This window comes from Fragaria vesca, linkage group LG7, assembly GCF_000184155.1.
Source record: "Fragaria vesca subsp. vesca linkage group LG7, FraVesHawaii_1.0, whole genome shotgun sequence".
Lineage (NCBI taxonomy): Eukaryota > Viridiplantae > Streptophyta > Magnoliopsida > Rosales > Rosaceae > Fragaria > Fragaria vesca.
In genome coordinates, this window is record NC_020497.1 from 7,665,818 (window position 1) to 7,805,184 (window position 139,367).

Genomic DNA, 139,367 nt, shown 5'->3' on the forward strand with positions numbered 1-139,367 from the left:
TACTACTACTACTACTACTACTACTACTACTACTACTACTACTACTACTACTCTCTCTCTCTCTCTCTCTCTCTCTCTCTCTCTCTCTCTCTCTCTCTCTCTCTCTCTCTCTCTCTCTCTCTCTCTCTCTCCATTCTTCATCGAAAGACGACGTCACTTCATGAATCCATGAAGATCACGTCGATGGATTCTGATCGAGAAGAATCAGATTTGGTCGACGACGGAGGTTTCTCTCTCTGAAGATCAGATCAGCGCCAGCAACCTGTACTATTCCTCTTCCAGATTTTGATTCCAAGGCCTATGTTTCCGGCGTCGATCTGCTTCACCAAAAGATTTTGTTTAGGATGACGTCGACGGATCAACGACGAAGTGATCCTCATCTGAAGACTAGATCGGTGCCAGCAACCCGTACTCTTCCTCTCCGGCTTCGATTTTGCTTCACAAGTGTCGACCTGCTTCTCCGGCGTCAATCTACAACACGACATGGATTGAACACAAGTGATAGTATCTTCTGTGGTTTTTTTTTTTTTTGATTTCTAGTACCTTTTGTGGTTGGTGATAGTATTTATTGGTACATGTGATAATAGTTGTTGGTTCAAGTAGTTTAGACTACTTTCATTCTTGTTTCGATGGTTAAACAAGAAGTGAAGTAATTATGTAAGAGCAGTAGCATTCTATAACGTCTATAGTACTTTTCTGTTCTTCTGATCGTATCTTTATGTAACTGTGATAGTATTTTTAGCATACTATTGTTAAATTCACATTTTTGTGGCATTTTAAACTTCGTGTCTTTGCTGCTTTACTTTATGGGAATATTGTTGAATATTGCGGTGAATTTCAGTGGCAGAGAGTGGCCTCTGATATGGTATTACTGATGGTTTTGGTTTTTTTTTTTTGACGCCTTTGTTGGTAGTAGTTTTATATGTTAGGGATAATATCTTTCTGTCAGTGATAGTATCTTTCTATGTTAGTATTTATAACATAAAATCAGTAGATTTCTTATTGTGTGTGTTGATACCCGAAAAATCATGTACTTTGCCACGCGACAATTAGTTATGCAATTCATGTAAAATCCTATAATCTTAGGATGTTAACACGCCAAGCAAATATGCCCATTAATGTGGACCCAAGCCACATCCACGCATCTTTGGGGCTTGTAGAAAGTGGGTGTGGTGTGGAAGGTTACGGAGGCACATGACACTCGTTCGTCAGTTTAACGTTGTTGATAACTTCGGTCTTGGGCCCGAAATTCAAGCTCAACGACCTAAATCGATGACGAATCGGTGAATACAAGAGAATTGGACTATCCATTCCCAAAACCATTTATCCAAAAGCCCAATATCCACTCCCCTAAAAGCCCAAACTTCTTTATGTATAGAGAAAAGGCCCAAATGTTCACTTTTTCTTCTTCTTGATCTTTTCTCTAACTTACTCTCCCCGCAGCAGTCTAATAGCAGAGACTGGCAGCTTTACACAACGGAGAAACTCCTTTTCATTCCCAATCCGAGGAAGAAGAAGGTCAGTGACTGGTTCCAAGGCAGCTCTTTCATCCTTGGATGACGAAATCGTGGGATTCAAGTTACTTGGTCCGCCTCGTTCCAAGATTTCCGTCTCTGCAGCCGCCCTCGCAGCGCCCCTGTAGTGAGTCATCTCTCCCATCTCTCAAGGTCAGCCTCTCTTTGCCAGCTTTTGAGGCTAAGATCATGTGATTGAGAAGAATAATCCTTTTACACAGTGGATTAGACATCGCGACCCATCGCAAAACCCACATTGAACTTTATAAGAAGAGAGGTTTAGGAGCTGCAAAGGGGGGAGGCAATCAACCCAGAAAAATCCCTAATCACTCAAAACTCTCATGCCTTCAAGCCAAAACCCCACCAGCCATCCTTCAATCCCTATTCTTGAAACCCAGATTCTTCCCAGAAATCTAATCCTAAAACCCAGTCCAATTCTCGTCATTGCGGTGTGCCTTTAGCTCCCATGCTGGCTCATGCTACAAGCTTCTTTCGTCTTTGAATCACGCACAAGATTAACTCAGTAATCCAAATCTCTGGGTTAATTTTGGCCTAGTTACCTTTCAATCAAAAAGACCCCTCATAGTGTGATAGTAGCTCAATATGGTAGTAGTATCATTTTAATATATAGGTAGTTTCTTTCTATCTCTATGGTAGTATTTTTTCAACATGATGTTAGTAGCTTCTATTTTCATGTCAAATGCTAATGTCATGTTGTGTTTTTGTAGAATTCTTCACTTTGCAATTGCTGTAGTAGATTTTAAAAATCATGTGAATTACGATATTGAAGCCTCCATAGAGATCATTCGGCCAACGAAGAAAATCGTGCTCAAGGTGAAAAATTATGCCTATGAGTTTTGAGCATCACCATTGAAGACTGATAGTAGCTTTCTACAACTGTTGTAGTAGACTTTCAAATCTACAATAGTAGTTTTATGTAACTATGGAAGTAGCTTTGTACAGAATTATCATTGTAGAAGGCTTCATACTTTTTGTACCACTGAATTTGTTACATTCTCTCAATTGCGGTAACATTTTACATTTCGTAGTTTTGTATGTCTCTATAAATAGCTTTTATAACATTTATGAGTAGCTTTTGTTCTGCTGATAATTATAGTTTTTATTGCAGGTAACAATAGATTTGACTGTTGGTAGCAGTAGCTTTTCCTGTTGGTAACAGTTGTTTTTGTTTTGTTTGGTAGTAGTTTTTGTTGCTAGCAACAGTAGCTTTTGTGACCTCGCGGAAGATGATCGAAATCTCACTTTAGTAGTTTTTGTCGTTAATGGTAGTGACTTTTGTTGCTGACAGTACTAGTTTTTGGTGTTTGTGGCAGTAGCTTTTATGGTCGCCGAAAAACTTGTCGGAGGTTAGCCGGAACCATCGCCGGAGGTCGGCCGGAGACCCACCGAAGTTGGCCAGAGACCTAGCCGGAAGTCGGCCAGAGATTTTTTAGAGAATTGTTGACTTTTTATACTAGTGGCATTCTCTCAAGTATACGGGAGATAATCTAATTTTTTTTATTAGATGACAGACTATAATTTTGTTGAATTTTAATACCTAATAATATAAAACTCTATTTAGGCCGAATAAAAATGTCTAGGCGGATCTGTAAAAGAAAATGTTTGAAAGTGGACTAATTGACCCTAAACGATTTTGAGTTTCTGCTACCCTCGGACGCCACACAATATAAAATCATCGGCCTTTACTGGGCAGTAGAATTTGGAAAGCAAATGATGCAGAGGCTCAGACACGGCGGCCTTGACAGTTGTCGTTTCCTCAGCCATTGCAGCAGAAGAAGAGGCCTCTGCTCTCTCCCGGACACTGCTCTAATCGATGATCTTGATCACCAAGTCAATTCCTCACTACCCTTTTCTTCAATATTCGTATGTATAGTTTTATCTAAGCTCAATTTATGTGAGAGACTCAATCTTTTTATTCTCTGTGTCAGGTATTGGTTGAAGGCAAAGCTTGGTCCAGAACTGCAGTTCTCAACAGGCCTTCAGTGCTCAATTCTCTCACTACTGCAATGGTCTGTGTGTGTTTTTCTTTTCATTTTTTTGATACACTTGTTACATAATGTAATGCTTTGTTGGGTTTTGTGGGTATATGTTGTTTTGGCTTATTGGCGAATTCCCAATTGCTAGAACTGAGTATTTTTGTTGTTATCTGATTCCAATATGTTTCGTTTCGATATTTGATTATCCAGGTGATTAATTGTTTGCTGCATTTAGCTTCTGTTATTTGGTTTGGGATTTTGGATAACACCCATTACTGAGTAGGCAGTTGTGTTTTTATAGGGGCTTAGATTGCAGAAGCTGTACAGAAGTTGGGAAGATAATCCGGATGTGGGTTTTATTGCATTGAAGGTAATTGTGTTTCTTTTCTGCCCCATTGCCACTAATTTGATTCTTTTAACATGAGCTACTATTCTTTTGACCAATGCTGTAGCTGATATTGGTTGGTTTTGATTACACAAATGGTGTGACTTATATAGATTGGTTTGAATTGTTGAAGGGCAGTGGCAAGGCATTTTGTGCGGGTGGAGATGTAGTGTCTCTATATCATTTGATAAATCAAGGTAGAACTGTCATCTGAATGACTTTGTTAAGACCCGGATAGTCAATTTCTTCCCATCCAATATGCTAGTTCATAAACATATTTCTATGACATGCATGGTTTTATTAAGAAAAATTGATTTATGCAGTTAACTGAGTTAACTGAGAATGGATACAAAAAGATTATGACATAATGCTGTTACTTGAATTCAAATTTTATGTTGTACACCAAAGATATACTTATTTTTGATAATAGGCTACACTCTTTTATTGTTAAGTCTGTTTCTTTTTTTGTGACAGCTCTGCATTTGCTTTACTGTTTGCAGGGAGAATGGACGATTGTAAGGAGTTTTTTCGGGCATTATATCCTTTTATATATCTCCTCGGCACATGTTTAAAGCCACATGTGAGTACTCATTGTTCCCGTGTGTTACTCACAGTGCTGTGAGCATGTTTTGTACTGTTTTTCTCAAAGTCTTCTATAGAATTAGTGCATCTGTGGCTCCATATTATTGTGCTTTTTCACTTAATCTCTTATATGGTGTTGTGTTTCACACCTGATGGTTGAGGGAAGTTAAAAGGGCTTTTAATGAGCGAGTTCTTTCTGTCTGCATACATGGTCTTAAGATTTAGTTGAGTTCTGTTCTGTGAAAGGATGAATTACTTTACTTAAAGTAAGAGTTGAGGAAGGTTATTCTGAAAGGAATAATAAATTCAAGTGAATTGCTATGGTATAACAAAGGGCAGTCTAAATTTACTGCTGGTTTTCTCGACAATGTCACTGATGATCTCCATGCAGGTGGCTATCTTGAATGGTGTTACCATGGGTGGTGGTGCTGGTGTCTCAATCCCTGGAACATTCCGCATTGCAACTGATAAAACGGTATGTAACAGGGGTCCTTGTACATATATTATATAGGTTCACTAGCTTTCAAGCTATTAGCATCAAAAGGTCCATCTTATCCTTGATCACGGAATCTGATTACGAGGAAATCATCATTACTCTGCAAAATCTTCTTAATGTTTTGAATTGTAAGTCATCACTCACAAATTTGTTTTATACCCTATAGCATTTGTATGACTATACTATTGTAGTTAAGACATTGTTAAGGTGTTTCGGAATAACCCTGGAACCTAAAAGCTCAAGTATTCTTCAGGAAATCTTTACATAAAGTTTCAGATATGGATGAATATAAAAACTGGTTTTTATAGTCAATGAGAAGGGAAACAAATTGATCAATAGCATAGCTTAGCTAATGAAGAATGACGACGAGTGTAGGTTATGGCTTATGTTACGGTGTTGTATTGATTATTATTATTGTTACTTATAGATATTTCTTTGGACAGTCTAGTTAGGGGTTCATGCTTTATTAGAATTACAGAATACATAGGATGCTTCCCTTTATCCACAATTTGCATAACGGGCCATGTCATGTACTGTAAGTCTGTAACTCTGCATGTTATGCTAAAACAATATTGTAATTATGAATGAAACAAACTAAAATTGTCTATACTATTTTGTTTTCATTTAATACATTTGTACTCCAAATAGACATTGAACGTGTCCTTTTCTCCCTGTGATTATGGTAAATCAGTTAATGTTATTGATATACTTCTCATTTTTGCTTGCTCACGTGCTGGCTTTGTACTTATGACATTTTTATGCATAGTGAAAGTCTAGTTTTCTCTGCATTATGTTCGAATATCAAACCATAATTGTCGCTGCAGTAGGATGTCCACTATTTATTCAACATACATATAGAGAAATCTGGCCAGGCATTTGATATTTCTGCTGCTTTATGTATTATTCATTAGGGAGAAAAGTGTATTAGATTGGTGATTTGATATTATGTCATTCAATTTGCAGGTCTTTGCTACCCCTGAAACTTTAATTGGTTTCCATCCAGACGCTGGGGCATCCTTTTACCTTTCACATCTACCAGGTCACGTAGGTACGCTTGCATTTTTTGATCATGTATGTCTAACTTGAACTTTAGAGTATTCATTTGTAGGTGAAGTAAAAAGGAAAGGAGATAATGTGTTATATGACAGAGTCGTTTCCAATGTAAAGGTCTGGGATAACAAAATCATTGGACCGTTAGTACATATGTTGGGTATATGTTTTACAAACTTCAAGATTATCATGGACATTCTTTGCAGATTCTCGCAAGCATGTTAAGTACTAACAACCATGCTTCCCTTTTGTGAAAATGACTGATGTTGCCTCGAGTCTTCTGAGTTTTGAGAATGCATATAGAAAGTATTTTTGGAAACAAGTGATCTTAAAAAGCTGTTAGAATTGACATTATTTTACCTCTTTATATAAGAAGACTCTGAATGTGCTTCAGATTCTGCAGGACATCCTTCTCTTCTGACCTTTAAGTTGGTTGATCTCTAGTTATCTTGCTTATCTTGGATCTAGTAGTCTTCTTTCGCTATTCGTCTCTTGGTTGACATAAACTTTCTGCAGTACTCTGTATTTAATTGCATAACATTCTTGAAGAAAAGCTGACGAAGATTGCACTAAGCATTGTAGTTAACAACTCACAACTGTTCCGAGCAAATTGGTCATTAATCATTTAATTTTTTTGACATCTAAATTCTAAACACATTACAGACTGCTAGTGGGTACTTATATGAGGAATTGAGAGAATTGTGCTGCACTTGGTTTTTAGGCCACTGTAGTGTAGTGTTAAACTTTTAAATACTATTAAATGTTGTTTTTTGTTAGAGGTAGAAATCTGATTTGCTTACATCAGTAAATATTTCAAGGCTCCTGATTGTTGGTCCTTCCAAATTTTGTTACTTATGTTTTCTCTTGTTTGTAGGGGAGTTCTTGGCTCTTACAAGTGAAAAGCTCAATGGACCTGAGATGGTTGCTTGTGGGCTTGCAACACACTATTTGCATAGTTCAGTTAATTTCAGAACCTTTTCTGCAAAATTTTGTATAATTAGATTGGCCTATATTTCTATATAACTGTGGTGTAATTTGTTTCTTTTCTGATAGAGGATTCCATTAATCGAAGAAGATCTTGGAAAGTTAGTTACTGATGATCCGTCTGTCATTGAAGCTTGTTTTGACAAATATGGGGAACTTGTCCAACCAGATAAGTCAAGTGTGCTTCACAGGTTTGTTCTAATGAAAGCTATCAGATATAAATTCTAGTTCCAAGGACATATACTTGTTCTAAAATTTTATATCTTGGAATAAATCTTTAAGGTTTAGTGTTCATTCCAGAAAGAACTTCATTCTTGCTATTTAATCTAATCGAGGATATTAACTTGTATTTTCATGTCTTGGCTTCTTTAGGATTGAATTACTTGATGAATGTTTCAGCCATGATACAGTTGAAGAGATTATAGATGCCTTGGTAAGCATATTTTGGTTCTGCTTCTTTCTCTAGCTTTTATCTGATTTTTAGGAAGTCACAGTGTCGTTTCTCCAATTTTTATAGTGTTTTTCTTAATTGTAGTATATTCTTAAGATGTGTGAATGCTCTATAGAATTAAGAGAGAAATGAGGTAATGTAATCTATTTCGAGAAAGATTATGATCAGGGATCAATTTTCTAATGAGCCAATCTAAGTTCCTACATCTGAGATGTGCCTGCATGGAAAGTATCCCAAAATTTGTAGGTGACATAGTGATGTCAAGTACATCATTCCTTTGCTATATTTGGTGCAATCAAGCTCAAATTGTTTAGATTGAGCTGGTAGTCTGGTACTAGTATTTGTTTGAAAAAGGACTTTAAGTGAATGAACAAGCTGTAAGTGCTGAGCTTATTTGGGCATAAACTCAAACTCCTTCACCAACTATTTAGCTACCTTCCAGAATTTGAAAATACCTTCATTGAGTCTCATTTTCTGTAATAACGTACAAAGTAGCAAAGTTCTTTTTGAAAAGATTCTTCTGACCTTGAACCTAGAAGGGACAGTTAATAATCAATATCACTTTACGCCTCTTGGGTGGAATCTAATTGCTTGCCTTAATTTATACCCAGGAAAGGGAGGCAGGCAGAACAAAGGACCCATGGTGCATTTCTACTCTAAAGAGACTTAAAGACGTCTCGCCGTTGAGCTTAAAGGTTTCCCTTAGATCTGTGAGTTCCTGTCATGTCTCTGAGGCTACGTTAAACCTAAACTGTTATACATATGAGCTGACACGATGTTATCAATTGACTCAGATAAGAGAAGGAAGATATCAGACCCTTGATCAGTGCTTGGTCCGTGAGTACCGAATGTCCCTACAGGGGAGTTATAAGCAGATCAGTGGTGACTTTTGTGAGGTATGGTATTCTTTAACTCTTTTGAATCAAATAAACTTTCTTGTATTTTTGACTATATGTTGGTTGGGGTCATCATCAGGGGGTTCGGGCGAGACTAGTCGAAAAGGACTCAGCACCAAAGGTATAATCTTTTACCATTGAGTTGAAGTAGGCTAGTCTTTTTTTGGTCAAGTCGTGGTTGCATTAATTTAACTGGAGTTTTATCACAACAAGTAAATCAGGAAAGGAATGGGAACAGGATCTGCAGTCCATGTATATATAGTGGCGATAATATAACCCGATAATATAACCCACTGTATTATCTTTGTATTAGTTATCTACGTTGTATGACAGGCCTGTTTTCAAAATATGCAGTGGGATCCTTCAAGTGTTGAAAAAGTAACCAAAGACATGGTCGATCAATATTTTCTCCCACTTAGTGAATTTGAGCCTGACTTAGAATTACCAACAGAGTTGCGAGAAGCGTTTATCTGATATCATTTGTCCTCCATAATTTCATATTGGAGAAAGGTGGGTAGACTCCAAAGTCACATGAGAAGCATTTGCCCAAAATGATATCCTTTCATGTTGGGAGCTAGACCTGATAAAATTTGGAGTTCGACAGAGCTGCTGGACTATTGCAAAGTTGATTCTCACTTCTTTCAGTTCTTTCCTCGTTCGTCCCACCTCAACCACAACACAAGAAATGGTGGATGACCAAGACTATTGAAACTATAGAAGTAGGGAGAGTTTGATCACTTATAAATATTTATTTCAAGCACTATTGAAGCTCCCGCATATATGGATGAACAGCTTACCATCCAGTAAATAAAATGCTTGTAGTGCCAAAGAAAACTGTTGATCACATGTCCATGTAGTCGTTAAGCCACCTGAAACTCTTTGTTTTGACTCAACAGTTTACCACTCCAGTTATATGTTCTGGGATGGAGATCAAAAACTGTGAAGACAACAAAGCAAATACATATTTTGCCTCATTTTTTTCTTTTACCTCTTGATCTTTATCAAAGGATAATCAAGCACCAGTAAGTAATAAATACATGGGAAACAAGGTGTCCATTTTGAGAAAGCACTTCCACACACTTTACTCATTAGATGTGATGATCACTCGTTAAACCCTAAATTGGGTGTCCATTTTCTGCAAAACTAAAAAGAGAACACAATAGACTTGAGCATATATTGTAGGTTACATCACCAATGGAAGCTCAACTAATGGATCTATTCTCGCTAAAATGGTCCATCAATATCTAATTATTGTCGAAAACTTACTCCAAGAAAATAATTGTTCGTCTAATCAGTGAAAAATTTTACACAACAACTCTTAGCTGTGAATCAAACCCTGAACACCAATGATCCCATGACTAGACGATCATTCTATTATCCTCATTTCCTACCTAAATCAAAAATAAATCTTTTTTTTTGTTTCACTAGAAATGGAATTCAAAATTGTCGGGTCGGGTCAGGTCGGATATCCGGTTATATATACCCAAAACCAGACCAAAGATTTTTTAAAGCTCTGAGAGCATCTAATATTAGGGCTTCAAAAACCCCCAAACCCTCAGCTCTACATTCTCCTTCGTCGCTTGCTCCCAATCCAAATCTCGAATTGCTTAGTTTGCTTTGGTCAAGTAAACAAATGACGACTCGAATTGCGCCGGGAGTCGGTGCCAACTTGCTCGGTCAACACTCCGCCGAGCGGAACCAAGACGCCACTGCTTACGTCGGCAATCTCGACCCTCAGGTTCCTCTTTCTTCTCCTTCCACTTCAATTTTCTTGATTTTCCGTTCACAATTCAGCTAGGGTTTTGGCATTGATGTTCTTGTTTTGATTGCTAATTCAGGTTAGTGAAGAGTTGCTGTGGGAGCTCTTTGTTCAAGCCGGCCCCGTCGGTATGTATCCGATTGATAAAGCCTGCTAGCTGCATTTGGATTTGTTCTTTATCAATAGATGGAATTGAATTGATTACGATCTGGTTAAACATGCTAATTGAAATGTGTGCTTGTTTTCCGTGCAGTTAATGTGTATGTTCCCAAGGATAGAGTGACAAACCTACATCAAGGATACGGATTCGTGGAGTTCCGAAGCGAAGAGGATGCCGATTATGTAAGTTATTATTTTTTTCTCAAGTTGTTCTATAGGTTCCGGTTCTCTGGTAGAGTTTCATGTTGCTGACTATGAAGTTTGTTGTTTTAACTGCTGTGCAGGCAATCAAGGTGCTTAACATGATCAAGCTATACGGCAAGCCTATTCGTGTAAATAAGGTAATGTAATTATGTTTTCTGTAGCTGTTGTTATCTATGTGTTCTGTGACATATAGAAGGCAGAATAATAGTGTAACAGGGATCGGGAAAAGCATTGTGCTTCGTCTCTGTATGCTACTTATCCTTAGATGTGATGAAACTCTGATCGGTTGTGTGAATTCTTTGTTTGCAGGCATCCCAAGATAAAAAGAGCTTGGATGTAGGCGCTAACCTTTTCGTCGGAAATCTTGATCCTGTAAGTTGTTCAGCCTGTCTCAAAACACAATTGATATTACTATTATGAGATCAGTTTTAATCTTCTATGTTTTCTTATATTTATTTTGCAGGATGTGGATGAGAAACTTCTCTATGATACTTTCAGTGCATTTGGAGTCATAGTTACAAACCCAAAGGTAAAGACTCAGCCTCTTCATTCACTTACCTAACCAAATACTTTTCTTTTAGGGATGCTGTTTTGTTCATTCTTGCTTTTATATTTCAACAAAAGGAAAGAATTGAGTTTCACAATCTTCTAGTCTAGTTCAACATAGTTGAGATTTGAGTGGTTTGAAATTCTTTATGCCCATAAGCACACTTTTGTTAGGTATATGAAATTCTCTGCTCTCTTTTTACCATGGTGTATCTTTAGTATAGGAAGATACTTGCATACTTCTGATTTTATTGGAGGGCAAAACATGCAGGATGGGTATTGTTGCCAGTTTCTTTTGTTTTCTATGCCATCTTAGTTGTTGACACTCATATGGAATTTATACTGACATATTGTTATTTCTCTTTTGTAGATAATGAGAGATCCTGACACTGGAAACTCGCGGGGATTTGGCTTCATTAGCTATGATTCCTTTGAGGCATCTGATGCAGCTATTGAGGTATGTCCTTCCGTGCCCTTTATATTGGATATATAGCTGAAAAGGTGCAATAATATGGATGAATAAGTGCATCTAGTCATCATTTTGAAAAAAATACATATAGTTATATACTCTTAACAAATTTTAAGATTAGTATTAACTATTACTAGGGTTCTACTCATTGTAAAACTTTGATTTCTATTATTCCTGAGGCTTGAGGCAATTATATTTTGTTTTGGTTTTAAAGCCTGAATTTGAACTGTACGTGCATCTACTGATATATCTTTCACTGTGTTATGCTATGCTATCTGAAATGGTGGCTTTTTCATACAGAGTTGAGTTAATGCTTGATTTCTTCTCCTTGTTTCCAGGCAATGAATGGCCAGTATTTATGCAATCGTCAAATAACAGTGTCATATGCATATAAGAAAGACACGAAAGGGGAGCGTCATGGTACTCCTGCAGGTGAGGCCTCTTGTTTACTGAGCTCCTGCTTTTCTGTTTGTCTGATGTTGTTATAGATGGTCAATCATTACTCATTATTCAAATACTATTGTTATTACATTGCAGAGAGAGTTTTGGCTGCTAGCAATCCTACCTCAAAGAGCCGGCCTCACACACTCTTTGCTAGTGGGCCTCCAACACTCCCCAACGGTGCTCAGGCCAATGGTGCCATGGGTGCTCCAGTGCCTCCACGTCCCTTTGCAAATGGTGGTGTTGGTCCAGGTCTGATTCCCCCGCTTCGGCCACAACCCCCTCAAGGTATGGGTTTCCCGCCAATGCAGATGGCTGTACAACCAACTTGGCAAGGTCAGCCTCAACAACAGGGTCAACCAATGATGCCCCCACCGCCAATGCAGCAGTTCAGACCTGCTCCCCCGAACATGCCGCCACCCCCTCCACAGGCCGCTCCAGCTCCTCCACGGTCTCTTCCACCTCCTATGGCGATGGGAAACCAACAACAGATGTGGCATCCACCGCCTCCCCCTCAAATGAGGCCTCCAAACATGCAACACCCATCAATGCCGCCACCTCCTCCACTTAACAACCCACCCCTACCGCCTCCCATGAGTTGAATGACCTGAACTAGAGCAGTTAACGATGGTATGGGATGCTTGTTTCAATTTTTTTGCCTGTTAGGAATTTGTAATGTCTAAATTAGTTGAAACATGTCAACAGGATTGCCTAGAGGCAGTTTCTTTGTCAATGCATGCCAATCTCTACAATGGGGTTTTCGAGAATAGAAATTCTAGTTTACTTGAATTCAGACTCGAACTTTGTTTTTTTGTTAGTTCATGATAACTCTCAACGGTACTTAAAAAGTTTTGGATGGAGAGTTTTTCTGTATGCCATAGAAAACCCCAAATTCCTGTCTTTCATGTAATGACGATATAGCAGTATATTTTACCCAATGGAGTCCTCTAACTATACTACTAGGTTTTTGCATTTAAACCAATTGTGCATTAGTACTATTACGTATCAACCTGGGGATCATATTGCATCTGGTATGGTTGAGATCAGATAGGGTTAACAATTTTGGGATCTCAATATGTTCGCTTTGCTCAAGTTTTCTTGGTGTGGGCTACCTATTGTCACCATATATAAGGATTAAACTAACAAATGTTAGTTTTGTGGAGATTAAAATTCGTAGTTGTGATGAATACATGAGCATTCAAATCGACACAGCCTAATGATAATTTGTTACAGAGAAGCCCAAGTCAGAGAGGCCTCTTTCCGAGATCAGAGATAGAGACGAATAGAGCATCGGCGACAATGAGAATTTTGCAGCCTCTGCCTCTCCCACCACCGAATTTATCACTGCGGTCACTCTCTTCATCAGCTTCTGCTTCTGCAAGGGTCTACTCAGACCACCTTCTCACCTTCTTGGTCTGCTTTTAAAAGCATACATATTAGCTCCAGTACATCTACATATAGTTAAGTTGTGATGCTGATAATGAATTGCATAGATGGACTCAGTCACCTGTTTCTTCATCATCAGGACTCTCCAATCCCGGTCCAATGAGCATAGTATCCTATTTGTTTGCTGTTGGAGTCCATCGGAGAGGAAGTACGTGCCCGGCATGACCTCATAGAACTCGGATCTCTCCACCAGTATTAACTGTTACCAATCACCTCCCGCGAACATGATCTTTCTTGACCATTATTAGCATCTGTTCTAAAACTCTTGTAATCGTCGTGCACAATGTGGATCCCCCTCTGCTTCATGTCAAACTCGGGGGATCTCGTGGATAGACTGGATACTGCAATAGTTATATGTTGGTCAACTTGCTTAGTTGCAGTCGATTCCCAAACTTCTAATGGTTTAATTATATTATCCCTTTTTATAGCGTGACGGGGAATAGCCTTATCTCAAACCCTTGCTCTTATTCTGAACTTTGGTTATTAGCGGTTCAGTACAACTTGTCTTTGCATAGACAGAGCTGTTTAAGCCTCTTGGATGTTCTGATTGGAAAGTGGAGGCACAGTGAAGGATATTGAGGACTCTCTACTGCTTGTATGGCTGAACTAATCCCCGAGCCTCGATTAGATTTGCTGGAAGAAATGTACCGAATATGCAATATTCACAGAGTCCCTGCAGCATATGTCAAACAGACCTGGATATCATGGGAAGCACTTCCTCCAATCTAACGAATATATGCTAATGCTAATTAGGCTTCCTTGAGATCTAAGTTAGAGGCAAAACCAAAAGGTTGAGAATGAGTACGTCAACCCTTTGGTCTATCCCAATGGGTTCTAACTAGCACCGCTACTGTATCTCAACAAGTTTGAACTTTGGAGCGGCCACGAGTATGCATCATCCTATCCTGTTTGAGACTTTGGTAAGCACGTAAGTAACTGAAATGTTACCTTCTCCGAATGAGTAACATTCAACTGCAATTATGTTACTCTTGGTAGACCTATAAGGGACTTGCGACGTGCAAAAAGCCGAAATCCAAGGTGAGTCAGCCCTGTAACTCTTATGCACTTCGGAATGCTGCAGCTCGGGTTGAAGCTTAGATTAAATATCAATGAGGGTAATCACCATTCAACAGTATCTGTAGGAAAACTATTATCAGACAGATTGAATTGTAGGGGAAACAATCCTGTAACGTATTTAGACTTTTCCAGGCCTGGTGCAGTGATCGATTTATTGAAAATCTTTTACTCATCACCATTGGAAACTTTATTAAAACTAGGACGATCAATATACTAAGAGTTTCATGTTTCTTTAGCATATCAATGTTATTTATTTGGAAGCATTCTGAGTACTACAGTCTTCCAGATTCCAGTGAACGAGTTTCTAATAGCATGTATTGGAATTTGGAAGCAATGAAGAACACTCATGAATTACTATAGCATGTCCCGCCTCCCGACGACAAACACTAGCTGACGATATCAATACTTCTAACCAGAAGAGCAGCTGGAAATATATGCTTGTATATAAACAGCTGGTGGACATGGATGCAAACTTCCATTATATTCCTAACGTAATACAACCAGATATGATAAGGCCATAAGGGTTTCAAGTAATTTTAACCTAGAAAGGTTCTTTGGCAGCTTCCTGATATTTTTGCAATCTCTCATATTCAGGTAAATAAGTAATCTCAAGCTTGCAAATGGGTTCATGGACATCAACCAGGCTAGCACAATCTAGGCAACTAGAATGGCTCAAATCAAGGGTCTACATTGATGGAAGACATTGGGGAAAAAAATATAGAAAGAAGCAAGGGAAATCTATTTTTGTAAGTTGTTTATTTATAATGTAATAAGTACGTAATTACATTCAATAATATAGAGACAGTTTGTAAGTACGTAATTACATTCAATAATATAGAGACAGTTTGTAAAAACCCTTGTTGATGAAATTGGTGATATGTTAAAGGTTAAAGAGTTTAACTACCATATGGGTCCATATATTACTCCAAATAATCATTGAGTTTAACAGTGTAGTCCCCTTAAGGCCTATGCTCTGTCTCTTTCGGAGTACCCTGGCAATAGGAAACCTAGGTTTCTTTGACGCGGCGGCGGGCCCCGTGCTTCGTCGTTCCAACAGTGGTAAGATGGCGGCATTGCCGGCAAAGCTTTTCATAAAGTTTCAGCAGAGGCGCTCTCTGGGAGTTGAGGGTGTTGTAGGCGGACGTGTTTCGACGACCTTTGTCGAAGCTTCGTGAACCTCCTTGTCGGCCTGAATCTATGGCAACTGCGATGGAGGCTGAAGACTTAGATGCTGGTTACGAGTTAGATCTGGCTGTGGTGGTGGCTGTTATGGTGCAGGCCTACATGTCAGAGATTGGATTGGAGCTTCAAGCGTGGCAGGGTCTCATGGTGGCCGGGGAAGCCGTCAAAGAGGCTGACTTAGCTTCTACGGCAAGATACCCTAACCTAGGGTTGACCACGGCTGAGTTGACTGGGCTGGATTTGGTGTTTGGACTCCCACATGTGGGATCAGATGGGTGTGATTTTGGGCCCACTAAGGTGCATTCGGCTGCGGTTGGTGTTAAGGCTTGCCCTACTACTATGGGCACGGGCAAGACGTAGGTCTTGGGTTGTTCTCAGCCCGAACATCAGAGTTAGTCTTACTACTTATTTCTTAAGTTTATTAGGTGTACACCAATTGAGGTCTTAGACAGCTATGGGCACAGGCAAGACGTAGGTCTTGGGTTGTTCTCAGCCCAAACATCAGAGTTAGTCTTACTACTTATTTCTTAAGTTTATTAGGTGTACACCAATTGAGGTCTTAGACAGCTAATCTATTCTAGAGATTTAGGTAGTGAGACTGTGTTCTATTGTTTCGGGTTCTTTTTAGCCTATGTGTAATCAGTAAAGGTATCTGTCTTGGTGCTTGTAAGCCTCCCTTAACATACTTTGTAGAGAACGGCATTTTGATGTACGTGTCTTTTGGCCATTGATTAAGCAATATAAGTCATCATTTTCACAAAAAAAAAAAAAACTACCATATGGGTCCATGATGCAGAGGTATTGTATGGTTGTGTCTACAGAACAATGTGTGAAGAGATTGAAGTCTTTAACGGTGCTTTTTACTATATATCAACGACGATTAATACAAATTTCAGGTTTAAGATTTTCGGATGTTAAAAGAGAGATTCGTGAGCAGAGGGATATCTGTTAATAGTTATCTATGAATGAATGAAGACTTTGTACGAGCTGTAGGCTGTAGTTAAACTTATGTTACGCAACACGAGAGCGTATTCAGTGCACCCGGGTGCGCCGCTCACCCGTCCATCTCCGCCTTCCATTTGACGCGGACTTTTGACTTTTTCAAAATGGACGGCGAAGATGGACGGGTGCGCGGCGCACCCGGATGCGCTGTATAATTTTCAACGCAACACATGAAAAGTTCGCCTTTTGCCTTAAACATCACGGCGCTTTTTAGTCCAAGTTAATTAAGGTAATATTGTTGAAAGAATGTTTAACTTTGTGTGTGAACTGGTCTAATGAGGAATCCTGATTAGACCAAGTTACCAAGTAATGATAGGTTACCAAGTTAGTATAGAACTATGTTTCCTTCTATATACCTAAAATGTACCTTATAATTCTCTATATAAAGGCTCCTATATAGTAGTTGATACATATAAAACACCATGTTTTCATCATATGACGACGACATGAGAAGGAAGAGAGGTCCTATACGATCAAGGTGGTCCGACCTCCCTCCTGAACTACTCGAGTTGATCATGAAAAAGCTTGCTTCAGTAGACATCCTTCGCTTCGAAGCTGTCTGTTCTCGTTGGTGTAAGACTGCAAAGTCTTATATCTCATCCCCATATTTCACACTCGACATGCCTCAAACCCCATGGCTTATGATTCCTGGTGGTGAAGGAAACCACATCCACACTCGTCGCTTTTTCAACCTCTCAGAGTTCAAGTACTACACTATCAAAAACACGTTTGGATATATGCCTGATGCATGTTGTATCGGTTCATCACACGGGTGGCTGGTCCTTACGGATGAGAAAGCGAGACCTGCTCGTCTTTTGAATCCGTTTTCTGGAGATAGGATTGACCTTCCCTCAATAGGGTGGAGGAGCACAATTTTTCTAGGCATGAGCAGAGATGATGTCGTTAAAGTTGTCACCTCCTCCAAGCCACCATCGGAAGAGGACTTTGGTGTTGTTGTTGTTGTTGTAATATTAAACTCTACGACTATCGGGTTATCACAACTTGCTTGCTATAGGCATGGACACGATGAGGGATGGACTAACATAAGTACGGTAGTATCCTATGCCTATCACGACGGTATATTCCACAGTACAAATGGTAATTTGTATGCATTGGCAACCGATGGCTCAGTTGAGGTTTGGGACATGAGGCAGTGTTCTCCCATAACAACACTTCATCTGCAACCTTTGTCACACCAACTAGACATTGATCTCAAATTATTAATACCGTGTACGGATTCCATGTTTTATTTGGTGGAGTCCTTGGGTGAACTTTTGTTGGTGAGACGATTTATAAGGAAGACGACGGACCATCCCGGTTACCCCTATAGAACCGTACACTTCAGTATCTATAGGCTTAAGTCCATTAGCAAAGGGTTCGAGTGGGAGAAGGTGGAAAGTTTGCACAATCAGTCTCTCTTTCTGGGAGGAAATCATTCAATCTCTTTGTCTTGCCACAGCTTGCCAGAGTGTGAAGAGAACTCAATTTACTTCACGGATGATAGGTGGTGGGAAATGAACAAGAATGGTAAGTATGGAGTTGGCAATATCGGGGGTCATGATCTTGGAGTATACAACATAAAAGATGATATTGTGAAGCCAATGCCGTGTTATATGAGATTTGATCGCTCTAGTATCAATCCACCGCCCTTTTGGATTGTTCCTGACATAATCCATGGAAGCTATAGTTTAAGAAACGAGATTATCCAATTCACAAGATGTGCTTCACTGGGGAAACGAGATTATTGGCGCAATTGCTAATTCACTGCAGTACCATAAGTACATTTCTAGAATTCATCCTCTTCCAAATAGTTGTACGTACGTTGTAAAGATTTGTCAGAATATTAGAGACCCGGAGGCCATATTAGGGTTTGTATTTGTATGTCATATAAGACTGAAACATATGATGCAGACGCTAAAACCATCATCCAATAACAGATCTTTTCATACTAACGTAAACACATGATCAACATCCTAACATATATGCGTTCATAAACAGAAGAACATACATTGATCAGCAGAAAGGAGTCAATAACACAAAGACAAGTCTTCTGCGTTTCAATATCAAGCTACAGAATGGGGCTGCAAAAACTTAATGCTTAAAACCGATATTGAACACAGGGACTTGGCCTCTTTTATATAGTAATCACAAACCGGATTCAATCCCATAACCAAATCCTTATTGTACTCAATGTTAACAACTGTAAAGGTATGATCCTATCACAATACTAATCCTATCAGAATTGGTCTTTTATGTCATCTGATAGTGTTTCAGTCCAATTCAGTTCCAACAATCTCCCACTTGGACTAACACTCTCTGTAAACTAACCAATGAACATTTCAATTTATAAACAACAACTAAAGTGTGCACTTGAAGCAAAAGAAAACTCCTATATAGTTTATTCAGCTTTTGTCAATATGCAGCATCTGCAACAGAATTAATCAACATGGCTAGAGATCACTTACAGCAAGTACTGCACTCACATAAGCTCATGAGTGATATAGTGATATATAGATGTCAATACTCACATTCCAAACTTCATGATTTTAAAAACTTAATAAAATCCTGTATCAGCAAATACCAGAAACTTTACAAAAACAATATCTTGCTTAACCGTAATAACAATATGATATAACTGTAGTAATCAAATTCCAAAAACGAAACCACAAAATTATGACTAAAACCTTTAGCTACCACTGCAGCTAACAAAGTCTTATGAGATTCTGAATCTTAACATTGTCTTAAAGCTTAAAGACAGTATACACAAGTCACAACAATAATAATCATTAGGCATGACTTAATCTAGTTAAAAACAACCAACCTTACTGGCATACAATTCACTTAAATTCCATGGAAAACAAAATGTATTTGTATTGAAAATGCATTAACAATAGAATCAGTCAAGTAACCATAATATATACAGAATTATCCAGCAGAAAACCATACAGTCCATACTGTATAGTTTTACTAAAGATTATTTCTGATGAAACAAAAACCTGCAAATAACAGAATAATCTACAGCAGTACAAGACTAAAAGGTTACTGAGAGAATAAATCGTAATCCACCAAGGAAAATACTCCCACTGACCATAAGGATTCCTGTAACTTCCAGAATGCAAATGCATATAATACAAGAATCAAAAGTCGTTCAGTTTTTCAGCTGTTTACAAATCATATATCACCAATATTGAGAATTAACCTTATCATAATGCTTAAAGATCTTCCCTGAGCCACAACAACATCATTTATTCAAGATACACGTAAAAACTTTATTGGCTGAAAAACCATAATTCAAAATTTCCTTAATCTCTCACCAACAAGAGGATATCCATATTCCTTCCTTATCAGTAAACCGAAAAGTGTCAAACTGTCAATATATAGAAGACAAATAGAATATTTTACTCCCACTGTTTGTTACTCTTAACCTTTTGTAATTAACTCTGAAAATAAGAGAATCCATATAACAGTGACAATAATATATAAGAAGACAGTTGCAGATTTTCAGAAGACTGAATTCACATGTGTGAGGATCAATTCAAGTTCAAAATAAAACAGCTTTGGATCAATTCAAGTTCAAAATAAAAACAGCTTTAATAATAAAAACACATGGAATCCTTCCTCCCTGTTTTTATTATTTATTCATGCAACATATAGAGATTAGTAGTCAAAAAGTCAGCTTGCTTATGCATAAACATTTCACAATACATGTTTGTCTTTTGAAAATGCAAAAATCTGCAACCAATTAAGATTTTTTTTTTTTATGAAAATTTTGAGTAGAACCTGTAATACTACTTGAAATTTATAAGCAGTATAAGTAGCCAAAAATATATGTATCAAGGAATTGAAAGTTACTCATGAAAAGTGACATAACTATATATCAGAAGAAAACTGAACCTTTATAAAAAATTGACGGAAATAGGAAAACACAGTCTGCTGTATTTTTCCCAAAACGTGTATATTACTAGTTACTCAAATGTAGTACCAAGAATATGAAAATTAGCACCCAAAGATTCATTTAAAACAATATATTCGTAATTATATTGATACAGAATAATGTAATTTATTTATTATACGAGTCCAGCATGTTATCATGACAAATTCATGTGTATATAACCATATATAGTATCATGCTATAACAAAAACATGTCCAACTAAGTATAATGTACATAATCTCATACACTGAGAACAGCCTATTACTATAGGTTTAGTTGCTTTCTGCACATAAGAAGAAACTGATATTCTTATTACTAGCTCCCCACAGATAAAGCTGAAATCATAACTAAAAGAAATTTTGCTAACCTGGAGATCATAATCCCTTTTTTCAACATAAGACGAAATTACAATAACACTAGAAATTAATACAGTTTACAAGCATCAACAACACAAGCACAAACAGAATAAAAATCACATATCTGAAGGTAATACTATGCAACATCTTTGTGGCAGAAGACATAGCATTCTAAACTTCTTTATCATTACTCGGTATCAGTAGATTCTAGTTATTCAAAAGAAACAGTCAACACCTTGGATAGAGAAAAGTTTCAATTGAATCCAAATAAAAATCTAGAGACTACATGGAATGTTGTTCAGCATCTAAAATTAGACAATGAACAACACGATTTCCAGAATATCACAAAACAGTGTTAATAACTATATGTTCCAGTTTTACCTTTTGAACTTTATTAAAATGGCATCTTAATTGTCAAAAACATAACAAGACTGAAGTTCAAATTATAGGAGATTTGCTTATTCTGAATTATAGCTCCACATCTCTACTGCAGCAACATATGATTATCCTTTTTTTAATTCTTGTTAACAGCCCACATCCATCACAAGCAAAAGGAGTGTTCATTATATCATACAAGCCACATGAACACAATTCTTAACCTCATGAATCAAAACGCACAAACCGAAAAGTCAAACAAAATCCACACAAGAACCCAAATATATGCAGATTTCATATGAAAATAAGTTAGATACGATTAAGTACGACAATCCTTCCAAATGCAAAATTGAATTGCAAGTGGTCAAAATTTAAAGAGCATACCTCTGCCATATTGCTGCCTCAAAAGTTAGCGGAAGCAAATAGAAGGCAGCAATCTGATCCCTTCAAAATTGGGCGCCTGAATGGGGCTTGGATCCCTTTGAGATGTTGAGTCTCTTTGCGCTCGTATAACCCCAAACTCCAAACCAGAACACATTGAAGAGACAACTTCATCCGCAGTTAAATGCAATTGGGTTTGTAGCTGATCATTGACATGCAACAGCTCTTCATTGCCTAGCTGCTAAGATTAATTGACAATGATGTCAGGCAATATAGTAGTCATTATTTGAGATAAGAATACTCAATTCTATTGTAGGATGTAATTTCAGGAGGAACCAAAAACCTGAGAAACAAAGCTAGAAATTGGCCCTGACAACATAACTATGTGATCTTGATCAAGCAAGTATTCTAGGCTTGCAGCTAAGAGCATGACCAACACCAAATAACAAACACAGTAGATGAACTTATGACTCTGACCAACTGAAGTGCATTTGAAATGAACTTAACCAATTGTTCCTTTTGATTTGTTAAATTAAAGTCTAACAGCTGACCTTGAAGTTTCAGCTGGAGATAACTGTCTTCCTATGTCTCTCTGTAACCAAATCCTTCTCTTACTTGTTTACCTGCATTGTCAAAAATTCGACACCAACTTCAGTATGATCCACTTTCAGAAAAATATATCCAGCAACTGCACACCAACTTATACATGACCAACCATGGTAACAATATTTAAACCATACCTTGCTTACTTCCTTTACGGCAAACAATAGCTTTTCCCCAATGAAATCTTTGAAGAGGTCATCTTCCTTCAAAGCTTGAAATGACTCTAAGAGTAACCATTGTATTACTGGAAAATTTGACAACTGCATCACTGGCAGTAATCTAGTTCAGTGCAGATGACACACAGATTTTATCCAAAGGCAACAGCGAACAACAGAACATGATAAAAGCCTTAAACTCTGGATTGTCATATACTGTATATATAGATCAATCCAACATGTGCATGAAACTACACATAATTCAGCTCCATGCCAGATCAAATATGTATACCAAGATAGATTCCGGAGCTTCATTCTACATCTGTCACTTGAATGAAGTAGATGTTCGATAAAAATTAACAGAACAATAATCAATGTCCGATTTTAAGAAGAACAACAATCAGCCACACATATTATCAAAAAGCTCAACAGATGCACCATATGAATAACCCATGTCATCTAGAGACAACAATAAACAGGAAGATGAGGAATTAACTTGATCCATAACTCCAATAATTAATATCCAACAACATTTGAAACAAACTGTTCTCTAATTGAACTCATTAACTAACACTTAAATAGGAACCAAAAGCAAATTCTGAGGAGGACACATTCACCACTTCAAACACCAAATCTTCTCAAGCAGGAAGGCCTTCGAATCATCCTGGATGGTGTCAACGGTTTCTTCACGGCAAGCAATTGGGAACATCTTGACTTGTTTAGACAGCAATTCGACTTGAAGCTTGAAATTTGTCAGATAATTATCAATGGCAGATGAGTCGAACGATGGAACTGGGATGTTTGAAAGTGAAATTCGCTGCAGCCCCCAAATCAACTTCTCAAATTCATTGAGAATCAGTTGGATATCATTCTCATTAGCAGCAGAGTTGTCAGATGCATCAGGAAGCCGAGACATGGCCCAATCCATAACAGAGTAAATTTTTCTGACCACCCGCAGTTGTTCATTCCCAGACACAGCCTTGCCGAGAAAGTTGCGAGAGAACCTGGTTGGTTAGACTGGATCAAGATCAGTGTTTGAGGGAAAGCCGGCTCGTACGGTGGTAGCCGTGGCTCGTTTGGTGGAGGAACAGAAAGGCTGAGCTGAATAGAGCGGTCGTCTTCGTCTTTCAGCTCCGCCAAGCTTCGAAGGGCCCTCTTGCGACGGTCCGTCGGAGACGCCGTCAGGGGAAACAGGTTGAGAGCGACCCGGTTGTTCCTGAAAGAGAAATTGTTAGAACTATTACTTGGTTTGAAAAAGCCCAATAAAAACTGAGCCAAAGCCCAATAACAAGCCCAACCCAATAGCAACAACTGAAACCCGAAATCTTCTTCGGCGAGAGAAAGACGAGATCTTTGAAACCAAGAACAGTGTAATAGCAGAAAAGCAAGAAACTTTCCTTCCAGATTAGACTAACAGAGGAAAGCTCAGACCTTTGAAACCAAAAAAACACTGTAAAACCAAAGATTGAAACTTTCATGTAGAAAGTTGAGACCTTTGAACGAAACAACAGTGTAATAGCAGAAAAGCATGAAACTTTCCTTTCAGATTAGACTAACAAAGGAAAGCTCAGACCTTTGAACGAAAAACACAGTAAATGAAAAAAAAGCATGAATTTTTCATGTAGAAAGCTGAGACCTTTGAACCAAGCAAAAGACAGTGTAAATGCAGAAATAGCCTAAAACTTTACCTGGATGATGAAGCCATTGCAGAGAGTAGAGATGTTGCTCCTTACTCGGTGGACAGGGTAAAGAGAAAGAGAATGGGAGACAAGAGAGACTGAGCTTTTAAACGAGGCAGTGGAACCGTCTGTTTTGTCTGTATTCAGCTCGTACGGAACAGACTGCAGAGCTGTTTTTTCTTTTTTCAATAGCAAGTCAAATTTTAAGGGTCGGGTCGGGTCAGTTCCGAAACCATATGGTTCCAAAGATTTTACAAAAGCCCCCAAAACCCAGCCACCTCATCATCATCTCCTACTCCAATCCTCTCTACCTCTCAGCTCTACATTATCTTAGTTAGCTTCGCTAGAGTAAACAAATGACGACTCGAATCGCTCTGGGAGTCGGAGCCAACAATCAACACTCTGCTTACGTCGGCAATCTCGACTCTCGAGCAGCTTGGGTTTTGCTTGTTTCATTGCTTGTCAGGTTAGTGAAGAACTGCACTGGGAGCTCTTTGTTCCAGCCGGCCCTGCCGGTATGTATCCGATTAAGCCCTGCTTCTGCATTTAGATTAGTTCTATATCCATGGAAGTGGATGGAACTGAATTGATGAAGATCGGATTAAACATGCTAAAGAAAATGTGTGCTTATTTTCCGTGCATTTAATGTGTATGTTCCCAAGGATAGAGTGACAAACCTGCATCAAGGATACGGATTCGTGGAGTTCCAAAGCGAAAAGGATGCCGATCATGTAAGTTTCTTCGTTTTCTCAACTTGTTCTGTGGCTTCCTGTTCTCTGGTAGAGTTTTATGTTGTTGACTATGAAGTTTCTTGTTTCGACTGCTGTGCAGGCAATCAAGGTGCTTAATATGATCTAGCTTTACGGCAAGCCTATTCGTGTAAATAAGGTGATGTAATTCTATTTCCCGTAGCTGTTGTTATCTGTGTGTTTTGTGACACATAGGAAGGCAGAATAATAGTGTAACAGGGCTCTGGGAAAGCATTCTGCTTTGTCTCTGTATGCCCTACTTATCCTTTGATGTGATGAAATTCTGATTGCTCGGGGAAAACATGCAGGATGGGTCTTGTTGCCAGTTTCTTTTGTTTTCTATGCCATCTTAATTGTTGACACTCATATGGAATTTATACAGACATATTGTTATTTCTCTTTTGTAGATAATGAGAGACCCTGACACTGGAAACTCGTGGGGATTTGGCTTCATTAGCTATATGATTCCTTTGAGGCATCTGATGCAGCTATTGAGGTATGCCTTTCCCTGCCCTTTATATTGGTCACTTAGCTGAAAAGGTACAATTATATGGATGAAAAAGTCTAGTCATCTAGTTTTTTTTTTTTTTTAAAGTGCATTTAGCTATAAACTCCTAACAAACAAATTTTAAGATTAATATTAACTATTACTAGGGTTCTACTCATTTGTAAACTTTGATTGCTATTATTCTTGAGGCAATTATTTTTAGTTTTGGTTTTGAAGCCTGAATTTGAACTGTACATGCATCTACTGATATATCTTCACTGTGTTATGCTATGCTTGCTGAAATGGTGGCTTTTTCATACAAAGTTGAGTTAGTGCTTGATATCTTCTCCTTGTTTCCAGGCAATGAATGGCCAGTATATGTGCAATCGTCAAATAACAATGTCATATGCATATAAGAAAGACATGAAAGGGGAGTGTCATGGTACTCCTGCAGGTGAGGCCTCTTGTTTACTGAGCACCTGCTTTTCTGTTTGTCTGATGTCATTATAGATGGTCAATCATTACTGATTAATCAGATACTGTTATTGTAATTACATTGCAGAGAGAGGTTTGGCTGTTAGCAATCCTACATCAAAAGAGCCGGCTTCACACACTCTTTGCTAGTGGGCCTCCAACACTCCCCAATGGGGCTCAGGCCAACGGTGCCATGGGTGCTCCAAGGCCTCCGCGTCCCTTTGCAAGTGGTGGTGTTGGTCCAGGTCTGATTCCCCCACTTCGGCCACAACCCCCTCAAGGTATGGGTTTCCCGCCAATGCAGATGGCAAGGTCAGCCTCAACAACAGGGTCAACCAATGATGCCTCCACCGCCAATGCAGCAGTTCAGACCTGCTCCCCCGAACATGACACCACCCCTAACACAGGCCGCTCCTGCTCCTCCACGGTCTCTTCCACCTCCTATGGCGATGGGAAACCAACAACAGATGTGGCACCCACCGCCTCCCTCTCAAATGAGGCCTCCTAACATGCAACACCCATCAATGCCACCACCTCCTCCACTTAACAACCCACCCCTACCGCCTCCATGAGTTGAATGACCTGGACTAGAGCGATAACAATGGTATGGGATGCTTAATTCAATTTTTTTGCTGGTTAGGAATTTGTAATGTCTAAATTAGTTCAAACATGTCAACAGGATTGCCTACTAGGCTACTAGAGGCAGTTTCTTTGTCAATGCATGTCAATCTCTACAATGGGGTTTTCGAGATAGAAATTCTAGTTTACTTGAATTCAGACTCAAACTTTGTTTTTGTTAGTTCATGATAACTCTCAACGGTACTTAAAAAGATTTGGATGGAGAGTTTTTCTGCATGCCAGAGAAAACCCCAAATTCCTGTCTTTCATGTAATGAACTATATTTTACCCAATGGAGTCCTCTAACTATACTACAAGGCTTTTGCATTTAAACCAATTGTGCATTAATACTATTACGTATCAACCTGGGGATCATATTGCATCTGGTATGGTTGAGATCAGATAGGGTTAACAATTTTGGGATCTCAGTAACATGTTCCCTTTGCTCATGTTTTCTTTGTGTGGGCTACCTATTTTGTCACCATATATAAGGATTAAACTAACAAATGTTAGTTTTGTGGAGATTAAAATTCATAGTTGTGATGAATACATGAGCATTCAAATCGACACAGCCTAATGATAATTTGTTACAGAGAAGCCAAAGTCAGAGAGGCCTCTATGCGAGATCAGAGAAAGAGAAGAATAGAGCATCGGTGTTAATGAGAATTTTGCAGCCTCTGCCTCTCCCACCACCGGAGTTATCACTGCGGTCACTCTCTTCATCAGCTTCTGCTTCTGCTTCTGCAAGGGTCTACTCAGACCACCTTCTCGCCACCTTCTTGGTCTGCTATTAAAAGCATACATATTAGCTCCAGTACATCTACATATAGTTAAGTTGTGATGCTGATAATGAATTGCATACAGTCACCTGTTTCTTCATCATCAAGACTCTCCAATCCTGTTGTTCAAAATATATGTCCAATGAGCATAGTATCCTATTCGTTTGCTGCTGGAGTCCATCGGAAAGTACGTCGCCCGGCATTACCTTATACAACTCGGATCTCTCCACCAGTATTAACTATTACCAATCACTTCCCGCTAACATGATCTAGACCATTATTAGCATCTGTTGTCTTAGTTGCAGTCGATTCCCAAACTTCTATTGGTTTAACCATATTACCTTTTATTATCACTTGGAACCCCATAGCATGACGGGGAATAGCCCTACCTCAAATCCTTGCTCTTATTCTGAACTTTGGTTATTAGGACAAGTTACTTGTCCTTGCATAGACAGAGCTGTCTAAGCCTCGGATGTTCTGATTGGAAAGTGAAGGCACAGTTAAGGATATTGATGACTTTCTACTTCTTGTATGGCTGAGTTCTCCGGGAGCGGGGATCCTCGATTAGTTTTCTTGGAAGAAATGTACTGAATATGTCATATTCACAGAGTCCCTGCAGCATATGTCGAACAGACCTGGATTTGCATGGGAAGCACTTCCTCCAAGGCTCCAATCTAACGAATACATGCTAATGCTAATTAGGCTTCCTTGAAATCTAAGTTAGAGGCAAAAACAAAAGGTTGAGAATGCGTACGTCAACCCTTCGGTCCCTCCCAATGGATTCTAACTCGCACCAGTACTGCTCTCAACAAGGTTGGAGTGGCCACGAGTATGCATCATCCTATCCTCTTTGAGTCTTTGGTAAGCACGGAAGTGACTGAAATGTTACCTTCTCCGAATGAGTAACATTCAGCTGCAATCATGTTACTCTTCGTGAACCTACAAGTGACTTGCGACGTGCGCAAAGGGTGACAAAGCCGAAATCTAAGGTGACTCATCCCTGTAACTCTTATGCTATTTGGAAAGCTGCAGCTCGGGTTGAAGAGAAGCTTACCATTCATCAGTATCTGTAGGGAAACTATTATCAGGCAGATTGAATGGTGTAAGTCTTGATTCGATTAAACTTGGGGAAACAATCTTGAAACGTATTTAGACTTTTTCCAGACCTGGTGAGTGGTGGCAGTGATCTGTTATCGATTTATTGAAATTCTTTCTACTTGAAGACTTTGTAAAGATTCCATCTTGCTCATCACCTTTGGAAACGCATTAAACCTTGAACAATCAGATATACTAAGAATTTCAAGTTTCTTTAGCATAGCAATGTTATTTTGGAAGCTTTCTTGGTACTACGAAGTCTTCCAGATTCTAGTAAACGAGCCCAATAGCACGTATTGGAAGCAATGAAGAACACTCATGAATTCCTATAGCATGTCCCGACTGCCGATAGCAAGCACTCGCTGACGATATCGAAACTTCTAACCAGAAGAGAAGCTGGAAATATATGCTTGAATCTAAATAGCTGGTGGACATGGATGCAAACTTCCACTATATTCCTAATGTCTTACAGTTTAGTGGGATTATAAACTCTTAGGCAACGAAGGCAAGTTCTCCATTTACCCGTGTAGGATCTATAATCTCAACACAATTAATCACTTGATTATTTCACAGTACACTTCCGTTAGTCGAAGAAAAGAACATGTGCGGAGTACGGGGGCAATAGCAATTCATTCATCTCCGTCCTCATCTTTTCCGATAATGACAGCAGTGTATTTCCCATTTGAATGGTTGGTAATTGGACCTTATATACTTCATAAAGGCAGTGAAAAAACTAACTTGTTAATATCACCAGCAACACTGCCCGGAAGCTCTGCGAGTACTTTCAACGCTCCATTATACAGGGTCCAATGTAGCTGCCTGCAGCACTGTTTCAAAGTTTCAGAATTAAAAATTAAATCAGACGAGGCCAGGTTCAAAAATGCTACTGAGATTCAACGTTTTTAACACTATGTTGCAAATAAGTAGATAGTTACCAGAGTATATATATGCATTCTGCTGTAATGTGCAATGGTATAGCTTGTCCTGCAATGATGTTTTCCTATTTAAATTTAGATGTGATAGTCAGTGGATCAACATATATCCGATTCAAAAATAGAAGAAATAAACTACAAACAAGGGAGAGGCCAATAATAGGTTTACCAAGTAAATTGAATAAGTGTATGTGTACAACCAAGTTATGAACACCATTCACATAAATCTGCACTTACCTACATACCAGCATATTGGCCTCCCAGCATATTCGCCTTGTCTTCCATAATGACCATGCTGAATAACAGTTTCTATGATAGAAAAAATTCACGCAGGCCTTCGAGGCCTGCCATATCTTCACTTGGAGATAGAAAAGGGAGTGACCAGAGGATAAAAATAGAAGACAGTGACCAAACATGCGAGCGAGTACACAAATACACCTTGCACGTTTGGCAACAAAAGCTATGGCTGCCCTTTTCCAAAAATTTCATAGAATATTGACAAACTTGTGATGCTGAGAAGACCTACCAGTCTCCAATGATGACAGTTAACGCAGAGGTAGTTCTTACTATCAGCAGATATTTTGACAAATCTCAACTAATGACATAAGCACATGGATAGCAAGCACCTGGTAGGAAAACATTTATAAGAGGATCAGATCAATAGAATGCTTAGTTGTTGTATGATTTTAGAGATAGAAAAAGAAAGAAGACAGCAGCCACAATGAGAACCTTGCAACCGAAGAATTTGTTGACGACTCTTTCTGCTTCAGCTGATTCTTCTGTTGATGCTAGTGTCCCATCCCCCCTTTTCCTTTCTTTCTCTATAAACAGAAATAATCCATATAGAATATATCTTGATCAGTTAAAAAGAATTATGTGTTAATTATCAACAAAATAAATTTGTGATCCTAATTATCAACAGAATGAGATCAGTACTGCAAGCAGTATATATAAGTCAAACTATTTATGCAATTAGTTTCTAACCAAATCATGAATAGCAGAAGACTGTTTCGGAAACCATGCTACTACCACTTCAGAAAATGTACTTCAACTTAGTAACATGAAAAAATTAACGCCTATAAGAACATTTGTCTTAAGTTTGTTGAAGAAATAGGGCCTATGGTACACTTATAGGTATAAAGAAATAACTTATGCAAACAAATATTAAGCTAAAATATCAATACTCAGAAATATAATATAAAAATATCAACAAATTACGTTTGATACAGCAATAATAACACACCTGTTTCTTCATCAAACTCTCCTATGATGCCATTGAGGCAACGATCCTTTTTCCATCTGTTATAAGTGTGCCTATTATTTTGTAAGAAGGGTCCACCGCAGAGGAAGTATGTTCCTGGCCTGACCTCATATAACTCTGACAACTCTCCACCACTGTTACCAATCACCTCATTAACACCACAAGCATCGGGATCCTCATAAGCAGGTTCTCTACTACTGCTGCTGTGCTCTTGCTTACTCATCCTCATCCCTTCCTCAGTTACCACTTCGACACCAAACTCTTTTACCTGAAGCCAGTTATTCGGAGTAAATACTGAGACAGTGACTACATCACCACCTTCGAATTGATTCCCCAAATTCCAATGGCTTAACCATATCATGTCGTTTCCAGCAGTTGGAATGCCGTAACATGACGGCACATAGATCCACTTCAGACCCGTGCTCGTATTGTTGACTTTAATGATTAGTGGTGGCAATGGAGTAGTAACATATGTCGTCCATGCAAACACAGAAAATATGTTGAAGCCTCGGATCTTGCTATTAAGAAGTATAGGCACAGGAAAAGATATTGAGGAACACCCTTTACTTGTATGGCTGAACTGTCCTGGAACCTTATTTCCATTTCCCGGAAAGAATGTGCTGAAGATACCATATTCATGCAGTCCCTATAAATACAAACAAATTTATGATTAATATGCCAGGTATATGATGAGGGAGGGATAGAAACAGAGACAGATACCTGGATGCGTATGGGTTTCATGGATTCCACTTCTGATGGGGAGTTTGCATCTGGGGTGTGCATTAAAATGGGTTCCATGGATTCCAAGTGGGACAAACCCAAAAGCTCGATCATTTTTACATCAACTGTTTCAATGGGTTCTAACTTGTACCAGTGCTGAATCTCTACTAGTTTTGAGTCACCGTATATGGATACTCTCTTTGGCATGCACGAAGGTGACTGAAATGTTATTCTTTCCAACGATACACAATGGTCTGTGCTCAGTAGATCTCTTACTCGTGGTAGACCTCTAATTGATCTAAGAAGTGTACATGAATCAAGATTAAGCTCTTCGAGATTAGAAAGGCTTCTGATGCAATCCGGCAAGGTAGAAATTGGATTGTAGCTGATATTTAAGCTCCTCAATGAAGATAAATTACCAAAATCACTAGGAAAAGCAACATCAGAAAGATTGCAATCGCTAAGATTTAACTTAGCTAAAGAGCTAGGCAAGGAACCCCAAAAATCATCTATACTTGACCTTGGCCGTGAATTTACCTGCCCGGGGTTACTGATTAGCTGATCTATTGGAACTCCATATGCTTGAAACACTTTGAGAGATTTCATGTTCCTAATCTCTGTTGGAAACTCGGAAAGATTTAAACAACCCGATATATTAAGTGTTTCAAGTGAGTTTAGCATATGAATGTTCTCTGGAAGCTTCATAAGATTTACGCAATCTTTCAAATTCAAGTAAACAAGTTTCTGTAGCTTCCCTATGGAATCATGGACATGAACCAAGCTTAAACAATGTTTAAGAATAAGTCTCTCCAGGTTCTGAACCAATGAGAAGTCACCAGTTTCAGTAAGGTTTGAGGAATGGCTGAGATCAAAGATCTTCAATGATGGAAGACTCTGTATTTAAAAGAGGTATAGGAATAGAAGGTGGGAATTAGAACTCAGACGACGCTCACATGGTTATAAAAAAACCCTTAAAAAAAGAGAGAAAGAAATGTAAGCCAACATACCTTTGCTCCATTCCACACTTGTCTCAATCTACTACAGGGCATTTCAATAACAACAAGCATCTCCATAGGAAAGTCAATCGGGATTGAATCCAAAGGACATTCACGCCAACACAACCATCTCAATCCTTTAGGAAACATTTCATAACTACCATTGAGCTGTACATGACCAAGATGGAGGAATCTGAGTTTGTTCATCATTGAAAATGCATCGGTATCCAAGACCTCCATATCTGAATTTCTTGAAGGAACATGTGCAGGGTACACAGGCATGTTCAGGACAAGGCCTTCAATTGCATTTGTACCCTAAAAGAATAATGATAAATATATACATAAATAAATCAGCTGAATACAAATGCAGAAAACAGAAAAGGGAGGAAACGAAAAAGGAAGAGCAAGAAGTATTGTTTCTTACAGTCTTTTCTCTCAGTACATTAAGAGAGTCCTTGTAATTCCATAGCCTACTACGTTCCTCGGGATCTTTTGATTCTAGACGAACAATTTCTCTCCCCATATCACGAATCATGTGATGCATCTTCACCTTATTACATTCTTCTATTCTAACCAGATATCTATCAATGAGATTTTGAATGCCAACGGTTGTGTAGAAACCACATGCATCTAAGATTCTGACAATGGTATCCTTCTCCTTTCCGATAAAAAAACATGCAATATGGAGGAATAATCTCTGATCATGCTCATCTTGTAAAGAGTTGTAGCTCGTCCTGAGTTTACTCATCACAACACTGTTTGGTATAGTTTTGGATTTCTTTAATGCACTTACCCATACATCTATAGTCTGCCCTGAGAGAGAAGAACCCAATGTTTGAAGAGCTAATGGAAGCCCTTCGCAGTATTTCACAACCCTATCTGAAAGTTCCAAGTAACTTTTAATAGGGTGGTTGTGTCCAAAAGCATGCCTACTGAAGAGGTCTGATGATTCGATATGGTTCAAAGTTTCAACATTATGCACCTTGATATCTCGATGACGCTTGAGCAATCCTGCATTCCGTGTTGTTATTATAATTTTACTTCCAGAACAAAAGCAGCCTTTCATCTCAAGTATTGCGTCAACTAGGCCCTTGTGATCCACATCATCCAGAACCAGAAGAACTCTTTTATAGCTCAAGGCTTCTTTAATTTTACTCATTCCCTCACTAGGACTACTTATTTTCACTTTTCTCCGATTCAATATATCCGAAAGAAGTTGTTTCTGTATTTGAACAAAGCCATTTGGCCGTTCTATAATCTCTCTGATATTTTCAACAAAGCAGCTTCTTTCAAATCTCTCAAAGTTTAGATTATAAACAACTTGTGCAATAGTTGTCTTTCCTACACCACCAATCCCACAAATTCCAAATATACCAATATCAGATGATCCATCCTGTAACCATGCATTGATGTTTTTTACTCGGGAATCAATTCCAACCAGGTAAGGGGACACACACAAGGGAACTCGATTTAACTTTGCTTCAATCTCCTTAACAATTTTCTCGATAAATTTTGCCTCGTGCCTAGAATATAACAATCAAAATGAAAACTAATTATGCAATGACTTCGATTATGTAATCTAGATTAAGTTATTAATGTAGATTGATCTCTAACTACTTCAAAATACAACAATATCACTTGTAAGGTTGAAATGGAATTACTTACCCGTCAGCTTTATCTTTTAACGCCATGCCCGATAGAGATGCAACTTCAGTAAGTGCTGTCTTCCATCGAATCAACTTCTCCCTTGTCTGATTCTTTTGGTGTGTGATGAATGCCTTTGCAAGGCTCCCTGTCTGCTTCCTCACATGTGACGGGTTGACGTCGTAGAAGATCGGCAAAATGAACTGATCAGAGCTCTTCTTGCATTCAAGTATCGTCGCCAGCTCGTCCAGACACCAACTGGACGACGCGTAGTCTTTTGAAAACACGATGACTGAACATCGAGAGTGTTGGATGGCGCTCTCTAGTTCTGGCCTGATCTCTGCTCCTCTCGGAAGTTCATCGTCGTCTCGGAAAGTGCAGATGCCTGCATTGGTCAGGGCAGTGAAGAGATGATCGGTGAAACTCTTGCGAGTGTCTTTACCTCTGAAACTGAGGAAGACTTGGTAACTCAAGTGACAAGGAGAAATACTGGAGGAGGAAGCTTGTTGAGACGATGAGCTGACAAGATCCATGGATCAACAAACAGTAGTACTAAGAATGATAAGGAGTTTCAGGACTCAGGAGGAGACTTTACTCAGGTTTCTGAGCTGACTATAAATTTTGGGGTCAAGTGGATGAGAGGAAAGTCTTTGAATCAATCATCATTATCAAAAGATTTAACTTTTGGAAGTTAATAATGCAGCTTTCATCATGGTCCCGAAAAGAGCGGACCCCATCTTCGTCCGAGAAATTTTTAAAAACCAATGCAGTCTGACTGACGTAGTCCTTGTTTGTTAATTAAATTCTAACACTTAAAAATGTATTATAACTAAAATATAAATTAAAGATTTTTTATATTTTATGAAATTACCGTTTTAAGAGCAAGTCCAACGTATTCCCTAAATTCTAAATTCTTTGATTTTATCTATTTTAGGGAATATGGAGTCATTTTTCATTCCAACAGCTTTCCTATCTCATTCCCTAAAATAAGGAAAGAGATGAAAGAGAAGTTTTGTTTCCCTATATTTACAGATTTCCTAAAATTATTTAGGGAAAGAAGAATTGAATGTTGCACATTCTTTAAGACTCAAAGATAAGAAAGAAAATATAATTTATTCTAAAAAATAAACTTTTAAATTTTTATATTTATTATTATATTGTAATAAATGAGGATTGTTGTTATAATAAATATTTGAATCTTTAAAATAGAAAAACTGTTGGATTTGGTATACAAAATTTTTAGAGATTTTGAGCCGGATCCTCTCCTCATAACTCTCTGCTAATATTGCCTCACAAGATGATCTTGGCCGTCCAGTCTTAATCAACGGTCAAGATGTCTCTGAGTTTAGTTTTTTGGTTTAGTTTTCGTGATATTTTCATCTCCTCTCGTCTCTTCCCGAATTCTCGTCAGATATCTCATCTGTTTTATCGCACTTCTTCTTTTCAGTCTTCTCTGAGCTCTCAAAATCACTCTTGCTGCAGTTGCCCGTGCATTATGCCCTTTCCTTTGTATGTTTGTTGTTTAATATTGTTGTTGAACTTAAAGTATACAAGAATAGAGCAGCGAGAGAACTTTGGGATTTTGATTGAAACTAAGCTTTACCAATTTGACTGCAATCTGCAAACCAAGTTTTGCAGAATGATCCTCAGTAATTTGCTAAGAACATGATCAATAGCCTTCAGAACTTGCTTCACAATCACAAATTTAAAGTTCCAAGGAAAGGGATTTAATCTCGTCAGATAAATCATGAACAAAGAGAAAAAAAGCAAAACTTTGAGAAACAGAAAACGTGAAGGCACTTCCATAGTTCCATTATCATATCTCTCTCCATTATCATATCATGATTTATTCATCTCTCTCTCATCTACCCTTTTCTCCATAATTAAACCAAACCCCTTGCAAATCAACCCCATATATCCCCAAAGCTCCAATTTCTTCCCTGTAATTTCCATCTCCGGCGAATGGTGGGTTATGCGTCCCGATATTGATCTCTAACACCCAGAACCGGAATCCCATTCCTTCCACAATTTGATCGAATTTGCGACGAATTCGGGTTTCTTCTTAGCAGGGGCAAAGCTGGCAGTGGCCCATGCTCAGATCGGCCTGCCGGGCTTTCGATGCTTCAGATTCTGGGAGTGTATGCAAAAAGGGGGAGAGAGAGATGAGACTGAATGAGAAATCTTGAGGAGATGAAATATCTCAAAAACTAAACTCAGAAAAATCTTGACCATTGATTAAGATTGAACGGTCAAGATTGTCTTATGAGGCAATATTAGCAGAGAGTTATGAGGAGAGGATCCGGATTCAGTTTTGCTTCCCTATTATGTAGAAAATATAAGAAAGCTGTTGGACTTGCTCTAAGTCTTTTATAAGTTTGATCTACGGTTTAAGGTATAAGATTTAAAGATTAGAGTATAAGGTATATGGTAAAAAATCAACAAGAAACCTAAAATAGTTTTTGATAAAATCGTTAAAATAATTTTTCATTATAAAAATACATATGTCAAAATTTGAATGAAATAGATGAAACTGTTACATAGTCTTTCGGGAGCACTAAAAAGTTTCTCATTGAATACCTCCCTGACCCGGCACCATCTACGTCTCGAAAAGAGCCATGTGTATTGAATTTAATCTACAGATAATGCAGAGGCCTAGCCTCCAAGTACCACCCGAACCTAAGTTGAAAGAACCCAAAAACATAAACATGGGAGTACTCGAGCAAGAATTAAGAGGAGCAAATATGAGGCTAGCATATTCCTTTTACGAGGCCACAAAGAAATGTTGAAATGTTGAAGTCGTAAATAGTACCTCCATCATGTTTCAATCGATTATGCTCGAACCATATCCACCACAAGGTGATACGCCACAAGTCCACAACAACACCATGGTGAGTCTAGACGTGATGGCATCGAAGAACAATTCATGCAAATTTGTGGGAGACTATGAATCTGGAACAAATTAACTCAAGTATAGGAAGCAACTACTCAATCCCAAAAAGAAGAGGCGAGTTCCACTTTCACAACCAACAATTACAAACACTTAAACAAGTGAAGGGGGCTGTATGTCTAGTGCCTCACTTAAAACATCAACCAAGCCTAAGTATGAAAAAGTGTCACTCTCCTATCCTCCATCTTCAAGAAACTAAGTTATGTTTTGAATAAATTAACTATGAATGCCTACAACACTCCATGCATGTAAAGTGCGCCAGCCAATTCTTAATCTTTATCGCAACGAGAAATGAATCGTGCGAAGACTATTGCTTCTTCTTTTGCATAGTATGGCACTACTAATCAGCAAACTGATAACATTCTAAAAAAAAAAAAAAAAAAAAAAAGAAAAAAGGGAAGAAGAATAAGAACAAGACAGCAAACTGATCTAAAATCGATCAAGTTCCTTTCATGCAGCAATGTTGCGTACGGAGGAGAGAATGTCTTTATTCCAAAGGCATGAATATAAGATCGAAGAGAAGAATGTACTGTTGTGGCAAAAGAACGGCCAGAGCTTGGAAGCTATTCCGGTAGCCAAAACGTACAGTGGAGACAACACTGACCTATAAGCAGCTTTTTTGAGTAAAAAAGAAATTTCATGTATCCTAGGTTTTTTTTTTTTTTTTCAAATGGGACATTATTTGAGAACAGTAGTTGTAAACTTGTGATACTGGCATTACATTCCGATTAATTCTGCTGTCTCTAATCTAACGCGAGTAACTACTAACTTGTACTATTTTTTTATTTTTAGGCTTTCAATGCAAACCTTTTTTATTTTATTTTTCTTTATAACCTGAACCCAGGAGCAAGTGGTTCAACATATATATCTGCAATTTAAAAATATAGAGAAGAGGGAACCACTACAGAAATAGCGAAAAGAGCACAGCGGCCACAATACAAGCCACTCACTAGCAGCAGCAGGTCTCTCTCTCTCTCTCTCTCGCAGGTTCTCTCTCTCTCTCTCTCCTGATAATCTACTCAGAATATTGATAATATTGTAATGCCAATGCTAATTACGTACAGTAAGAGACCTTCAATCTCCAATGATATTATCTAACACGCTCGGTGATCACATACTAATTTCCTTACCTATTTTTACGTACAAACTACAAAGATGCATGAATATCCCTATGGACACAACTTATGAAACCGACGGTGCCATTTTACAGTGTGATGTTGTTACATATATGATCAATAATGAGCAACAAGGGAAACACATATATTTATACACTTACAGAATTTGACACTTAGAATTCATTTAACATCTAACTCCCATCATCAAGACCTGTCATTTCCTTCACATGGAGAGAATAGAGCAACTGACCATTCGATAATGGCTATAATGAAAAACTTGCAGCCGATGCAAACCCTCCCTGCATCTACTTCTGATGCAGGCATCATGTCAGACTCACCATAATGCTGCTCTTGCTGCCTTTCTTCTATAAAACATTAAAAAAAAAATTTATACCAGAAAATCCACATATACAGAACATGATATCTATCAGAGGCAAGATAAACTATAAACATGTGATAACACACCTGTTTCTTCAGCAGAGTCTTCAATCATGTTATTCAACCAAACAGACTTATCGATCCAACTATTATACAGTTCTCTATTTTCTTCTACAGGTCCACCGCTAAGCAAGTATGTTCCTGGCATCACCTGATACTCTAACAAATCTCCACCAATGACATCATTGACATCTTGATCTGAATAACATGAATTTATGTTGCTGCTGCTATCGGGGGTACTGATAATCTGGTCTTCTTGTTCTTCCACAATTTGGATGCCCCATTCTTTAACTTGGAAATGTTGCTGGGGTGTATACACTGAAATAGAGACTTCATCGCCACCTTCCAATCGATTCCCCAACTTCCAATGGCTCAACCATATTATGTTTTTCTCCTTACTTGGAATGCCATAGAATGACGGCCCATAGATCCACTTCAGGGACTTGCTCTTATTAATGAATCTTATCATTACAGGATGATTAGGTAGAAGACCAGAACGAACACCTTCGGAGTCCGCATAGACAGAGAAAAAGTTGAAGCCTCGAATCCTGAGGTTAGGAGGAAGTAAAGGCACAGTAAAAGACATTGAGGAGGCACCACTACTTCTACGGTTGAACTCCCCCGGAACCTCATTTCCAAGAAGAAATGTGTTGAATATACCATATTCAGACACTCCCTGTAATATCAATGTATCCCAAGTCATATAGTAACTTTGTATATAAAATGACTACATGTGTGTGTGTGTGTGTGTGTGTGTGTGTGTGTGTGTGTGTGTGTGAGAGAGAGAGAGAGAGAGAGAGAGAGAGAGAGAGAGAGAGAGAGAGAGAGACAGACCTGAATGGGATGCATTTTGTTTGATAGATAAAGACAGGCATTGTACATGTTAATAAGTTCCCTAGGATTCAAGTTGTGCAAGCCTAAAACGTTGATCAATTTTACATCAACCTTCTCAATAGGTTCCAACTTGAACCAGTGCTCAATCTCAGACAGTTTGGAGCGTGTAGCCAGATATATCTCTATTTTATTTGGTATGCATGATATTGACTGAAATGTTATTTTTTCCACTGACTCACAATCCCACATATCCAGTACTTTCACTTTTGGTAGTCTTACAAGAGATTTAAGACCTGTACACTTTTGAAACTTAAGGAGATCAATCCCTCTGAGGCCTCTGATGCAATCCGGTAAGCCAGCAATTGGATTCATGCTTAGATCCAATGTCTGCAGTGAACACAAGTTACTAAAACTCATAGGAAAAGCATCATCAAAAAGTCCGCAGTTTCTAAGACTCAAGTCAACTAGAGTTGAGGGGAATGAAGCCCAAAAATTATCTATACTTTTCCTTGGCCATGATATGACCTCCCCTGTGGTAGTGAGAAATTGGTTTATGGGAACTTCATCTACTTCAAGCACTTTCAGAGATTTCATCTTTCTCATCTGCACTGGAAACTCATTCAGATTTGAGCAACCAGATATGACAAGCGTCTCCAGTGATTTTAGAACAGAAAAATTCTCAGGAAGCTTGGTAATAGTTTTGCAATCTTTCATACTCATATAAACAAGACTCTCTAGGATTCCAATGGACTCATGGATTTCAACCAATCTTGGACAATGTTCAAGAATCAATTTCTCTAGATTGGGCACTAACGAGAAATCACTAACTTCAGTAAGGTAAAGGGAATTGCTGAGATCAAGCATCTTCAATGATGGAAGCTGGTTCTGTGAAACAAAAAATGAAAGGTAGGGAGTTAACTCTTACAAGTTACAACTGTATACCTAATCATCAACAAGCTCAAATGAAAAAGGAAAAAGACATAAAACTGTGTTGTAGCATACGGCATACCTTCATTCCCTTCCACACCTGTCTCAAGTTACTACTAGGCATTTCAAGAACAACAAGACTCTCAAAACGAAAATCACTCGGAACAGAGTCCAAGGGGAATTCAACCCAGCACAACCATCTTAGTCCTTGAGGAAACTCTTCATAACTTCCATTCAGTTGTACATTACAAAGGTCGAGTAATCTTAATTTGCGCATACTTGTAAATGAAATTGTTTCCAAGACTACCTCCTTTGAGTTTCTTGTAGGATTGTCTGCTAGGTACATATGCATGTTCAGGACGAGGCCTTCAATTTTTTTTGTACCCTAATGAAGAATAGGAAAGAAAAAAAAATATGAGTAATAAGTAACAACAGAATTGCAAAGAAAAAGAAAAAAAAAAAGTGAGAGAAACAAATACATTGAAGGAGCAAGGTTTTCCTTACAATTTTCTCTCTCAGTACATTGAAAGAATCTTTATGATGCCATAATCTACTACGTTTCTCAGGATACTTTGTTTCCTGGCGAACAATTTCTCTCCCCATGTCTCTAATCATGTGATGCATCCTCATTTTATTGTTACCATCACAAAACACCAAACATCTGTCAATGAGGTTTTGAATGCCAACAATGGTGTAGAAATCACATCCATCTAGTATTTTGACAATGATATCCTTGTCCTTTCCAATAAAGAAACATGCAAGATGAAGGAACAAATTTTGGTCATGGTCATCTTGTAAAGAATCATAGCTTATTCTAAGTTTACTCAAGACTTCACTGTTTGGAATAGCCTTCAATTTCTGTAGTGCACTCTCCCATACATCTAAACTTTTCCCTGATAGAGAAGAACCCAGAGTCTGAAGAGCTAACGGAAGTCCTGCACAGTGGTTGACTAACCTTTATGAAATTTCCATGTAACCTTCAATGGGATGGTCCTGTCGGAAACAATGCCAGCTAAAGAGTTCCACAGAATGAACATCATTTAGAAATTCAACCATTTGCGTCTTATCAACTGGACGAGTCTCTTACAACCCTGCATGCCTAGTTGTTATGATAATTTTACTTCCTGGACAGAAACAATCTCTCATACTAAGTATTGCATCTAATTGGCCTGTACGATCAATATCGTCTAGAACAACAAGTACTCTTTTAGATCCTATGACATCCTTAATCTTCATTATCCCCTCACTAACACTCAGTATTTTCACTTTTCTGCCACTCAAAATATCAGAACGGAGTTGCTTCTGTATCTGAACTAAGCCATTGTGTTGTTCTGAAATTTCTCTCACATTTTCAATGAAACTGCTTGCTTCAAATTTTTTAAAATTAGAATTGTAAACAAGTCGTGCAATGGTTGTTTTTCCTATTCCACCAATACCACAGATTTTCCATATGCCAACATCTGGTGATCCATCTTGTAACCATAAGTTAAGGTTTTCAACCTGATATTGAATTCCGACCAGGTAAGGTGTAACACTTAAGGGCACACGACACAGTTTGTCTTCAATCACTTTAACAATTTTCTTGATAAACTTTGACTCATGCCTAGAAAAGTTGCAACCAAAATAGGGAAAAAAAAAAAAAATCAATCAGCAAAGCCAATTGCCAAGACTTGGAATAATGACATGGACAAGTTAATAATCTTGACAGTAGAGATGAATAGATGATTGATTAGTGAAAGCTTCATAACAAATGAACTAGCAGTGATGGAAAGTTGGAGTTACCCATCAGCTTGATTTTGTAGCACCATTCCTGCTAGATCTGCAATGGTCCAGGAGGAGGAGTTTTCTTTCCTCTTTACAATGCCGCTTGGACGACATTTTTTAGCTTCACAAGTATTACAAAGTACTGTTAAAAAGAGAGAGACTCAATAGTAAGATGATACTAACAGAATTAGACCCTTCTGATAGAAAGCTCCTCATTTTTGTGGACTTGTGCTATTCTGTGGTAATTGCTTGAAGGCGTTGAAGCATACAAGATCTTGAAGCCAGTATATATAGCAATTTGGTGGTACCAAAATATCCTTACTTTTGGAGTTGGGCAAAGCGACAAAATCAATATATGATTTGCTACGCAATTACGTACAACACTGCAACAACGTAACACCATCTAGTTCCTAATCTTCATTGCAAAGACAAATGAATTGTGCCAAGAGAATTGATTCTACCTTTTGTATAGCATGGTATTACTAATCAGCAAAACTGGTGTAGAAGACTTCAACTACATGATACACAGTTCAAGAGAGTACAGTTTAATACATTTTCATCTCAGCCTGAAAGGGTTGAATTAGACTTTATTGGCGCTTTTCAAAATTATAGATCATGTTAAATACATGACCCTTCTTCCTATGAAGAATTTAACAACCGTGAAGTCCAGAAGAATATGATATGACAAATACATTAGAATCAGGCGAGACAAAAAAGAGCAATGCTTTTGACGAAGCATATAGCCAGACTATTCAGTGGCATTAGGTCCCTTGTAGTTGTTTACTAACTGCGCCTGCACATCATGAGAAACGGGAGAATGCTCTTTGTACTCCATTGTGAATTCACCTTTTCCCTGTAACAATAGATTGAAGAAGAATTGTAAAGAAAAAATGGCATACAGAAACGCAAATGAAACTCAGAAGGAATGCTCATTACCTGTGTCATCGATCGAAGAGATGTGGAATAGCCAAACATATTGTTCAAAGGGACCTGAAACGGTTGATCATATAAGTTTCATTTCAAGGACTTGTCATTACAACAAATAATAAGAAACAATAAAAAGATAAAATAAAAAACATTCCATTTAAAAATCAAGTTGGGTAAATCGTTGTAACAATCACAAATACAATAGAATTTTTAATTATTTGTTACTTAAGCCAGGAAGGTATGTGAAGTGGAATTAAATGAAAGAAAAGTCACTTACTTGGGCTGTAATAACAGAGTCATCCCCCTCCTGATCGTTTCCAATAATAACACCTTTCCTCCTATCAAATGAGAACAGTGATATTTTCAGTTAGATTGGTTGGTAATAGAACCTTACACTTTAGATTTAAAAAAAGATAGAAAAACACAGCCAAAAACTAGTGGAAAACACTCACTTGTTAATATCACCAGCAACAGTACCCTGAAATTCTGTAGGTACTTTCAACTCCACCAACATAACAGGCTCCAGTATCACCGGCTTTGCTACCGTATAGCACTGTTTAAAAAACGTATGACATAAATCTTATGCATTTTAAGTCCCAAAATAGAACAAGAAGGAAAAAGAAAATTCCAGGATATGGTCACAATCAAGTTACAGGTATTCACTTCAAACCAAGATAGGAACAGACCTTTCTAAAGGCATATATTGCAGCTAATTTGAAGGCAAGTTCACTAGAATCCACAGCATGGGAAGCACCATCAGTTAAAACAATGCGAACATTTTCAACTGGATGGCCAATTAATGAGCCCCTGCACAATAATAGCATTACCATCAAACTCAATAGCCAGGGCACCATATTATGACAGCATTACCGTTGAAATGCACTTGAGAGTAAGAAACCCAACTATACTATAAATTTTTTTCTCCATGTTTCAATAACTTCCAAAACAGGACAAGGGAACTCACGAATTGGCTGCTTCTTTGAAACCCTTCTCAATGGCTGGGATAAAATTTGATGGTATAGCTTGTCCCACAATACTGTTTTCAAATTCAAACTTTGTGATTGATCCTGCAGGCAGTGGTTCGATAAATCTGCCATACAAAATAGGCAAATAAGTTAAAGAAAAGAGAGCACCAAGTTGCATTCACAAAACTTTAAGGTGTACCAAATAACTAAAGTACTTGTAATTTGTAAATAGTCATATACAGTAACTACTGCACTCAAGCAAGTAGGGTATGGACAAACTAACAAGCAGGTATGAGCATTGTGCATATTATCTGCACTTACCCAGTTACTCGCCCATATTGACCCTGTCCTCCAGATTGCTTTTTATGTAAATAATCAAAGTCGGCACGTTGAGTAACAGTCTCTCTGAAGTTTACACGAGGCTTTCCAACAGTTGCATCAACCTGTTACACCAAAATGTGATATTAAAGTAAAATGGTAATAAAGGGTGAAAACTTTAAATTCAATATAACAACCATTCCTGACATCATCAATTCATTATCACATATTACGGAGAGACGGAGAGAGAGAGAGAGAGAGAGAGAGAGAGAGAGAAGGGGGGAGGGTAGGCACCTTATATTCTCTCCGAATGCGTTCAACATAAACTTCCAAATGCAGCTCTCCCATTCCCGATATGATTGTCTAGTCAAGGAAATAACAATGCTCAGGTAAGATAAATATTTCTCAAAATGTAGGAAAAAACAATACACATGAAATCATTTTGTTAATCAGACCTGTCCACTCTCACGGTCCAAGCCAACTCGGAAGGTAGGATCTTCTTTCTGAAAACGATTTAAAGCCTTTGAAAACTAGAAGAAGAAGAAGAAGGAAAAAAAAAACACAATAACAATCAATACCATTGAAAACTATTGCACATCTACAAAATCAAATCAAATGGAACCCGCCTACTTGGCCTCCTGAATCTTTTGAAACTGGCTGAACTGCTAATGACATCACTGGCTCAGGGACATTCATAGAAGTCATGGTATATTTAACTGAACCATCAGTAAATGTATCTCCTGAAGAAAACACAAAACTGATCAGGTTATTGATCTATCTATCTACACTACGAAGCCAAGAACTCAGGTTTCACCAAATTATAAATTGCCCAAAATATTCTTTATTCTATAAAAAAAATCATAATAAAATAATATGATTAGTTATTATAGTGAAACAAAAAAGTAGAAAAACATAAATAAATAAAAATTAAAGACGTCGTAATAATTGAACAGCCTTCACCAATCACATGCATTCAATAGGTATGAGGATAGCAAGGAATAATCCCAACTGCTTGTCATGCAAAAAAATAAGAAAGCTATGATTAACGTGACAGTGGAAATCTATATATTATCTAAGTGACTGTCTAACATCCAACTTTTAACATATATCTCGTTTTTTCAGATGCTTCAACAATATCAAACATCTTAGTCTTATTCTCCAACCAATATAACTAGGAAAACATAAATTGGTAATACAAGTTTACATGTACCCTTGGTCTATGCGTGTGCACACAAGAAGCATATATCAAAACATAGGAGCCAAACCTGATGCACAATCCACACCAAATACAGCAACTATTTGCCCAGCATGCGCCTCTTGAATATCCTGTTGATGAATACCCACAAAAAATAGAAAAGTAAAGTATCCGTAAACACAGCCTTTATCTACTAAAGACAAAATTGTTTACATACATCTAGGACCAAACAAATACCATGTACCCATCCACTACCAGAGAGAACACCAACCATCAAAACATTTTAGTAATAATTTACTGTAGTAATTATTTTCACATGTTGATCAATCCACCAATGTCATTAGGAAACTTTAAAGCAATAAACAAACCTCCATCTCATCGGAATGCATCCGGACCAAGCGAGGAACCTGTTCCGAGAGGAAAGAAGATTGAGTAAGAGTACAAAACGATATAATCATAGCCTCACAACTGCTATGAAATAGGACATATTCTGGACAACAATCAAAAACTAATATTTCAGCACTTGTAACAGAAACAGACAAGGTATGGTATACATAACATAAATGAGAATTTCATGTTTAGATAGACTCGACCTCAATGCCAACAGATGTGAGAGCAATACAAATCCTATATGAAAATTTAATCCACCACATAAATTCGCCATTCCACCCCATAAGAGATATCTCCTCCATGACATCTGGTTTTGGAATGTCTTTCCTAAAAACTTTTAACCACTTCTCCAGTTTCTACTTTGAATCACCCTTGCTCATACATAGAAATGTACTTGTGAGGCTCATCAATTTATGGGTTAATTTTATTACTGTTCTAACCAAGTAAGACAAAACCCAACAGAACCATGCCAACTGAAGACCAACAATCAAAGCCTTCCTAAGAGCAAAATGAGCAATCAAACGTAATGCAAGCAGCCATGCAGATAAGATTTGGTCAGAGACTCGCACTAAAGGGAATACATCCTTAAACTGACCTCTAAATATAATGAGCCTTGCATGTCGCAAGCATACCAACAATTGTCGTTAAAAAGATAATAAATTAATAACAAATAAATAAAAACGTGCTTTCTAAAATTAGGGATAACCATCTGCAGTCCTACACCCCAAAGGAACCAAAAACTACAAGGGGATAGACATCTACTTGCTGCTCACATATACCAATACTCATAAATACATAAATCAGATCATTCCACATAATTATAAGCTACTGCTTGCTTGCTAAAGATAATTACTTAGATCTCAGTATACTATGGAAGAACTGAAGTACTAAACAAATATTGCAGCACAAATCTTGTAACGCATAAACAGTTAACTTGAACCGAAAACTTGGAGCTGAAACATAAAATTCCTCCTCGTACGTACCTTAAGCTTCTTGCCAGTGTTAATGTTAAAAATGAAATCACCCTTCCGTATAACACCTTCATAGATTCTTCATCAACAAAAAAAAAAAGTTAGCAGAGCTATTATAATGTAGAGAAATTCTTAGGTGCAACAACCGCACCACCTGGCACATGCGCACCCAACCACCCCTTTTGACACGTGTTTTTTTTTTTTTTTTTTCACACCTGCCCTTCTTCTTCTTCCTCCTTTCTCCGGCGGATCTTCTTCTTCCTTTCTCCGGCAAAGCTTCTTCTTCCTTCCTTTTCGACGCCGCCGAAGGTCCCTGCGGCTTCTCTAAAGGTCATGTAGCCCCTGCGGCTTCTCCGGCATGGCGGAGAGCATGGACCGGACCACCACCTTGAGCTTCGGCGAGCGGCCGGGACCTTCAGATTGTCATAGATGATCGCCATAGATGAAATATGAGAGAGAGGGTTTCTGGTTTGCATTTTCATGGTGGTCGACGGCGGCGTCAAAGAGGGGAAGGAAGGAAGGAGATCCGCCGGAGAAAGGAAGAAGAAGAAGGAGGCAGGTGTGAAAAGAAAAAAAAACACGTGTCATGTTGTGAGTGGTGGGTCGCATAGATGAGGTGGTTCGGTTGTTGCACCTAAGAATTTCTCTATAATGTAATATATTAACGCAATAAAATAAGCTGCACTGAGTTAAAATGGAAACATAAATGTCCATGGCATACCTTAGAAAGGTTAACTGACCAAAACGCCCTTCCTCCAATTTAAAGGCTAATGCTACAAGAGGTCCATCTGGAGTTCCACCTAATATAACCTGTAATATTACTGAATTTTGTAATTGTCCACATGGATTTGGAGAATGAAACAAAAGAAAGAATATAGAATGAGTCTCATCTGCTTAATACCTTCTCTTCATCCTTAGTCTGGTCAAGAGCATAGTTACTGACTTCAGTTGGACAAGGCAAATAACCAAGTACGCCATTCAAAAGTGGTTGTACACCCTGTTGGGAAAAGATGAATAAATTATTGACATCAGAGTATTCAACAAGCAAGTAGCAAATGTAAAATCATCTTCTGTATAAAGAGGACAATTACTTTGTATAACTGAAAATGCCAGAATTGATAAAATAGTATATCTGAGACTCTGAGAGACACAAGAAAAGAAGCTACCGGAACCTACAGCTTAAGCAAATTCTAACAATGTAATAACATAGAAGTGCATCACCACATCTGCAAAGCCAACTGTAGGGATGGCAGCAAAGTCCCAAAAACTCATTTTCTAAAGTAGAATCAAAGCGAAACTTTTGGAAGTACATAGTCTAAACTACATGCAGTTAAATATGTCTATACCCACTGTGGAGTTACTAATTTGGCTGTGCGCAAGACATTTTAGGTGGCAATCATAAACACCATAATTTTATGATTTTCAGTCAGGAGTACAATTACGTGAAATTTAATGCACCAGCATAGAAGAAGTTTGAAGGTTGATGAGAAAGGTAACATACAGCCAAATATACCTATCATCCAAATGAACAAAAATTAAACATATATTAATAATACCTTGTTTTTAAATGCACTGCCCATGAACACAGGTATAAATTTCCTTGCAATGGTAGCCCTTCGTATAGCTTCCTACTCAAAAAGAAAAAAGAGAGAGAAAGCTCAATACAATGCCCAAATTAAGTTCTCTTGCTGGTCTTCAGAAATAGCAATAACTTTGTGACTTTCATGTAACATCTAACCACAAAAGCAAACACAAAATGGAAAATAAAATCAACTTTTTTAGCTCAAATCACATACAACAAGTCAAGACAAAATACTTTTGCTTTCATCCTCTCACAACTTTAGCAGATGCTAAGGGGAAAAAACAGACAAAAGGAGAAACAGAGTCCAATGTACCTCCAGATCAGTAGATGTAATAGGCACATCTTCAAGAAATGCTTCAGCAAGTTGGTCATCAACTTCGGATACAATTTCAATTAGCTCACGCCTTTTTTCTGCGACTAACACCTCCATATCAGAAGGAATATCTTCAATGACAATTTCCTGACTAAAATATGCGACAATAAAATACATAAGTACAATGCATACTGCAAAGGAAACATGAAAATTCGTTAGTGTCAAAAACATACCCGCTAGACCCGTGAAAATACAACGCTTTTAACTGCACAAGATCAATGAGACCCTTAAAATCATCTTCCAACCCAATAGGAAGTTGCAATGCAGCAGCATGATGCCGGAGCTTCGACCTCATCTACAAGAGAACCAACTACATTGTCACATAACTACTGAAGGTTCAAAAAACCAGCATCCCCTTAGAAAGGAAATATCAATTTAACTGACTAGGGCACTCTTGCTTCCACAATAAAAAAAAGTTTGTGCTATCTGGATCATATCGAAGTAACAAAGTTGTATGCTTCACTGAATCAGGTTTTACAGTAGGTAAAATCATACTAAAGGTATTTGAAAATATGCAAGGAAACAATAAGACGTAACGCACCTGATTCAAAACTTTCCATGGATCTGCTCCCATTCGATCAAGTTTGTTTATAAATGCTATTCTTGGAACCTCATATCTTTTCATTTGCCGATCAACAGTAATTGACTGACTCTGTACACCACCAACGCTACAAAGGACAAGGATGGCTCCATCAAGAACACGCAAAGCTCTCTCAACCTCAATGGTGAAATCAACGTGACCAGGGGTGTCAATTATGTTAATCTGCAATAGCAAACTTCCAGTTGCATAAGAGATATCTAATCATATGAAAGGAGTACAATAACAATTTTTCCCTTCCATTCTGGAACTCCACAACTTTAAAACTCAAGTCTAATTTATCAGTGGAAAGTGCAGACACAGGATGAAATGTAAAGACTCCAACCTTACTTTATCTTTTCAGGAAGCAAAAACGTTACCCAGAGAAAAGGCAGAGGGAGAGCATGCAAGAGAACCACAATGTACTTGGGTAGCTGCCTAGATATCTCTTTTCTTTCAAACAGTAGACACTCTACACCAACATCTCTGATTCAAACTACAATAATATTACTACAGTTTTGCTTTCTTCTAAATTAGTGTGATGTAACAATCTAACTAGTTCTTCCCTCCTTCTGGTGCTCCAGGTTTCAGTTGAGAATACAAGTAGCAACAAAATAATATCCACGTCCATTTTTCCACAACTCTTTCAATATAAACAAAAACCTCTAAAACATTCCAAGTATAACTGAAACTCTGTCATTCCATCATTTTGCAAATCTTAATCGCAAAACCCCAACCCCATTTTTGCGTTTCTTACTACTCAAAACTCACATTTAGCTTTCTTCACCGTGCAGTTGTACACAACTTAAAACAAATGATGCAAGTAGCTTCCAGCTTCCTATAAGTACAAATTTATCAAAGTGGATCACCACTTCAAATCCAACAAGTTCCAAACTTTAACGACCCAACCAAACCAATGCCACTACCAAGCTCAAGGGCACTTCTAAACTCGCCAATTGATGGTGTCGAAAAGAAGTAAGAAAAATCATCCTCATTTTCATGAAATAACAATTTTAACTTTTCTGCATTTCGAAACTACTTAATTGAATATTAATCAAATGGAGCTAGAAATTTGATCATCATTTTAACAATCCAATAGCTAAAGGGGCACCTCACCATTTCTGTGAAATTACAATTATACCTGATAACCATTCCAAGTACAGTAAGTCGCCGCAGACTGAATGGTAATTCCCTTCTCCCGCTCCAAATCCATGGAGTCCATTTTAGCGCCGACGCCGTCGCGTCCCCGGACCTCGTGAATCTCGTGGATCTTTCCGGTGTAGTATAGAATCCTCTCGGTGAGAGTCGTCTTGCCGGAGTCGATATGCGCCGAGATTCCGATGTTGCGGAGCTTCGCCATGACCTCCGTCCACCATACGTCCTTGTCGTCCTTGGCGCGCGCGAGGCTGTTGCCGGCGGAGAATTGGCGGAGGTGGAACGAGCCGAGGAGGAGCGAGGAGGAGGAAGGGGAAGGGGACGGCGTCGTTTTGGAGGCGTGGAGGGAGTAGAGGAGGCGTGTGGTGGCGAAGCGCGGGAAGCGCGGCATGGCGGTTGTGGCGGTGGTGGTTCTAGGGTTTTGGTGGTGCGCGGTGGTCAGGTTTAAACCCTGAACCCTTTTGCAGTTTTGCGCACAAGATCACTCTCTGTGTTGGTGATTGGTTTTTGGGAGTCAAAAATGCTCACTAGTTTGAGGAGACTGGTACAGAAATGGGTCGGGTTTGGATCGGGCCATGGGTCGGATAATCGGTAAATTGGTCATTTTTAGTGTATGGTCATTTTGGTTGTTAGAAAAGAAAAGTACATTTACATTGTGTTTTACTGGAATCTAAAATGTTTTGGTTGTATGATATGAGCTCACCCTAAGGGTCTTTCAGCAGTATAGTAAATTGAGTTATTTGCTTAGGTTGCTTAGTATGATTCAATTTTTATGTAACTCGCAGGGTGAATTGTGTTTATGGTGTTACCTATTTTTAATTAATACAAGGTTTAATATCTTTTTCTTTATCGGATAGTCATTGTGAGTTTGTGAGTCTGTGACTCATCATCCATTTGAACTTCCATAGTTATATATTGTCGAACTGTACATTTCTTAAGAATCCAACTGCAAATAACTCATCGGTACTTAGAAGAAGCGGAAAGGTGCCCTTGCTTGTTCTAGTAAAAGGCCCTCAATTGTTTGGAGTGTCACCATTAAGTTCATTGATATCATCATCACCTGAGCATCAACTGATTGATTTTGTAAGAGTGATCTTTAAAGGCAGAGACAGTTAGATTACAAAACTATAATTTGGTGAAAATTTACAAAACACAATACGGGGTGAATGAACTTATTCACTCAAGAGATGAACCGGTAAATAGTTCAGTGAGGTCTACAAAAGGAGACCAATTCCAAAGAAAATATTTTTGGGAATTTCATTTCCATGTGAAAACTGAAAAAGAAAAATGTACTTTGATTCGGAATAAACTATATATGATATGTCGAAGAAGAGATTATTACAAGTATATATGTCAGAGATGTGACAGCATCATTTGTCCAAGTATACTACTGCAACTACAAGGCAAAATCAGGGGTTGATGAAATTGGTGTAAACTCGTGAGAAATGAGTTGATGCCAATTGCAAGCCACACTGTTCCGTTTTGTCTCAAAAGTAACAGATATTGTGTCCTGTTAGATCTCCTCATAAGTCTGCACAGGTTGATCTGCTGAAACTCCAGATGTATGAAAAAGAGGGATCTTATCTAGTACATAGCAGAATTGCTAATCTTACATAGGCTGCAGCGCCAGCTCCTTATTGGTGTTTTCTTCACCGGAAGACTCTGCAGATGGTGCTGCAGCGTCGTCCTTCTTCTCACTGGAGTTCATCTCTTGAACTGGCGGTGGGTTAACAACAGTCATTGCCATGCTTGTTGTATTGTCAGATAAGTGACCCTTCATCTCCCTGTGCTCTTGACACAAAGCACACCAGTGCAGGCAGCAGTGCACCATGCATGGATCACATGGTGAATCCTGCAGAAAAGTATAACTCAAGAAGCTCTCTTTTTTTAACAAAATCCAAGCTCAATACATATTGAGTTTTTCAAAGCATTTGTGGCAAGCTTAGTATATTCTTTTTAGTATACAGACAGGGTTGTATGTGCAATGGAAAGAGTGCATCTAAACATTAACATAGAATATATCATGTCTTTCGGAAACCATAGTAACTCTCAAAATTGGAGTCTTAACTATTTCATAGGTCTTCTTAGTTGCACAGTATATAGGCTTTAGAAATTTTCAGCATGAAAATAGTGTTCCAAGAACATATACCCCAAATACTTGACTTCACCCTTTCACATGTCATGGTTTTAACTTTTAAATCAATAACGAAGATATGTGAAAAGGGTTAAGTGAAGTCATCAGACTTCAGTACATACGTTCTTGGAGACATTTATCTAGCAACCAAGTAGACGTTCTTGGAGACATCTTAGTTTCACAATATAAAGTAGCCTGAATGCCTGATCTATGCTACCGGAAACAAAAGAACAATGCGGCAAAATTGATGCGGTCAGGGTCTTACATGCAAACTTATGTCAAAAAACAGAAGATCAGCACCAGGCCAAAATAAAACTGAACACATGCATACAGAAAAGGACATTCTACATCAACTGGAGGCACAAAATACTCAAGCACACCGAATGCACATATAGAAGTACATAAAAATCTTAGCTTTCAAGCGTAGAAAACTGTCCACTATATGAAATAATGTGTTACATGTCCTAGTTTTCCATCACGCGCGAGATATACATTATATGTTGTGCAGGATCATTTTCTTTCTAAATGTAGTGACCAAAAGCCATTGGCATACTAGGTGCAGAAAAGATTAACAAAATACCTCAAAAAAAATTGCAAAAAGTTTAGGAGAGGGAAGAAATATGGCTATCTAAGAGACTAAGACGCATCTTACAATTCAGAAATTAACCTTTCTTCTTCTTTCCTTATCCTATTTTTCAACATTATCTCATGAAATTAGCATGTAATCCAAGTTCAGGAAAGAATACATATTGAAATTCACCTTGAGATGGTATTTCTTTTGCAATGACTGCCTAAATAGACCAGTGTAGATTGCACACATCCACCAGGCAAATAGCAATGTCTCACAGATGAGAACTGACGTCTTAGGATCAATACCATGAAAGAATGCACTTGCTGTTGCAACAACAATTCCTCCTTCAACACACATGGCATGGCAAACACAGGCATTATTCCAGGGAATTTCTTCTCGTATTGTTTCAACGTTACGCCCAAACAACACACATGGGCAAAAAAGTCCAGTCCAGCCTGCAACATAAACACAATTAATAGATGATTAGGATGGTGCAATAAACATGAAATACAGCACTAAAGTAAGGATTCAATATCCCACTAGACTCCATATTTTGAAATAGGAAACATTTGTGATTATTGTAACAATTTCTAAGACAATGTAGATGAGTAAATTGGGCTGACTATCCTCCTTGTCTGTCTTAAACTAAAAATTAGGATAATCTGAAAAGCTTGGTTCCTAAAAAATTAGGCCACATAAAATATGTTTTTCTTCACCTCATTCAGCATCCTAGCTGACAAATTACGCTTTGAAATTCCAAAACATTGAGAAAGCAAATGAACTCTTACAACTCTCAGGATCTTGAGTGCAACCAAATATCCCAGTTGTCCAATCTTCATCAGCTGGGGGCTGGTATCTTTCAGGCAAGGGTTGCCCACATTCCACACACCTCTCAACAATTAACTGTCCATCACCACCAAACAAAGAGTGCCAAAGTAATTAAAAAAGCAGATACATCTCACAAAGAGAAATCCAAAACCGGTGGATGCTTAACCCTCAAACACTAAACTCATCAGCTCAATGCCAGAAATTCTATTGTTTTCATGATCTAAAGACACACAAAAAGGGTTTTCAATAAACACCAATTACAAGCACACTATGATCTAACATTTTCATCCTCAATATAGCATGAACATAAATTTCAGATTTGGGACCCCAAAAACAAACACAACAAATTCTAATATGTACTGAAAGAAGGACCTGTGGAACTTCAATGGGTTGGTTAAGCTCTCCAGGGTTGATATCCTCAGTTGGGGCCTCTTGTTCCTTGGTCAGCTTCACATACCTGGATTGCGCACTCCCTTCAGCCATCTGCTTCAACACAATCACAAGCTCACATCACACATTCTTCTTCATGCAAAATTATGGGATCCAAAATCAAAATAAAAAAAGAGAAAATGTACCTTCAAATTGAAAAGAACTCAAGCCAGTGAAATTGTAGATGAGATTTCTGGGAAAAGGGTCTCCAAATCTACTGACTTTTTTGTGTGGCTTTGTTTCTCAACGTAATGCGTCGTCTTCGGCTCTTCATTGAGGCCCAAACGCCATTTTCTAGTAGCAGCATTGAATGTTTACATTGGTTGGAACAAAATAAGCAGGTTGACACGTTTCTACATAACATCTATAATTCATTTTTATTTCCTTAATAATATTATGCACATTTTAGTTTTTACCAACTTCCTAATATTGCAAATGATATTTCTATAAATCTCAAATGAACACTACCATAATGTGACATGCGATAATGTTTACCAATTAATCACTAATTAACCAAGAAATTTATGCGGTAAGTAATCAACATTACATAAGATTACATAATTAACTCCTACGTTTTACCTATTATTGATGTAACAAAAACTATGAAAGATGACCGAACCCAAGATTATCTAGCTAGCATTGGCCCTCTTTGGCAAAGGTGGAGATCTTTTAGTATGTACAACCTCGTTTGTTTCGTCCTTTTGGTCAAAACCTTAGTGTCCAACTGATTCCAAAATTTTCAGACCAAAAAAAAAAAAAACTGATTCCAAAATATTAGGTGCTGAAGCTTTGACGTGTAGAAATGGTAACCAACACAAAAGAATAGGCTTTATTTTCCAGTTTACAGTTTCAACTCATAAGATTACAAGAAATATAGAGCCTACTCAGCAGAAGAAATCAAAGCCATGGGAGGAGGCACCGTGCGTATTGATTTTCCGATCATCAACATCAAACCCTCTTCTTCTAGTACTGATACTAATAAAATTATTAGTAATATTCTTAATTTTCCAGTTTCAAACAGTTATGTTGGAGCTGTTAAACCCTCTCCTTGTTCAGCTTCACAGTGCTACTGTGGAAATGAAACTTGCAGGAAGAAATCAAAGCTTGTCTATGGAAACGAAGAGAAAAGAGCAAGTGGGTCTTTGATAAGCAGCTCTGTTTTTGGGTCTGTTCCTTCCCAATTTGAAGTCCAAACTGCAATTGCTTCACTTCTCAAGTAAGTATTAAATCCACCAAAACTGGCAACTTTACTTGTGTAATTGTCTTCTTTTTTTTTTGAAGATTTTGTAAATATAAATACCAAAGTAATAGCTTGATTCACTTCTTGGTCTGGGCAATTGTCTAATGGTTATGGTTTCTCTGCCTTGGTTTTATGTTCTGCGTACGCTGCTCAATTTCATATTGGATTTTCCCTTCAGCTTAAAATTGATTTGGATAGCATGTAAAAGAAATTTTTTCTAACATTGGTTTGTTAAGATTCCGATGTTACTGATCATATTTCAAATTTGACCAGTTTTATACTTGGCGGAAATTCACCTCAGTCAGAGTTACAGTGGCTTCAGAAATTGGTGGATTCTTGTGTTACCAGAAAGTTACTGTCCTATGGACACAGAAAAGTTTATGATGCTTTCCAGTTGTTACAAGCAGATCCTTCTGTTCAGGTGCCTTCTTGTTTTCTTCACTGAAGCTAATCTTACTCTGCAGTTTAAATGAAATGGTTAGTTGCATTATTGTGAAATGGTTGATTCCATTATGACTTGTTGAATATAATGAAATGGTTACTTGCATAGTTACTTGCATAGCAAGCATTTTTGCAAATGTTAGTTGAGAAATCTTGCTCGAAAATTTTACAGAGACTGGTGCTTTCCCTGTCCTCCGATAAAGCCCTATGGGATGCTATTACCAACAACGAGTTGGTCAAGAAGCTCCAAGAGCCACCAGCTGATTCAGGTGTGTATTAAGCTCGTCTTATGTTTTCTGCTATATTTGTTCAAGTATATTGATAGTGTCTGAAAATGAAGGCTTGCCTCGAAATTCTGACACAGAACCGGACTTGGCTGCCTGCATTATCGGGTGGATTATGGAGATGACCAAAGCAAAAGTTCTGGAACTCGTTGAGAAATTCCAATCACTTGTGTATGATGTGTTTCTACCTCGAGAGACCAAGGGAGGAAATCTAGAGGTCGAGAACAAGAACGAGTTTGAAGAGAAGGTTAGATCTTCACTGCTTCTCTCAATTGTGACCATCTTGATTGTGGTAGTCGCTCGACTTCAAAGGGCATGATCAACAGACAAGTTTGTGGAAAGTGTGTGTAAAACACACCGAATCCTTATAAGTCAGGCAACTGGTTCTATCAAATTCAGGTCTCTTTCCTGCATGTTGCAAGATCCTGAACATTGAAGTGTTTTAAGGAATACCGTTATCTTTTTCCTACTGCAACCATTTGTTCATAAAAATTACGTGCCTTGTTACTCTTGTAGACCAACCTACTAGTTTGCTGATTGTGCAATAGACCAGTAGAGCAAGTCACAATTGACAATGAAACAGAGAACAATTTCTTAAGATCATAAACCATTTAGAAAACTTAGACGCATATTAGTTTGAGTAGTTTGCGTAAGTGTTTTGGCCACACGTCTCAACAGGGGCAGAGTCGGAACTCCGGTGACTCAAAAGTAAAGAGAAGGAGATTGCGGGGCGTGCCACCTCGCGGGCGAGGAAAGGAATGCGCTGCGGCTAGACTTCTAAACAAGCGAAGAGGGGGTTACCGGTGCCACCTCGCGGACGAGGGATTACGAGTAAAACTTCTTGTCACTTGTGAATCGATACTCACTGCTAGGGTGAGCAGAGCAACAACTAGGGGAAGGAGGCGAATCGGGAGGAAGTCTGAGAACTAAGGCGAAGTGCACTTAGAACTTAGGGTTTCGAGGATGCTCGAGAATTTGTACTTGTTTTTGTATGATTGATTGTGTTTAGAGAGTCTGCTCGAACTCCTTTATATATAATTACTTAGGGCCACAGGTATTGGCCCAAAGCATGTCAAAGACTTATAGGAGTCTTCAACGTTATCGTAAGTAGTCCTTATTAACTCTTCGCCGTTGCTCTTCTTGAAGGTAACAGAGTTGGTTTAGAACTCCCCCTGATTACGTCTCTCCTCCATGCACTAATTGCAATTGACATATGTAGATATACACTTATCTATATATATGTAGATAGTCACATGTATATCCCTAGGCGAAGTCTCTGCTCCGCATATGTATGTCCAAGACTTCTAGGCGAAGTCTCCTCCACCGAGCAATTAAACATAGTTGATCGGTCAACTTGGATAACCCCCTTTCTTATCCTACGACGTGAAGTCCTTCCAGCTCGCATGTACCTCGAGCCCGCCTCATTGTTTTGCATTCCAGGCGGGGTCCGCCTCTTTTCCTTCTTTCACGCGAATTCTCTTCTTATTTCCTGGCGAAGTCTCCCGCGCAAAGGCATCTCGCTTCGCTTCCATACTAAGCCTATATCTTCTACACGAGATCCACCTCTTGATCTCATGCAAAGTCCTTTGCATACAAACTTCTAGTTTGCATGGCAACTTTGGCTTGTACGTAGCATGTCTCTCGTGCATGTATTCATGACAATTGTAATATGTATATGGAGGCAGGATAACTTTGATAGTCATTCACGCCCAGGACTTCTAGGCGAAGTTGCCCTCTTCGCATGCAAGCATCTTTCTCCGCCTGTAAACTTATCCAGCTTGCAAGCTCGCCGCTTCATAGGCAATTAAACATTGAATCAAGTCCACTCACGTCTCTTAGTCCATCTATACCTCGCGAAGTCTCTTGTCCATGCGAACTTGTCCAGCTTGCATGGCCTTCTGGCGGACCATCACTCGTAAACCCATTATTTCAGGCTCGCCGATATGACAATAGACCATGAATTCAATTAATATTCACCTAAACAATTATTGTCCAGAAAAATATTAATTTGGGTGTAAACAGTAAGAAAACATGAGATGCGCGAAAATCACAGCTGAGCAAAATAGAAACACAACACTAATCAGAGAACTTATATATTGGTAACAATATGATCCAACCACATACCATGGGATTCTTACATCAGTCAATTAAACAAAAGGTTAATCTCATTGAGGGCTAATCGTAAATTCCCCAAAATAATCTTTCTAGATTCAACATCTGGTCCCATCCCGCCAAAGTTCAACCTGTGCACCCAATGCATATACTATTGCGATAGAGGGAGGTTTTACAGAGCAGAAACAAACTTCTTTCGGTTAGAAACTGATCTTGAGAGAAAAATAAAGGTTGTTCGATTCCAAAGATCATGACATCCAGTATCTTGGACCCATCAATTCACGATCTGCAGCAGGACCTTGATTGGCAAGCTTCTGAATTCGTGAAGAGAACTCTTCGGCCTGAAACATCGGCAGAGATTAGTATTACATTTAAAAGGAAAGCACATTTAAAAAATTGAGGAAAGAGCCAGATTTTAATTGAGGAACACATCTATGCTGTATCCACCCATTGCGAATGTTTTAATCATTTTTTTTTCTCACTTAGAACAGGAGAAGTACAGTGGCCTTGGACTCTTGATATTATTTATCAAGTCAGTACATACTGATACTGATTACAAAATTCCAGAACACCAAGGATTGAACCAGGATTTTAATGATCTTAAGTGCATTTTACCCCACCCCAAAACCTTTCTAATTTAAAAGAGAAACCACCATAAATTTTTAACTAGGTAATAATAGTAATGTGAAAAAAACAAAAAAAAGGCAAAGATATTATGTTACACAGGTTTTGAGATTCTCCAGACATGGGTGCCGACAGCTCACTTACATTTAGCTGCATGCTACCAATGAATACGACAAACTGTAAATCAAAAAGTTTACGCAACAAAATACTAACCTTTTCATCAATCCACATTAAAGAGCTTAGCTGGTTGTTTAAGATTTTTACAACCACATCTAGTGGAGCCATCCCATCATTCACGTCCAATTCTCCTCCCTAAATAACAAGTAAAGCCATCAGCACCATGACCATTTTGTTGGAATGTAACTTGCGAAGTATAAACACTAAAGTTCGAAGCTTTACCTGGTTGGCATTTACAGTCTCAATGATTGATTTAATTTGTTCTGTCACCTGCTCTAGCTCCCTTTCTATATACTCAGCCTGCTCATACCTGCATATAAACCACCGTGATGATTAACAAAGAAACCTTTTTGTGCTTTAGTGAGTGCATGTGTATGACGGAAAGAGATGAGGATAAACCATAGATCAAATTCCCCCATGCAATTGTATATCCTTCTGTGTATAAACAGATGTTCTCAACTAGAACAGACGTGTATCCTTATGTGAAATTGGTCCAGACATGATAGCATAAAACACTACTTAAAAGTACAAAATAAACAAAGAAACACTGCAAATACTCACATTGCATCTCTGGTGGATGCAGCTTCATCATTAAGAAGCAATCCACGCTCATCCTGGTATATGCACTCAGCTTCTTGTTCTATGCTCTGTAAAGCCTTATCGACCTAAGAAGAGAAACCAAGGAATTAATTCTTATTGTGCATGTATTTGCAATTGCTGGTCTACAAACAAATTGTAAGGCTCCAGTTCAATGCCAAAATGAATTTCAAAGTATCAACATTAGAGATTCAAGCACTAAACAGAAAAGTAAAACAAGAAAATCTTTCCCAATTGTAATGACCAACTAATGCTTATTGTTTTATTATCTAGTAATTGGTCCTCGAAGTGCAATATAAGGAAAAACAGTGGACCTCTGGGGAGTAGGAAAATAATGCCTCCAAGAGCTAAAGAGTACCTTTATATAATAAAGAAACATTGACACCAAGCATAACCTTGTATTAAACATAAAATTATGAAAGTACCTCATCCTGATGAGTCTCGATTAACTCTAATTGCCGCTCCACCTTAGCTTGGGTATCCACCACATTCGCCACTTCGATCTAAATGATTAATACAAACATCCATCAAGTCCAAAGAGAAAACATAAGTAGCTTAAAGCAATATAAGCATAATATTATTATTAGCCGACACGACTTTTTCACAAGTTCTGAAGAAAAGTGTTAACACAAACTAGTCGTCACTTTATCATAAACACAACTAATATGCAAATGCACATTGATTATCCCATAATACTTACCGGGATATGAACAGTTCATTGATCAAATATTTGAATACTACTTTATCATAACAGAAGATCATAGAATTTACACCTTAAAAACTAGCTCCAACAAGTTCACAGATCCTAACCAGGATTTCTAGATACATTAGGAAATAGATCACCTCAAGCCTAAGAAGAACATCACGATTCTGCAAAATCCTCCTGTCCCAGTCTGCTATTGCATTAGCCTGCTTTCGGAACTTTCCAGTACGCTCTTGAAGCTCAGCATTCCACTCCTTGATGATCTTCAATTAGAGCAATAGAATAATTTCTTGATAAGGAAGAGAGTAGAGATGTAATACAGAAAAATAATGGAAACGCACGAATAATAAAGGGGTAGGATAGAGACTTGGTTTTCTGAAACAACTAAAGCATATTGAATTGCATCTAACAGAACAACTGAAGTAAACGTGCTATGACACAAAAGGAAGCAATTGATTCTGAGAGTTCTATAGGGTATTGTAAATTCAGATGCATATCATCAAGATGGGGGATCATATGTTTCTTATAATAAATAATGTTCTCTTCTTCTAGCTCCATCACACTTGATACTCAATAGCAGAATTGTCTAAAATACTCGTACATAGTTGAAACTAAAATTGGTAACATTCAGTCATAAATCAGCATTAAAGACAGTCCTATAAAAAATATAAAGAAATATGAAGTACCTCCTCAACAGTCTTCCCAGTGATCTCAGAAGGTAACTTTGGTGTTGTCGTAGATACTGTAGTGCTGCCATTAACATTTGAGGTTGTCCTAAAAGATAAACATGACAGAATTAGTGAGATAGTCAGGAAATTTTAGGTAGAGTTCTTTATTTGTGTGGTGTATAAACCTTAATATGAGAAATAGTAGTCCTGGTCCCTAACTAGTAGAGATTTGGGCATCGTAAGAAGTTGTTTTCCTTAAATGAACTACAAATTACAGAATATTCCATTGAAATTTTCTAGTTCATTGTGTTCACTCTTCTGTCAAAGATATATCATCATGAAGAGCAACTGAAACACTAATAATGATTAATGTTATAGTAAAAGAAAGTAGAAAAAAGGTCAGTTAGGCAAAACGCTTTAGAAGTAACTTTCTACGCAAGGTATAACCATAGGAAAAGGGCAGAACCAACAGGAAGTACACTAACCCACTAGTAGAAGCCACAGCAAGTGCTGTTGATGTCTGAGCTGCAGGGGTACTGGTACCAGTTGTCGTTGTAGTTGCAGTGGTTGTTGCAGTTGCTGAAGTAGTGAGACCTACACAGTGCAGTTATATTCAAACATTATCAGAGCCTTTCTAGTAAATAAAAACTTGAGCCACACACGTTAACATATATACAAAATGGAGGTTAGTTATAAAATCTTCTTCTTTTTTTTTCATTTGCCTAGTGTAGGGATATCCTAACTCGAGCCCCAACATAAGGGAAATAAAATTGCTCTAAACAAATGCACTCCAAGTTAAATGTGCTACGCAACATAATTTGAAAATGAAATTCAGCCAAACTAGTATAATATTGAATCAGTAATTTAATTCAATTTTCAAACAGACAACCAGGTTGAGAAGACTAACCAAATGCAGGCACAGTAGTGCTTGGTTGTGCTTGCGATGAGGATGCAGGCACAGAGGCACCGGAAAACATTGAAGGGCCAGAAGAAGAAGTAGTAGCCGCTGAAGAAGCAGGTGTTAAGGAAAAGCCGGTAAAGGAACTCGTAGTAGTGCCTGATGAAGGAGCAGCTGAGCTAGCAGGTACTGCAGTTGAAGTAGGTGCAGCAGTGCTCGGAGCAGGAGGTGCACTAGGAGTCGCATTGAATGCTGACAAAGAGAAAGCAGCTTGTGTAGTGCTACTTGCCGCCGGAGTTGAAGAAGCCGTTGTTGTGGTGGTGACAGTCGAAAACAATGGCGATGAAGACTTTGAAAATGACAATGAGGTGGAAGCCGGCGCTGCTGATGACGCTGCATTGGTGTTGGTGAATCCGAACGCAGGTTGTGAGGCCGAGGATGCAGGGGTTCCAAATGAGAGGCCGAAACCGCCGCTTGACGAAGGCACCGTAGTAGTACTGGGTGTGGATGCTGCTGTCGGCTTGGCAGGAGCTGAACTCGGGAATGATGAGAAGCTGGAGGAGCTTGTGAACACAGAAGTGGCCGGAGCTGCAGATGAAGCACTCGGAAAGCCTGCGAAAGCAGGAGTGGAGCTCGAAAAGGATGGGAATGCCGGAGCAGGAGCGGTTGATGATGCCGCAGAAGACGAAGAGCTCAAAAAGTTGGAGAATGCAGGAGCAGCGGTTGAGGCTGCAGAGGAAGAAGAGGTCAAAAAGCTCGAGAATGCGGGAGTGGTGGAGGCTGCGGACGAAGAAGAGGTCGAAAAGCTCAAGCTCGGGAATGAGGAAGTGGTTGGAGCGGCAGACGACGGAGCAGCAGAGCCGAACAAGTTCTGAGTGGTGGAAGAGGGCGGCGCTGCTGATGATGTGGATGAGCCGAACAGAGCAGAGCCTGTGCTGGGAGCGAAGGAAGAGCCAGTAGTCCCAAACAAAGGTGAAGATGAAGCCGGAGCGGAGCCGAAGAGAGGAGAGCTAGTAGCGGCGGAAGTGGACGCGGACGCAGTTGACCCGAACGGGGACGACCCGAATAGCGATGTGGTAGAACCCGAAGCCTGCGCCGATGAGGATGCGCCAAACAGCGACGCGGATGGGGTTGAGCCGAACGTAGCCGGAGCAGAGCCCGCAGCGGCGGTGGAGGGGTTGAATCCGAAAGGGGAGGTGGCGGTGGTTGTTGAGGCAGTGGAGGATCCGACACCGAATGAGGGAAACGGGTTCGGGGCGGGGCTAGGGTTTGGGGTGCCGAAAGCGGGGGAGGAGGCGGTGTTGGAAGAGAAGCCGAAAGGGGAGGAGGAAGGTGCGGAGGCGAAAGGGGAGGATCCGGCTCCGAAGGCGGTGGAGGCGGTGGCGGGCGCGGAGGATCCGAATAGGGAACCGGAGGTGGCGAATGAAAAAGAAGAAGCGGAGGATCCGAAAGGGGAAGTGGATTGTGAAGCGGAGGATCCGAAATTGAAACCCGACATTGTGCTTGTACTGCTCTCACTCCCTCTCAGTGTTTCTGGGTGCGAGTGTGACTGAGGTTTTTCAAATTAAGGGTTTTGGCTTTTGGGTTATGATCTAGAATGGGGGACAGGTGTCAAGAGCGGATTGGTGTCCGTTCGTAGACGGAGTTCACGGCGTCAGTTTGTTGAGAGGGTAATGTATTTGGGGGTTAAAGTAAGTTGGCGTTGGTAAATACGGGGGAATGTATGTGGAGGGTGAATGGAGACCAGGGTTTCGTTTTGGCATAGCATGGTGTTGAGGCCTAGGAGGCTAGGAATGCGACTCAGGAACACACAATCATCTATTGAATTGAATTGAAGTTTCTGATCCGATCTCAGGTATTGATACTGTATAATAGAGTTTTTAGTGTCTGATTTGCTTGTTAAGGAGGATTGGGTTAAAGGTTTAAAGCCCTATTATGAGATTAGGCTTTTACAATCTGGTCTGGGTTAAATTCCATCTCTTTCTGGCAAGATTTCAGCCATCCCTTTCAATCAAGATTGTTCTACTTTTGATGAATTAACATGCTTGAAATGGAAGAGGGCGTTTTTAATTATGGGTTACATATGATATGGAGGGATGAATGTCTTTGGATGAACTACACTATTTTGTTTTTGAATGTTGTTTTAATAAATAGAAGAAGAATGTCTTGAGAAAGTGTTTCACAGACTTAATTACATCAAACTCTTGAATAGCTAATTTTCATGCATTTTCTCACCGTCCACCACCTCGTAATGCTAACGTTGTATGATTACTTTAATATTGTGAATTGTTAATCTGTAAGATCATTATTGTTGTAGTGTGCATGTTATAAGAAATACATGATCGTTGTTGTCTGATCAGTGTCACCTACTTGTTCAAACAAGAAAATCAAACTTCTTTTTTATTGTCTTTATGTTGATTTGTTTCGTGTCAACTCTTATTGATTCTATTGCAACCACTAAGAGAGTTTTTTCATCCATGAACATCATCGTAGAGTAAGATTAAGTTAGTTTTTATTTTACATGCTTCTTGCATGTATTGCATTTTTGTCTATACAAATGTGTTTGAGGGTAAAGTTTGCTACATCCTCAATTTGTAGGGGGGTTATTGTTTAATTAATAAAAGTTTCTCGCACCGTAGCCTGGGTGACATTTTCATATTGGCTCCGTCATTGTTAACTACTTGAGAACTAATGTTGTAACTGAAATTTTTTACAACTTCAATGACTCATTGAGGACTAATGTTTGAGGACTAATGTTATTATTTTGAGAACTCATTTTATAAGTTGAGTATAAAGTTAATGCATGTCATGCATTAACATATATATTGTATAATGTTTCGTGACGTAAATTATAAGATAGACTTAACTTAGAGCATAGGTATCGGCACATTTGGGACATTAATTAAGTTAACTGTCCAAGTTTACGTTTAGGCTCAAACAGATATTAGTTCGAGTAACATATTGCTTCACTTGCTTGACATGCAGTTCGGCGACGGAATACATTTTTGGTTGATTGAAGTTGTATCTCTAGCTAGTTGCAAGAATCTAACCACGCATATCTAGCTACTTGGTATCAAAAAAAAAAATTGAGTGAATATACACTTGATTCGCACCAAGTCCTTTACACCGGTGTACATGCATCATTGGGTTGAGATTATGTACAGCCATGTCTTCAAAATTTACTCGTCAGTCGTCACTAGCCCAAAAACCATGAAAACCAAGAGGAAAGTTTAGGTGCTTAGGGACTTCAAGTCTTGCCACAAGCGCATCAGCTGCTCCAATTTTCTTCGAGTCCAAGATGACCAGATAGCATCTTTGAACTGCAACTGCATACTGCAATTGATACAAACACAGACAGCATAGGTATAAGTCGATTGATCTCTAATAATTTGAAGATGAATTTGGTGCTAGAAAATATATGAAATAATTGAGAGATTTTGAAAATTGCTACTTGAATCGTTACCTCGACTACAAGAATGTAACCATCATCTTCTTCAGAACCTTTGGAGATGAAAGTGGGTTCGCCGATAAATCTTCTACTACCAACAGACCATGTGTGCACAGATTTAGTCGAGGCATTGAGCTTCACCACCATATCGAATGGAAAGCTTGGCAATGCACTGCGAGAACCCGAAGAGGCTGCTGCATATATGTATTTGTTTTTGGTGCCTGAAAATGCTGGATTGATCACCGGAAAATCTGATGACTTGTTCCACTCGTTCAAAGGCTCCGCATCACATCTTTGACAGTTCCCATTGGCATCCAAGTTGATAGAAACCTTAACAAGGTGAGGCAATGACTTGCTTCCGGTTATGTTCATAACCGAAGGGTCTAGTTTACCACTTTGCCAATCATATCCAAATAACTTTTGGAAATTGAACCACTCGTAAGAGCAAGCAGAACCATGTATTTGGATCTCGGAGTTCCCATTCTCATCTAAATTCTCATAGGCATTGCATACATGTAGCAGCCAAAACTGTGAAGGAGCTTCAATAGGCACTCTCCAATCTCGATTATGATTCCCTTTATCGGGAAAGCGAGGAAGCAGGTATATGGGAGAAGTGTCCTTGCTAGGGTTTACTGATAATGCTGTTATCATCGGAGTAGTCCCACAAACTGCAGTCATTGCACCTATAAACATGCATAAAATGTGTTAAAAACTAAACCAGAGTAGTATTATCAACTTTCATAAAATGTGAATGAAGATTCAAAACACCGAAATATACTTAAATCTTGATCGGACATAAAAGATCTAGAACTATTAACACTTCAATAAGAAAGTATGTCGACCTTATCACATTTCTTTGACAACATCGTAACCCTACAATCTTTAAGAAAATAGTCGTACCTTATCTAGGCACTAGTGCCAGTTCATTATTAGATATTTAGATTACAAATCACGTCAAATAGGACTAACCCATGTTTAACTTACTTACGTGATCAATCATTATCATATAGATGCATAAGTCCGAGTTCTACCAAAGTATAAAAGATCAGTGTTTGTATTTTGAAGTATCTTACCGACAACATCAAGCTTGATGCGATTAGCAAATAAGATATAATGAGAGTCGGTGAAAGCCCAGTCATGGATCATCAAGTGATCTGGGATGGTAAACTCTTGCTTTGCCACCTCCTTAAAACTCGAGTCATATTCTGCAACCCAAAGAAAAAACAATGTCATCTCTCTTCTTCATTTTCAAATTCAGCAAGCCAGTTTATTTGAACAGACTCCTTGTTTCATTTTCCTTCTAGTGAAAATGCAGAATTTATCTTATTATTTTCCAACTTGGAACTATGTGATGAAGCAAAACTTTAACCATAGATTTAGTCCAAAGTATATCGTAGATTTGAAAAACATAGTAAAAATTCTCTTACCATAAAATATAAAATGACTGCGTGGTAGAAGCATGTCTTCTGCATTGCACGACACCATAAGAAGCCTATTTCTGCAACTGTCGAGCTTGTAATGAGATAATAGTCTCTTAGGCGGCATTTCAAACACTCCTGCATATAACAATTGAATCGAAGCAAATTCAATATGTGTCCCCAGATCTATTAAGCTATTATACAACAATCATATAACACACCATATTTGACTTGATTTACCATGAAATTCCTAGCACTCCATTTCTCAGTATATGACAACAAATATTCTTAGCTAAAACGTGGGTTTATCAATTATTAGTATATTATATACAACGTCCTCTAATACTCGATCTGCAGCATATATTTTTATTTCAATTACATATTCTGCAACATGTTACCCTTCCTAGTTCCTATGTTGTTTCATTATTTAATATAAATTTTATGTATATTTTTCACTTGGTTTTCTCCACCATTTGTCTTTGGATCGACCTGACGTTTATAACATTATGCAAAATTACGTACCGTACAAGATCGGCTTCAGCAACCTCGCAGCCACATCCCATACACCACCGCCACCGCCACCAGTCTCCACCGCCGGATCACAGCCCTCCATCAGCTTGACCTTCCCGACCGTATCCAAGGTCTCCGGTTCAATCTCATACGGGTCTCCACCTTCCCACAAACACAGCAACTTCCCACCCCAGCTCAACACACTAGTATTCGCCACGTTCTTCATCACCTTCGTGTTCCCAACTTTCTTTCCTCCCTTCAACACCGAGAACGGCCCCCTGTGCGTGAACCTCCACGTTCCGGTCACCGGATCGTGCTCTTCCACCTGCGCCTCCGTCTTCACGTACTTGGCCATGAACTCGACCTTGACCTCGTCCCCGTTAGTCTTACCGAAGCTAAAAGCCCTAAGGTAGCCATGACCGTCCAAAGGGTGCACTGTTGAGCCATGGTCGTCGCTGAAGATCCCCGGTCCCGTCAAGTAGTACGTTCCAGAAGGAAACTCCGGCGGGACAGCGCCTTCAACCACTCGGAGTGTCACTGGTTCAGTTGTTTCGGAGCGTTGCGAGACGAAGAGGAACTGGTAGTCCCAGAATGCGGTAACGGAGTCGTCGACCACGTCTAGGGGTGAAACGGTGGTGGTGGTAGTAGTACCTCCGTTGGGTGTGGAAATGGAGATGGCACGTGGTGGTTTAAGGAGCGGGGTCGACGAAGGAGGGCGGTGCACCGCAGGTGGATTTATCAGTGCGGGGATCATTGGTTTGGGAACTATGATTTGGAAGGCGTTGGTTTGCATTTTGGGAGATTTGGAAGAAGTTTTAGAAGGTGACAATGGTGCGAGGCTGATGGCATTATGCTTCAACATTATTTATCATATATATATAGAGGCTTGTTGGTCAGGAGGCCATTTGCCATTGGATATTTGGTTTATCACAGATTTGCCATCTTCTCCGCATGTTGCAATATGCAGCCATCGCTTGGAACTTCATGAGTCATGACAAGTGAATGTGCATGGTGGGTCATATACTCGTATATTTTGTGTTATGGACGACATGGGATGGGAATTTCTGGATAAAATGGCAGACATAATGCCCTTGGTTTACTCTTCTTTTTGTTATTTTAATCTTGTTATGGGGCTTTATGGCAATGTTGAAATATCAGTCGAGAGATTTTTACATTTCATGTAATTTGTTATTTTTTATATTTTTTTGATTTGAAATGAAGAGTTCAGAATCTTCAATTGTGACATGAGATGTCTCCTTATGATGTCGGACGAGAATGAACAAAATACCTTAGGTGATAGTTTTTGGCCTAAATTTGTTGGTGGTATTTTTTGGCCTAAATAGAATGCGGACCAATACCTACCATAAGTGATATTCTTCGGCCTAAATTTGTAGGTGATATTCTTCGGCCTAAATAGAATGGACCAATACCGTAAGTGATGTTTTCATCCTAAATTTGTAAGGACTCATGGAAATGGACATTTTAAAATCTCGTTTGTGTTGTGATGCGTCTCAAACATTCATTATGGTTAAAATTGCTCTAATTGAACTCACCATACATAATCTAACTCTTTACACAAGCAATCTAAAAAGTTCAAATGAGTATGAGATATTAACTACGGATCATCTAGTTCGTTTTTTTTTTAGACAAATCTAATTGGTTCTTAATACTATGCTATTTTTTGACATTTTGCTAAACCAGCCTTATTCTCGTTCTATATCATTTAATTTATCGTAAAACAAACATCATTCTAACAAGAAACTCTTAAAGAATACAAATTAAAGAGAAAGGTAAAATTCTAAATATAAGGAGAATGTAAATTGAAAAAAACATCAGAATTTTGAAGAGCAAATTAAACTAGCGAGAGAGATTATTTAGCGAGAGATTCATCTGTTGGAGTTAGAAAAGATTCTCGAGTCAGGTGTCCAACTTGACTCTAGCTAGCCACCAGCAATAATGTCACTACTCACTACTATGCTCTAGTGTGTACGTATTGACCGGCGGACTTTCGTACGTCGAGACAAGTAAGGGCTGCTGCACTCGGTGAACTTCTTTGCTTCTCTCGCTAGTACAACGTACATACTAGCTCTATAATATCCTAATTTCTCTTTGAGATAACGTGTTCGTCCCCATTTTCAGTTTTTATATTTTGTTAATTTGTATAAGCATTTCGCCGCCGTATAAACAATATATATCGTTGAGAGTCCGATACCGTTGTGACCAAAAATAACATCTTTGAGATCGAGTCTGATATTGTTGTTATATACGCATCACGAAATTCAATTATATACCAAACGATTTGTTTTCCTAGTTAGAAATACGTACCATAATCTAAATTATTGTTTTCCGAGTTAGAAATATGTCATTCACCCATCGTTTGTTCACAACCACAATCTAAACACATGTACCCACAAAAACGCGGGCACCCTCACTCAATCCAGGACGAACAAATGCGTATGCAGTCTCAAGATTGATGACACCCAGTACTTTGTGGATCCAAGCTACTCGTAACTAAGAAACCTAAAATTTGAGCACCAAATATTCGTTTCCAGTCTTTGTCTACTTGAGCTTTCAAGGACCAAAGATAAACTGTATGTTGCTGCATGGCAAACACAACAGGTGCTTCAAATTGGACATATATGGATGGATTGGCATAGTTACGAAGTGGAATAGAGGGTGGTAGTTTTGTGAATTGAAGGAGAACCTGGGGGAGTTTCAAGAGGTTAATTAATTCGGAAAATTATTGTTTAATTGATTAATTTAGGCTCTAATACGTAATGAGACAATGATCAGTGTTGGATACCGAAATTGAGTGTTGGAATGATACTGCCGGAAAAATGACAAGAATGGGAGGCAGAGATATTCCATCCTAGCTACTTGGTCCGTCTATAGAGGACTGATCTCATCCTCCCACTCATCTGAGTCCAACTTTAAATTAGATGCCTTTCCGATTAAAGTATTCACTAGCTAATTTGGCATGATTAAGTTTAAGAGCTCTAGCTAGCTTCTCTGAGTTCCATCCAACTACAAACGTTTTTTAATGGAGGCTTACGTCTATCAACCATATTGAACTCAATTGGGAGTGTCATCATGTCGATCAAGTTGTATTGTAATTTTGTCATTTGGAGACACATCATGGAAGAACTTCATGTCAACATTAACGAAAAGAAAAGAAAAGAAAAGTACTTTTCCGTCCACCAAAGAAAAAGAAATTAAGGGAAAGACAAGACGAGAATGAATGCGGTTGTTAAAGCTTGACATGAACAATAACTCAATAAGGAGTTGTGGCTCAAGAACTATAGTTTGATGGGTTTCTTGAGAATGATAGCGGCTGCACCCCATAGCTAGGTTTTCGAAACTGGGTTTTGGGGCATGTTAGGGTTTAGGTAGTCTCAGAGCATAGTAAATTAATTAAGTAAGCGTTTATATGGTGAGACTAGATGGATGAGCAATGTAATTGCGATCCAAAAACAATGTTTAACCCGACGAAGTCACTGTGCTGCTCTCCGACGAATCGTAACTGACATGCTATCTGGTTATTTCCCTTATTCGTATGCGTGACAAATGACAGTGATTAATGACGGTAACAGACGTTTGAGAGTGACCAAACAAAGCACTATATGCATGAATTAATCAAGCCACCCAATCAAGCAAATGTTCGTGGCAGAATCATTCACTCACTTTCGAATTCATAGCTATCGATCGATCAATTTGCATGCATTATAGACCTCAAAGTGTTGGCCTGGGAACATATGGCTCACACTCATCGACTACAAAATTAAGGTGCAGGTATGGAGGTCATCATAAATAAACATGCATATACCCAGAAAATTATGGATCTACTTTATAAATATGCATCCCGCCCAGTTGGATTCTTTTTCTTTTTGTTGATATATAGCCCTTGTTAATCCATAACCAAAAACACTTAGCCGCGCCGAGAATATAACATGATTACCCGGTCGTCAAAAGCCATTCCGGGCAAAGCACCATCGGCGGAACCTCTGCTAACATCTAAAGCATGAAGGTCCAATAACAATTCGCCTATTGGAACCACTCTACAACAACTAAATACCCCCAAAAGGGGAGACGCCGAATAGGACCACGGAAATTGTCCTATATCGAAAGTAAACGACACGACTCCCAATACTAGCCTATAAAACAGGCACAAACTCCCAAAAGAGGTAAGTTCATTATTCCTTCCTTACTCCCGTACTATACATGTAGTCTTCGTGTGCTAATTTAAGCATCGGAAAATCGAAGACTGGGCTACCCTAGTCTTAACTTCTGACACAGTGTTACTTGTGCAGCTACAGGAGCCATAACTCCCTTCCCGTAAACTCGAAAGGAGGCGGAAAGAGCCCTAATTTGAAGACAGCTAAAGAGAAAAATATTGTTTCTTTGTTTTATAAAAGGTGCCCTAGAAAACAGACATGGCTGGCTAGATAAGACTGTAATAAGAAGATCGATCGCGAGAAGCTGACCACTGCCGGCGCCATTTGGGTATGCATGCAAAGTCTACGTACAAAACCAGCAGGTGCTTCAAATGTATTTCCTCATACGACTCATATCAGAATAATCCATGAAGAAAAATTGCTTTGAACGTCTAATTGGCCAGTAAACAACTGATGATCAGTACCTAATGCTTAATCAAACGAGTGATGCTAGATTTACAAGCAAGACAAGACATTTCAGAGCAGTAAGTCAGTAACCCTTTCCGATGAATTCAAATGGCCACAAGCCCTACTGTTAATAGTTAATACAAAACACCTAGCTACTTTAGGGGAAGTAGTTCTGGTTCTGGAGGCCGGGAGAAAAATGCCATAATTGACCAACTCTCAGGTACTATTGCTTGCTGCAAAAGCACTGATGAACTAGAAATCAGAAGCCATGGCATCGCGCCTAATCAAATTATGCGTCACTGCTTGAGTGAGCATGCAGCACATTCGAATTGGGATCGGTTTACGAATCTCGCCCTATATTAATTTCATGAAGTACCATTTTCACGTCGTGGAGCAAGTCATGTGAGAGAAGGGTTTGTGATCCTTATCGATGATATATATTTCGTTCTGTTAGCCAAGTTCTCTTAACTATACAAGGTCGGTGATCATTTACAGTCCTCAAAAATTGATCTCTTAACTAAATCCTCAAATCCTACAAAAGGATCATAAATCTTATAATCACCAACTTAAATTAGAGAACATCTATATATGATGATTTAGTCACTATATGATCGATGAAGTTGCCACGCACCAATTTTAGTTTTTGTTTTGAAAAGCCAACAATAACTCATCATCTTAGCGATGATTGGAAGTAAGCTGAGTTGAAATCAACGTTAATTTATATTAAGTCTCTCTTGTTTTCTTTTATTTTCAGAATTTATGATATGCTAGATAGCATAAAAACTTATAGGATATTATGGGTGCAGTGTTTCTAAAATTGGGAGCTCCAATCCCGGCCATTAACGGCGAACGTCAAGACCTTAGGTTACCTAGCTTGATCATAACAAGGTAATTAAACTGGTCACAATTCTTCGTTTATAGAAAAGGGGTTTGGAACAATATATATAGTACGTAATAAAATGCTTTTGCAAAATGTGAATCTTTTCTTCTGCAGTGTCCATTTTTCATGCTATTAGGAAGGCCTTAAATCAAATGTCCGTGCTTGTACTTGATATAAATGATCAAATGTGACACAATTAGCACTATAGTATTGTATATATAAATAATTATGTATAGAACAAGCTAAGAAAAAATTATAATGAAACACATCATCTGCATGTAGCTATATAAATAACTAAAGATCAACAAAAACATATATAGAAGAGCTAGAAAGAGGTAAAGCATTCATGCTCAGATGAATTAGAGTCATCTGAAGGGATATGGTTGTGTCTACCTTCATAGGTTGTTATCACCATACGACAATCTTCAGACAGTCGTTCAACCCTCTTCTTCACCCGACAGTTACTGTGAGTGCACCGGTAGTAACTTCTGCATATATGCATATGCCATCCAGAAATTTCACAGCAAATTAAATCAACAACACTTGATTATAGTAGTCATAGTACTACAAAAAAAAAGTTTAATTATTTCATCGTCTAAGTGGTCTATTTGATTGCATCAGTTTAGCTTTCGAAGTTTTAATATGAGTTCATTCCAATGTGTATCAGATCAAACCAGGCTAGTTTTCCCCTAGTCTTGATGAGCTTACAGCTTAAGTCCTCAATCCTATGTTTCTTCAGATCGAGGGAGAAGAATGAGATTTCCAGTAGTGCTAGTATTATTTACATTTTAATCAATTCCTAATTTCCTATCATTTTCATTACAGCAATTTTAACTAATACCTTAGAAGTGTTTATTGGTGTTGTTCATACTTCTTACAAGATCGAGCAATTTCGTCCTCAAGTTAATTAATTAGTAAAATCATTGTACTTGAACAAGAAAAGCTAATTCATAGCGTTGGAAGATTTTCGATCATTTACTTACCATCGTTTTTGCAAAGATCTGTTTAAAAGCATTGAAATTGATTGATCCAATTCTTTTACTTCATGGTCATTCATTTTGCTAATTACTTTGATCTAGATGGAGGCCTGAATTGAATTTAGGTCTCATACGTCAACCATTATGGATAGAAATTTCATCAACTCTCGGTTATATACAATTAGCTAATTTTATTATCATATAGAAATTTCCTTAATGAGATTATCTAGTTTATTCACTTAGCATAAAATCAAGTTCAAATTGTTGGTTAAGATTAACTGCTACTATTTATAATTAATCTACTTCGGTAATCAATTTGATGTGTACCACCTACAAGTATATCATTAGGTCGACAAAGTATAGAAATAAATCAAGCAATACAACAACGTACGTACCTAGGATGAAGGCTGTTCTTGACAACTTTCTGGCCATATTTCCTCCACTTGTAACCATCATCAAGGACATCCACTTCACTTCTGGTTTGAAAACAGAACCTTGGCTCTCTGAGCTTTCTCCTTACCTTCATCTTGTTTTTCTCCGAGTTTGAGCTCCTCCACCTGCCAAATGAAATCAAGCCCTCTCAATTAATTGATGATCGGTTACGTCGATCTACTTCTCTTTAGGGTCCATTAATTAAGATTATTAGTGGCAGTTAGCTCTCTTTAATCACATATAAATTATATTTAGACAAATTAATATCTATCTATCTGCATGTTGTTTTAAAATGAGCTAGATAAAGCAAGATATAGTACTTGTCATTGTTGGATACTTGGATATGAATATCTTTGTGTATAGTACTTGATACTCTGCATATACTACAAGAAAGACAGGTGCACGCACACACACACCCGGGAGAGAGAAAGTGAGTTTGTACAGAGAGAATGAAACACTGTTTGGAAGCATAGCAGAAGCAATCTCTTGCTAAATCTTTCTAAAGATTCTGGTAGAAAGTAGAAACTATCAACTGAAAGAAGACAATACTCAGGTACTTGTGCTTGTGCATGCGCATATGTGTATACACACACACACAGTATACATTATATAGATATATGCATGTCTTTAGTATAGAGATCCATAGATCTGGAGAGACTGAAGACAGAATACACGACATATTGATCATAGTAAGATCGATCTTAATCAATTAAACAAGATGAAAGAGTGAAGATGGATATATATACAAACCATGAATTGCTGCAATCGCTACCATTACCGGTTCCGGTTTCATCACTGACACCCTTCGGATCTAGCGTTGCTGCCTAAATTTTTCCGTAAACAAGAAACGCACAGAGTAAGATGAAACGAATTAATAAGCAATAACAGTTCTTTTAGATGAAATCAACTACTAATTAGGCAACCTGGTCGTTGTTATTCCAAGAAGGTTTTGTAACAAGATCATGACTGTGACTGAACCCCGTGTTGGTGTTTGTGGCAGCGGTGGTGGTGACAGTGATGCCACAACTGTTCACTGCAGTTGTCTGATGATGATGAGAAGAAGAAGACTGCTGCTGCGGCGGCGGCGGTGGAGGTGGTGGATGTGACTGCTGTGCGGGAGAGGGTGCCAAGAAGCTCAAAACTTGATTATGATGATGATGATGATCTTCAAACTGCACAAACCCCATTTCGTGGTGGATCCCTTGATCTGCGGGAGAGATACTGCTGGAAAACGAAACCTGCTGATGAAGATCGTAACTCGAAACCCCTCTGAGATGAGCTCCTTCCATTAAGTAGTTAAATAAACTAGCTAGCTGTGTGCTCGATCTTGTTCTTAGTGGAGTAGTAGTGGGATGTATTGCACTAGTTTATCCGTACAATTCCTGTTGGGTATGGAATATTAGGGAAGGGGATGATTAATTGTTTAGGTGGTCAAGGGGAGTAAACGAAGAAGGGAAACGATTTACAGGAAAATACTGATCTCGTCGTCTTCTTCTGCTTCTTCTTCTTGTTCGTAATTATAAGGTTGTTTATGGGGTTGTAGAGATAGAAAAGACTACTTGCGGCGACAGTAGGTAGGCACTTCCCTCTGTCCTACGCGCACACACGAGTATGATTATATTCTCTGCATACAGTACGTACAAGAGGAAATTATTAAGGGAATAATCTGTGGTTGTGTGTTGTGTGTATCTATTTGTAGTTTCCCATACCTGCAAATTTAACAACAGAATGTCTGGAATTAAAAGATCATATATATATATATATATATATATATATATATATATATATATATATCTTAGGCTTAATACCGGAGAGTTGTGTTACAAAAGAAAATAGTGATTGGGATTATTCTTTTTAAAATTTTGAGACTCGTGAATGAACAATAGAGGGTCTTATTACCAGCTTTTTTGTTTTTCTTCCGGAGCAATAGATGTCGAAATGATATGACATGATCACTTATTACGTATCAACTTTTTCTAGCAAAAGTCTGATATATTGTTTTGGTTTAAGTTCAGGTTTAGCTATTGGATTACAAGTAAAATCTTAGATATAAGCGATAAATGGTAGCGAGATATGTGATAATTAACAATTCTTTTTGCAAGAAAAATTCTTAAGACAATTTAAAACATACACTAGATCTGGACTAGCTAGCTAGCTTGCTAAATCAAAGTTTGAGACGCACAATAGGTGCTTGTACGAGTTTGAGTAAGTTACGTACCGCAAACTCTTTTGAGTTTTGATCATCTTGTGTAGTCTTCAATTTCTTGTGATTAACTTTTGGGAGAGCACAAAGTGATAATTTGTTAAAAGCTGCATTTTCTCATGTATGTTGATGTTAAATCCAGAATTAACCCCATGCCAATTATTTACTGTTTTCTGATTTCCCAAGCAATTGTATAGTCCAACAAATTTGTGTTCCTTTTCACTCTTTGTTAAACTTACCCCAAAGGGTATGAATTTCATAGACGAACTTGACCTCTGTCAATCTTTTTCATCTTATTTAATTTAGAAATTTCTTTAATAATGTTGATCTTCTGTTGATCCCAAAATGCAATCCTAAGACAAATAATAAATTCAGATTTTTGTCTATTTCATGCGTCTTAAATTTAAGTATAAACCAAAATACATTTATCCAACAGCAAAACAACATCATCTTGTTGTCCTGAACACGTGCATTATCAAGAACTCCACAAAATTAAGGTGAATTGATCATACAAGTACCATGTAACATGCATGACAACGAGTATTTTCTATACATATTATCATTACTTTCAAGTTTCAACAGGCAATCGATGACATCGTACTGAACAGTAATAGTTATGGTAAATACACCATGTATAATAAGAGTCCTGAGACTCCTAATTAACGAAATGGCAATATCTTATATCCGAGTCCGAGATGATGGAAGAATCGTAGTTCAGAAAGAGATCTTTTCTCTTCTTCCAAGTTAATTCCTTGCGTGATACAGACGTACTTCAAGAAATTAAACGAGTTTTGTTACTATATATTGATTTGGCAGTAGTTTATATTCGAGATGGCGGAAATTGACTGCGCATATCAGAACCTAGCTAACAGAAAGGAACTAAGCCAGCTTTATAAAACCGGAGTTTTGCTTCAGGTTCAAATTCATTCATTCGATCGATCCCTTGAGAAGTGGATTCACTTTCCAGTTTCAACGAGATAGTTGGTGTCATTTTCTTTTACACGGCAATTACAACTTTTGTTTAGTACCACTTAGCATTAGTATGTGTTTATATATAAGCAACCATCATTACGTTAAAAGATATCTTAGGTTTCAAGATACATGTACACACAGTACGCGGTTCAATTTCTGCATTGATAGAGAAGAGATTTATGTGAAGTATCATATGATTGATCCGTCGTCAAAACAATTATCTTATGATTCGAAAAGTATCAGGAAGATGTATACAATTTTCCTCATATATGTCTTTAGGAGTACCATGCATGTCGACCCTCCATAACTTTAAGATTCTATGGATTTAACGAATGATATATGAATCAGTTGCAGGCCGCTTCCTAAAACAGCAGAGAAGAGGTAAACCCTAGAGACTTGGCTTTCCTAGTATAACAGATTTAATATTGTTTTATTTTTAACCAGCTAGCTAAGTAGAAACATATATTCTAAAAATTCAGCCAATATTTCCAGAAAAAATATATATCTTACCAGTTACCACTAAATGACTAATTTCAATGTTAAGTTGTTAACTAACATCAATAGCTAGCTTCCTCCCCTCTGAGAAAGTAATAATACAGTGAGAGGTTAGAGTCCATGGGCCAATGAGTACTGGGCGCACATCAAACTTACATCCACATCAACATGCCCATGGCAGTTGATAGAAGAAAGAAGGCTATAGGGAAAGGAATATATGATGCTGCCAAATCAAATTCCAATATAAATAAGCATAAAATTGTCCACTCAGACTACTCTTTCTTCCCCTGCCAAAGACTAGAGAGAATAACCATAATAATATTAACTCCGACATCGCATTTCTTGGCATCTGTCTCCCCCTTCCACTCATTTTCATCTGTTACTTCATTCTCAGTACACTTATATTCCATGAAAAGACCCTCCCAACTTCCCCCACGACACCACCACCACCAACAACAACAACAACAACTAGAACCCAGCCAACTAGTCACTCTCTCAGTCTCTCTTTCCCTCCCCCTCTAACTATTTCATGTTGCTGTAACCAGCCTCTTTTTTGAGTTTGAGTTTGACCTATTACTGGAGCTTGGACTTGCTCAATGTAGCTATAAGGGCTTAGTGGTAAAAAGTGTGATCCATGACCTTTAACTACGTACTGCGGAATTAGTGGTAAAAAGTAGCTGCAATGGTGGAAAATAATACTGAAGCTAAACCAGAGAAATTAAGCATATTAATATTATAATCTCTTCCTCTCGTCTTTTGCCCTAGAAGGCTAGAAAGTCAAGTTTTACGGATGGAATAGAATGTGAATATGTGGAATATGTTTGCAGTAACTATCATTAGCAGCCGAGTCAGATATATATATCAAGCTTGAGAGTTGAAAATGCTAGTGCTTGTAATTCTATTCATGCCCTAAATTGAAAGCGAATGAGGCGTAATTGAGAAATATTACAAATCAGTTACAAGGGCAATAACTGATAATTTCTAATCAGAACAAGCAATCGCTCCGTTTGAGTACTCTTTATTCTATAAATGCTCTCAATTGTGTTCAAGTCTATCCATATATTACTTTAAATATGCCAGACACTTCGAGAAAGAAAAAAACACAATGAAAGATAACTAGTTGATCAATATCGATATATGCAGTGAAAGTTCATAACTCTTGTCATTTTAATTAGCTCATTGCTGTGTATCAAAAAGATTAATTAACTAAATGATTGTATTCAGTATGTGAACCAAACATACCGGTGGTGGTGGTGAAAGGTCAAAGTATTGGTGTAATGGTTGTACTGCTGCATATGATAGTGGAATAGCTGGTGCTGCTTTTTTGGTGATGTTAATGTTGCATGTACAAGGAAACAAGAAAGAATCATGTAGCTTTTTTGCTTCTGCAAGCAACTATACCTCCTCATGTAATTTTCGATATGACACTTGCCAACAAGAATTCACCTATATTTAGCTACGTACTCGTTTAAACACACAAAAGAGAACACACTTAACTAGCTAGTTCAATGTGTTCATCTCTTCACCACTATTTGGGGTGGGTCATACAAAGCTACAACAAGCCCTAGGGTTGATATATAGCGCTCCATTCACTACGGAAATGCAGAAATAATGTAAATTTCTTTCTAGAAATGAGGCTTCTGGCTTCATATCCAGTTAACCACCTGGCCTATAGTTTCTTTTAATTAAACTCTCACCATAGACCTAAACTCTCAAAAACAAAAAATCTTTTATGTACCTTGAATTTTTGTTTAATATCATCTCCTGGAATTTTATGGAGCTAGCTAGCTAGTCTATATGGCCGATCTACATTTGCAAATCAGTTCTTGAACAAAGCTAGACCTTCATGATATATCTCGAATTCTCGATCATTTAGGCTATTGTAGAAACTCTTCATTTTATTTTTATAGCCATCGGTACTATTTATTTTCCTTTACACAAAAGGAGGGGCAGAATCGACAGTAGTACGTAAAGGTAGCTATATACAGATTTTCCTTCGCATCACTTCTCCCACAAAACAAGAAGTCCTCTAGTCCTGGAGGCAATGTTCGGGTGTGTGTGGACCAAATTTAGAATGGAATTTTCAGAAGCTTTTCAACATTACATTTCAGTGTTTTTAATCTTTAATTTTATGAATTATCATGATTCTAATTAATTAATAAGTTATTTAAATCAATGCTAATTGGTAATAAGAAAAGGGTGGTTGGTTCATAAACACAACCGTTTAGAGTGTGACTGGTGAGTGGTGACACAGTCTCCATTGGCGCCTCTGTTGTGTGAATCACTTGTTGTAAGAAAGAGGCTAGAGGGATCGGAGAGCAGGCACTGAATGGTTTTTGTTCGAGCTGTAAGAATCTGAAATGATTTACACAAACAGAAGCAATTTCAAATTACAATAATCAAAGACCACCATAGTTGCTCAACTAAGATAGTTTTTCCAACTGCAATCAGCACTAAGAAATGACAGTTAACCTAAGTAAGTTGATTGGGATCCGACATCTTCATGATTTCCAGATACAAATTTCAAAAGTGTAATTAGTAATCATCCCAAAAAGATTACAATTGAAAGCAATGACGGATAGACAGGGAAAGAAAGAGATAGGAGCTAGAATATTTTTTGCTGAATTCCATGCAGGAATGATGGCCCTTTCAATCAATTTCTAAAGCCTTCCAAAATCTCATGATGACAGAGTGAGAGCATCAAATATTTTGAAGACGGATTCTATTTTGTCCCTAGTCATCCTCGTTAAAGTATTAAAGCAGCGTGAGGATTATATTCAAAACTAATTAGTAACGGATAAAAAGGTTTAAATCCTTATAAATTCATAATTAAGGTCCCATATATTTCAGATGTGAGCTTGATATCTCAATACCCCGCACGTGTGGTGAATTTTCAAGCCATACACGTGGACAACTATTTGGATGACGTGGAGTCCGTGTGGCCATTATGCTTCACACGTGGACGTGGGTAACCCACTCTGATACCCACTACAAGAAATTACCTCTTAGTTGACGGAAAAAAAATATATCCATCGCCTAACATAGTCTTCGCCGACGAATATTGACTTAGGCGACGGAAGATTCTATCACCTAAGTAAAACACAACATTTATTCAACTTCTGCCCAGAAGAAAATAGAGATAATGAAATTTTTTCTCCCCCCCAAAAAAAATTCATCCAAATCGAGTTTTGAGAGTTTTTCTTCAAGAATTTGATCGATCTTCAAGAGCTGCTTCTCTCATAATTGGTATGTAACTTTAGTTTATCTACTCTTTTAATTTAGCCATATTTTCCGGTGAACTTTCTGGTGATTTTTCCAGTCCAATTTTGATGGAATATTTATTACTTGTGACGACAGTATTAATTAATTATGTGATGCATGATATATGTAGCTTTTGTGTGTATATATATGTTGAAATTTTATAAAAAATGATGAGTATATCTAGCTTTTGTGTGTATAATATGTGTATAATTAATTATGTGAATAATATGTTGAAATTTTCGTTTTTATGCAAATCATTTGTGTATTTTAATGATAATATTGCCCTTGTGAATTATGTAAGTAAGAATTATAATATTCTTATACATTCATCAATTGTTACCCTTAAAAATCTCGTTCGAGAACCATTCTGTTACGACTGTGTCTAACAAAATGATTTTCGAATTGTCCCATATTTGGACAGTTTGGGAGCACATGACATTAATTGAGATTCTGTTTGTTGTTTGTGCGTTTCGTTTTCAGTTGTGGGTATATATATTTTGACAAGTTCTTCTTTTATTGCTCCTCGAGTACATACTAGGTATAGATATTCGTGCACTTGGGGAACTGTAGGGAGATGCTGTTGAAATTTACTCACATGCGAATTCGAAACGCCCTAACAACAAACGAAATCACAATGTCATGTGCTTCCCAAACGAGATTTGGACTCTAACCGGAGACACAAGGTGAAGATTAAGCGATATGAACAATAATATATATATATATATATATTTATATTGTCACATCACAACCCAAACTAATAGCAAACAATACAAATTCGAATGGGTAAAGGACATGAAAGTACGAACTTCAGAGCCTCTTTACCTCGGCTTTCGTCGTTGATCGATCAAACAATAGCCACAACCCAGCTCGCACAGTCTAAGCTGTTCAATAGCCACCAATACGACGATCCGAGGTGACCGTCAAGGCTGTTCAAACAAAACGGAAGATCATGTCAAGCCGGTTCATCCGGGTTCTTTAATCGGGTCACAAGCCCTGATACTTTCATGATTCAGAAGGGAAGAACTTGCATCACATCTCGATTCAAATATCTGGGTTGATAATTCAGACTTGAAAGGAATCATAAAAGAAAGGGAGAGATCCACACACACACACATATATATATATATATATATATATATATATATACACACACGACGGAGCCGTTCCAAGGAGGACGTCCACACAGCCCTTAAAGTGCGGACATCTCTCCGTTTTCCACCGTACGGCTCCGATGAGGTGGCGCCTCCACCCTAGCGGCCTCCAGTAACGTCCCCGATCACTTTCCCTTTTCAGCGAGTCCGCCGAATTCCAATTTTCGGACGAGATACACCAAAAAACCTTCAAACAAAAATCGATCTCGCTGGAAAACTGGAATTCGGCAGACTCGCTGAGGAGGGAAAGTGATCGGGGACGCTGCTGGAAGCCGCTAGGGTGAAGGCGCCACGTCGTCGGAGCCGTACGGTGGAGAACGGAGGGGACGTTCGCACTTTTAAGGGCTTGCGGACGTCTGCCTCTGATCCCGACTATATATATAACTTTTCTCAGGTGCGGATTTTCATCCGTTCGCCACCGTACGGCGCCGACGAGAGTGCGCCTCCATCCCAACCGATTCCAGCAGCTTTCCCGACCACTTTCCATCCCCGGTGAGTCCGCCGAATTCCAGTTTTCCGGCCAGATTGACTTTGTTTGAAGTTTTGGGTGATTTAGCCGGAAAATTGGAATTCGGTGGACTCGCCGGGGATGGAAAGTGGTCGGGGAAGCTGCTGAAGTCCGCTGGGGTGGAGGCGCGCCCTCGCGCGGTGCCGTACGGTGGCGAACGGACGAAAATCAGCACCGTAAAACGGTGCGGACGTCCTCAGCAGAGACGGATTGTGTATATATATATATATATTTATATATATACACAGGGCCCTTCCAATAAAGGATCCCTATTTTTTGTTACTTATAGGGATATGCCCACACTATTAGATCTGTTTTTTAATGGGCTTGGATGGTTAAGATTAAAACAAAAAATTTAACACTTATTTTCAACCTACACCGTTCAAGATCATTAAAAATAAATCAAACATTTGGATGACTCAACGATCATCAAATTTTCTGAAAATTTGCAGAAGTGATCTACTCATATAAACCTATAAACTGAAAGGTGGAGATGTGATTTAATGATCCGGAAGTTTGTCAAATATCATATCCCTAGAAATGAGGAAAAAAAAGAGATCCCTCATTGGAAGGGCCATATATATATATATATATATATATATATATATATATATATACAGGCATTTTCAGATACAAACCTCCATATTTATTCAAAAGGTACGGATTTTCTTAATTGACATACTTTTCGATCATATTTTCTCATCTCAACCATTCATCTTTTAGGTATATATGAGTAGATCATCTCTACAAAATTTTAGCCAAATTGATAATCATTAAGGTATTCAAATTTGTGAATTACACGAACGGTTCCTGTTGAACAGATTTGGTTCGTTCATTGTAAACATATACTTTTGATACCTTAATGATTATCAATTTGGCTGAAAATTTGAAGAGATGATCTACTCATATATACCTACAATGTGAATGGTTAAGATGAGAAAATATGATCTAAAAGTGAGTCAATTAAGAAAATTCGTATCTTTTGAATAAATACGGATATTTGGACATGATAATATCTCTATATATATGGTTACGTTCCTATTTTTTTGATTATATTTTTTTGTTCCCCTATTATTATAGTGTACAACATGGACATGAGCTGGATGCAATTAGGGAGGGGGTCTGATCATTATATGAGAGGCATTTTTGATTTTCTTGAGTTCGTGCGCGCGTCTACATAGTCTTCCAGACAGAGTTATTCATTTATGTTCGTGCAACAAATGTCTCAATTGGAAACCAGTAACATATGAAGACATGTATTCTCACTTTGGATTGTACGATATTTGTCCTAGTTATACCACATGGACATGGCACGACGAAAATCAAGTTCAAATGCCTACACTTGCAGAAATTCAAGCACAACATAATCAGCAGACATGATCTTTCAATGCTAGTTACGGGGACTCTGCTATGTTGAACATCTTAAACGATGCATTCTTGTTCGCCGTCCCAGAATATCAAGAAAGTGTTGTTTATGACAACGCCCATGACACATTCCCTAATGTCTCCCACATTGACAATAGTGATTATGATAAGTACAACAGACTTGTATGACAAGTACAAACCCCATTATATCCTGGGAGTGAGCATATTGTGTTGGGAACCGTCATAAAGTTAATGAGGATAAAAAACAAGCGGGGAAAGTCTAACAAATGTTTTGACGAGAATATTGCACTTATGAAAGAAGTGCTTCCTGCTGATAATAATTGTCCGGAAAATTTCGACGAGGTAAAAAGCATGTTGGCTGACCTCGGTCTTGATCATCAGAAGATACACGCTTGCATCAATAACTGCATCTTGTATTACAAAGATTACAAGGAAGCACTTGAGTGCGCACACTGTTACGAGCCAAGGTATGAAGTTTGCTCTTCATCTAAGCAAAAAACCCCATTCCTAGGAAGGTTGTTCATTATTTCTCGTTGGGTTCTTGTCTGCAACGTCTCTACATGTCTTCACATATGGTCAAGCATATGAGATGGCATCAGGCAAGGCACCAAGGAGACGAGAGGATAGATCCGGATAATCTCACACACCCCGCAGATAGGGAGGCTTGGAAGCACTTTGACCGTTCTTTTCCCGAATTTGCTGGAGACTGTCGAAATATCAGATTTAGACTTGCAACAGACGGATTCAATCCTACTGGAAACTTGAATTTGTCTTATAGTATTTGACATGTGATAGTATTTCTGTACAACCTACCTCCCAACATGTGTATGAGGAAGGAGTACAATTTTCTTACGATGATGGTTCCAGGGCGGTATTCTTCAAGAAAGTGCTTGGATGTGTACATGAGACCATTAATCGACGAGTCGCAGGAGTTATGGGAAAATAGACTCCTTACTTTTGACAGGCATGGTCAAACTTCATTCATGATGAAATGTGCAGATGGATGATATCCAACAAAATATGGAAAAGCTGACAATGACCAGCAAAGATGTAGAGAGAAAGGTTTTTACGACTATAAAGAAGAAGCAGGAAAAGAGGCAGAAACAGACGATGAAAAAAGCTGAGAAGAATTCAGGTTTAAAGAAGTCAGATTCCACTGTTTCACATGATGCAACTGAGACACTGTCAACCGAAGGTGTAGCTTCGAAGAAAGATATTACCACTTCATATATAGAATCAAAATTTGTTGCATCGGCACCACAACCTCTTCCTTCAAGTCCAACATATAGCACCCATAGTGGTGATCAACAAGTTAATGTACGCGGTTGACAGGCAGATGAATACTGCTCGTTCAACCTTGTCTGATATGCCTGCTGCAATTGATGATAATTCAAGGAATGATGAGCTGAAAATTGCACTAGATGATAATCTAGTGTGCTCAGTCCTCCTAGCATGTGCAAACATCAAACCCATCTAAAAATACCAAATGAAGCAGGTGGAAGTTCAAGTCCCCCCCTCAGGAGAAGCTGCAGTTCCTCAAATCATGCTTGATATGATGGATCAGGTGAGTGCAGTGAAATTTGGGCATTTAATTATCATGCACATGTCTACTCACGCACCAACTATTTTCAGTTTAAATTTGTAAATTAGGCTTAGTATCTTCTCCAAAATTATGCTACCCTGTAAATTTTCTAATTTTCATCAGTCTTCCCAATTTGTTAAGATTCCGTCAAATTTGAACGTTCAATTTTGATTTTACCGCTCTCTTTAAGGCCTAAAATAGTCATTTCATAATAAAAATCACACTTTAGACTTTTAGAGTCCATTTTCTAAGATTACATGTTAACATTTAACGTTCAAATTGGATGAAATCTTAGCAAAAGGGAACGATTTATGAAAATTGGAAAATTCAAGGGGGTGAATTTTCAAAATTAAGAGAATGGAGATTGAAATGAAGTTAACCCTAAACCTCACGAGGGTAAACTGAATTTAACCTTAGATTTTAAAACTTAATGTTTTAAAGATTTTAAAAAATAAATGATAAACTTGTACGGACTCAATTTATGATTAAATCACTTTTTTTAAGAACGCAAAGTCATTTTATTGATAAAATAAAGTAGGATAACAACACATACATAACTCACATTCGTGGGCTATGAAAAAATGAAATTATGTTAAAAAAACCTATGAAGCTCAAGGAAAACCTAAGCATCTCAAATCATTCTAATGTTGTAAACCTTAGGATGGGCACCTTGATCAATAATCAGTAATTGTCGGATTCATCCAACTTATTCAAGAAAGCACATAGAGCCCTCCTACGCAGAAGAGGCATCCCCTGGGTCGAAAGCAACTAAATTCATCCTAAAATGACTCAAAACTGATTTAGTTGGCCCAGACCCAAAGTAACAACCTTAGCACCAAATCTGAAACAAGGCCTAAAGCCCTCGTCATCATTCCGTGGAAGGGAGAGTTGGCGCCCCCTGTGCCTGCCTCACTCCGTCAACTCCCTCAGATGTGCCTTAGATCCAGTCGGCTCAATATAGCTAACACCAATCCAGACCAAGCTTAGGTGCAACCCCAATTTGGAATGTGCAATGTTGTCTCCAATTGCCGACGGATGCACAAAGCCCCCACACCTCTGCCTCCATTGTAAACCCGAGCCATTGCACCAAGTTTCGGTGATCGTTGCTACACCTCCATAACCCAGAGGATCGCTCCACCCCACTGCAACCACAGAAGGAAGGTAAGAATCGAGAATAGTACGTTGTAGCCCATCCCATGCCTTTAGCCAACCAAAGTTGGTTTCACAAAATCCATCGGCACCACCAACCGCCACCACCATCTCAACACCCACCGCTGCCATCTGAAACGATGAAGGGTAAGGCTAGGACGAAGACATTTTAATGTGGTTTTATGATTCATCAGTTCATAAACAAAAACATGCAACATAAGTAGATAAAGAAAAGTTTAACATGAAAACTTCTCAAGTTAAGCTCAATGTGTGTAACAAACCTTTAGAGACATATTATGAAAAAGAAATAAAGAATTACATACACTGATCGGTACAACGAGATGCAACATTACCCTAAGTTGAATAGGTTTCATGGTATCAAAGCCCTTTATTGGCTCTTTGTATTGTAATGTTTATGGCCACAAAGCCAATTATGAATAAAATTCATATTATTGAAAAACACTTGTTGTTTTGTTTCACTTTACACAATTTTTTATTTTTTTTGTAGATCCCAGCCCAAAGGATTTTTATTTTCATTTTCAGTACTACTACTACGGTACTACCAGGATCAACAAAGTTGAGAATTTGTAACCGTTAATACGTGGAGACCATCATGACGGTTATTGCTATTGCCCTTTCTCTCGCTCTCCGAAAAACAGATACAATGTGATGTAGGGGTGGACGTTTAGGCACCAAAAAAACCGAAACCGGTCAAAACCAAATAACATAAAAAATAAAATTATCAAAGTTGTAAACTATTAACACTTCAAATAAGTTACTCTAATGGGTTCAAACAAGTAAATGAAAGGAAAAAAAAAATAAAATTTATACATTATTCATTTAAAGCCTCCAACAATTATATATAGGAAAAGGGAACACAACATGGGAGGGTATTAGGGTAGACTTAAACATTTAAAACATAATCATGTGTGTGATAGTCTACTATTTGTGCGGCTTCTAGAAACTGCTAATTAAGTATAGATATAGTGTTTCCCCCTGTTTGGGGATTGATAGTAGTGGGACAGAGGCTAGATAATCCTTCAAGCCTTGGAATGCCGCTTCGCAGTCCGGCAACCAGTCGACGAGCTTTCATGTTGGTCGCCTCAAAGCTTTAAGGAACAGAGTATACCTGTCCGTTAGTGGGATTAGCCTAAACTCGTCCCATCCGGTCCCATGCCCAGCCCTAACTGTTTATCTGCTTCGGCTTCAACACTTGTTCTGCATTCATTATCTTCAACGCAGTGTCTTCTGCTACTCCTCAAGCTGAAATTTTAGTTTGAGTATTGACAGGCTTCCCCAATTTTACTTGCTGCAGATTCAGTCTTTACTGCGGTAGTTTATTGGTGAACTCATGTAGAGAGCTAGCACAAGCCATGCATCATCTGAAATCTGTTATGTGATTTAATTCTGAATGAACAATCAGACTTGTCTTTTGATCATGTTGGCACTGCTCCGATAAAGTAGCACTGTCCCCATCATTATTCGTTTGCCTTCTTGTTCGTCACATATGGCTGAGCAACTTTCTTGTTGCTTTACCAGCGCCTGAATCAATTAAGCGTATTCAGTGGCTTGAGTGTTGTACGTATTGGTTGTTTAAAAAGTGGTGATGCAAGGTCATGGGGAGGCCGAAGTCTGATATTAACAGCAAAGGTTTTGACAGCGGCGCCTCTGTATAATCTTTTCGTTCATGAACGGCCATTTGTTCCCAACACTGGAAATTACAACAGCCGAGATTGCATTAAGACTTTGGTCGTTCATGAACGGCCGTATTGTCTTATTGCTTCGGACTGAGGAACTTGCAGGAGGTTGTTCATGAACAGCCTTTCTTTTGTTCGCAGTAAGGCCGGGCGTCTTTTTGACAAAGCTTGGGAGGACTCTTAACAGTTGTGGTAAAAGACATATGAGGGAGGCTTGTATCACAGGGAAGGCAGATGAAGTTTACCTGTAGCCTTTCTCTTGTACTGGATGATTTGAATGGATGATGACTCAAATTTGAACTTGAAATCACTTCACCCGCTTTGAGGCCTTTCGGTGCAACTAACTGAGATTTTCTTTGAAATGACTAATGGCTTTGATCTTATCATTTCTAGTTAAAAATTCCAACCAACCATATTGGCATTAATCTGGACGCCCCTCTGAATTCAAATTGGAAAAGAAAAAAAAACCCAATTAGCAATTTTTACTCCATTTTGAACGACAAGCTTGTGCCATACATGACTACTTGATAATCTTGATATTCTGGTGGAGATAAGGATGACAATTTTTTTGTTTCTACAGGATCTACTGCACTTGAGTTCCCCTTCCAGCTGCGAGAGCCACTAACTTGTGGTGGCCATCAGCCAGTTCTCCGCTTAGGGTTTGAGTTGCTGGTGATGCGGAGCTACTAGCATCCTGTAAATACAACACAATGCGCGCAATGTCACACGTAAATACTTGCAGATGGAACTGTACACCATAGCGAACCTAGAACACACATTAGAAAGCAAAAGCAAAGCTAAAAATGTTCCCATTCCAAGAAAGATAACAACCAGTCAGATCATGACCAACCAAAAGAAAACCTTGTCTTTAAAACACTCCATAGACTCATCCTTTCAGTCATTAACTCATAGGAACTACTTTTGCAGGTAGGGAGAGCATTTTTACTTTTGGTTTACTAAACCAAATCCTCAATCGCATGTTATCACAAATGAAAAAAAATTACTATGAATTAAACATACCGAAGAGCTTGTTCACCCGAAGTTTGAAACCGTGCCTTGATTTGCTCGGGTACAGTAGCTTCAAGTTTTGAGTTGACCGATTTCTCCAATTGATTAAATGCTTCATAGCCATCTCCTTTCTGCCGCACACACATCAATTAGATAATTAAAGCCAACTTCAATACAGAAAATGCCAGATCACCTAAATTCTTACCTGAAAGTAATCAGATATAGCCAAATCTATTGTTGCCTGACATTTCTCTATAGCCGGAGTGAATAGACGAACAACAGCTTGTCCAACATCAGCTGATTCTTTTTTCACCATTTCCTCTATAATGACTTGAAAGTCCTTGCTTACAAAGTAATTGATCAAACCAGTTAGTTGTTTAGAAATCTCTTCTCCAAGTTGATCGCACAGAGCATCAATCTCGGCCTCTACAGCCTTCGTCATCTCCTCTTTCAATTCTTCTTGAAAATTATTTAACTGCACATATGATGAAAAGACATAGTTAACAGAAAAGATAATGGACAAGAAAACAAGGTTTGATTACACAAAACACAAGCAAACATAGAACCTTTTGCTCTACAGCCATCTCCATAATTGTCATCTGCTTTTGCAATTCTCTTTGCATATCTATTAGCTACACATGATGAAAAGCCATAGTTAATAGAAAAGATAATGGACAAGAAAACAAGGTTTGATTACACACAACACAACACATGCAAACATAGAACCTTTTGCTCTTCCCATGATATAGGCAGGTGAAACGGGACAAGAAAGAACATGCTAATATACCATTTCACCAAATAATAAATGACTTGAAGACCGACTTAAATGGCAGTAGCATAATTTTGGAGAAGATACTAAGCCTAATTTACAATGTTAAGCTGAAAATAGTTGGTGCGTGAGTAGACATGTGCAAGATAATTAAATGCCCAAATTTCACTGCGCTCACCTGATCCATCATATCAAGCATGATTTGAGGAACTGCAGCTTCTCCAGAGGGGGGACTTGAACTTCCACCTGCTTCATTTGGTGGTTTTAGATGGGTTTGATGTTTGCACATGCTAGGAGGACTGAGCACACTAGATACATCATCTAGTACAATTTTCTGCTCATCATTCCTTGAATTATCATCAACTGCAGCAGGCATATCAGACAAGGTTAAACTTGCAGTATTCATCTGCCTGTCAACCGCCGCGTACTCATTAACTTGTTGGTCACCACTATGGGTGTCATTAATCTCCGGGGCCAATGCAACAGGTGGTATTGATTCCGTGGTAATATCTTTCGAAGCTTGTTCAGCTTTTTTCAACTTCTGTCTCTGCTTCTTTTTTTGGTTCTTATTTTTAGCCGCTTTTTCGGCCGCCATATTCAAGAAAAAGTTCGGAGGTAGTTTCGCGCCCCATTTAGCCTTAGCAGGAGCAGAGCCTGAAGCGGCGGCGGCGGCGGCGGATGTGGTGGTTGAGGCAGTGGAGGATCCGTCCCTGGACTGCTCTCTCTCTCTCTCTGGGTGGGAGTGTGACCGAGGGTTTTTCAGTTAAGGGTTTTATATCTGTAAGGGATAGAAGGTTTCATGGGCTGGACCTGGGCGCTGTGATTTTCAGATCATCTATTGACAATTTTTGGGCCTCTACCCGTGGCCCTGAAAAATGAAATGGATTCCTGAAACGTGGCGAGAGAATCTCGCGAATATTCCTCTGGTACTAGTGTTAGGGTTTTCTACAGTTTGGGGTGGTTCTGTATATAAAGCCGCTCTAGCTCTATACTCTACACCATTCACTTCTCTCGTACCCTCAAACTCACAGCATCCTAACACAAATCATTAATCATTAGCCAAGAAAAAATGGAGCAAACTTTCATCATGATCAAGCCTGATGGCGTTCAGAGGGGCCTGGTAATCATTCTCTCTTAGTTTTTAATCCCTTGTTTTACTGTTGGTATCGTTAAATTTTTGTAGCTTTGGTAGCTTACTGTTCAAATCGTATCTGGGTTTTAGTTCGTTTGTTTATAGATTTGTACGTTGTGTATGAGGTTGGTGTGTATCTGGTGTGTGGTACCAGTTGTGTATCTGGTGTGTGATTTGTGTCGATGGAAAATCAGAGGAAATATATGTTTTCTTTTTATTTTGGGGAACTGTTGATCAAGATAAAGTTAAGTAATTTGAATTGGGTTGATTTTATGTTGTTTTGAGCATGTGCAATTTAATTTTGTGGGGTTCATTGGATTTGTAGTTGTAAAGCTTTCAAATTTTCTTAGTATTCTGTTTGCTTCAGGTTGGTGAGATTATCAGCAGGTTTGAGAAGAAGGGTTTCTCTTTGAAAGGTAACCTTTAACTTGGATAGAAATTTGAAGTGTCATCTTATTAACCTCACAATGTTTTGTTCTTGTTGAATAGTGAATTGGTTTATGTGCTATGATACTGTTGGATACTTATCTGGACTCTGTTCTTAATTACTTTGTGGTTTGAGTTCAGGCCTGAAGTTTATCACTGTGGATCGTCCTTTCGCTGAGAAGCACTATGCAGATTTATCTGCTAAGCCCTTTTTCAGTGGATTGGTTGATTATATTGTTTCTGGCCCTGTTGTTGCTATGATCTGGGAGGGTAAGAATGTTGTGTTAACTGGCCGAAAGATTATTGGAGCCACAAACCCTGCAGACTCTGCCCCTGGAACCATCCGTGGTGATTTTGCCGTTGAGATTGGCAGGTAAACCATATTTTTCACTCTCCTTTGCATGAAATACTGCATTAGGTAATAAGGGTCACTATGATGTGTTTGCAAATCATGTTCTTGTGAGTGTTAATGTTAAAGGGTTGCTGCATTTCAAGAACCCTGTACCATTTAAGTTGAATGGCTTTATGCCTCCTAAACAAAACAATGACTGAATGCTCTAGTGAAACATTAGGTGTGAGTGGTTTCTTGACCGCAGCTTAACATTGTTCTCTTGCTTACAGGAACATCATTCATGGAAGTGATGCAGTTGAGAGTGCAAGGAAAGAGATTGCACTTTGGTTCCCTGAAGGCCCTGTTCACTGGCAGAGCAGCCTTAGCCCCTGGATCTATGAATAGAAGGCTGGCGGCCTCTAGTTGCTGATGGATGGTTATCTATTTTCAATTCTACTTTTCTATTTGAAGTCTGATGTTGCCTAGTATGGCTAAGACATAAAACTTGTTTTAGTGCTTCTGGTTGAGTGTACTATCTACCTATTTAAATGCAGTTTGATATTTTGATCAATTATGATTAAGCGATGTTAATTATCCACATACATAATCGCATGAAATTTAATTCTTGTTCACTTGGAATTATATTTCTAAGGAATTGGCAAAATTGAAACTTCTTCTGTCAAGTATTCTTCCATGAGATTCTTTAGAGCCAAAGGTTCCATCATTGAGAATCTTTGAAACCAAATGTAAGGTTGTTTTTCATTGAAAAAAAAAGGTTCGCTTGTCGAGTTAGAAAATTGAGGCTTGTACTCAATTTTGAAACTTAACTTTGAAACGGATCATTCTTCAAAAGAAATGAAAATGAGGCAGGAACAATATGCTCTTCTGATAAGGAATGTGTCCAGAACCAATAAGATAAATCGGTGCTTAACTCCTGCTAGTGCATGCTCTTTTGATAAAGGAATTTCCTTCATGAACCTAGAAGATAAATCGGTACCTAACTCCTGCCTATGCATAGAAGATTATGGACATGACCATATCTATCAATAGGTAAATTCCTTTCGTGCCTTTACCATGCCAACAGAATCGTTTCCACGCTCAGTTGTGCTTGACAGTCATTATATAAACCTGCTTGCGCTTGCCAAAACAAAAACGTCCAGTTTAATTGTTACAATACTAAGTTACGCTTGCTTGGTTCTTTTGCCCGATGGCATCCTTGTAATGAATCCAAAGAAAATAAAAATTTCATGGCGAAATCAAATCAAGAGTTCCTTTTCCTGAACTAAGTTCTACAGAGTCTTCCTTTGGCCGCTGTGTGTGTATTAGTTTTTACTTTCGCAACTAATATTCAGATATATTTTGTAGCATCAAGATTTTCAACAATAATTGGTATAGTTACAATAGTTGCTTACGAAGTATCGACTCAATTGATTTGCACCAGATTGACATTAAGCACATAATAGCTGAAAACCAGAACTCTGCATAATGAAAAACAGCTCTTCTACCTATACTTTTTCAGGCAGAAATACAGAACTTTAAACGGGGCTTTCAAGTGCACTATATCGTGCGCACAGATTATCAATTATCAGTTATCAAATAATAAAATATTTCAGAAATCACTCCAAAAGTTAAAAAGCCATAACAGAATCTCATTCCACAATCCTAGACAAGGTAATCATACCTCTACATATGTTTGAAAACCCCCGAAGGCCGTGGGATGCTCTGGTGATCTTACGCCAAACGTATGAGATTATATTTTCTGTATTTCAAACCTGAATCAAATCAAGACTTGGTTCTGCCCTCTTAACAAACTCTGAGAAACTAAAATCCAAAACCATTTCCGGGAATCATATGACTTGCAGAAAGCAAATTTCAGGGGGTTCGGGTCATGTACAAACACCATCATCCAGTTAGAGAATTAACAGTGTTGTCGACGAACATGTAACTACTTGTGACAGACCATTTTATAGTTCTAGAAGAAGCTTCTACACTATCGGGAAAGTAGGCCATATGAGGGCAAGTCTTCCAGCCGTGCTACATCTTCAGACAGAAGCTCTTTTTCCAACTGCCGGCGAGTGGATTTCATCACCGTCTGTTAGAAACAAAACATAATGACAGGAATCATGTTAGAAAAATTATTGTTTACACAAAATTCTTAAACTGTATAACCACCCAACCCAAAAATCAGGTTAAATCACAAATAAAATCATCCAATTAAGTTAATGAGGTTCTTCCTACATATCACAGCCTTTTGGTGATTTAATATTGACCAGAAGGATTGATTAGTAGTTACAGCCAAAGGAAATGTTGAAAGGAGGTGACACATACATTAAAATCCATATAAGAAGCACGCATAGACAGCCATTGATGGTCCATTAGCTTGAATGTGATGCAATATATAAGGTCAAATGCTGATTCATTTTCTGTCAAGAATAACAAAGCAAATTAGTATTTATTGAGTATTTTCACAATCATGACCCTAGTTAAGGACAAGTTACCTGCAAGAAACTTCAAGAATATTGCTCCCACCAGTGTTCGAGGTTTAACTGCACATAAACCCCACAGGTAACTTATGAAAGGCATTTAGAAAAAGAAACCTATTGTTATAAACAAAATATATTAAACCCTGTGAAAAAATGTGCATGGACCATAGACGATTCTGCATTTTCAATTTACAGTATCTCTCATCTACCATGATACATCGGGCAAAACTGAATGAAGTTTCAAGAAACATGTAACTGAAAGCAACTTAATCAACCACACATTTGGTTGGTACTTTGTTCGTTTGTTAACATTTCGGTCCAACTCCTGTATGTACCAAAAGGTCTTAAAATGAAGGGCACAAACCATAGACAGGCAATAACATGCTCAAAATCATAGTTAAAGACTTAAAGGTGAAAGCAGATTGTGTTGCACTGTGTTAAAAACAAGTTCATCAAAAACAAGTGATAAATTTTGAGACCATGGTATCTGGTGTTATAAATCACAATTCCTAAAAGTTGGGATGTAATATTCTTCGAAACAAGATGAACATAAATGATCAAGAAAAATACCAACCTGCTTCAAGATCGAGCATCTGAATAAGCATGAATGTAATATTAACACCAGCAACGGCAAATGGGTATTCCCACACTGACCTATCACCTTCTTGCTTTCGAAGCAGATCCTGGAAAGATTTCTACAATGAAAGTTTTAACTTTCAATGAGACACAAGATCTTATAAGATGGACCAAATCTAGTTTCCTATGAGCTGCATCTTAGAGAAGACCAAAAAGAACTTGCACAACAGACGCAAGCAAGATGACAAAAGTTGATCACAATTCGCATGAAATAGACGCATTTTACCACAAGCGCAGAGTGAGAGAAAAGTAGGATCGTAGCATAGAATTGATACAAAATAAGACCAAATAAGTAATAAGACAATCCTAAGAAGACTGTTGATATTCAACAGCCACAGCACACATTGTCTACCAGGTAATGAAATTTTGCTCGCCTAGATATATAGGTGTGATTTAAATTCTTGTCTTTTACTGTTACCTTCATGCTCACAGATAAAACTTCTTTGAAAAGAAAAATGAGATCAACTTGAAACACTATAAGGTTTTTATAGTTCTTTTGCTAGCAGAGTATGTATCACCTTTATACGTTTTCTCCAGGTTTCAACTAGAGATTGCATGCAGATAAATACATTTTCTTAACTTGTACTTATAAGTCGGTTTGACTAAAGGACTGTTCTGGTTTCAAAACACAGCATACATATGTATGGAGAGAGGGGACATACCGGGAAATTCCGAGCAAAGAACATCAAATTCTCCAACGAAATAAAACCACCACCCCTACAGAAAATTGAAATATCAACAATAAGTAAACCAATACGAAGAAGAAACTGAGAGAAAGTGCTGTTCCAATAACGAAAGAGGTATCAAATCTACCTAAAATCTGTTGACGGATCCTTTCCTTGCCATCCCATCTCCTTCCATTGCTCAGATATTAAACCACGAAGTTCTTCTTCTGGAAAGGCAGCACTCCACAAGGCCCTCAAAGCTTCCTGGTGTTTTAAGAATCAGATAAGTGTTTATCAAATTATGTTAATGAACTATTTGCACAGCAGAAATTTAAACTCATGCAAACCCTCCTCGCAAAGACAACAGATTCACTGTCATTATGTGAAATCCAAGAAATAATATATACCTGGTGTTCAGGAACTGAGCTGTCATAGGCAATATCTATCCGGCTCTGTAGTTTCAGCAGGCATTCCTCCTGAAAGAATTTAAGGGAAGAAAAAACAAGAAGAAAGAAACTCAGGAAACCAGACCGCTGTGTCATATTATAATTTCCAGAAAAACATAGTTTGATGATTTATATAGAGACAGGTAGGCAACTAAAGCAAACAAAATGAGCCAAAAAACAAAGTTACTCTTGTAAAACATCCACCAATTGTTTATATTCAATAGTTCCACGATTCAAGGGCCTAGGGATATTATGACCAGCACAAAACATATGAATATTGTATGGTATACCCCTCATATATTAGGCAGGAGTAATCAAATATAGTGGAAAAAAAAAAAGTAAACTGTAAGCTATCCATTCTTGAAATTTGGGTCTTAACAGTAATCATTGAACTAATAACAACATTATCCCTACTAAACTACGAACATATATATCTATCAAGGATATCCTAAAAGCATATTATCATAAACAGATACAATTTATCCAATTACAAACATGCCTTACCTGGGCAGGGGTTAGATCAAAGGAAGGACGAGCATCACTCTCTCTTCTCTGTGCACACACACAAGAAAGTCCTCGGCCAAGCCAAGCTGCCGATCCTGCCACAACCTCAGCTGTAACAGAGAAAGAAAGCCAGACAATAACATATTAGAATTTGTAGAAAAAAAAAAAAAATGCTGTAACAGTATATTAGCATATACTGAGAATAGTTATGAAAGTTTACCAGCTCAAATTATCAACTAATCTTTCTACATCTACCAATCATAGAGTTCATGCACAACGACAATGCAACACTTCAACCTCACTAATACGAATAACATGGCATAACAGACAATGGTTTGTAAGGTTTCTAGGACAATACAGATGTTAATGTATTTCATCCACGCCACCACCATAGTTTTCAACTTTGCAAATAGAGCAGCTAGACTACTGAATAGCGAAAGGGTTATACATACAATTAGTAGCAGACAAAATATCATTGTGTAGACCCCGCACTATGTAATTCTAAGTACACTGCATTATGTAGTAATGAAAAGCTACACTACATCCTTATCAAATCAATAACAAAAATATTCATAAATTGCTCCACATCATACGACTGAGATAATCTAGTAGCAGAAGATGTATAAGCCTTCTGGTTTCCAGTCATCAGTACCACAGAGTGATAAAGCCTTACAAAACTAAATAGACATTTCGCAAACTCAAAATCCGGCATACAAACACCATTGATGAACTGATCATGTGACATTTCTCACTGATTTTTGCTTAAATTGCTCTTCATTTCAGCTAGAGTGTCCAAATAATTGAATCGAAAGTTCGACGACAGATTTTCATAAATTGTTCAAAAAAATATCAATTCAATTAAAACTAAGCATGACCAAGTGAGAGAAAAATCACTGTGTGACAAATTAGAGCTTCAATTCAACTTAATTTTGCATCAAACACTAAAAACACACAGAAATAAGACAAAAAAATAATCTAAATAAATTTACGCACCAAAGCAATTTATGATATCAGAGAACATCAAGCCAGTAATAAATTCCGGCTGACAGTCGCAGCTGAATAATATGAATACCAGATCTACGTTCCGATTTTACTAATTTTTTTGCTAAAAATGGATAAACTCCTCAAGAGTCTAAAGTCTAGAGAGAGAAAGCTTTTTTTCTAAAACAGAGAGAGAGAGAGAGAGAGAGAGAGAGAGAGAGAGAATCAGCATTAAATAGAAAAGCGAAAAATGAAGGAAAAAGAAAAGAAGAGACAAACTAGTACCAGAACTTGAATGGCAGGTATTGCCACGGCCATCGAGACCTTGCGAAATCCTCCTAACCGCTACGAACGAGCCTCCTCTATCGTCCATACTACTCCTCCACTACACCATAACACTTCTCCACAATCCGATCAATCAAACCAGACGAACCTTCTCGCCGGAATCGGAAATGCCGCCGGAGAAGAGCCGCCGTGAATCGCCGAACTGGAAAATAAGCGCGAAGCGAAGCTTCTTCGTCGAGAGAGAGCACGATCAGAGGGATTGAAGCGAACGAAGCGAAGAGAGAGAACGAGGTGGTGGAATCTTGGAGGAATGGGAGAGAATCTTGAAGAAGAAGAAGGAGCTAGGGTTTCAGGTAAGGATCTGGTACTCGGATTCCATTAGAGAATAGAGAGAGTCGGTTACGCAGCTCTGTCTCTCTCTCTCTCTCTCTCTCTCTCTCTCGTGTGTGTGTGAGAGAGAGAGACGATAAGTTAGGTTGGTGGTGGTGGTCGGTGGTCGTTTCGTTTTGGTTTGGAGGAAAGAAAGAAGAGAGAGAGAGAGAGAGAGAGAGCCAAACGGAGGTTACGGAAAAAAAACAGATTTTTGTATTTTTTATTTTTGGTAAAAACGAAAAGCGGAATTTAAATAAAAATAATAATTTGGTAATTAATTTATTATTTATTGAGAGTAATTAATAGAATAAAATAGAAGCCGGCTGCGCTCTCACTTTCTTTCGGTGCTCCGAGTCTCCGTCATGAAATTCTTAAAATCCGTTTCGGGTGGGTTATATTTTCGAGAGTAACGGAATCAGAGATGTGATGGCGACAGAAATAAGATTCTTTTTATTTGTGTATTTCCGTTTTTGTATTTTTTATGTATTTGTATTGGCCAGTGTAATGTACTTTCTATAAGGGGAAATACGAAGAAAAATAATGAAAAATCTTTTGACGGGAATTCTTTACATAATTGCTATTCGATGATACCCACTAGACATAAGAAAGTATCATTTGTAACTCATGTGTATAGACATATGTGATTGAGAAATTATTCTCAAGATGCTTAGGTCCAATATGTGAATTAATCGATCGTGTATAAATTAAAGCGGTAGTTCACACTCACTAGAGAGGTTGATGTGTGGAAAAAATGATAGTGTTTTCAGGCATATATTTTTGTTTATTCATTTAGGCAAACCGACCGAACTAATCTACTTTTTCATGTATTTGTTTACATAAAACAACCTATAATTGAGCAATCAAGCTAATTCAGTGTCAGAATGAGTAAGTAAACTAATCTAGTTTTCAGTTATTTGTTTATGTAAAATTCTATAACTAAGCGATCGAACTAAAGACTATGATCTTCTAGTTACAAAGTAGACACTAATTTCTCTAGACAAAATTGTACTAGCTTGTGTCATAAACATATATTTAAGTCGATAACATTTAACAACTGGTCTAGTTGTTCTTGCTCCCCAACCTAGGTTCGAACCCTAAAGTTGTCAAAGTTGTCAAACATTGTGTTGCTTTGTTACAATGCATAGATGAAGCATTTCACATAAGCTGAGGGACAAACTTCTTGGCCTAGTCTTTGCGGTACTTGCTAGAAACACAATATGTGACTAAATCCTAGTATGGAACTAAGAGCATCTTTAGCAATACTAGCTATTTTTGAGTTAAATTTTTGTCAAATTAGCTAAAATGTCATTTTTGCTAGCCACTTTAGAAATGCAGCTGCATCAATACTTTCTAGTTTAGCTAGCATTACATCAACATTATTCTTCAAATAAAAATTAAATAATTTAAATATATTTATATATCACGTAAAATATCTTTCAATGAATGTATTAAATTATAACTAACCTCATATGAGTCATCTCGCTCTCTATATTTAGCAAGTGAGATTTAGCAAGTGAGATAGCTAAAAGTCATAATATCTCGAATTTGGCTAGTCTGTTGAAGCTCCGAAAATATCAAAAAAAGTTAAATACGCTATCTAAAATAGTTAAAAGCTAAAACAGAGAGTCGTCTAACAAATAGAAAGGTTGTTAATCAACACTAAGGCTTCGAGTCATTTTATCTTGCTTGTATGTATTTGTGTGACCAAGATTAAATAGTTAAACTCTGTTATTGCGCTCTTAAGGCTGAATTGTACATACAATTAATCTATTATGTAGAAATGAAAACAATTTTGCTCTCTCAGTGTCATTGTTTTTCTTTAGTATCCTACTATAGGAATAACATTTGGTTCTCATTCCTTTTCTTTTGTTATCCTTCTAATTACTTGCTATTAAACTAGCTAGTTCACTTGCAATGACATAGTTTGACCTTTATAAAAGGAAGAAAAAGAGACCCTTTTCAAAAAGAAAACTTTCACATGGCTTGTAGCCAAGCGTGGAACCATGGCATGATGTAAGGAATTGATTTATCCACGAGACCCTACCGGGACCTAACATCATTTTGTAGTTTGCTTCCATCTCCAAATTGGAGCAATGGTCCACACGCATGCATGGGTCTCCAACAATTCCACAAAGTTGCGATATCCTCACTCAATCAGTCAATCAATTATCAATCTTTATGTCGTGGGAAATTTAGCATCCAAATAAATACCCGAAAATCTGGACTAACGTATGGTGTTATTGTCACATTTTTTAGTAGGCAACTTAAGAATGACCGATGTCCAAGAAAACGACAACTCTTTTAAAATAACATTGACAGAAATCATAAGTTCGAATCTCAGGTTGTAACGGTGTGTGGGTTAAGGTTTAGTTTAGAAAAAATATTTACAAATGTACTACAATATATGACAATGTGAAAATGTCATTCTGCAGTACTTCACATTTTTCTGCTAGCTAAAGGGCAAGGCTGGATCCTCCACATTAATCCCCAAATATCGCTTTGATTACTGAAAAGTGAAAACATAAAAGGAGGCCAACCGGCCAAGAGTACTGAAAATTCTGATCTCAATGGTAATTGACTTGTCGATCTATAACAAAGTCGTGCTTGGCACACACAGTTGTCGGGGGGGAGAGTAGGGTTTTGAATTTAAACCAGGGTTTCAATCTGTCGGCCAAATGGGGAAGGTGGTAGGGTTTCTGGCCGGGCTGAAGAATTTACGGGTTTTATGACCTGCAAAGGTGACATGCACTGTCGACATAGATATTCATGTTTCACCCATTTGCTACAGCACCGTTGAATTGGTATAATGTTATGGATACATTCATACATATATACCCAGAAGCTATGACGATCACCAAATTTTCTGAAAATTTGTAGAAATAATCTACTCATATAGCTCAACGAATTGAACGGTGGAGATTTGATTTTGTGATCGAAAAGTTCGTCAAATGATCTATCCCTAGAAATGAACAAAAAAATGGATCCCTCATTGAAAGAGCCCTATATATATATAAATTTTCTCATGTGCGGACGTCCGCACCGTTTAAACGGTGCGGACATCCGTAGCAGAGACGGACTGTATATATATATATATATATATTTATATAGGCCTTTTCAGATACGGACCTCCGTATTTATTCAAAAGGTACGGATATCCTTAATTGACATATTTTTCGATCATATTTTCTCATCTCAACTATTCATCTTTTAGGTATATATGAGTAGATCATCTCTACAAAATTTTAGCCAAATTAATAATCATTAAGGTATTCAAAATTGTGAATTACACGAACGGTTCCTGTTGAACAGATTTGGTTCGTTCATTGTAATCATATAGTTTCGATACCTTAATGATTATCAATTTGGCTAAAAATTTGTAGAGATGATCTACTCATATATACCTACAATGTGAATGGTTAAGATGAGAAAATATGATCTAAAAGTGGGTCAATTAAGAAAATCCGTACATTTTGAATAAATACGGATATTTGAACCGGATAATATCTATATATATATGGTGTGTATATACGTATATATTTTACTACTGATAAAAAAAATTAGAGTGAAAAGATGTAAAGCGAGTTATATTTATATTAACATGAAAGCGTTTATACGCATTCATGCTAAACTACCTCATGCTGGAAATTTGAAGGCACTTCCCTTACATCTGCTTGTTTGGTTCGCTGAGAGGAAAATTTTGGCTCAAAAATCGTCTCGGTCAATGGCGGATCCAGGATCTGAACATGGGGTGGGCTTCAAATTTGGCCGAAGTCCAAATTTTTTTTTCCAAATACAACCATGCAAAATGTAGGAACTCAAGTAGACGTTAATAAGTCTTCAAAAAAAAGTAGGTGTCAATGAAAGTAGAAGAAATTTCTAAAAATCAAAGACAAATTTGAAAACTCAACAAAAATTTAGATTTTTGAGATTTAAGAAAGAGAAGACGAGAAGACTACAAAACTAGAAGATAGAGCGATTGATGAACTGGGGAACTAAGGAACTGAAGAATAAAGATGTAATCATGTATAAAAAAAAAAGGGATGCACAGCTAATCGGGAAATTGGGTGGGTTTGACTAAACCAAAATACATATATATATATATATATATAAACATAATATACCTAGGATTTTTTTTAAACTCCAAAAAAACTTGGTTGGGCTTGAGCCCTACAACCCTTGCTTTGGCTCCGCCCCTAGTCTCGGTCACGTGTCAATGGGTTGAGGGCTTCTTTGGGCTACATGTGTTCTTCTGGCTTGGTGACGTGTGCGATGGCGTGCCAACTCGCGGCCAAGAGGTCAAATGAGGTTTTATTCTGATATGTAGTTGTTGCACTGCCCTGATTTCTGATCAGTCGACTGTGGGCCGAGGAATGATGGATCTCAGCCGCGGGGTTCTCTCTGCCTTGGTGCAAGGACTTTAACACAGATCGTCTGGTAAGCCAATCAATAAAGAAAACGTAAAGAGCAGGAATGTAAATTGCAGATGCGATAGTGCGGTAAAGTAACGAACAGTAAGATTGCAAGTGTGAAAAGAACGATAATGTAAATCACGGCAAAGATAGACAAGTACCGGTAAAGAAAAGCGATAAGATAAAACACGAAATGATTGATAATTGTGTAATGCTGAGAAGCTGAATTGTATTATGATAAAAATGAGTAATCACGTTGAGCGTTTGGTCAAGGACCTCTAACAAAAAATCCAATGGCCCTTTTTATAGTGATACAAATAAAGAAAGGATTTGATCCCAACCTTAATTGGATATCGATTACAAATAATTCAAAGATCAAAATCATAGTAACAAGACTCTGGCGATAAAATGCTTTAAAACGCATTCAACCCGATTGCAACATGTTTGGTAACAGTTCTTGATTGTGCTATTTTTTTATTGTAATCTCCGTGAATGCCATTTTTAGATCCTCAATCAACGACAAACTTTAAATTTGAAAGAATGATGTTTGCGATGATGACATTCTTTTTCCTTTCTTGGTCGTCGTAACTCGTGAATAGTCGCGGCTCAATAATAGCCGTGATCAATCGTCAGTGGCCATGATCATATGTTACCGTAACTCGTGAATAGCCGCGGCTCCATAATAGCCACGATCAATTGTCAATAGCCCCGGTAAATTAGTAAAACTGCATTGTTACGCTGCGGCTCAAGAGGATGAGTCTCGATGCTCACTCTTTAATGGTCACGATCATTGGTGGACCACGGTCATCGCCGTCACTTAGTATGCCACGTGGGTCTTGCCAAATGCTTCAAACAGAAAATCATTTGTCTTTCGAATTCCTAGAATCAGGGCACCATTTTGAAATGTCGAGAAAAATGGCATTACGAGAAAAATGACATTATATTTATATATATATAGCGACAAGAAAATGAGAGAAAAAGATATAAATCAGAGTTATATTTAAACAGAAAAATAAGATGTGTATATAGATTCGTGCGGAACTCCTGGTGAAATCTTTAAGCCGCTTCACTCATTGACTCACATCTAAAAAAATGAAGAACAAATGTCCTTTATTTAGCAACTTTATGTATTTACAAATAATCTCTATATAAACAAACACGTCCTAAAATACTAAATAATCGATGTTACATGCATAAATAATTCTCTGTACATAAGAGCAACTCCAGTAAGAGTGTCAAAGTTTTTGGTCAAATTCAAATTTTGACATGTGAGGTGGATTTTGACAATTTGGCAAATTTTCACTCCAACCATTCTGTCAAAAGAGTTGAATATTTTATTGTTAGATTTTTATTATGAAACCTCAACTATTCTATCTCTCCCAGTTTCTCACAGATCAAACTCAACTCAAACTCTGCTTATCTCTTTCTCACCGATCAAACACAAAAATCCTATTTTCACTGATCCATTTCATTAATTTGGGACTCCACTATCGCACCCACTACTCCTTCTCCTTCATCCGCCCTCTCTCTATTTCTCTCTTCATCTTCTTCGATCCCTTCTGTTATCTTTCCCTTCTTCCTCTTTTAGTTTATATGTGAGATCAAAGAAGCATCAATATTGTGAACGCAGTCCCGATCCGACCTCAAGATGCAACATGCATGACAATCACACCTTAAATCCAATCCGTGAGTTTTTCATTTTGAACTCTCAACCCTCCAATCTCTTTTCTTTATTTCGCCAAATTTGAATGAAAAATATTTTGTCTGGGTTTGAATGAAGGTCTGGGTGCGAAAATTTTGTCTAGGTTTGAATGAAGGATGAGGTCTGGGTGCGAAATTTGGGTATTGTAGGAAGAAATACATGGACTAGAGGAAGATTTGAAGACCTGCCATGAACATCGATCTGGGCAGAACGACGGTGAGAAGAGAAGGAATGGAAAAAGAAAAACAATAAAAAAGATTTGACAAGAGGAGTTGATCTTGTCAAGTTTGACAAGGTGAGACTGGAGTAGTCATCCACGATGGATTTGAACGGTGGGTTGGAGAGACAGGGTGTGGTCTTTTGTTAACGTTGGAGCTCCACGGTGGATTTTGACTACACCGTTGGAGATGCTCTAACTTGATTTATAAATTAGGAGAACCCTTTGTCTTGCCTCTCAAGCAAATTCACTTGACTTAGCACGTAGAATAAAAGTGATCGAAAGTAGCACAAAGCGACCACATAAAATAGAATATAGGTGAAATACCACATACCGTCATTAAGAGCGTTGTTCTTGCCCGTCTCATCCTTGAACTGGAATACAAAGATTCCAGCCTCCTCTTCCTAGATCAAGATCCTCTCCTTGATTCCCGAAATCGTGGATAACGCCATGACGGAATGACGATGGGCTTCCTTGGAGACAAAAAACGTCCACACAAGTAGGAAAAAGGATTTTGGATAGCTTCATTGCTCCCAATCAGTCTCATGGGCTCGACTGCACATTCTCAACGCCGCGGCCGCCGCCGCAGTCATCTCGATTCACCTTTGTGTGAGATCAAAAAATGGTTTAACATATTGAGTGATTAATTGATTTGATACATTTTCCATAGTCAAATAATGTGATTTTTACCAACTTTCCAAAATGACATTGTCGTTTTTTGTTATAATTAAGGGTAAGCATGGTGCGGTGCGGGTTAAGACTCATACCGAATTGAATCCATCTAATCATCTATTTCGGTTTAACATGTTTTTGTAGTCACGTTTATTGGAACTTGCATAACAATTCTTTCTTCTGTTTTGTCGCATGGAAGAAATTGGGGTTTTAGGTTTACAAGTTTACAACCTATAAGATACATAATCCAAGAAATTGATACATTCATCGACGCATTCTTGTGACTTGGTTTTGGTCCAAACTAAGTTGAGATGTGTCTATCATGTTATGCCCATGTCCCCATGATAACTATATTATTTCCACTCCCTCACCAACTAAACATTGCGTGGATATTTTGTTTAATCAAGACCTTTGTCCAATGATACATTTCTTCGTTAGAAAGCAACCAAAGATTAGACTAGGCCGTACCCGGAAGACAAAACACGACCTACTCCTCTCTCCCGGAAGAAGGAAGATATTCTTATGAATTGAAATTTGTTTAGTCCTTGTGGTTTGAAATCGACATCTGTTTAGTTCCTATGTTTTTATTTTACTCTGTATGGTCTTTAAAATCACAATTTTTCATCCAAATTGTCATTCCGTAAATTTTCTCCGTTAAATTGTTAACGTGGCCGTTAAATTGCTGACGTGCCCTTTAACGACCACGTCAACAATTTAACTGAGAAAATTGACGGAATGACCATTTAGATGAAAAATTGTAACTTTAAGGACCATTCAAATTAACATAAAACCACAAGGACTAAACAGATGTCGACTTCAAACCAGAATGACTATACAGTATTTTACCCTATTCCCATACTACATTAGGCCCCATCCAATTGTGACTTCTAATTGGAGTTTGTGTAATAATAGTTTTTTGATTATAAATTTGGTGATGAAAAGAAAAAAATTATAGTAGAAAATAGAAAAAAATACGCAAAAGAGTTACCAAAATATATAGTAAATTTATAATAATTATACTAAATAACAATAATTTTAGATATAAAGGTATTATAGACAGTTTGAGATGTGTATTAAGTTTAATATTAAAATGAAAAACTAGATGAGTGATGTATTAAACAGGGAGTGTGTATTTGTCACATCCCGACTCTTATATTTTTACCTTATTTACTAGTTGGTTTATAATAAGAATTTTACCGTCTTCGTCATTGAGTTAATAGTTTAATTGGTCCCTAGAGGGGTTTCAGAGACGATTATGTGCGGAGGATTATTCGTAAGAGGAAAATACGACGACGGTAAAAATAGTAAATTTTAGCTAGTAAAATGTAATTTTTATTCGGGTATTATTTTTCGGGGTGTTTCATTTTTGGAATTGGGTTGTTTAAAGGTGTGGACCGGTTTGGGGTGTGAGGCCCAAACCCATTTTCTCTTCTCTCTCTTTTCTACGCGGTTCTCTCTCTCTCTCTCCCTGTATTTTCTTCCTCCCGTTGCCCGTTCGTCCGGCCGTCCTCCTGCCGCCGTCCGGCCACCAACTGTCGCCGCCTCCAGCCCAGTTTGGAGCCCCGCCACCTCCTCTCCCTCCCCGGCCTAGGCCCCGAGCCTCTAACCCGCCGGAAGAGGAGAAACTCCCGCCGGAGACGCCGGAAGCATTTCGCCGGAACTCCCTCCTCCGGCCACCAATCCGGGCAAGCTTGGTACGGTTTTGTAGCCCTCCAACCCAGCAGCCTTGCCCTAAAAGGACTCTCCCTCTCTTGAGCTAGGTAAGGAGAAATGTGGAGTTGAAATTTATAGGGCTTTTAGGTGTTTGTGTTCGATTGCCCTAGTTAGGCTTGGATTTTGGGTTTGTGCTGGTCAGGAAAGTTGTAGAGCATGATGAGGAGATTATTCTATCAAAATTTCATAGGTTTTGGAGGTCGCCGGAATTGGCCTCCGGCCGCCGCCGGTTGGGAGATTTTTATGTTTTTAAATGTGGAATATTAAGGGGAGTTTATTGAAGTGAGTTATGGAATTTTGGATGAGTTTTGGATAGGTTTGTGATTTTCCGAAGTTTAGTATTTTTGGCGATTAATTGATGTAGAATCCGGCCGTAGGATTTAAGTCGTATTCTGTGGGAAGTTGTTGTTACGGCTGCCGGTATGTTCGGCGAAGTTTGAGCCGTATTGAGTTAAGAATGGCGAATTTGGGCAACGATGAGTGTGTGGGAGGCTCACGTTTAATTTTGCCCATTTTGTTTAAATATTGGTTTTTTGGTGGGAAATTAATTATATATTTGGAACAGGACAAGAGGAGGCCCAAGCAGAGGAAGCCTCGGAGCGTTATCAGGCTTAGGCCTAATTTGTGAGTGGACTTTGTTTTTAATTTGAAAGCATGCGATGCATTATGTTGTTGATCAGATATTCTTCACCTGAGATTTATGATTTTTCGGATAATTGGCAATTTTCCTCCTTTGGAGAGATCCCGAAAATGAGATTTTCGGTGGATATGTTTATTGGATGTTTATGATGATAGTATGTATATGTAAATGCTAGCTAGCCATACGTGTTGATCCGCCATAATGAGGTAAAATACCATTATAGTGTGACGTGAGTGTTAGACACAAGCGTAGTAGCCCTATATGAAAACTATTTTTTATTTGGTTTGTTTAGGTTTTCATATAGGGAGTCCACACGTATATACACTCGTGCTTTTTCCGCCATACTGAGGTACAATTCTATTATGGTGTGACGTGAGCATTAGACGCAAGCGTAGTAGCCTTGTATGAATTTCTATTTTTCTAATTTGTTCTTAGAATTCATACAAGGAGTCTGACGAGTGTAAATACATACACTTATATATGTTTATATATAATTTAGCCTGAGAGGCTGTATTTTATTAAGTTTTAGAGACTAGTCGGTGCTGGTCGTGAAGTTGCCAGTTTTTGAGTTGAGCGCTTTTGAGCGATTGCATGCAATATTATTTTATTTGGAAATTAAATTAGGGAAGCATAAAGAAATATTTTTATTTAATTTATTTTTGTCCACTCACTCTAACTGTTCCACATGTTTTCCCTTGGGCCATTCGTTTTAAATTGCCCAGTCTGCAGAGTTCAGGTTGGACCTAGTAGGAGACGAGGCATAGTTACCCGCTTTTCCGTCAGTTTTCATCAGTAGGTTACCTGTTTAACCTACTAGTGTTTTCTTGCTTCCGCTAGTGTCTAGTAGCTCTGAATACTTTGGGATTATTGTATATTATTCCGGTGGTGTGCTCGGTCGGTTAACTTTATGTTTAGAATTGCTGAAGAATAATATTTGCTTTTATTTAGCTGGATAATTGTGTGATATTTTTGGAAGTGCTGTAGTAAGTGTGTGAATTGGAGATTTTTCGGGTTAGGGTTGTCCATTTTCAAGGGAGGTTTTACCAATCTTTTCGGTAAATTTTTCTTGGAGGTGGTCCCCGCACGACTTACTCTGGGTTTCAGGGTGAAATTCGGGGTGGGTCGTGTCAGTATTAACAAATTAGGGGTGTGTATTTAAAATTTCTCATCTTAATTTTATTGTTTTAGTGATGAAGGAAGAAAAATATATCCACATATATAGCCGCTAACAAAGAAAAATATATCCTCATGAAACTACAACTCTATCGAAAGCAAACTCTATACCAACAAACGGAAGCATATAGAAATGGACATTAGAGAAGCCATGGTCCGACTTAGAAGTATTGTCACAATCATAAAAATAATGGGATAGAACGCTGACCATTTAAACCGAATATGTTTAAAGTGGATTGTTATCTTACATCATAATCTTGCGAAGAATCAACATTATCATAAAAGATAAGGAAACAAAAATTTAAAAGCTACATACATATTTGGACCGTGAATTTCACTTCCATTTAGAAGCCATGAATGATCATCATCATATGAAAATAAAATATCAATTGATTCAATTCACAAATAGCACAACTAGTTTACCACAGCAAATAAGTTGCACGCACTGCCTGCGCCTAATTCGAACTGCTTCAATTTTAAAGTATACACGGAACTACCAAAGACTATAGTCAATAAATAAGAGCAATGGAACTAAATAAATTAGAAAGCTAATCATTTCTAAGTAGAATATGTTTGTTTAACCAAGGTTTTGGAGAATGATATGCCACACCACCTGGTGGTGCTGTTTGCAATGTTTTGATGATTAACCGAAAGACAGAGACCAAACTTTTTGAATGGAAACAATGGGAAATTCTATGGTACCTATCCGTACGTGATACCTACATTTATAAATGTGACAACATATTTATAGACAAAGTAGTAATGTTGAGTCGTATTGTTTGTAATCTTGTTCTAATAATTGTACTTACAAAATGTACAATCATTTTACAACTTTTTGAGCAAATCGTTCTCATAGTTGTAATTTTGTTGAATTTCGTTGAATTTTATGTAAATAGTGTAAATAAATTTGGTAAATTTGTTCTTAATGTTGTAATTTGATTCATAACATTGTAATTTTTGTTCAAGTATGTAAAATAAAAATGGGATATACATCCTAGTACCATAACTTGTCTATATTAAGAATGAATATTTAAAGCTCATGCATGCAGATCTGCTGAATCCAATGAATAATTCTGATTCAAAACAAAATTATATATGAGTTTGTCCAGAATCTTACATCATTCTCATCATATGAAATTGCTAATCCCAAATTTTAATGGGTGTTACCATCAAAATTATATATACTTTTTGGTGGTTGAATCAAATCACACCATTTACATACTCATTTAGACATTACAAGCTCACTTATTAAAAACGAGCCTCTAAAACTATGAATTGCCATGCCATAAACCGGCCGCATGAAGCAAAAGGGTAACCAGCCTCCTGAATTCTCAGTAAGAAACGACATAAATGTATAGTTCTTTTTTTTTTTTTTTTTTGGTCAAAACAAAAAATTTTATTAAATAAAAAAGATAGTACTTAAGGGGCAATTAAGCAAACCACGTTGATAGCCATCCTCAGAGATTTTGATTGTAGTTTTGCCATCCTTGATCACCAGGGGCGGATCCAGAAATGGAAACCGGGTGGGACTTAGACTTTCCACCACAAAGAAAAAAAAAAAAAAAAACCTCGACAGTGCGTGAGCAATTTAGATATTGAAATGAAAAATATACCTAGACATGAGGAATGTAGTGAGCCTCTACCCTCAAATACATTAACAAGATTTATAAAACTCTTTAGATGTAACACACAAGAGGCTAAATAAACACATTAAATGCAATACAAAATATGTCAATGTAAAACCCAGCTCGACTAACTATATATAGAAATCAATAACATGTTCTTTCATAGAAATCCGTCAACCAACTAACCAATTATCAACGTTGATTTTATTTTCCCCCAATCTTAATTTAGTTAATTATAATCAAACAATAATAAATACTCGCATACAATTAAGATGAAGAGTAATTATGTGGTAACAAACTGAGATAATGAAAATGATTGATTGGGTGGGATGGAACTCACGGAAGAGTGAAGAACTTGTAGAGATATATCTTTTAATGAGTGATACCTAGGCTGAACTGCCTGGACATAACATTCAATATATATAATATTTATTTTATAAGCTAACTACATGTAGTAATTCTTTGCCCAAACAATTTGAGTGGGACTTGAGTCCCAGGCCAGGAAGCCTAGATCCGCCCCTGTTGATCACAGGTAAAGGCAAATTAGAGATGGGAATTGCAGGTTGGGTCACTGCAGATGCAAACGACTTTGGAGCAGGGACTGTGTTCTCTTCCAAAAAAGACCACGGGCAAATTGGTGGTGAATCAGCCATGTTGAGACACCCCAAACCAACTTGAGGACAAAAAGAAGCGGGTCACGCCGGCGAAGTAGCCATGGCGGCAAAGCTAGGGCTTGGAAAATCGCCAAGCGAGAGCTCCATGGACCACTCTTATTCCATCTATACAGGGAGAACAATTAAAATTATAGTCCATCATTTTGATTGACAAAAATTATATATTATGTCCAAAATAAATTGTTGAATATCCTATATTCTTAAAATACATAACCCTTAACATGGAGAGCAATTCAAATGTTATCTAGAGACTAGAGCCATGGGAAATGAGTTCTCAACTTCTCATGATACCAATTAGTGGGAGATAACTAGTTCAAATCTTATAACAAAAGAAAGAGGAGGAGCTAGAGGTCCTCATGGCATGGAGTAAAAGTAAGAGAAAAGTGTTTTCCTTTTTCAGGTAGCATTAGCATCAAATCAATATGCAACTGAAGTGATTGGATGGGTGTTGATTATAGGTAGCATTTGAGATCTTGCTCCAGTTATTGAAAGGTTTTGTGGACTAGTTTGCAGGTTACTGGCCAAACACTGTTAGGTCATGGAAGAGATCATTGAGATCACAATATATGTCACAGACATCTTTGAGCTTAGTGGGCACAATGACTTTTCTGAAATGAAATTATGTAGTAGCATTAGCACATGTTATTGCTTAAGAACTTCATTGCCTACGTTTCTGGTATTGTGACCTTTAGGCCAATGCTTTTCTCTCCTAGATAGGAGACATGGATAGAATATATACTTTTATTTATGGGCAAAAACTTTAGCTCTTCACGTAAAGGAATATATGTACTAATTTTAGAATTTTGAATATTTGTAATCCAAACTCCAAAGTCATGTACCACATTGATTTAATCCATAAACATATTTCTAAACCTTGCTCAATATCAAGTTTCTTTTGAAGAAAAAGAAGAAATTGCTCAATAACAAGTTAATGTTGTTAGGTTGTATGCTGTAAAGAAATATTTACTAATAGATTACTTAAGTAGTACCATTCTTGATTTAGTTGGGGCGACCAGAGTTTCATCACAAAACAATCACGCTCCTCACTCTGTAACTAACCACCCATGACTTGAGCATGTATAGTGTGTTTAGTGCAGTTGTACTTTTAGAAAAGCTTATGTTTATTTATGAGAATAAATAGCAGAAAATCAAAACATATGAGTATTTTGTAAACTGACTTTTTATAAGTGATATCAGTTATGTATGGCCCTTCCACTAAGGAATCCTTTACTGTGACTTGTATGAGGGATGGGGTTTTACATCAACTTTTCGATCATATTTTTACATCTCCACCGTTCACTCTATAGATCTATATGAGTATATCATTTTTAGAAAATTTCAGCTATATTAGTGATTGTTAAGGTCTCGAACTAGCTTAAATCATGGACGGATCAAATCTGCCAAACCTGAACTGTTCATGCAAATCGCAGTTTTGAGCATCTTATCGATTATGAATTTGGATAAAATTTTACAAAAGTGATATACATAGGAAAATGATTATTGGTCTTAATAAGGTCTAAAAATTTTGGCTTTAATCCTAGGTGACATAGTCATCTAGACACCTCACCAATTAAAAAGATTTTGTTATATCATTCTTAAGCAAAAATACAATCTTATCCTTTCAAATCCAATTACTCTAGATTATGTTATCTTTTATATTAAAAATATATATATTTATAGCCTTTTTTTCTCTTATCTTTGTCTTCACTATCATGTTTAGATTAAAGAATATAATGTGAAAATACATATATATATATATATTTTTTCAAAACAAAAATGCAAATTCTTATGAATATATATATATATTACATATATAATTTGTCCAAGAAAAAACAATTTCGTCAAAGATTTTTTTTTTACTATATATAAATAATATATATATTTCGTCAAAAATAAAGTTTATATATATATATATGTGCAATTCATTCAAAAGAAATTAATTCGATAAACATTTAATAGATTTGTTATTTTATTTCTAATATTCGATACAGAATATGGCTTATATATAGACATTAAAAATTTTACCCGCAAAAATAAAATATTAAATTGATAAGTTAAAAGTCTATAATTAAATTTAGATTCACAAAGATTGAAGAAAATTTTAATAAATTTACGAAATTAATTTATGGTAGAAAAGCCTACTTGGGTATGACTATTAACTTAGTCATTATTAATATATTAATCAAATTTGGTATATACGCATCCATATTAAGAGGGTAAGAAAGTATTCCATATTACTATGTAACAACCACTAATTGTTAGGGTTAAGATTGTATTTTTACCTAAGAATGATATGACATAATTAATTTATCAAATTGATGATGTGTCTATGTGACATGGCATGTTAAGACCCTCTAGCATTACCCATATACATATTAGGACTTAAAAACTGAACGGTTAAGATTGAAAAATGTGATAAAAATATATAAGTCATAATAAAAATCTCTAAATAAGAGGGCCCTGATCAAGTTATGAATGCATCATTTTACAAAGTCTCTAAGTTAAAAGCTTAAAGCACGGTAATGATGGAGCCATAACCATTAGCCATATGCCACTATGTTTAAAGGTAGAGTGGACCAACAAGAAAACCAAATTTATATGATCTGTTTGTCTATCTATTGCTTATTTAATTTTCTTTGGTCTTGTCTAATTTGAAAGTAACACACCCTTCTAATGATTCTAATCAGCATGTCTGATTTTCTAAAAAGCAATAGCAGCGGTCCGTTTATGATATTCAAGCACATGACTCGGTTCTAGTTTAGGCGTTTAGCTAATGAACAAAGACATTTGTCTAATGGAGTATTAAGCTCGGGTCCCCAATCTACGCCGAAAGAGATTGATGGACCTATACTATATGTAAATTAACCTTATACGATATCAGAGAGACGTTGGAGTTAATGTGTGATGTTACTGTAATCATTTTTGTTTTGTTATACATTTGTTAAGCATTGATCGTTCGAGAATTAATAAAAGAATTGTGTACCATAAATAGCTTATTGTAGGCTTGAATTAACCTGATCAACTAGTATGTTATGACGCATCTCTGATTATGAGCGTGAACGTACTGTAATTAGGCCAACCTGATACTCAGTCTCTGCTATGACTTAATATTAGGGGTGATTATTGTTGAATTAAGATACGAAAATTGGAAATGCTTCGGGTTGTCACAAAATGAAGCAGTAGATAAGGCCCAACCCAAAACCTCAAATTCATTCATCTCCGTCTTCTCGCCCCATTCCCCCTGAATAACAGAAAAACAAAATCCCCAAAATGTCCTCACCGTCCCTCCGCGTCTCCACCACCGCCCACCGCCACCTGGGCTTCAACCACTCACTCTCCCCCTCCCAAAACCTCCTCACCTCACTCTCCTTCCCCACTTCCTCTTTCCCAAAACACCCTCGCAACCTCGCCGCCCAGTGCCAAAAGAAGCAAGGCAAAGCCAAGGAGGGTGGGTCGATCAAGGTCAAGGGCAAGCCGGGTAATGTGTGGAGCGTGGACAACGAGCTCGCTGCTCAGGAGAAAGCGAAGCCCACAAGGAGAAGAGGGAAGAGGACAGTTGTGAAGGGGAAGAGAAGCAGAGATGGTGGTGGCAGAGGTGTGTTGGTCTCTGGTGCTATGTTAATGGAGGTTGAGACTGTTCTTCAAACTCAGGTAGTCACCTTTTAAGTTTAATGGGTTTTAGAGTTTGAGTTTGGGTTTAATGGGTTAATGGCAGAAGTAGGAATGGGGATGAGTATATTACAGTAGGCTATTTGTAGAAATTACAAGGCTTTTTCTGAAAAGGAGTATTCTTGGTTTTGGTTTGTGTTTTCCTATTGGCATTGGGTGATTGGAGTAGTTTTGGGAAAATGGGGGAACAGAAGAGAAAAAACAATCTGTGGTTTACATTACCTTGTATCGGATAGGATAGTCTGGTACTTTTTGCAACATAGTATTGTGAGGGTGAGAATTGAGAGAGAGAGAGATAGAAATTGAGACTTCAAAAGTAATTAGTTGGTGTTAAGATTTGTTACCTTGATTGAAAAATAGGTGATATGGAATTCGGGTTTTCAATGCTTTCATTGTCCTAGGAGCTGGTGTTGGTGGGAATTGCTTTTCGTAGTGAGGTGCTTTTATGTGTTTTTTTGAGCATTTTGTGAATGAACTAGATGTTGTATTTAAAGTTGAAAATAGTGGAGAGGGCTCCATATTCGAAGACATTGATCTGTCAAATAAAAATTAGGCTAGACCTCAATTAAAGTACTTTTTTGTGGCTCTTGGGAGTTCTCTATACTGACTGAGGTTTCTTCAAAGTTCTCTGAATATTTTGTTTTGAAGTTTTCCTTCAACAGTAAGTGAAAGTGAAAAATTGTTGGAATGCTTTCGGAACATATTGCATCAATCCAATAAGACCCTCATGTGAAATTGTTCTGCAAATTATGCAGGAACCTGTGATAAGACCCTCATGGAATACATTTTCTAGTAGTATCAGTGGGATATGGAAGGGTGTTGGAGCAGTTTTTTCACCCATCACTGCAGAAATGGAGCCAATTGATTTTGGAAGCAGGGATGAACAACTTTATGATTGCTATACTCTTTCTCGCATTGAGGCTGTGCCATCTTCTTCTGGAGGGCCAGCATCTCATATCCAAAGGAATATTAATTGGGTGACTTTAAATCCTTATGGTGAGAAAAACAATACTAATCAAACCGGAAGAAATCATGTGTTGCCTCAATATGAGGACTTTAACTTTGACAGAAGTGACGTGATGGAAGAAGATGTCATGGGCAAAGAACCTGGTCTTGTTTTCTTCGAGGTATGCTTGATTCCCTTCCCTCTTCTTTGATCATTCAGTAATCAGTTGATGCACAAGACTACGTTACAAACAAGTCATCTTATTTTCTAAATGTTTCAGACTTTTGGACCTCATTGCTGCGAGCATGGAAATACTATCTTGACTTTATTTGATGAGTACTAAAAGAAATACGAATCTTTATTATTGTCTTTTTTTTTTATTCTTTTTATATATATATAGAGGAATCTTAATTATCTACAAGAGATAGCATTGGAGCTTTTAATATCATATCTAACTATCCATAGTATTTCAGATTTGCTGTTAGTCGATGGGTTCTTTTCATAAATCATCCAGTTACAGTTTCTGATGAACAAAATTTTATAGTTCTGGGAATACTAATGGGTTGTTCTGATGTGTAATATACAGGATGGATCTTATTCTAGGGGTCCTGTCGATATCCCAGTTGGTGAAGATGATGACTCTAACTATTACCTTTCACCAACTTTCAAATTTGAACAGGTAAAGATTGGCATGCCATGACACACTTAATATTTACAAAGTTTCATGTAGATCAAGATTGTTGAATTCCTTCTATATGTGTGTAATAATATGTGCAAGCACATATATTTACTCAAATGTGCCAGTGAACAGGGGCAATGACACCATTTTCTTCTGTACACTAGTTGTTTTGTTTTTGCTACAAAAACCCAATACAAGATCATAAGATCCGATAGAAAAATGGTGTTGTACCTGCTTAATTGGTTGAAATTCAACATTTTGGCTTCTGTTAAACGCTATGAGAAAAAGAAAGGTGGATACATATTTAATTCCTAATTTTCTCATTTTAAAGTAAGTTGTTCAATTATCTTAAGCATGCTTTCTCTAGTGCTTGGTTAAAGGTTGCCACAAGAGACTTCGAATTGTGCATACCATAGAGTTCAGCAATGGTGGTTCAAACATTCAGATAATGAGAGTTGCTGTGTATGAGGAACAGTGGGTTAGCCCTGTCAATCTTCTGGACCAAGGGTATCTTGTTTCTAATAACTTGGTCTTCTTTACTTTTCAGATTTCTAGTAAATTTATTTTGTTCCTTCTGTTTATAATTGAAGAACTAATTCCATGTCTATCATACACCAAACAGTGATTCGGAGCTTGATTTGAAACCATTTTCTCAGCGGAAACGAACTCAGTCATCAGAGCTGGCTGGGTCATGGAAGGTGTTTGAGGTTAGTGCTACGCCAATATATGGTGAGGAGATGGACGAGACGGTGTTGGAGCAAGAGAATACTGTTCCTTATGTCTACCTTTGCACAGAAGCTCTAAAGAATAGGAGCTTGCCTGGGAATGCAGCTCACTTTGGTGAGGAAGAGATGCTAGACATGCAAGATGCGACTATGCTTTGGCTTCCAGGCGGTGTCACTGCATATGTTGATGTAAATAAAGATGGCATCCTTTGTATTGGAGTTGGGTGGTACTCAGATGAAGGGATCAACCTTGTTATGGAGAGGGATTATGGTGTAGATGGGAAACTCAAGGACATTCGATCGAAGTCAGAGGTCAAAAGAAGGTGGCCGGATCCCCTGCCTGAGTAAATTTTCCTTTGAAACAGTTTTAGTTTTTGTTCCTTGTTTGTATATTTTCAGCTTCTAAGAGAATTTGCTTGTATATTACCTCCAGATTAAGAAATGACTAAGGAATTTACATACCAAAATTTACAGAAGCCAAAACATTACGACTAAAATGGAGAAATGATGGCAAGACTTGTACTCTTGCAGAACACTAGAATGCATTCATTGGGCAAAATACTGACATGGATTTTGGTTACTCCTGTACTGCTTAAAATTCTAACGAAGTTTTCAAAAGTCAGGGATTTTCTTTATACCTGCATCACATTGGTTAGTTTCCTTTACAAAACTGGCAATTTTAAAGCCAAAAATCTGGTGAGATTTTGCATCTGGGATTCTGGCTGAAGTAAATTTTAGTCATATTACTCTACTTTATACAAGAACATTCTGAGTGCCCATACTGTCCCGCCTGGACATCCTGTGCTTCCTCAAGCTCTCGTGGCATAGGGCAAAGAATTCATGACTGAGAGCTTCATCTGCACTGATCCTTAGCCTCGGATTCACTGTCAAGCACTTGTCAACAAGATCAAATAACGATCTTGGAATGACATTGAAAAACTCAGATCTCCTCGTGTGAGCCTTGCACCAATTTTGTAGTTTCATTGACGGCAAGGATTTGACATCGAATAACTCCTGGAATAATCAGCAATTATTAACCCAAATGCAGCTACTAGTGCAGCTAAAACTTCAACTAGTATATACCCGTATTTTAATCTCACAACAAGGGTCAAAGGCAACGCATGTTTCTGCTAAACTGAATATGAGATCAAATAAAGAACTAATAATATACCACTGGAAATGAAGATTCACGGTCATGTAGCTTGGCCACTTCCCACAAGTCTTCACTGCCCTTTAACTTTGCAATATCTTTTATATTCCTGTCATGATCGAGATATATTAATATACATAATTAGGAATAACTTTGGCAACAACCAAAAAATTGTTAATGAATTATGCTAATATAAACGTATAAAGACAGGGATTGTACTGTTCAGGGTCTCCAGTGAAAGGAGTTCTTCCTATCATCAGGTAAAGCAGGGTAACTCCAGCTGACCAGACATCGACCTTAGGGCCTTGATGCAGAGATCTGAACAAGACCTGTAAAATAGTAAAATCAAGTGTCAGAGTAACATAATAACATGTAGGCAAAGGTCTGAGTCATTTCATTAGGTAATATCAAAGCAATTACTGTATATATAGTGATGTTAGTTCGGCTATAACTAAAGCTGCTTAGCTAATTATCACCTCTGAACCTTCAATATGTAATTGTGTAGATCCAGATCTTCCCGTAATATGAAACATTTGGGTTCACCTATGTTTTGTATATACATATGGAAAGTCTAATTTGGACATTGACTAATTTGCTCTTTCTAAACAATGTTTGGGATCTTATCAGGTTGATCCAGAAAAGAAAACTCATAACGTTGATGCCATACAGAACACAAGGATGAAACTGGTACCAATATCAACAATAGAATGAAGCTTTAGGTAGTGCATATCATAACCCCGAGACTGAGAAATAAGGAAGCAAAACTGACCTCTGGAGCACGGAATCCCTTGGTTCCAGCACATGGACCTTCTCTCTTATGTTTCCCATCCCCTACGACAACTGAAGCAATTAGTAAAATAGTTACTAGTAAGTTTACTTGAACAGAGTTTATCTCGCTACACACCTTTGCTTTTCAGTAAAGTAGCACTAGAAACAGCTGCACCAGTAAAATGCAGAGACATTGGAGTTGTATAAATTATCTTGCTGTTGATCTTGCCAGGAGTAGCAGCGATCCTTTTCCTTTTGGAAGCAGGAGATTTTAGTCCATCATGGTTTGGACTAAGAATCACATCCTGCGCCAGGCTGATCAACTCTTTCCTTCCTAGGCAAGGCAGAGGTTCCCTCACCTTTTCTGTGGATGGAGTCATGTCTGTCACATCCTTAGTGGAGGTTATACCTGAGCCATCTGCACGCTGGCTTTTTAATTTATTCCCAACACTCATCTTAGGTTCGTTGGTCAAGGGAACAACCTGAGCCCTTTTCCCCGCATTCCTATTAGAGTCATCTGTTTTCTTTGAAGCTACAATATCACTTCTCACAAACTTCTTTTCTCTGTTTGGCAGAGCAGATTTACCTTGAGGGAGAGGCACATGACCAAAGGACACGTGACGATTTGATTTTGATTTATCTGAGAAATGCATAAACCCAACAACTTATCATATAAAAGTTTCAAGCACATTACAGTTATGACTTTAGAGGACACCAGCCAACAAAATCAATATTGGAATAGTAAGTGATGATCTTTTGTTTGTTCTGACTATAAATAGTCAGAAAAAGTCGGTAGAAATCAACGTTAGTGATGTTGATTTCCCAGACTCACCACTATTGCAATAAAATAGGATCACAATAAATAGTCAAAAGAAAGTCAGTAGAAATCAACGTTAGTGATGTTGATTTCCCAGACTCACCACTATCGCAATAAAATAGGAAGCAGGTAAATAGCTATAGAATAGCAAACTTAAAGACCAACTTACTTCTAATTGCATACTTTTGCTGTAAATCCTGTGAAACAAAAAGTAGAAATTGCACAGTCAGCCCTTAAAATATACCCAAACCTTGAGCTAAAGAATGAGAAAAAAGAATCTCATATGCAAAAGGCAGTACTATCAAGATGACAATCCTAACCATGGCAAGGTTGAAATCAATCAGGTATCCTTTGCTTAGATTCCGAGAAAAGAGAAAGTTTCCGGGCTTAACATCTCTGTGCACCACACCCTTGAATCACAAATTAAAAATTAAAGCGGACTCTACAAAGAGTACATGAGATTGAAACGAATGGCAACTGCAGTAAGATAGTACCTGCTTATGCAAGCATGCTAGGGCTCTAAACATGCAGTAGCCATACCATTGGAGCTCAAATAGATCAATCTTTTTCTTCAAGACCTAGCAGTTAAGAAGAAACTAAAATAAGACCTACAAAAATTCGAAAAATGTGATAGGTGTGCCAAGCATTTCCTAAAAGGGTTTGATTTCCATCAAAGCATAGCAATATTAGCAACCATTGACAAATCCAATTTCTTTATACGTGCACAAAATGAGTTGGCCCATTAGCTCAAAGAGGCTTGAGCAATGTCAAGAATATAGCTGAACTAAAGCATTTCATAAGTACCTCAGGTCTATCATGTTCAACATGTTCCAAAATAAAGCACTCACTGTCACCACTTCTGAAAGAACCTTCATACTTTATAATGAAGTTCCTACCCCTGCATCAATAAATTGATTATATTCCAATAGGACTTAGTTCTCTTGCATCTTATAATGAAACTGTATTATATAATCTGTGATCAACTTCTGAATACTTACCCAAAACGCTCAAGCATTTTCCGCTCATTATCAACATGTTGTTTATGAGCTTTAACATGGGGACCTGAAAAGAAAGCAAAAGTTTAGCATCGATCATTGCAAATTTATTCTTATAGACAGTGTCAGTGCTAATTGTCAACAAAAAGAAACTTCACAAGCTTTCAAACTGTCGCTTAAGTTGATAGATTATTCTTCTCGTTAGAATACTAACAACACTTGTTCTAGTTTTTATAACTGAGTTTCATCTTACAAGCTGTTACTTCATATTAGTCACAATCATATACAAGTTTTTATAATGGTCAAAAGTAACATAGAACATGAAGGATACATTCGCTTACATTTTATAGCAAACCTTTTCCCGTCATTCTTCCTCCGAGCCCTGTAAACAGTTCCATAACCACCTGGACAATTGAGTAACAGCAGAACAGCTATAAAAAATTCTGAACATACATCAATAAACATGACAAAGGCACTAAAATATGAGTACCTGAACCTTCTTCTTCCTCTATTATAAAATCATCAAAGTGAGGTAGTTTAGTTCTTTCCAACTAATTCAACAAACAAAGTCATCAGGAGATTTTTCCAGTGAAACTATCAGACTCAAGAACCCCACAAAAGCAGTTGAATAATATCAATTACCTTAGGAGATATAAAGGTAGTATCCGCCACTTTTGGATGCATGCTATTTGTGTTGTTTTTCTTCAACTTATGTTCTACAGAGAGAGATTTCTGACCACTTTTGTTTTGATTATGCTGTTCGGGAGTGTTAACAACTTCATTATCTTCTAATGACTCCACAAGAAATCGTTCTCGTGAAGGCAAATATGTATACATGCCCTTTAATTTTCCAAATGAGTTTCCAGGCTGCTTCTTTGGAGATTCGCAATCAGCTGATAGGAAGTCAGTCTTTGTCTCTGCCTTTTTCATATTCTGGTCTTTATCCAAGGCTTTAACATTCATTGTATTTTCAGAATCCAAGCAATGTGTTGGTGCTTCACCAAATGCATCAACCTTCTCTGACAGAACAAACTTTTTACCATCTCCTTCTGCAACAAAACCTTCCTTCACAGTACTTTGGACAATAGGTTCTGCATCATCTTTCAATTGATCCATTGAGGCTTTGTAAGAATGAGATTCATGAATGCCACCTAAGTTGCTTTGTGCTTCTTGTAAGAAAATTGTGCCAGTAAAGTCCTTGTCATGTTTTAACCTCTCGCTACCGGCCAAATCATCCCAATTTGAACTTGATGGAGGTAAATTCAAATCAAAGAAGCATCGCTCACCTCGAACAACTTGAATTGGCTGTTTATTGCATATCCCTGCTTCAGCTTTGTGCAGATTATCGAGTACATTGCACGCATCTAACGATCCAGCGCTCTCCTCACGCATCAAAGCACTCGGCCAAACACCAGCATCACCTTCTTCCTCATGTTCATAAATTACCATTTGAAGACACGAAAGCTCAGCATTGTAGTCAAGATGTAAAGGGACCAAAGCTCTCTCATTATTCAAATTTCCCTACTCAAATTAGCAGCACACAAAGTAAACTAGAGTCATCCAAAAAAAGTCATATGAATCAATCCCAATTTTTATCACATTCTAACAAATCTTTCCAACAATGATCAATACTATAGAGAAACTCAAAATTATAACATATAGAATGATCAACACAATACCTCAATCATATTGTGATGACAAACCAACACTCCATCTGCTTCACCTGCAACAATTTCCAACTCCAACAAATCAATTTCGCAATACAATAACTCGAATCCAAAACTTTAAAATCACCAAAACACAATTCATACCATCCTCATTCCGAAAAAGCAGTCTCCTTTTCGCCGGCGGATACTCCAAATCCGCCGCCTTCCTTTTCCTGATCTCGGCGTTCGGATAAAAACTCCTTAACATATCCATTTCCATAACCATCATCGACTCCGGCACGAACTCTCCCAAAGCCGTAATCGCCGCCACTGTCACCGTGACCAGTCCTTCCTCCTCCGTGATCGGAGAATTAGGGATCGAGCAGAGGCTGAGTACCTTGTCCGCCGTCGCGGCGAACAACTGGCACCGCTTCGCCAACTCCTCCGGAGCAGCGGGGCGGCGGAGAGTGAGCAGAATTGAAAGGATGTGCCACGCTTTCTCCGTCTCCGATGGGATTCTGGTACGGCGGCGGCGGCGGTGCTCTGAGACTGTGGGATCGGGCATGGTGTGGAGTTGATCGGAGCCTCGGAGGTGAGGGAATTTCTAGTCGGTATCGGAGAGTTGGAGAGGTCGCATCTTTGAGGGTTTGTCTGTTTGTGGAGAAGAAGAAGCAGCTTGAGTTTTTCTGTGATTCTATTTTTTGGGGAGAATTTACAGAATAGGGAATTGGGATTGAGAGAGAGAGGCGGGAAAAGTAACGGTGCATTTGGAATTTTCAGGGGGTTTCCCGCTCATTTTGTACGTGGAATTTTGGGCAAGCAAAATTACAAAAAAAGCCTGATTGTCTTAATGTTTCGACGCATATGAAATGTTATAACTATGCATTGCAGCATATGTCTGGCCACTTTGATAACTTGAGCTAGAGGTTCTCTACATGATGCTCGACCATTAGGTAACCAGCGGTGGTCATTTAAAATTTGTTTTGAGATTAACTACAATTTGTTTTGAGATCAACCATTAAATCAAACTTCAATAATAGGTGACCGATGAAATTCCTAATTACCTCACGTCTGATGTCTAGGTGAATATGACTATTATGAATTTAAGATATAAAGAATTTCTATAATATCTCAGGTTAGTAATGGCTATCATGGCGGAGTTACATTTCTCTTGGTTTTCCCTCATTTCTAGATTCAAACAATTTTAATTTGTAGTTCATTGTCTCGGGAATTTGGGGATACTTGGATTCAATTGTTGTCTTTGTAAACAAAGAAACAATCAGGCTCTCCCGTTGAGTATATGATCGTTTTGGAACATACTGATCAGGCTTTGAAGATGATCATAACTGGCAGTAGCATTCTAGCAAACGTACTAATGTGTAGTTTTCTGTTGAAGTCCTGCTCTGTTGGTGGTATAGAATTTCAATTCTTGGCCTCTGACCTCAATAATGTTGCACCTCCAGTGTTTTTTTTTTCAAAAAGAAAAAAAAATAATAATAATAATAATTTCTTGCAGCTTACATTCCAGCACGTTAGAACTTAGAAACTACTAAAACCTCGCGGAAGAAGGAATAACCAGCGATATCAGCTTCAACCAAGCATATGAATTATATCAGAAAGTACATCAGAAAGAGCAAAAATGTCGTAGATATCTGATATGATTAGTCAACAACACAAACATAATGAACCACCTCAACCACAAACACTGAAAAACAGGACCATTTTGCAACAGACTGTAGCATTCTGTTCTGCATACATTCCGGATTCACCAAACACTCGCATAATCATCCAAATCTAAATAGAAAAGAATTGCAACTGTCAAATGATTTGGCCTACATAGAAAAAGTCAACTCTATCTAAACGCATACACTACGGTGGAATGCAATTACTTCTGGTGGTCAACTTATATGGGCTTGATCTTGAAGTGGAGGGAGATGAGAGAGAACACAAAGCACTTCAGATCCTGAAAACACATAGAAACATCATAAGAAAGAGTAATGGGTGAAAAAGTGATGTTCACTGTTGTCACAACACACGAACAATACAGATCTGCACCCAACATGTAAAATGAATCATGTTTAAAAGGTTGACATAGCTAAAAATCCTACACTGTCTCGTCTCAGAAATAGAAACACCACTGTGGACCTATCACCAATGCAGCAATTGATGAGAGCTACCATCTATTATTCTCGCCAAGAAAAGCCATTGACATTAACCATGAAAAGGTATATACAGCTCAATAAGCAACTTACCCTGTTATACTCCTGATTTTTGAGGAAAAATCTCTCAAGGGCAAAATGCATTGGATAATTAAAATAAATTCTATAGAACAAAAGCAGTTGCTTACACATTTTAATACAAGATGTTGTACAGACCTGACAATTAATATCAAAATTCCATGTATGCCATGCATAACAATATAAATCAGGAAAAAAAAGAAGGCATATTCCAAAATCATAAAAAGAGCATATTTACCAACCTGAACAAGATAATAAAAGATGCGAAGACCTTCAGGATCTTTACTGCCCTGGACATCAACAAGGGATCCAATCTTTGAAGTAGTGAAGGAGATATGCTCGTTCCCCATTACAATCTCAAGCTCCTGCCGCCCAATACGGTCAGGTTCCGGCCAGTTCTGATCATCCTCTTTCATGATCTAAACAAAGGCAAAAGCACCCAAATTACAAAACCCAGGCCATAGTAAAATGTAGGCCTAGAGACAAAGAGCAATGAGAAACCACCCACAGCCATTAAATTCTAGAAAGAATACGGTTCACAGATTTAACCAATTTGCAGGAATAATCAACCAAAGAGCAAGTGTTGACAACAGCACAGGAATACAATTTCAACCAAAACCAGAATCATACAACATGAAGAAACCAAAAAACAGTTGATTTAACTTAATGACTAGAACATCATACAGCTTAATCTAATCTTCCTCCTTTTCTCAGCAACAAAACGATCAGTACATCACTTGGGAACTGAAATTTTTGGAAAATAAAAATCCTGAAGAGTAAAATCAAAATTAAAAGGACCCTAAAAACTGCTCAAAAAACCGTCAGCCAAAAAAGAATAGACGAGAGGGAGCTTCCATATGTTTTGGAATGTTTGGCTAGGAAAAAGTAGCTCACTTTTAAGTTCAAAGACTCAAAAACTCAAAAACTTATATTGAGAGGCACGCACATTCATAATCTCAAAATGGATGTAAAGGACAGTCCCAACTATTTAACTGCAAGCATTGTAATTGTTGTGGCTTTCATGTGCAGTGCTCATCTACAAGTGGCATTCACGTGAGTTAAAATTTCACAGTTGCAGCAATTTTTCCATATCATCCCAAATGCTGATCCTTCCAGCTTTCCCGCATCCATTATAAACCGGAAGATCTCATTTAATATGCATAGAAAACCAGGTAGAACCCCTTTATTTTCCATACTTCTTTGATCCCTCAACGACCACACCCCATATCAACTTAATAACTAAAATAAGCAATTGACTTAAGTGCATTCATGTTCCTCAAAAGAAGGCAACTTAAAAAGTGTTTTCCAAACTCACCACACTTCATATTCCCATAAACCTTTGAATCCTCAACAATTGGATTAGAAAACCCCTTTATCAACTTAACAACTAAAATAGTCAATCGACTGTAGCGCATTCATATTCCTCAAACAAGGCAAAAAAATATTTTCCAAACTCAATCAGACCTTATCCCTTCAAAGCCTAAAACCTAAATAACAGACATTTAAACCTCCAAACCCTCCAACCCCCATACACAAAATTTAACAACACCATAATTCTACTAACCCCGTATCAAAATTCCCCAGCAGAAATCCAAACAACACTCATCCCCTCCAGATTCAAAACTGGCCTCCAAGACAAAGGTGCCCTATGAGCTCATACTGAACCAAAAACTCAAACTTTTCAATTTAAGCCACTACCCAACACAATCAAATCTTCCCTAAACCAAACAAAAACCCTAATCCCCAAAATCAATCAACGAATTTCATAAACCCTAAAACCTACTTAAAAAGTAGAGAGTGACAGAGTACAACAGACCTCGCTCTCAGTAATGATACGGCGGCACTCTCTGACGACGGCGGGGGTGACGTAGACCTCCTTGCGGATGATGGTGTCGTTCTTGTAGTTGGAGTTGTTGGCGTACCGGAGCTTCCCGTCGGGTCGAAACTCGAACTCCAAGAACTCGTGCCCGAACTTCCCCTTGTGCCCCACGTAGTACCGAAGATAGAACTCGCTGTTTTCTTCTTCTCCGGCCATGGCTCTCTCTCTCTCTGCTTCTCTGAAAAGGAGGGATTTGGGATTCTAGGTAATAAGAAGAAGTGGGGTGGATTTGGGTGGGAGTGAAATATTATTGCCTCTTGTTGGGCTGGTTCTTATGGCATCAATTGCTTGGGCCGGGTTAGGTTAGGAGTCTATTGAAGTATGTGAATCATTACCGTATGGATCCGACTTACTTAACCGGTCATAATAATACTTCTTACCTTTGAATTTACATCTAACGGTGATTGATCATAATTTTCTTGGTCATTGTAATATAATTATACCTTGTCCCAAGCCAATCAAATAAGAAAAAGAACTTGGCCATAATACAAGAGCTTTTTCTTTCTCAAGTTTCTAAGACTAACCGTTTTCTTAGAATACAAAACCAACAGACTTACAAAACCATTTCAATCGCATCCTTTCTCACTGACTATCATGACAGAGAAATTAACAAGTATAATAACTTAATAAGCCCAAAGAGTGAGTGTGAGCATGCTACTTAGAGACACACCAAGTAGTGAAGCGTTCGCATTTTGTAAAATTACTAGTGCACTACTCAAATATATATAGAGAGAGATAAGAAACAAATTCACAAAACAAACTCAACAATCACATCAACCAATACAACTTGTAGTTTTGGGTCTTCAGTTGTTTTAGATTTTAGGGTTTGCAAATCAATTAGCAGTTTCGGGACAAAAAGTAGTGCATCTTATTTATAAGAGTTTCTGAATTGGGACTAGTCAGTAAATTTGGTATGTATTTGACACATATTCAAACCTGACCCGTTTGTTTCTTCTCGATGTCAGTATTGTACGAGATTCAGAAATCCAAAGCTCTCATCTCGACTCGATTGGTTTCGGTTCGATATAGTCGGAATCTGTATCGGTTTCTTGGTATGAGATTCGCAAGCCTAATGCAATAGAATCATTACATCACCTCTTTGTGAGATGCATGGCAAACATTGGTATATGGGGTTGGTTTTTACTTTCTTCAGACTGCATTTCAACCGAGCTTTTGAGGTTTTTCAGCTTTTTCATGATAATTTAGTTTGGTTCTCTCTATCATCTTCCTCCTCCAAGTTATTATGATTCTTATCGTTATGCAACCCACTCTAGAGTATATACTCTGAAAGAGATAATCTAAAACATGTTGGAGGAGTCTTTGAGCTTGATAAGTTGAGACTAAATGTGTTTTTTCAAGCATCAAGTAACAAGATTAATGTTCAGCTCATCTTCAACCCACACTTTGTTCCTTTTTTTGGGCTTCTAGGTTTTTCTCAAATGTGGCATGTAACTGCGAAAATTGCCTAAGTAGTATCGCGTCCCTCTATTCCTTTTAATTTAAAGTGAATGTGGATGGGTCTTTCCATGGCCAATATAATGCAGGCTACTGAGGTGTTTTTAGAAGTGTGATGCATCTTTTTTTGGGTGCATTTGCTAAAAAAGTTGTATGTCACATTTGGATTTGGTGGTAAGCTGCTCAGGTGGATAATGAACTGTGTGAGAACAGTTACCTACTCTTTCCTTGTCAATGGCGAACCATGTGGAAATCTGAGACCAACTCGAGGTCTGAGACAAGGGGATGCAATTTCTCCGTATTTGTTCCTCTTATGCGTTGAAGTTCTATCCCAAGTGATCACAAAAGCAGAAGTGAATGGTAGATTGAAAGGAGTTAAAGTCTGCATGAACGCACCAACATTTAGTCATTTGTTTTTCACGGATGACTCATTTATTTTTTCAAAGGCAGAGGTGGAGAACGTGTTGTGCTTGAATGAAATTTTTGTGGCCTATGAGAATATGTCGGGGAAGCAGATTAACTATGAGAAGAGTAGTTTCTCCTTCAATAAGAGTGTGCCGTTGTGGAAACAGTATGAGTTAGCAACACTACTAGGGGTAAAAAGGGTTGAAAAACATGATAAGTACCTAGGGCTTCCCACTGATCTCAGTTACTCAAAAGATGACGCATTTCGGTTCTTGGTTGATAGGGTGAGAAAACGTACTCAAGGATGGCGAGACAAAACACTCAGCGGTGCTGGTAAAGAGGTGTTGATTAAGGCCATTATTCAATCGATCCCCACATATGTAATGAGTTGTTTTGAATTTCCTAAACATCTTTGTCATGAAATGCACCATCTAATGGCAAGGTTTTGGTGGGGTGAGTTTGGTGAGGATAGAAAAATACACTAGATAACTTGAGATAAGTTGTGTACCCCAAAGAAGGAGGGTGGATATGGGTTTAGGGATATGAAAGTTTTCAATAAAGCTCTTCTATCTTAGCAAAGATAGAGAATGCTTCACAGGCCACAATTTTTACTCGCGCAGGTCTTCAAGGTGAGATACTTCCCTAATACAAGTCTGATGCAAGCTAAATTAAGAAAGGGAGTTTCTTACACATGGAGGAGCTTATTGAGAGGTCAAGAATTGTTGACACAGGGAGTACGTGTTCAAATAGGGAATGGTGAAAATACTAAGGTGTGGAGTGACCCTTGGATCCCTTTACCATACAATTTTAAACCTTTTTCACTGCCAATGCAAGGTACTGAAGATATGAGGGTGTGTGACCTTATTGAGGAAGGTACTGGAGGTTGGAATGAATGGCTCGTGGAGGAGGACTTGTTTACACCAATGGAGTTTGAGCTCATTCTTAAAATACCTCTCAGTCTAAATGGTGGTGAGGATCGGTTGGCATGGCATTTTGACAAGAGTTGCTACAGTGTAAAGAGTGGATATTATGTGGGTAGGCTACTGGCTAGTTTGGAACTGAAAGCTTCGGGATCGGATTCGGGTGCAAAGTGTGAGAAACTGTGGTGCAAACTGTAGCATGTTCAAGTACCCCCTAAGGTACGTATGCATGCTTGGAGTCTAGCAAAGGGAACATTACCCTCTAGAGCTGCCTTAATCAAAACACAAGTTCAGCTTCCAAATGTTCAATGTGTATTCTGCTCGGACAATGTAGAGGATAGATACATCTCTTCAAAAACTGTAGCATGCTTCAACCTTTCTGGAAGTAAGGTACGTTACAAATTAAGCTTTGTACACACCCTTCTACTTGTGTTGATGTATGGTTTTGGGACATGGTGGATGGATTGAGCAGTGAGAAGCTGGAGGTGTTTTTGATGAACATGTGGGTAATTTGGGTAGAAAGAAATAACATGGTTTGGAGGGAAATTTTCAATAATATTTCCAATATGATCGACTGGTCCTCGTCACTATTGTTGGAGTACAAGCAGTGCCATCAACATAACATAGGTAGAAGGAAGCGAGCTAAATTGAAATAGGCATGCCTACCTCGTGGTCGACTCAAACTGAATATTGATGGAAACTTTATGCAAGAAGATGGGAAAAGGGGTATAGGGGTTATGATTAGAAACTCAGCTGGAGAGTGTGTTGCTTCCCTTGCTCAATCATTCTAGTTTGTCTCATTTGCTTTCCATATGGAGGCTGAGTCTCTCAGAGCAGGTATGTTGATTTGCATTCAACAAGGATGTCGTGATGTTGAAGTGGGGAGTGATTATATGAATTTGGTACATGCACTACAAACCAATGGTGAAGACCTCTCTACTACATGGAGAATTATTGAGGATTGCAAAAGGTATGTTAGTGCTTTTAATTTCTTTCAGCTATAACATGTATGTCGTGAACCAAATAGTGTGGCAAATAGACTAGTCCACTTTGTTAGATGCAATAATTTTGATGATTTTAGCTTAAAAGAGACACCTGTTATTATTCAGGATGTTTTATACGAGGATCTATGTAATAGTTCTTATGTTGCTCAGGGCCCCCCGATGCAAAATTTTAATTCAATAAATGAAACCGAGCGTGGACCTGAGCCTCCCAGCTAGGCTGGATTCCAAACCCGTGCTAAAAAAAAAAAAAATTAAAGTTGTTGGCTTTGCAAGTTCAAATGGATGGTTGAATCTTTGCCTTCCTCCTTTGACTAGCATTGCAATGACCATTTAAGTGTCTCTTGACGTCTACACACAATGGATTGATTGTTTGCATACGTATACTTATTTAAATATTCATTTTTATCATATGCATCTTCAAGGAGGCCGGGGAATTAAGTGGAAGATATGCTTGCCAATTATGAGCCTCACATTATGACTTCGTTGGTGGGAGACGTTGCCTGAGTTTTTGTTTCCATCTTTTGGTAATGATTTCTCTTGATGTCATTCTTACATATTTAGTCAATTCTTCCTTCTTTGTGGATTATTTTCGAGTCTCATTCTTTATATGTTCTATAATTGTTGCTTTTGCACATATTTTTATTTTAATAAATGAATATAATCGGGCATATGAGGCTGACCCTCCTAACTTGGCTAGGTTTTAAAAAAATGCTTAGTATAACTAAACAAAGGGATTCCAAACATTGAAACGGAAGGCAGTAAAAGTGATTTAGTATTTATTAGCTGCATGATCTCAACCTTTAATATTGATATACAATATATTTTCTTTTAGTAATTAAGAAGTGTTTTTTTTTTTTTCCAGCCATTTACTTAGGGAGTTAGAGGGTATGTGTAAATGCGCGTCCGTACTCTTCTATAACATAATCAATGTTTTAATACCCTATGGAGGCGTTTGTTTGTCTCGATATGACGCTTTGACAAGATTAATTATTTCTTATCTAGTGTTTGGACTTTTAGTATATCAATCAACCAGAATTTTTTTTATCATGTAAGACCTTCATTTGAAATCTTGCTGAGAAGGTGTTATAATTTTTATCCAGCTGGATTTGATCAAAACACTCAAGAAAACTCTACCCATCCAATTCTACGCGTTCGTGTTGGTTCGTTAAAGAAGAAAACTTGTCTACTCCTCTTCGATCAGTCATCCTTCCTTAAAAATTAGAATCCTCTTCGATCCAGTTCTACCCATCCAATTCTACGTCGTCGTTTTTGATTGATTACAGTCTCGTGATCTGCAGCAAAACCGCGCTGGGTCTTGATTGTCTTCTTCGATGAGATCTACTGCGGTGGATCCTCTTCGCCGTCATATTCGGTGGTGATGCGAGACAGCGACATGCGAGAGACACGACGGATCTGGATTTGAAATAGGAACTGAAGCTGCATTTGTGGTTGTAGAAGGCCAAGACCGCCATGAGGGACTGGCCAACTTAAGGAACCATGGCTCGTACTTGTTGAGAGCGAAGGTTGTAGATGCAGAGGATGAAGATGACAGACAGTATTTCTTATAAATCTGTTAGTTATCTAGTTTCCTATCCTATCATACAAGAGAAATTTTTAAATGCTGCGAATGACCACATGGCAGTCTGACGTGGTCCTCTCTTGCCAATTAAATTTTGACACATGAATTTATTATAACTAAAATATAAACTAAGGTTTTCTATATTTTGTGAAATGACCGTCATGGGTCTTTTATGGGTTTGGCTTAGGGTTTAGGGTTATAAGATTTAGGGGTTAGGGTATAGGGTATGGTGAGGGTATAGGTTTAGGGTTTAGGGTTTAGGATTTAAAAAAAATCAACAAGAAACCAAAAATGGTATTTGACAAAATTGTTAAAATAGTTTTTCATCATGAAAATCTATATGTCAAAATTTAAATGGAATGGAGGACAGCGTCAGATTGTCACGTGGTCATTCAGAAACACAGAAACATTGAAAAATTTCTCATTATACAAACACAAGATTGGTTAGTATTTCTTAGCCAATCTAGTCTAGTCTAATCCGTTTTGAAATCCTACCCCAATCTCGTATGCTCTCCCAAACGGGACCTATGACCCTATCATTTGATGACCAAATACTGAAACCTTTCTACTTGTTTAGGGGATATATTGAGGTCCTTAGCTTGAAGAACCATAGGTGATCGATGATGGAGGCCAACTCAGATTTTGATATAGAAATGAGGTTCCAAAACTTTGTGAACTTCCAATTTCTCATTAACAAATAACCATTATATAAACATTAACGACTCTACCTCATTCATCTACGATCACACAAAGTCAACATAATGCACCAAGCACCTGGTCAAATTATTAGGAATCCAACAACAAATACATAATGAATACTTGAATAGCACTGCCTCCTCCCTAGCCCATACACGCAATCAAAGTTCCCAACACAAGTGGAACCCCAACCAAACTCATGTGTAGACTACTCGCCGGTGAAATCTTTGGCGGTGGTGGTGGTGGAGGTGGCGAGTCATTGCTGGCAGGAGTGGTGTTAGTGGGTGGTGCTGGTGTGGTGGTGGGTGGCGCTGGCGTGGTGGTGGGTGGTGCCGGCGTGGTTGTGGGTGGTGCTGGCGTGGTGGGGGTAGTAGGCGGGGTGGCACTTGGGGTGCCAGCGGCCACAGCATTGACCAAAAGCTTCATGCCACTAGCACAGTGACCTGGGGTAGGGCATATGTAGTAGCTTGGACCAGCTTTGGAGAGGGTGATTTTCGCGGGGCTACTGTCATAGTTTTTGATGGTATTACTTGAACTGCAACCGTTGTAGTCTGCTAGGCTTACCTCATCGACTTCGTGGTTACTGAGAAAGTTGAACACTGCCAAATTCAAAAGCAACATTTAGGGTTAGTATGTGAATTGCTGATGAGCAAAAGTAGATGAAAGTTCGATATCAGAGTGATCGTAAAACCAAAAAAGAGTGATCGTAAAACATAAGATCAGCTGTATAAAGAGGTTTAATGTATTTACCAAGGGTGTCACCGACGGTGAAGGTTTTGCCGGAAGCCCAAGTCTCATAATCTACACCTGAGTTCCATCCCTGGTCATCACCAACAATGTGATCAGCTCCAAAAACTGCAGCTGGAGCTGCCACCAAGAGTATGAGGAAAGCTATTGCCAGGGCCATTTCTATCTCTGAGAATATTTCAGAGATCAGAGAAAAAGAGGGAGAGAGTGGGATAAGTGTTTTTAAGCACGAAGGTATAATATATATAGGCCAAGAACAATCATATAATAACAATCATATAATACAAAGTGGAAAAGTCGTGCACCTACCACAACATGTTTATTTGGTTAAGGTTCACAGTATACAATTTTTCTGAAACAAAAAGGATTTATATAGATAGAGACCGAGTAGTATTAGTTGGTGTTCTCTTCCTTAATAGTCTGTCTAGATAGAACTTTACCGGCCACCCCTTTTGTTTTGTATTTTTGGCCAGCTCTGTCTACCTACTGCATAGAAGCATATTGAGACTTGGAACAAAATATGAGGCATTCTCTGACTTTTCTTTCTACTTCTTTCTCTCTGGCTCGAAGCCAATTTGACTATGGCAAATTGCAATATGGGTCTGGCTTCAGGCTTCAGCTTGTTGATGGATCAGCCATATAAATCACTAAAATCTGTAATCATAGAATTTGAAGGAAGCATAACCTATATAAGGAATTAGAAGGAATTTAATTAATGTGGTTCCATTAAGGATATAAATTTGCAATTTTTTCTTTTGGTAATATTGAATGCAACTCTCATGCAAGTCTTACACTCTTACACAAGCTCAAACAAAAACTCTAGAATACTTTACGATGAGAAAGACACATTTCATTGTTTCATATACAACCGATATGAAAAATTTAAAATCACGATATTTGTATGAGAAGGTTCGATCTCTATTTATGATCTAACTGCGTATCGTAACTAAACTAACAAATTATCTAAACCTATAAAAATCTAGATCATGCGATTCATGTCAATCAAGACACATGTAATGTAAAATTCATATATTTCAATCCAACATTAGAAAATGTGTAACTACAATAATGAAGACTTAATCTCCAAACACTCACTTTCTTCCCTCATTCCTGATATTCGCTCCTCAAACCAACTTCTTTAATAAACATTTAAATTGAAGTCAATGGATCCAACAAGAAATTGGTCTTATATATCGAAAGTTCTTGTATGCACTAAGGTATAAGTGAACCGATAGTTATAATTTAATCTTGATTGTTTATTTGATCTACCTCTTTAAAAGACACTGACATCAATACTGACACTGTTAGGATCATTTGAAACAAAAAAAACAAGTTAACATGGTAAAGAAGGTAAAATTCAGCTAATCAAATTAAATAAAGGTAAATTTCATTTTCAATTTCATATCTGTGAAAGAAGGAAGAACCGTTGGTCTTGCTGGTTCGTCTTCAACCTCCAGAATCTGAAAGTTTTTCACAATCTTGTTCTTCACCAGCATCCCGTAAGGGATATAGATCTGATTCATCTCACACGTTCCTTTGTCTACATCCACCAAACCCAAAACTCCCTAAGAACGAAATTGATGTTCTTCGCGCACCGGCTTCTGCCTTGATCACGAGGGCGGCGGCGGAGGGGACGAGTCGGACGACGGAGACCTTCATGTCCTAGGCGATATCGTCTCCGATCTTCTTGGGGATGAGAACGAGAAGATTGATCTTGGGAGGGACAAAAATGGGAGTCATGGCTGAGATGAATATGAATCACGTGGGAGAAATGGGTGAAAGGGACAGAAATGGGATTCATATTCCCTGTGTGCTTTATTAAACATGGGAGTCATGGCTGGAGCTGCTGGGTTTTCTGGCAAGATGAGAGAGGTTGAAAAAGTTTCATGTGGGTTTTACTACTCTTTTAAATTCTTTTTTGTTATAACACCGTTAGTAGATGGATTGGTGCAAGTAAACCTTGGTGCGCTGAATTCGCTCCGAATGGTCAAAATTATTTAGTAGAGAGCATGGCTCGGTGGAAACAGTTGACCGTCATCCTTGAGCACTACCGATTCGCCCTGCCCAGACAGAATGAACAATACCAATCTTATTCTATTTTAATATGATCATATTAACAGCACTTCAGTCTAATGATGTTTATTTTAGCAACTAAGCCAGCACTACTTAACTTTATGATTGAAATCTTTACACATAAATATAGCTAATGAGCTGGCCAAAGTCCCAAGCCAAACCCAATGGAACACATAGAAGCTAAAGGGAGCTCATAAACTTCAATATGTCATTAGATGAGTTCACCTATCTCTACTTTCATCCTTTCTTTATCAAATGTCACCTACCAAAAGATAAGGGACATCATTATGCAGAGATTAGGTATTCATATCCTTCCATACCCTATTATCATTTTCTCACTTACAAAAGTAGAACGAGACGTATTAGTTATATGAAGAAAATAATTGTTGACAACGTAACTTGAAGAAACCGGTGGAGTTGTTAAGGTCTGCATTAGTTTAATCATTACAAATTTTCTGTTGTTAAGTTTAGGATTTTCTGTTTTAGATCAGTAGTTGGAGATGCCCTTAAAGGACAGAATTTCAACGCAAAAAATTGTTGAATTTTCCAGATCGACCCACATTGGTGGATATGAACACCTACTTGCATGCATAGTCAATGCTTATTCGACCTTATTATGACAATTCAATTAGTAAATGAAGCTTGAACTATTATTTCATTCATTCTTAATTTCCAGATCCATTTTTAACTAGTTTGAGGTTTTTAACAAGTCTATGAGTATGAACTATTAATGATCTGTTTATGATTTACATGGTAAGCTGCCTACAGAGAGGCTATACTATATATAGTTGAATTTGTCTAATGTATAATACATGGATGGTAACCTTAAGCGTCCTGAGTAATTAGAGGCCTCTGTGCGAATTCAAAGATGTGACCCTATTTTAATATGCCTTTGATATTTACAGCAAGAGAATGCCTCTTCAAGCGCGGATTGCTTTTGCAACATCAGTTACAATATTGTTCATTGTTCCTTCCCCTACCCTAAGAAGTGATAGAACTCGTAGTACTTCAGAAATTACAATATTGTTCCTTGTTCCTATAGATTAGGAATTTGACAATCTTTTTTTGGATCAAAAGTATTCCATTCCACTTAAATAGAGGTTACCATGAATTGATCAACTACCTTGCGTACAAAAGGTAAATAAGATCAAATGATTTATGTACGGATAGCACCATCAATACACATTTCAGCTCACTTAACTAGGCCCGGATTTGAATAGAGGCACAAGAGGCTTGGGACTCAGGGTCCAAAAATCTAAGGGGCCCAAAAATATTTTTTATAGTTCCAATTTTTTTTTAATAATTTTTTGACTGTGCAATCTGACATGAATTAAAAACAACTATCCTAAAACAAAGACAATTACACGTGATGAGGGGCCAAACCATCAATTACTACTTTAAATTTGTACCCATAAAAAGTTAAAATATTAAATAGAAGCAGCCAAACAGGTAAGATATTTGTTGTATAGATAGGATTTATAATACAATTAAGATTACTAAACCATCAAGGTTTTGGAATCCTATCTGCATAATAAGTATTTTGCATAAAAATCCTATATATTTTTGGATGTTATATGCTATTTTATATATATAAAAAAAATTAGGGGCCCAACTCTGAAAGTTCGACTCAGGCCTCAAAATCTCAGGTCCGGGCCTGCACTTAACATCACCATTGAGCCTATAATTAGAATAAAGATTATAGGCAATTTCTCTAAAAAGGGAAAAACAACAAAACAACCTATAACCTATAGGAAAAATAGATGATAGGTATGTATTCGGAAAAAACAAACAGAAAAATTAAAGCACCTCTTTATCCTTAAGAGTAGGGATAGGGGTGTAGGCAGAGAAGTAAAACTAGGCGATGAAGGCACCTCATGCTTGCCAGGATGCGGCTTCTTGTTCTGACTTCCAATAGGACATCTCGCCTTCCTCTTATAGGTCACCAGAACCTCCACAAGTTGAAGAGGATTCTCACCCTCCACACCTAAAAGCCCAACAGAAGCAGCCTCACTAGAGCCCAGTCCACACGACCACACCTAGTCTCCCACCATCCTACGGCCTATCAGCTTTCTTTCTAGGCCCAACATCAGTGAGCCCAAGCTCCATCAAGACCTGCCCATCTCGAGGTCTAGTCTCCGGTCTAGTTGGGAACCCTAGTTTGAATGTAGGGGTTCCCGCTGAGGAATTCGGAGGGACTGAGAGCTGCGGCGCAAACACCACCCCCGCCGCTTCAGACATGCGACCCAGTTCTAGATAGCCCTGTCACTCAAGCCTTGTTACTCAGTTCGGCATATACTTCTGACAATATCACACCATGGCCAATAGACCCTTCATCGACCATGTCGACCACTATCAAGACACCTGCCTTCTCAAAAAGAAAACAAGGAAAGCAATATGCTTTATCAAGAGCAATTGAATACTCAAGCCGTGGATTATCCTTGAACTAAGAATACTGAAATCTACGTTATTGATCCCCAGACATGTTCTGATAATGGAAACACCAACTCAGGTTGAAACGGGCCCAACAAAATATAGGCCTTTTGAACATTGTCACGCTCATTGACTTGATATACCCATATAGCATAACATAATCTAGGATCACGTTTAAGAACATTGACCCTATTTGGTGGCTTTACAAATTGTGGTGGATCATCTATGTGTGGAGACTCTAAAGGTTGAGGTGGATCATCAATGTTTGGAGAAAATATGGAAGAATTAGAAATTGAATTTGAACTTGAAGAGGGGATCGGACATTGGTTCTTTGAAACCATCTAGTAATTTTTTTTAATCGCTTTGGTTTTGGTCATGTATTCAACATTTTACTCTAACACCTATTGATTGAAAAACAATGTTTATATTTTACACACTGCTATATTCTTCTAAAAATAAAAAAACCCACTGCTATATTAGACAAAAACAATAGCATTAATCAGCAGAAATGCAACATCAATAGACATTAATTGGCAATATCAAACCCATAGTTCATTCAAAATCAGTAGGCATGCTTTATACTTCATATATAAAGACACAAAGTAAGAGAGACAAACCTGAGAGTGGAGAACCAGTGAAAATAACAGGAATCCAATCAAGTTCTTATTTTATAGCTTTGCCCAAAGCTCCAAGTCATCATCAAATTTCTGAAAATTAGATACAAATTGTCAAATTAGACTATCAGAGATTTAAAGGATGAAGCGAAAGCGATCAAGCGATGAATTTTAACAAATTTGGGAAAAATTGTACACAGTACACTAAACCAACGAAATTTACATATGAAATTCAATAATCGCACTTATAATCATGTCCTTAATAGAGCGAGAATAGGATTACAAGAGTAGACAGCTGAGAAATTGAGAAAGTGAACTAGTGA

The 139,367-nt window shown here is 38.0% G+C and overlaps 17 protein-coding genes and 2 pseudogenes across 21 annotated transcripts; 7 read left to right on the top strand and 12 right to left on the bottom strand.

Moving 5' to 3' along the window:
• The first annotated feature begins 3,123 nt into the window (after positions 1-3,123).
• On the top strand, positions 3,124-9,113 carry LOC101310059 (3-hydroxyisobutyryl-CoA hydrolase-like protein 1, mitochondrial-like). Its single transcript, XM_004306922.1, has 14 exons — positions 3,124-3,365; positions 3,464-3,544; positions 3,813-3,881; positions 4,030-4,093; positions 4,397-4,476; positions 4,870-4,953; positions 5,938-6,022; positions 6,899-6,984; positions 7,078-7,199; positions 7,381-7,441; positions 8,071-8,169; positions 8,254-8,355; positions 8,435-8,476; positions 8,710-9,113. Exons 1-14 carry the CDS (start codon positions 3,246-3,248, stop codon positions 8,827-8,829), a joined length of 1,215 nt encoding a protein of 404 aa, XP_004306970.1. The 5' UTR covers positions 3,124-3,245; the 3' UTR covers positions 8,830-9,113.
• A 755-nt stretch (positions 9,114-9,868) lies between these two features.
• On the top strand, positions 9,869-12,790 carry LOC101310351 (splicing factor 3B subunit 4-like). Its single transcript, XM_004306923.1, has 9 exons — positions 9,869-10,093; positions 10,194-10,242; positions 10,368-10,456; positions 10,558-10,614; positions 10,787-10,849; positions 10,941-11,006; positions 11,394-11,480; positions 11,831-11,924; positions 12,030-12,790. Exons 1-9 carry the CDS (start codon positions 9,989-9,991, stop codon positions 12,533-12,535), a joined length of 1,116 nt encoding a protein of 371 aa, XP_004306971.1. The 5' UTR covers positions 9,869-9,988; the 3' UTR covers positions 12,536-12,790.
• A 4,272-nt stretch (positions 12,791-17,062) lies between these two features.
• On the top strand, positions 17,063-18,400 carry LOC101310560 (putative F-box protein At4g22660-like). Its single transcript, XM_004308438.1, has one exon. The coding sequence runs from the start codon at positions 17,063-17,065 to the stop codon at positions 18,398-18,400; it is 1,338 nt and encodes a 445-aa protein (XP_004308486.1).
• A 6,077-nt stretch (positions 18,401-24,477) lies between these two features.
• On the top strand, positions 24,478-27,083 carry LOC101310843 (annotated as a pseudogene). The gene is made up of 8 exons (XR_185338.1): positions 24,478-24,552; positions 24,588-24,636; positions 24,764-24,852; positions 24,953-25,014; positions 25,253-25,366; positions 25,718-25,811; positions 25,920-26,435; positions 27,043-27,083. The product of XR_185338.1 is annotated as a splicing factor 3B subunit 4-like (transcript).
• A 1,991-nt stretch (positions 27,084-29,074) lies between these two features.
• Positions 29,075-31,636, bottom strand: LOC101310640. The gene is made up of 6 exons (XM_004306924.1): positions 31,237-31,636; positions 30,499-31,162; positions 29,985-30,076; positions 29,493-29,881; positions 29,259-29,323; positions 29,075-29,150 (listed from the first exon to the last, which is right to left on the bottom strand). Exons 1-4 carry the CDS (start codon positions 31,441-31,443, stop codon positions 29,825-29,827), a joined length of 1,020 nt encoding a protein of 339 aa, XP_004306972.1. The 5' UTR covers positions 31,444-31,636; the 3' UTR covers positions 29,075-29,150; positions 29,259-29,323; positions 29,493-29,824.
• LOC101311138 lies at positions 31,574-41,944 on the bottom strand. The gene is made up of 13 exons (XM_004308439.1): positions 41,919-41,944; positions 41,258-41,739; positions 41,092-41,148; positions 40,641-41,029; positions 40,219-40,521; positions 39,210-40,094; positions 38,403-39,051; positions 38,188-38,302; positions 33,897-34,394; positions 32,656-33,754; positions 32,244-32,546; positions 31,774-32,130; positions 31,574-31,633 (listed from the first exon to the last, which is right to left on the bottom strand). The coding sequence occupies exons 1-13, from the start codon at positions 41,942-41,944 to the stop codon at positions 31,574-31,576; spliced, it is 5,223 nt and encodes a 1,740-aa protein (XP_004308487.1).
• Positions 41,945-42,479: 535 nt separating this feature from the next.
• Positions 42,480-50,823, bottom strand: LOC101310932 (elongation factor G, mitochondrial-like). The gene is made up of 20 exons (XM_004306925.1): positions 50,340-50,823; positions 49,163-49,384; positions 48,795-48,916; positions 48,562-48,712; positions 48,223-48,294; positions 47,568-47,663; positions 47,388-47,476; positions 46,679-46,745; positions 45,674-45,712; positions 45,376-45,436; positions 44,741-44,850; positions 44,566-44,640; positions 44,405-44,473; positions 44,114-44,235; positions 43,792-43,917; positions 43,514-43,634; positions 43,280-43,380; positions 43,105-43,165; positions 42,837-42,890; positions 42,480-42,753 (listed from the first exon to the last, which is right to left on the bottom strand). The coding sequence occupies exons 1-20, from the start codon at positions 50,742-50,744 to the stop codon at positions 42,649-42,651; spliced, it is 2,268 nt and encodes a 755-aa protein (XP_004306973.1). The 5' UTR covers positions 50,745-50,823; the 3' UTR covers positions 42,480-42,648.
• Positions 50,824-51,937: 1,114 nt separating this feature from the next.
• On the bottom strand, positions 51,938-54,369 carry LOC101311220 (annotated as a pseudogene). Its single transcript, XR_185198.1, has 4 exons — positions 54,259-54,369; positions 53,847-53,961; positions 53,248-53,513; positions 51,938-52,205 (listed from the first exon to the last, which is right to left on the bottom strand). The product of XR_185198.1 is annotated as a cell number regulator 6-like (transcript).
• A 750-nt stretch (positions 54,370-55,119) lies between these two features.
• On the top strand, positions 55,120-57,198 carry LOC101311511. 2 transcript variants are annotated; one of them, XM_004306926.1, is made up of 4 exons: positions 55,120-55,531; positions 55,829-55,976; positions 56,169-56,265; positions 56,337-57,198. In XM_004306926.1, exons 1-4 carry the CDS (start codon positions 55,221-55,223, stop codon positions 56,597-56,599), a joined length of 819 nt encoding a protein of 272 aa, XP_004306974.1. In that variant the 5' UTR covers positions 55,120-55,220; the 3' UTR covers positions 56,600-57,198. The 2 variants fall into 2 exon arrangements, with proteins under 2 accessions (XP_004306974.1, XP_004306975.1); XM_004306927.1 differs by having other exon boundaries at positions 56,361-57,198.
• Positions 57,199-58,345: 1,147 nt separating this feature from the next.
• On the bottom strand, positions 58,346-63,557 carry LOC101311423. Its single transcript, XM_004308440.1, has 9 exons — positions 62,069-63,557; positions 61,606-61,740; positions 61,180-61,292; positions 60,634-60,756; positions 60,216-60,293; positions 59,755-59,858; positions 59,416-59,503; positions 59,230-59,328; positions 58,346-58,733 (listed from the first exon to the last, which is right to left on the bottom strand). The coding sequence occupies exons 1-9, from the start codon at positions 63,555-63,557 to the stop codon at positions 58,641-58,643; spliced, it is 2,322 nt and encodes a 773-aa protein (XP_004308488.1). The 3' UTR covers positions 58,346-58,640.
• Positions 63,558-65,172: 1,615 nt separating this feature from the next.
• Positions 65,173-68,234, bottom strand: LOC101311997 (carotenoid cleavage dioxygenase 7, chloroplastic-like). The gene is made up of 5 exons (XM_004306928.1): positions 67,448-68,234; positions 66,935-67,063; positions 66,581-66,712; positions 65,523-66,190; positions 65,173-65,392 (listed from the first exon to the last, which is right to left on the bottom strand). Exons 1-5 carry the CDS (start codon positions 68,226-68,228, stop codon positions 65,246-65,248), a joined length of 1,857 nt encoding a protein of 618 aa, XP_004306976.1. The 5' UTR covers positions 68,229-68,234; the 3' UTR covers positions 65,173-65,245.
• A 4,845-nt stretch (positions 68,235-73,079) lies between these two features.
• LOC101312284 (probable WRKY transcription factor 12-like) lies at positions 73,080-75,823 on the bottom strand. The gene is made up of 5 exons (XM_004306929.1): positions 75,810-75,823; positions 75,267-75,725; positions 75,094-75,167; positions 74,307-74,468; positions 73,080-73,422 (listed from the first exon to the last, which is right to left on the bottom strand). The coding sequence occupies exons 2-5, from the start codon at positions 75,630-75,632 to the stop codon at positions 73,260-73,262; spliced, it is 765 nt and encodes a 254-aa protein (XP_004306977.1). The 5' UTR covers positions 75,633-75,725; positions 75,810-75,823; the 3' UTR covers positions 73,080-73,259.
• Positions 75,824-89,330: 13,507 nt separating this feature from the next.
• On the bottom strand, positions 89,331-91,119 carry LOC101311713. Its single transcript, XM_004308441.1, has 5 exons — positions 90,703-91,119; positions 90,322-90,387; positions 89,961-90,230; positions 89,821-89,886; positions 89,331-89,513 (listed from the first exon to the last, which is right to left on the bottom strand). The coding sequence occupies exons 1-5, from the start codon at positions 91,117-91,119 to the stop codon at positions 89,331-89,333; spliced, it is 1,002 nt and encodes a 333-aa protein (XP_004308489.1).
• Positions 91,120-91,478: 359 nt separating this feature from the next.
• On the top strand, positions 91,479-93,096 carry LOC101312573 (nucleoside diphosphate kinase 1-like). The gene is made up of 4 exons (XM_004306930.1): positions 91,479-91,644; positions 92,024-92,072; positions 92,224-92,455; positions 92,704-93,096. The coding sequence occupies exons 1-4, from the start codon at positions 91,594-91,596 to the stop codon at positions 92,816-92,818; spliced, it is 447 nt and encodes a 148-aa protein (XP_004306978.1). The 5' UTR covers positions 91,479-91,593; the 3' UTR covers positions 92,819-93,096.
• An 854-nt stretch (positions 93,097-93,950) lies between these two features.
• Positions 93,951-98,889, bottom strand: LOC101312863 (ELMO domain-containing protein A-like). The gene is made up of 9 exons (XM_004306931.1): positions 98,414-98,889; positions 97,148-97,257; positions 96,605-96,673; positions 96,346-96,461; positions 96,195-96,249; positions 95,471-95,591; positions 94,912-94,959; positions 94,742-94,836; positions 93,951-94,505 (listed from the first exon to the last, which is right to left on the bottom strand). The coding sequence occupies exons 1-9, from the start codon at positions 98,499-98,501 to the stop codon at positions 94,404-94,406; spliced, it is 804 nt and encodes a 267-aa protein (XP_004306979.1). The 5' UTR covers positions 98,502-98,889; the 3' UTR covers positions 93,951-94,403.
• A 15,737-nt stretch (positions 98,890-114,626) lies between these two features.
• On the top strand, positions 114,627-117,977 carry LOC101312007. The gene is made up of 5 exons (XM_004308442.1): positions 114,627-115,261; positions 116,035-116,406; positions 116,812-116,904; positions 117,272-117,411; positions 117,527-117,977. The coding sequence occupies exons 1-5, from the start codon at positions 114,881-114,883 to the stop codon at positions 117,975-117,977; spliced, it is 1,437 nt and encodes a 478-aa protein (XP_004308490.1). The 5' UTR covers positions 114,627-114,880.
• Positions 117,978-118,382: 405 nt separating this feature from the next.
• Positions 118,383-123,570, bottom strand: LOC101312295. The gene is made up of 15 exons (XM_004308443.1): positions 123,171-123,570; positions 123,039-123,082; positions 122,002-122,880; positions 121,850-121,910; positions 121,701-121,763; positions 121,363-121,426; positions 121,169-121,262; positions 120,859-120,942; positions 120,685-120,774; positions 120,534-120,561; positions 119,684-120,187; positions 119,549-119,610; positions 118,999-119,108; positions 118,801-118,888; positions 118,383-118,643 (listed from the first exon to the last, which is right to left on the bottom strand). Exons 1-15 carry the CDS (start codon positions 123,568-123,570, stop codon positions 118,383-118,385), a joined length of 2,832 nt encoding a protein of 943 aa, XP_004308491.1.
• A 1,022-nt stretch (positions 123,571-124,592) lies between these two features.
• LOC101313154 (protein mago nashi homolog) lies at positions 124,593-127,341 on the bottom strand. Of its 2 annotated transcripts, XM_004306933.1 has the most exons (3): positions 127,059-127,341; positions 125,485-125,661; positions 124,593-124,968 (listed from the first exon to the last, which is right to left on the bottom strand). In XM_004306933.1, the coding sequence occupies exons 1-3, from the start codon at positions 127,275-127,277 to the stop codon at positions 124,909-124,911; spliced, it is 456 nt and encodes a 151-aa protein (XP_004306981.1). In that variant the 5' UTR covers positions 127,278-127,341; the 3' UTR covers positions 124,593-124,908. The 2 variants fall into 2 exon arrangements, with proteins under 2 accessions (XP_004306981.1, XP_004306980.1); XM_004306932.1 differs by lacking the exon at positions 124,593-124,968 and having other exon boundaries at positions 125,163-125,661.
• Positions 127,342-133,152: 5,811 nt separating this feature from the next.
• On the bottom strand, positions 133,153-134,245 carry LOC101313641 (uclacyanin-2-like). The gene is made up of 2 exons (XM_004306934.1): positions 133,931-134,245; positions 133,153-133,779 (listed from the first exon to the last, which is right to left on the bottom strand). The coding sequence occupies exons 1-2, from the start codon at positions 134,085-134,087 to the stop codon at positions 133,325-133,327; spliced, it is 612 nt and encodes a 203-aa protein (XP_004306982.1). The 5' UTR covers positions 134,088-134,245; the 3' UTR covers positions 133,153-133,324.
• Between the last annotated feature and the right edge of the window lie 5,122 nt (positions 134,246-139,367).

Bases quoted from the DNA above. Each gene is read 5' to 3' on its own strand.
- LOC101310351 (XM_004306923.1), top strand. From the start codon at position 9,989: ATGACGACTCGAATTGCGCCGGGAGTCGGTGCCAACTTGCTCGGTCAA. The intron at 11,007-11,393 runs GTAAAGACTCAG...TCTCTTTTGTAG, and splicing joins TCATAGTTACAAACCCAAAG to ATAATGAGAGATCCTGACAC. The intron at 11,481-11,830 runs GTATGTCCTTCC...CCTTGTTTCCAG, and splicing joins CATCTGATGCAGCTATTGAG to GCAATGAATGGCCAGTATTT.
- LOC101311511 (XM_004306926.1), top strand. From the start codon at position 55,221: ATGGGAGGAGGCACCGTGCGTATTGATTTTCCGATCATCAACATCAAA. The intron at 55,977-56,168 runs GTGCCTTCTTGT...AAAATTTTACAG, and splicing joins AAGCAGATCCTTCTGTTCAG to AGACTGGTGCTTTCCCTGTC. The intron at 56,266-56,336 runs GTGTGTATTAAG...CTGAAAATGAAG, and splicing joins AGAGCCACCAGCTGATTCAG to GCTTGCCTCGAAATTCTGAC.
- LOC101312573 (XM_004306930.1), top strand. From the start codon at position 91,594: ATGGAGCAAACTTTCATCATGATCAAGCCTGATGGCGTTCAGAGGGGC. The intron at 92,073-92,223 runs GTAACCTTTAAC...GTTTGAGTTCAG, and splicing joins GAAGGGTTTCTCTTTGAAAG to GCCTGAAGTTTATCACTGTG. The intron at 92,456-92,703 runs GTAAACCATATT...TCTTGCTTACAG, and splicing joins TTTGCCGTTGAGATTGGCAG to GAACATCATTCATGGAAGTG.
- LOC101311713 (XM_004308441.1), bottom strand. From the start codon at position 91,119: ATGGCGGCCGAAAAAGCGGCTAAAAATAAGAACCAAAAAAAGAAGCAG. The intron at 90,231-90,321 runs GTTCTATGTTTG...TCATATGTGCAG, and splicing joins AGATGGCTGTAGAGCAAAAG to TTAAATAATTTTCAAGAAGA. The intron at 89,514-89,820 runs GTACCCGAGCAA...TGTGTGTTCTAG, and splicing joins ACTCAAAACTTGAAGCTACT to GTTCGCTATGGTGTACAGTT.
- LOC101310932 (XM_004306925.1), bottom strand. From the start codon at position 50,744: ATGCCGCGCTTCCCGCGCTTCGCCACCACACGCCTCCTCTACTCCCTC. The intron at 49,385-50,339 runs GTATAATTGTAA...TTGCTATTGCAG, and splicing joins GTACTTGGAATGGTTATCAG to ATTAACATAATTGACACCCC. The intron at 43,635-43,791 runs GTGAGTTCCCTT...ATTATTGTGCAG, and splicing joins TTCAAAGAAGCAGCCAATTC to GGGCTCATTAATTGGCCATC.
- LOC101310640 (XM_004306924.1), bottom strand. From the start codon at position 31,443: ATGCCAAAGAGAGTATCCATATACGGTGACTCAAAACTAGTAGAGATT. The intron at 30,077-30,498 runs GTGTGTTATTAT...TTCTGTTTATAG, and splicing joins AGAGTTTGATGAAGAAACAG to AGAAAGAAAGGAAAAGGGGG. The intron at 29,882-29,984 runs GTTCTCATTGTG...TTTTCCTACCAG, and splicing joins ACAAATTCTTCGGTTGCAAG to GTGCTTGCTATCCATGTGCT.
- LOC101311138 (XM_004308439.1), bottom strand. From the start codon at position 41,944: ATGGTGCTACAAAATCAAGCTGATGG. The intron at 32,131-32,243 runs GTATGTTGGCTT...TTTTAAATACAG, and splicing joins AAGTGTGGAATGGAGCAAAG to AGTCTTCCATCATTGAAGAT. The intron at 31,634-31,773 runs GTAAATTCACGG...TTCATTGAGGAG, and splicing joins TAATCAGTAACCCCGGGCAG to CTTAAATATCAGCTACAATC.
- LOC101312295 (XM_004308443.1), bottom strand. From the start codon at position 123,570: ATGCCCGATCCCACAGTCTCAGAGCACCGCCGCCGCCGCCGTACCAGA. The intron at 120,188-120,533 runs GTAAGTTGGTCT...TGCATTTCTCAG, and splicing joins GCAAAAGTATGCAATTAGAA to ATAAATCAAAATCAAATCGT. The intron at 119,611-119,683 runs GTGTGTAGCGAG...CAGTTGTCGTAG, and splicing joins TACTTTACTGAAAAGCAAAG to GGGATGGGAAACATAAGAGA.
- LOC101313641 (XM_004306934.1), bottom strand. From the start codon at position 134,087: ATGGCCCTGGCAATAGCTTTCCTCATACTCTTGGTGGCAGCTCCAGCT. The intron at 133,780-133,930 runs GTAAATACATTA...TGAATTTGGCAG, and splicing joins CACCGTCGGTGACACCCTTG to TGTTCAACTTTCTCAGTAAC.
- LOC101310560 (XM_004308438.1), top strand. From the start codon at position 17,063: ATGTTTTCATCATATGACGACGACATGAGAAGGAAGAGAGGTCCTATA.
- LOC101310059 (XM_004306922.1), top strand. From the start codon at position 3,246: ATGATGCAGAGGCTCAGACACGGCGGCCTTGACAGTTGTCGTTTCCTC. The intron at 7,200-7,380 runs GTTTGTTCTAAT...TGGCTTCTTTAG, and splicing joins AAGTCAAGTGTGCTTCACAG to GATTGAATTACTTGATGAAT. The intron at 7,442-8,070 runs GTAAGCATATTT...ATTTATACCCAG, and splicing joins AAGAGATTATAGATGCCTTG to GAAAGGGAGGCAGGCAGAAC.
- LOC101312863 (XM_004306931.1), bottom strand. From the start codon at position 98,501: ATGGACGATAGAGGAGGCTCGTTCGTAGCGGTTAGGAGGATTTCGCAA. The intron at 97,258-98,413 runs GTACTAGTTTGT...TCTCTGTTACAG, and splicing joins TACCTGCCATTCAAGTTCTG to CTGAGGTTGTGGCAGGATCG. The intron at 95,592-96,194 runs GTATGTCCCCTC...CTTTCATTGTAG, and splicing joins TCTTTGCTCGGAATTTCCCG to AAATCTTTCCAGGATCTGCT.
- LOC101311423 (XM_004308440.1), bottom strand. From the start codon at position 63,557: ATGTCGGGTTTCAATTTCGGATCCTCCGCTTCACAATCCACTTCCCCT. The intron at 61,293-61,605 runs ATACCTTGCGTA...TGACTATCTCAC, and splicing joins TCTGCCCTTTTCCTATGGTT to TAATTCTGTCATGTTTATCT. The intron at 59,504-59,754 runs GTGAGTATTTGC...GTTTATATGCAG, and splicing joins GCATCCACCAGAGATGCAAT to GTATGAGCAGGCTGAGTATA.
- LOC101311997 (XM_004306928.1), bottom strand. From the start codon at position 68,228: ATGCAAACCAACGCCTTCCAAATCATAGTTCCCAAACCAATGATCCCC. The intron at 66,713-66,934 runs GTAAGAGAATTT...TTTGGGTTGCAG, and splicing joins CAGTCATTTTATATTTTATG to AATATGACTCGAGTTTTAAG. The intron at 65,393-65,522 runs GTAACGATTCAA...TATCAATTGCAG, and splicing joins GTTACATTCTTGTAGTCGAG to TATGCAGTTGCAGTTCAAAG.
- LOC101312284 (XM_004306929.1), bottom strand. From the start codon at position 75,632: ATGGAAGGAGCTCATCTCAGAGGGGTTTCGAGTTACGATCTTCATCAG. The intron at 75,168-75,266 runs GTTGCCTAATTA...GGAAAAATTTAG, and splicing joins CTTGGAATAACAACGACCAG to GCAGCAACGCTAGATCCGAA. The intron at 74,469-75,093 runs GTTTGTATATAT...TTCATTTGGCAG, and splicing joins AGCGATTGCAGCAATTCATG to GTGGAGGAGCTCAAACTCGG.
- LOC101312007 (XM_004308442.1), top strand. From the start codon at position 114,881: ATGTCCTCACCGTCCCTCCGCGTCTCCACCACCGCCCACCGCCACCTG. The intron at 116,905-117,271 runs GTAAAGATTGGC...TGCTTTCTCTAG, and splicing joins CAACTTTCAAATTTGAACAG to TGCTTGGTTAAAGGTTGCCA. The intron at 117,412-117,526 runs GTATCTTGTTTC...TACACCAAACAG, and splicing joins GTCAATCTTCTGGACCAAGG to TGATTCGGAGCTTGATTTGA.
- LOC101313154 (XM_004306932.1), bottom strand. From the start codon at position 127,277: ATGGCCGGAGAAGAAGAAAACAGCGAGTTCTATCTTCGGTACTACGTG. The intron at 125,662-127,058 runs GTCTGTTGTACT...GCCTTTGTTTAG, and splicing joins GTATCATTACTGAGAGCGAG to ATCATGAAAGAGGATGATCA.